The sequence below is a fragment of the Schistocerca americana genome, chromosome 3 (genome assembly GCF_021461395.2).
Source record: "Schistocerca americana isolate TAMUIC-IGC-003095 chromosome 3, iqSchAmer2.1, whole genome shotgun sequence".
NCBI classification, from domain to species: Eukaryota; Metazoa; Arthropoda; class Insecta; order Orthoptera; family Acrididae; genus Schistocerca; species Schistocerca americana.
Genome location: NC_060121.1, coordinates 3,157,884 through 3,302,062, shown reverse-complemented (window position 1 = coordinate 3,302,062; position 144,179 = coordinate 3,157,884).

Below are 144,179 nucleotides of genomic sequence, written 5' to 3'. Positions count from 1 at the left end.
GAGTCTACATTTTCGATTCCGACACATAACTGATAGTTAATGGTAACGTTTAGGGCCTCCTAATGACGATGGAACACTCAAATTGCGTCGAGATTCAATACATCGTCCTCCAGCCGACTTGTCTCCAAGGGTCTATTGCTGTCTCGGGCACCTTATGGTCGTTCTCCAGTGAGTCTAGATTTTCGAATCCGACGCAAAACTGATGGTTAATTATAACGTTCATGGCCTCCTAATGACGATGGAACACTCAAATTACGTCGAGATTCAATACATCGTCCTCCAGCCGACTTGCCTCAAAGGGTCTATTGCTGTCTCGGGCACCTTATGGTCGTTCTCCTACGAGTCTAGATTTTCGAATCCGACGCAAAACTGATGGTTAATTATAACGTTCATGGCCTCCTAATGACGATGGAACACTCAAATTGCGTCGAGATTCAATACATTGTCCTCCAGCCCACTTGTCTCCAAGGGTATATTGCTGCCACGGTCACCCGATGGTCCGACTCCTGTGAGTCTAGAATTTCGAATCCGACGCAAAACTGATAGTTCATTGTAACGTTCAAGGCCTCCTGATGACGATGGAACACTCAAATTGGGTCGAGATTCAATACATCGTCCTCCAGGCGACTTGTGTCCAACGGGATATTGCTGCCTCGGGCACCAAGTTGTCCGTCTCCTTTGAGTCTAGGTTTTCGAATCCGACGCAAAAATGATACTTAATTGTAATTGTTCAGGGCCTCCTAATGACGTAGGAACACTCAAATTGCGTTGAGATTCAATACATGGTCCTCCAGCCGACTTGTCTCCAAGGGGATATTCCGTCTGCTTTGAGTCTAGATTTTCGAATCCGACTCAAACCTAAAGGTTAATTGTAACGCACATGGCATCCTACCGACGATGGAACACTCAAATTGCGTCGAAATTCAATACATAGTCATCCAGCCGACTTGTCTTCTAGGGGATGTTCCTGCCTCGCCCACCTTGTGGTGGTTCTCCTGTGAGTCTAGATTTTCGAATCCGACGAAAAACTGATAGTTAATTGTAACGTTCATGCCCTCCTAATGACGATTGGATTCCTCAAATTGCGTCGAGATTCAATACATCTTTCTCCGTCCGACTTGTCTCCAAGGGGATATTGCAGCCTCAGACACCATAAAGTCCGTCTCCTGTGCGTCTAGAATTTCGACTCCGACGCAAAACTGATTGTTAATTGTAACGTTCAGGGCCTCCTAATGAGGATGGAACACTCGAATTACGTCGAGAGTAAATACATCGTCCTCCAGCCGACTTGTCTCCAAGGGGATTTTGCTGCCTCAGGCACCATATGGTCCGTCTCCTGTGAGTCTAGATTTTCGAATCCGACGCCTCCTAATGAGGCCTCCTAATGACGATGGAACGCTCAAATTGCGTCGAGATGCATTACATCGTCCTCCCGCCGACTTGTGTCCAACGTGATATTGCTGTCTCGGGCACCATGTGGTCCGTCTCCTGTGAGTCTAGATTTTCGAATCCGACGCGAAACTGATAGATAATTGTAACGTTCGGGCCTCCTAATGACGATGGAACACTCAAATTGCGTCGAGATTCAATACATCGTCCTCCAGCCTATTTGTCTCCAAGGGTCAGTTGCTGCCTCGGTCACCCTATGGTCCGACTCCTGTGAGTCTAGAATTTCGAATCCGACGCCAAACTGATAGTTAATTGTAACGTTCAGAGCCTCCTAATGACGATGGAACACTGAAATTGCGTCGCGATTCAATACATCGTCCTCCAGCCTAATTGTCTCCATGGGTCTATTGCTACCTCGCTCACCTTATGGTAGTACTCCTGTGAGTCCAGATATTCGAATTCGACGCAAAACGGACTCCCAATTGTAACGTTCAGAGCCTCCTAATGACGATGGAACACTCAAATTGCATCGAGATTCAATACATCGTTCTCCAGCCGACTTGCCTCCAATGGGATACCGCTAGCTCGGGCACCATGTGCTCTGTCTCCTGAGAGTCCAGATTTTCGAACGCGACGCAAAAATGATAGTTAATTGTAACGTTCAGGGCCTCCTAATGACGAAGGAACACTCAAATTGCGTCGAGATTCAATACATCGTCCTCTAGCTGACTTCTCTCCAAGGGTATATTGCTGCCTCGGGCACCATACGGTCCTTCTCCTGTGAATCTAGATTTTCGAATCCGACGCCAAACTGAAAGTTAATTGTAACATTCAGCGCCTCCTAATGACGATAGAACACTCAAATTGCGTCGAGATTCAATACGTCGTCCTCCAGCCGACTTGTCTCCAAGGGGATATTGCTGCCTCGGGCACCATATGGTCAGTCTACTGTGAGTCTAGATTTTCGAATCCGACGCAAACCTGATGGTTAATTGTAACGCACATGGCCTCCTAACGACGATGGAACACTCAAAATGCGTCGACATTCAATACATCGTCCTTCAGCCGACTTGTCTCCTAGGGGATATTCCTGCCTCGCACACCTTTTGGTTGTTCTCCTGTGAGTCTAGATTTTCGAATCCGACGGAAATCTGATAGTTAATTGTGACGTTCAGGGCCTCCTAATGACGATGGAACACTCGAATTGCGTCGAGAGTCAATACATAGTCCTCCAGCCGAATTGTCTCCAAGGGGATATTGCTTCCTCGGGCACCTTATCGTCGTTCTTCTGTGAGTCTAGATTTTCGAATCCGACGCAAAGCTAATAGTTAATTGTAACGTTCAGGGCCTCCCAACGACGATGGTACACTCAAATTGCGTCGAGATTCAATACGTCGTCTTCCAGCCGACTTGTCTCCAAGGGGATATTGCTGCCTCGGGCACCATATGTTCCGTCGCCTGTGAGTCTAGATTTTCGAATCCGACGCTAAACTTGTAGTTAATTGTAACGTTCAGGTCCTCCTAATGACGATGGAACACTCAAATTGCGTCGAAATTCAATACATCGTCCTCCCGCCGACTTGTGTCCAACGGGATATTGCTGCCTCGATCACCATGGGGTCCGTCTCCTGTGAGTCTAGATTTTCGAATCCTACGCAAAAATGATACTTAATTGTAACATACAGGGCCTCCTACTGACGAAGGAACACTCAAGTTACTTCGAGATTCAATACGTCCTCCTCCAGCCGGATTGTCTCCAAGGGGATATTGCTGCCTCGGGCATCTAATGGTCGTTCTCCTGTGAGTCTAGATTATCGAATACGACGCAAAACTGATAGTTAATTGTAACGTTCAGGGCCTCTTAATGACGATGGAACACTGAAATTGCGTCGAGATTCAATACATCGTCCTTCTGCCGACTTGTCTCCAAGGGTCCATCGCTGCCTCGGGCACCTTATGGTCGTTCTCCTATGAGTCTACATTTTTGATTCCGACACATAACAGGTAGTTAATTGTAACGTTCAGGGCCTCCTAATGACGATGGAAAACTCAAATTGCGTCGAGATTCAATACATCGTCCTCCAGCCGACTTGTCTCCAAAGGGGTAATTTCTGCCTCGGTCACCTTATGGTCGTTCTCCTGTGACTCCAGATATTCGAATCCGACGCAAAACGGACTGCTAAATGTAACGTTCAGAGCCTCCTAATGATGATGGAACTCTCAAATTGCGTCGAGATTCAATTCTTCGTCCTCCAGCCGACTTGTCTCCAAGGGGATATTGCTGCTTTGGGCACCATATAGTCCTTCTCCTGTGACTCTAGAAATTCGAACCCGACGCAAAACTGATAGTTAAGTGTATCGTTCAGGACCTCCTAAACACGATGGAACACTCAAATTGCGTCGAGATTCAATACATCGTCCTCCACCCGACATGTCTCCAAGGGGATATTGCTGCCTCGGGCACCATATAGTCCTTCTCCTGTGACTCTAGAATTTCGAATCCGACGCAAAAGTGATTGTTAATTGTAACGGTCAGGGCCTCCTAATGACAATTGAACACTCGAATTGCGTCGAGAGCCAATACATCGTCCTCCAGGCGACTTGTCTCCAAGGGTCTATTGCTGTCTCGGGCACCTCGTCGTTCTCCAGTGAGTCTAGATTTTCGAAACTGACGCAAAACTGATGGTTAATTGTAACGTTTATGGCCTCCTAATGACGATGGAAATTGCGTCGAGATTCAATACATCGTCGCCCCGCCGACTTGTGTCCAACGGGATATTGCTGCCTCGGGCACCATGTGGTCTGTCTCCTGTGAGTCTAGGTTTTCGAATGCGACGCAAAAACGATACTTAATTGTAACGTTTATGGTCTCCTAATGATGATGGAACACTCAAATTGCGTCGAGATTCAATACATCGTCCTCCAGCCGACTTGTCGCTAAGGGGATATTGCTGCCTCGGGCACCATTTGGTCCATCTCTTGCGAGTCTAGATTTTCGAATCCGACGCGAAACTGATAGTTAATTAAAACGTTCGGGCCTCCTAATGACGATGGAACACTCAAATTGCGTCAAGATTCAATACATCGTCCTCCTGCCTACTTGTCTCCAAGGGTCTATTGCTGCCTCGGTCACTTTATGGTCGTTCTCCTGTGATTCTAGATTACCGAATCCGACGCAAAACTGATAGTTAATTGTAACGTTCAGGGCCTCCTAATGATGATGGAACACTCAAATTGCGTCGCGATTCAATACTTCGTCCTTCAGCCGATTTGTCACCATGGGGATATTGCTACCTCATTCACCTTATGGTCGTTCTCCTGTGAGTCCAGATATTCGAATCAGACGCAAAACGGACTGCCAATTGTAACGTTCAGAGCCTCCTAATAACGATGGAACACTCAAATTGCGTCGAGATTCAATACATCGTCCTCCAGCCGACTTGCCTCCAACGGGATATCGCTGCCTCGGGCATCTTATGGTCGTTCTCCTGTGAGTCTAGATTTTCATATCCGACGCATAACTGATAGTTAATTGCAACGTTTAGCGCCTCCTAGTGACGATAGAACACTCAAATTGCGTCGAGATTCAATACATCGTCCGCCAGCCGACTTGTCTACAAGGAGATACTGCTGCGTCGGGCATCTTATGGTCCTTCTCCTCTGAGTCTTGATTTTCGAATCCGACGCGAAACTGATAGGTAATTGTAACATTCAGCGCCTCCTAATGACGATGGATTACTCAAATTGCGTCGAGATTCAATACATCGTCCTTCCGCCGACTTGTCTCCAAGGGTCTATTGCTGCCTCGGGCACCTTATGGTCGTTCTCCTGTGAGTCTACATTTTCGTTTCCGACACATAACTGATAGGTAATTGTAACGTTCAGGCCCCCCTAATGACGATGGAACACTCAAATTGCGTTGAGATTCAATACATCGTCCTCCAGCCGACTTGTCTCAATGGGTCTATTGCTACCTCGACAACCTTCAGAGACTCCTAATGACAATGGAGCACTTAAATTGCATAAAGATTCAATCCATCGTCCTCCAGCCGACTTGTCTCCAAGGGTCTATTGCTACCTCGGGCACCTTATGGTCGTTCTCCTGTGAAACTAGATTTTCGGATTTGACGCATAACTTATAGTTAATTGTGACGTTAAGGGCCTCCTAATGACGATGGAAACTCAAATAGCGTCGAGAATCAATACGTCGTCCTCTAGCCGACTTGTCTCCAAGGGGATATTGCTGTCTCGGGCACCTTATCGTCGTTCTTCTGTGAGTCTAGATTTTTTAATCCGACGCCAAACTGATGGTTAATTGTAACGTTCAGGCCCCTCTAATGACGATGGATTACTCATATTGCGTCGAGATTCAATACATCGTCCACCAGCCGACTTGTCTCCAAGGTGTTATTGCTACCTCGGGCACCATATGGTCCTTCTCCTCTGAGTCATGATTTTCGAATCCGACGCGAAACTGATAGTTAATTTCAACATTGAGCGCCTACTAATGACGATGGATTACTGAAATTGCGCCGAGATATAATACATCGACCTTCAGCTGACTTGTCTCCAAGGGTCTATTGCTGCCTCGGGTATGTTATGGTCGTTCTCGTATGGGTCTACATTTTCGATTACGACACATAACTGATAGTTAATTGTAACGTTCAGGCCCTCGTAATGACGGTGGAACACTCAAATTGCGTCGAGATTCAATACATCGTCCTCCAGCCGACTTGTCTCCAAGGGGATATTGCTGCTTCGGGCACCTTATCGTCGTTCTTCTGTGAGTCTAGATTTTCGAATCCGAAGCAAAACTGATGGTTAATTGTAAAGTTCATGGCCCCCTAATGACGATGGATCACTCAAATTGCGTTGAGATTCAATACATCGTCCACGAGAGGACTTGTCTCCAAGGGTCTATTGCTGCCTCGGGCACCTTATGGTCGTTCTTTGTAACGTTCAGGGCCTCCTAATGACGATAGAACACTCAAATTGTATCGAGAATCAATACATCGTCCTCCAGCCGACTAGTCTATATGGGTCTATTGCTACCTCGCCCACCTTATGGTCGTTCTCCTGTGAGTCCAGATATTCGAACCAGACGCAAATGGACTGCCAATTGTAACGTTCAGAGCCTCCTAATGACGATGGAACACTCAAATTCCATCAAGATTCAATACATCGTCCTCCAACCGACTTCTCTGCATGGGTCTATTGCTACCTCGCTCACCTTATGCTCGTTCACCTGTGAGTCCAGATATTCAAATCCGACGCAAAACGGACTGCCAATTGTAACGTTCAGAGACTCCTAATGACGATAGAACACTCAATTTGCGTCGAGATTCAACACATCGTCCTCCAGCCGACTTGTCTACAAGGGGATATTGCTGCCTTGGGCACCTTATGGCCCGCCTCCTGTGAGTCTACATTTTCGAATCCGACGCAAAACTAATTTTTAGTTGTAACGTTCATGGCCTCCTAATGAGGATGAAAGACTCAAATTGCGTCGAGATTCAATACATCGTCCTCCAGCCAACTTGTCTCCAAGGGGATATTGCTGCCTCGGGCACCTTATCGTCGTATTTCTGTGAGTCTAGATTTTCAAATTCGACGCTAAACTAATAGTTAATTGTAACGTTCAGGGCCTCCTAATGACGATAGAACACTCAAATTGCGTCGAGATTCAATACGTCGTCCTCCAGCCGACCTGTCTCCAAGGGGATATTGCTGCCTCGGGCACCATATTGTCCGTCTCCTGTGAGTCTAGATTTTCGAATCCGACACAAAACTGATATTTAATAGTAACGTTAAGGGCTTCCTAATGACGATGGAACACTAAAATTGCGACTTGATTCAATACATCGTCCCCCAACCCACTTGCCTCCAAGGGTCTATTGCTGCGTCGGGCACCTTATGGTTGGTCTCCTGTGAGTCTAGATTATCGAATCCGACGCAAATGTGATAGTTAATTGTAACGTTCAGGGCCTCCTAATGACGATGGGACACTCAAATTGCGTAGCGATTCAATACATCGCCCTCCAGCCAACTTGTCTCCATGGATCTATTGCTACCTCGCTCACCATATGGTCGTTCTCCTGTGAGTGCAGATATTCGAGTCCGACGCAAAACGAACTGCCAATTGTAACGTCAGAACCTCCTAATGACGATGGAACACTCAAATTGCAACGAGATTAAATCTCATGCCGACTTGTCTCCAAGGGTCTATTGCTGCCGCGTTCACCTAATGGTCAGTCTCCTGTGAGTCTAGATTTTCGAATCCGACGTAATAATGATAGTTAATTGCAACGTTCAGGGACTCCAAATGACGATGGAACACTCAAATTGCGTCGAGATTCAATACATCATCCTCCAGCCGACTTGTCTACAAGATGATATTGCTGCCTCCGGCACCCTATGGTCGTTCTCCTGTGAGTCTAGATTATCGAATCCGACGCAAATCTGATAGTTAATTGTAACGTTCAGGGCCTCCTAATGACGATGGGACACTCAAATTGCGTAGCGATTCAATACATCGTCCTCCAGCCGATTTGTCTCCATGGAACTATGGCAACCTCGCTCACCTTATGGTCGTTCTCCTGTGAGTGCAGATATTCAATTCCGACGCAAAACGGACTGCCAATTGTAACGTTCAGAACCTCCTAATGACGATGGAACACTCAAATTGCATCGAGATTCAATACAGCGTTCTCCAGCCGACTTGTCTCCAAGGGTCTATTGCTGCCTCGGGCACCTAATGGTCCGTCTCCTGTGAGTCCAGATTTTCGAATACGACGCCAAAATGATAATTAATTGTAACGTTCAGGGACTCCAAAACACGATGGAACACTCAAATTTTGTCGAGATTTAATACATCGGCTCCCAGCCTCCTTGTCTTCAAGGTGATATTGCTGCCTCTGACACCTTATGGTCGTTGTACTGTGAGTCTAGATTTTCGAATCCGACGTGAAACTGATAGTTAATTGTAACGTTCAGGGCCTCCTAATGACGATGGAATACTCAAATTGCGTCGAGATTCAATCCATCGTCCTCCAGCCGACTTGTCTCCAAAGGGATATTGCTGTCTCGGGCACCTTATGCTCCGTCTCCTGTGAGTCTAGATTTTCGAATCCGACGCAAAACTGATGGTTAATTGTAACGTTCATGGACTCCTAATGACGATGGAACACTCAAATTGCGTCGATATTGAATACATCGTCCTCCAGCCGACTTGTCTACAAGGGGGTATTGCTGCCTCGGGCACCTTATGGTCCGCCTCCTGTGAGTCTAGATTTTCGAATCCGACGCAAAACTGATGGTTAATTGTAACGTTCATGGATTCCTAATGACGATGGAATATTCATATTGCGTCGAGATTGAATACATCGTCCTCCAGCCGACTTGTCTCAAAGGGGATATTGCTGCCTCGGCACCTTATCGTCGATCTTCTGTGAGTCTAGGTTTTCGAATCCGACGCAAAACTAATAGATAATTGTAACGTTCAGGGCCTCCTAATGACGATAGAACACTCAAATTGCGTCGAGATTCAATACGTCGTCCTCCAGCCGACTTGTCTCCAAGGGGATATTGCTGCCTCGGGCACCATATGGTCTGTCCCCTGTGAGTCTAGATTAACGAATCCGACGCATAACTTATAGTTAATTGTAACGTTCATGGCCTCCTAATGACGATGGAAACTCAAATTGCGTCGAGATTCAATACATCGTCCTCCAGACGACTTGTCTCCAAGGTGATATTGCTGCCTCGGCACCTTATCGTCGTTCTTCTGTGAGTCTAGATTTTTGAATCCGACGCAAAACTGATATTTAATTCTACCGTTAAGGACTTCCTAATGACGATGGAACACTAAAATTGCGTCGAGATTCAATACATCGGCTCCCAGCCGGCTTGTCTTCAAGGAGATATTACTGCCTCGGACACCTTATGGTCGTTCTACTGTGAGTCTAGAATTTCGAATCCGACGTGAAACTGATAGTTAATTGCAACATTCAGCGCCCCCTAATGACGATGTAACACTCAAATTGCGTCGTGATTCAACACAGCGGCCTCCAGCCGACTTGTCTCCAAGTGTCTATTGCTGCCTGGGGCATCGAATGGCCCTTCTCCTGTGAGTCTAGATTTTCGAATCCAACGCATAACTGATAGTTAATTGTAACGCTCATGGCCTCCTAATGACGATGGAACACTGCAATTGTGTCGAGATTCAATACATCGTGCTCCAGCCGACTTGTCTACAAGGGAATATTGCTGCCTCGGGCACCTTATCGTCTTTCTTCTGTGAGTCTAGATTTTCGAATCCGACGCAAAACTAATAGTTAATTGTAACGTTCAGGGCCTCCTAATGACGACAGAACACTCAAATTGCGTCGAGATTCAATACGTCGTCCTCCAGCCGGCTTGTCTCCAAGGGGATATAGCTGCCTCGGGCCCCATATATCGTTCTCCTGTGATTCTAGATTAAAGCATCCGGCGCAAATCCGATAGTTAATTGTAACGTTCAGGGCCTCCTAATGACGATGGAACACTCAAATTGCGTAGCGATTCAGTACATCGTGCTCCTGCCGACTTGTGTCCATGGGTCTATTGCTACCTCGCTCACCTTATGGTCGTTCTCCTGTGAGTGCAGATATTCGAATCCGACGCAAAACGGACTGCCAATTGTAACGTTCAGAGCCTCCTAATGATGCCGGAACAATCAAATTGTGTCGAGTTTCAATACATCGTCCTCCAGCCGATTTGTCTCCAAGGGTCTATTGCTGCCTGTGGCACCTATTTGTCGTTATCCTGGGAGTCTAGATTTTCGAATCCGACGCAAAACTTGTAGTTAATTTTAACGTTCATGGCGTCCTAATGACGATGGAACACTCATATTGCGTCGAGATTCAATACATCGTCCTCGCGCCGACTTGTCTCCAACGGGATATTGCTGCCTCGGGCACCATGCGGTCGTCTCCTGTGAGTCTAGATTTTCGAATCCGACGCAAAAATGATAGTTAATTGTAACGTTCAGGAACTCCTAATGACGAAAGAACACTCAAATTGCGTCGAGATTCAATACATCGTCCACCAGCCCACTTGTCTCCAGGGGTCTATTGCTGCCTCGGGCACCTTATGATCGTTATCCTGTGAGTCTAGATTTTCGGAACCGACGCATAACTGATAGATAATTGTAACGTTCTGCGCCTCCTAATGACGATAGAACACTCAATTTGCGTCGAGATTCAATACATCGTCCTCCAGCCGACTTGTCTACAAGGGGATATTGCTGCCTCGGGCACATTATCGAAGTTTTTCTGTGAGTCTAGATTTTCGAATTCGACGCAAAACTAATAGTTAATTGTAACGTTCAGAGCCTCCTAATGACGATAGAACACTCAAATTGCGTCGAGATTCAATACGTCGTCCTTCAGCCGACTTGTCTCCAAGGGGATATTGCTGCCTCGGGCAACTAATGGTCCGTCCCCTGTGAGTCTAGATTTTCGAATCCGACGCCAAAATGATAATTAATTGTAACGTTCAGGGACTCCAAAAGACGATGGAACACTCAAATTGCGTCGAGATTTAATGCATCGGCTCCCAGCCTCCTTGTCTTCAAGGTGATAATGCTGCCTCTGACACCTTGTGGTCGTTCTACTGTGAGTCTAGTTTTCGAATCCGACGTGAAACTGATAGTTAATTATTACGTTCAGGGCCTCCTGATGACGATGGAACACTGAAATTGTGTCGAGACTCAATACATCGTCCTTCAGCCGACTTGTCTCCAAGCGTCCATTCCTGCCCCGGGCCCTTTATGGACGTTCTCCTGTGAGTCTACATTTTCGATTTCGACACATAACTGATAGTTAATTGTAACGTTCAGGGCCTCCTAATGACGATGGAACACTCAAATTGAGTCGAGATTTAATACATCGTTCTCCAACCGACTTGTCTCCAAGGGTCTGTTGCTGCCTCGGGCACCAAATGGTCCGTCTCCTGTGTGTCTAGATTTTCGAATCCGACGCCAAAATGATAATTAATTGTAACGTTCCGGGACTCCAAAAGACGATGGAACACTCAAATTGCGTTGAGATTTAATACATCGGCTCCCAGCCGGCATGTCTTTAAGGTGATATTGCTGCCTCGGACACCTTATGGTCGTTCCACTGTGAGTCTAGATTTTCGAATCCGACGTGAAACTGATAGTTAATTGTAACGTTCAGGGCCTCCTAATTACGATGGAACACTCGAATTGCATCGAGAGTCAATACATCGTCCTCAAGGCGACTTGTCTCCAAGGGTCTATTGCTACCTCGCTCACCTTATGGTCGTTCTCCTGTGAGTGCAGATATTCGAATCCGACGCAAAACGGACTGCCAATTGTAACGTTCAGAACCTCCTAATGACGATGGAACACTCAAATTGCAACGAGATTAAATCACATGCCGACTTGTCTCCAAGGGTCTATTGCTGCCTCGGGCACCAAATGGTCGGTCTCCTGTGAGTCTAGATTATCGAATCCGACGTAAAAATGATAGTTAATTGCAACGTTCAGGGACTCCAAATGACGATGGAACACTCAAATTGCGTCGAAATTTAATACATCGGCCTCTAGCCGACTTGTCTTCAAGGTGATATTTTGTTGCCTCGGGCACCTTATGGTCGTTCTCCAGTGACTCTAGATTTTCGAATCGGACGCAAAACTGATAGTTAATTGTAACGTTCAGGGCCTCCTAATGGCGATGGAACACTCAAATTGTGTCGAGATTTAATACATCGTCCTCCAGCCGATTTGTTTCCAAGGGTCTATTGCTGCCTGTGGCACCTAATTGTCGTTCTCCTGGGAGTATAGATTTTCGAATCCGACGCAAATATGATAGTTAATTGTAACGTTCAGGGCCTCCTAATGACGATGGAACACTCGAATTGCATCGAGAGTCAATACATCGTCCTCAAGGCGACATGTCTCCAAGGGTCTATTGTTGCCTCGGGCACCTTATGGTCGTTCTCCCGTGAGTGTAGATTTACGAATCCGACGTAAAACTGATATTTAATTGTAACGTTAAGGGCCTGCTAATGACGATGGAACACTCAAATTGTGTCGACATTCAATACGTCGTCCTCCAGCCGACTTGTCTCCAAGGGGTTCTTGCTGAATCGGGCACCATATGGTCCGTCCCCCGTGAGTCTAGATTTTCGAATCCGACACCGAGCTGATATTTAATTGTAACGTTAAGGGCTTCCTAATGACAATGGAACACTCAAATTGCGTCGACATTCAATACATCGTCCTCCAGCCGACTTGTCTCCAAGGGGATATTGTTGCCTCGGGCACCATATGGTCCCTCCCCTGTGAGTCTAGATTAACGAATCCGACGCATAACTTGTAGTTAATTGTAACGTTCAGGGCCTCCTAATGTTGATGGAACACTCAAATTGCGTCGAGATTCAATACATCGTCCTCCAGCCGACCTGTCCACAAGGGGATATTGCTGCCTCGGGCACCTTTTGGTCGTTCACCTGTGAGTCTAGATTATCGAATCCGACGCAAATCTGATAGTTAATTGTAACGTTCAGGTCCTCCTAATGACGATGGAACACTCAAATTGCGTAGCGATTCAATACATCGTCCTCCAGCCGACGTGACTCCATGGATCTATTGCTACCTCGCTCACCTTATGGTCGTTCTCCTGTGAGTGCAGATATTCGAATCCGACGCAAAACGAACTGCCAATTGTAACGTTCAGAACCTCCTAATGACGATGGAACACTCAAATTGCACCGAGATTCAATACATCGTTCTCCAGCCGACTTGTCTCCAAGGGGATATTGCTGCCTCGGCACCTTATCGTCGCTCTTCTGTGAGTCTAGGTTTTCGAATCCGACGCAAAACTAATAGTTAATTGTAACGTTCATGGCCTCCTAATGACGATGGAACACTCAAATTGCGTAGCGATTCAATACATCGTCCTCCAGCCGACTTGTGTCCATGGGTCTATTGCTACCTCGCTCACCTTATGGTCGTTCTCCTGTGGGTGCAGATATTGGAATCCAACGCAAAACGAACTGCCAATTGTATCGTTCAGAACCTCCTAATGACGATGGAACACTCAAATTGTAACGAGTTTAAGTCTCATGCCGACTTGTCTCCAAGGGTCTATTGCTGCCTCGGGCATCTAATTGTCCGTCTCCTGTGAGGCTAGATTTTCGAATCCGACGTAAAAATGGTAGTTAATTGCAACGTTCAGGGTCTCCAAATGACGATGGAAGACTCAAATTGCGTCGAGATTTAATACATCGGCCTCCAGCCGACTTGTCTTCAATGTGAAATTGCTGCCTCGGACACCTTATGGTCGTACTCCTGTGGGTCTAGATTTAGGAATCAGACGCATAACTGATAATTAATTGTAACGTTCAGGGCCTCCTAATGACGATGGAACACGCAAATTGCGTGGAGATTCAGTACATCGTCCTCCAGCCGACTTGTGTCCATGGATCTACTGCTACCTCGCTCACCTTATGGTCGTTCTCCTGTGAGTGCAGATATTCGAATCCGACGCAAAACGGACTGCCAATTGTAACGTTCAGAACCTCCTAATGACGATGGAACACTCAAATTGCAACGAGATTAAATCTCATGCCGACTTGTCTCCAAGGGTCTATTGCTGACTCGGGCACCAAATTGTCAGTCTCCTGTGAGTTTAGATTTTCGAATCCGACGCATAACTGATAGTTAATTGTAACGTTCAGCGCCTCCTAACGACGATAAAACACTCAATTTGCGTCGAGATTCAATACATCGTCCTCCAGCCGACTTGTCTACAAGGGGATATTGCTGCCTCGGGCACCTTATGGTCCGCCTCCTGTGAGTCTAGATTTTCGAATCCGACGCAAAACTAATTTTTAATTGTAACGTTCATGGCCTGATAATGAGGATGAAAGACTCAAATTGCGTTGAGATTCAATACATCGTCCTCCAGCCGACTTGTCTACAAGGGGATATTGCTGCCTCGGGCACCTTATGGTCCGCCTCCTGTGAGTCTAGGTTTTCGAATCCGACGCAAAACTAATAGTTAATTGCAACGATCAGGGCCTCCTAATTACGATAGAACACTCAAATTGCGTCGAGATTCAATACGTCATCCTCCAGCCGACTTGTCTCCAAGGGGATATTGCTGCCTCGGGCACCATATTGTCCGTCTCCTGTGGGTCTAGATTTTCGAATCCGACACAAAACTGATATTTAATTGTAACGTTAAGGGCTACCTAATGACGATGGATCACTAAAATTGCGTCGGGATTCAATACATCGCCCTCCAGCCAACTTGTCTCCAAGCGGATATTGCTGCCTCGGGCACCATATGGTCCGTCCCCTGTGAGTCTAGATTAACGAATCCGACGCATAACTTGTAGTTAATTGTAACTTTCAGGGCCTCCTAATGACAATGGAACACTCAAATTGCGTCGAGATTCAATACATCATCCTTCAGCCGACTTGTCTACAAGGGGATATTGCTGCCTCGGGCACCTTATGGTCGTTCTCCTGTGAGTCTAGATTATCGAATCCGACGCAAATCTGATAGTTAATTGTAACGTTCAGGGCCTCCTAATGACGATGGGACACTCAAATTGCGTCGAGATTTAATACATCGGCTCCCAGCCGGCATGTCTTCAAGGTGATATTGCAGCCTCGGATACCTTATGGTCGTTCTCCTGTGAGTCTAGATTTTAAAATCAGACGCATAACTGATAGTTAATTGTAACGTTCAGGGCCTCCTAATGACGATGGAACACTCGAATTGCATCGAGAGTCAGTACATCGTCCTCAAGGCGACTTGTCTCCAAGGGTCTATTGCTACCTCGCTCACCTTATGGTCGTTCTCCTGTGAGTGCAGATATTCGTATCCGACGCAAAGCGGACTGCCAATTGTAACGTTCAGAACCTCCTAATGACGATGGAACACTCAAATTGCAACGAGATTAAATCTCATGCCGACTTGTCTCCAAGGGTCTATTGCTGCCTCGGGCACCAAATTGTCAGTCTCCTGTGAGTTTAGATTTTCGAATCCGACGTAAAAATGATAGTTAATTGCAACGTTCAGGGACTCCAAATGACGATGGAAAACTCAAATTGCGTCGAGATTTAATACATCGGCCTCCAGCCGACTTGTCTTCAAGGTGATATTTTGTTGCCTCGGGCGCCTTATGATCGTTCTCCAGTGACTCTAGATTTTCGAATCGGACGCAAAACTGATAGTTAATTGTAACGTTCAGGGCCTCGTAATGACGATGGAACACAAAATAAGTCGAGATTTAATACATCGCCCTCCAGCCGACATGTCTCCATTGGTCACTTTATGGTCGTTCTCCTGTGAGTCCTGATATTCGAATCCGACGCAAAACGGACTGCCAACTGTAACGTTCAGAGCCTGCTAATGATGATGGAACACTCAAATTGTGTCGAGATTCAATACATCTTCCTCCAGCCGATTTGTCTCCAAGGGTCTATTGCTGCCTGTGGCACCTAATTGTCGTTCTCCTGGGAGTCTAGATTTTCGAATCCGACGCAAATATGATAGTTAATTGTAACGTTCAGGGCCTCCTAATGACGATGGAACACTCGAATTCCATCGAGAGTCAATACATCGTCCTCAAGGCGACTTGTCTGCAAGGGTCTATTGCTGCGTCTGGCACCTGATGGTCTTGCTCCTGTGAGTCTAGATTTTCGAATCCGACGCCAAACTGATATTTAATTGTAACGTTAAGGGCCTGCTAATGACGATGGAACACTCAAATTGCGTCGACATTCAATACGTCGTCCTCCAGCCGACTTGTCTCCAAGGGGATATTGCTGCCTCGGTCACCATATGGTTCGTCTCCTGTGAGTCTAGATTTTCGAATCCGACGCAAAACTTGTAGTTAATTGTAACGTTCAGGGCCTCCTAATGACGATGGGACACTCAAATTGCGTAGCGATTCAATACATCGGCCTCCAAAAGACTTGTCTTCATGGATCTATTGCTGCCTAGCTCACCTTATGGTCGTTCTCCTGTGAGTGCAGATATTCGATTCCGACGCAAAACGGACTGCCAATTGTAACGTTCAGAACCTCCTAATGACGATGGAACACTCAAATTGCAACGAGATTAAATCTCATGCCGACTTGTCTCCAAGGGTCTATTGCTGTCTCGGGCACCAAATTGTCAGTCTCCTGTGAGTTTAGATTTTCGAATCCGACGTAAAAATGATGGTTAATTGCAACGTTCAGGGACTCCAAATGACGATGGAAAACTCAAATTGCGTCGAGATTTAATACATCGGCCTCCAGCCAACTTGTCTTCAAGGTGATATTTTGTTGCCTCGGGCGCCTTATGATCGTTCTCCAGTGACTCTAGATTTTCGAATCGGACGCAAAACTGATAGTTAATTTTAACGTACAGGGCCTCGTAATGACGATGGAACACAAAATAAGTCGAGATTTAATACATCGCCCTCCAGCCGACATGTCTCCATGGGTCTACTGCTACCTTGGTCACTTTATGGTCGTTCTCCTGTGAGTCCTGATATTCGAATCCGACGCAAAACGGACTGCCAACTGTAACGTTCAGAGCCTGCTAATGGTGATGGAACACTCAAATTGTGTCGAGATTCAATACATCTTCCTCCAGCCGATTTGTCTCCAAGGGTCTATTGCTGCCTGTGGCACCTAATTGTCGTTCTCCTGGGAGTCTAGATTTTCAAATCCGACGCAAATATGATAGTTAATTGTAACGTTCAGGGCCTCCTAATGACGATGGAACACTCGAATTGCATCGAGAGTCAATACATCGCCCTCAAGGCGACTTGTCTGCAAGGGTCTATTGCTGCGTCTGGCACCTGATGGTCTTGCTCCTGTGAGTCTAGATTTTCGAATCCGACGCAAAACTGATATTTAATTGTAACGTTAAGGGCCTGCTAATGACGATCTAACACTCAAATTGCGTCGACATTCAATACGTCGTCCTCCAGCCGACTTGTCTCCAAGGGGATATTGCTGCCTCGGTCACCATATGGTTCGTCTCCTGATAGTTAATTGTAACGTTCAGGGACTCCTAATGACGAAGGAACACTCAAATTGCGTCGAGTTCAATACATCGTCCCCCAGCCCACTTGTTTCCAAGGGTCTATTGCTGCCTCGGACACCATATGGTCGTTCTCCTGTGACTCTAGATTTTCGGATCCGACGCATAACTGATAGTTAATTGTAACATTCAGCGCCTCCTAATGACGATAGAACACTCGATTTGCGTCGAGATTCAATATATCGTCCTCCAGCCGACTTGTCTACAAGGGGATATTGCTGCCTCGGGCACCGAATGGTCCGCCTCCTGTGAGTCTAGATTTTCGAATCCGACGCAAAACTAATTTTTAATTGTAACGTTCATGGCCTCCTAATGAGGATGAAAGATTCAAATTGCGTTGAGATTCAATACATCGTCCTCCAGCCGACTTGTCTCCAAGGGGATATTGCTGCCTCGGGCACCTGATCGTCGTTTTTCTGTGAGTCTAGATATTCGAATTCGACGCAAAACTAATAGTTAATTGTAACGTTCAGGCCCTCCTAATGACGATAGAACACTCAAATTGCGTCGAGATTCAATACGTCGTCCTCCAGCCTACTTGTCTTCAAGGTGATATTTTGTTGCCTCGGGCACCTTATGGTCGTTTTCCAGTGACTCTAGATTTTCGAATCGGACGCAAAACTGATAGTTAATCGTAACGTTCAGGGCCTCGTAATGACGATGGAACACAAAATGCGTCGAGATTTAATACATCGCCCTCCAGCCGACATGTCTCCATGGGTCTACTGCTACCTTGGTCACTTTATGGTCGTTCTCCTGTGAGTCCAGATATTCGAATCCGACGCAAAACGGACTGCTAATTGTAACGTTCAGAGCCTCCTAATGATGATGGAACACTCAAATAGTGTCGAGATTCAATACATCGTCCTCCAGCCGATTTGTCTCCAAGGGTCTATTGCTGCCTGTGGCACCTAATTGTCGTTCTCCTGGGAGTCTAGTTTTTCGAATCCGACGCAAATATGATAGTTAATTGTAACTTTCAGGGCCTCCTAATGACGATAGAACACTCGATTTGCGTCGAGATTCAATATATCGTCCTCCAGCCGACTTGTCTACAAGGGGATATTGCTGCCTCGGGCACCGAATGGTCCGCCTCCTGTGAGTCTAGATTTTCGAATCCGACGCAAAACTAATTTTTAATTGTAACGTTCATGGCCTCCTAATGAGGATGAAAGATTCAAATTGCGTTGAGATTCAATACATCGTCCTCCAGCCGACTTGTCTCCAAGGGGATATTGCTGCCTCGGGCACCTGATCGTCGTTTTTCTGTGAGTCTAGATATTCGAATTCGACGCAAAACTGATATTTAATTGTAACGTTAAGGGCCTGCTAATGACGATGGAACACTCAAATTGCGTCGACATTCAATACGTCGTCCTCCAGCCGACTTGCCTCCAAGGGGATATTGCTGCCTCGGGCAGCATATGGTCCGTCTCCCGTGAGTCTAGATTTACGAAACCGACACAAAACTGATACTTAATTGTAACGTTAAGGGCTCCCTAATGACAATGGAACACTCCAATTGCGTCGAGATTCAATACGTCGTCCTCCAGCCGACCTGTCTCCAAGGGGATATTGTTGCCTCGGGCACCATATGGTCCGTCCCCTGTGAGTCTAGATTAACGAATCCGACGCATAACTTGTAGTTAATTGTAACGTTCAGGGCCTCCTAATGACGATGGAACACTCAAATTGCGTCGAGATTCAATACATCGTCATCCAGCCGACCTGTCTACAAGAGGATATTGCTGCCTCGGGCACCCTTTAGTCGTTCTCCTGTGAGTCTAGATTATCGAATCCGACGCAAATCTGATAGTTAATTGTAACGTTCAGGGCCTCCTAATGACGATGGAACTCTCAAATTGCGTAGCGATTCAATACATCGTCCTCCAGCCGACTAGTTTCCATGGATCTATTGCTACCTCGCTCACCTTATGGTCGTTCTCCTGTGAGTGCAGATATTCGAATGCGACGCAAAACGGACTGCCAATTGTAACGTTCAGAACCTCCTAATGACGATGGAACACTCAAATTGCATCGAGATTCAATACATCGTTCTCCAGCCGACTTGTCTCCAAAGGGGATATTGCTGCCTCGGGCACCATATGGTCGTTCTCCTGTGAATCTAGATTATCGCATCCGACGCAAATCTGATATTTAATTGTAACGTTCAGGGCCTCCTTATGACGATGGAACACACTAATTGCATAAGGATTCAATACATCGTCCTCCAGCCGACTTGTCTCCATGGGTATATTGCTACCTCGCTCACCTTATGGTCGTTCTCCTGTTAGTTCAGATATTCGAATCCGACGCAAAACAGGCTGCCAATTGTATCGTTCAGAACATCCTAATGACGATGGAACACTCAAATTGCAACGAGATTAAATCTCATGCCGACTTGTCTCCAAAGGGTCTATTGCTGCCTCGGGCACCTAATGGTCCGTCTCCTGTGAGTCTAGAGTTTCGAAACCGATGTAAACATGGTAGTTAATTGCAACGTTCAGGGACTCCAAATGACGTAGGAACACTCAAATTGCGTCGAGATATAATACATCGGCCTCCAGCCGACTTGTCTTCAAAGTGATATTGCTGCCTCGGACACCTTAATGTCGTTCTCCTGTGAGTCCAGATTTTAGAATCAGACGCATAACTGATAGTTAATTGTAACGTTCAGGGCCTCCTAATGACGATGGATCACTCAAATTGTGTCGAGATTCAATACATCGCCCTCCAGCCGATTTGTCTCCAAAGGTCATTTGCTGCCTGTGGCACCTAATTGTCGCTCTCCTCGGAGTCTAGAGTTTCGAATCCGACGCAAATATGATAGTTAATTGTAACGTTCAGGGCCTCCTAATGACGATGGAACACTCGAATTGCATCGAGAGTCAATACATCGTCCTCAAGGCGACTTCTCTCCAAGGGTCTATTGCTGCCTCAGGCACCTTATGGTCGTTCTCCAGTGAGTCTAGATTTTCGAATCGGACGCAAAACTGATATTTAATTGTAACGTTCAGGGCCTCCTAATGACGATGGAACACTCAAATTGCGTCGCGATTCAATACATCGTCCTCCAGACGACTTGTCTTCAAGGGTCTATTGCTGCGTCTGGCACCTAATGGGCTTGCTCCTGAGCCTAGATTTTCGAATCCGACGCAAAACTGATATATAATTGTAACGTTAAGGGCCTCCTAATGACGATGGAACACTCAAATTGCGTCGAGATTCAAAACATCGTCTTCCAGCCGACTTGCCTCCAAGGGGATATTGCTGCCTCGGTCACAATAAGGTTTGTCTCCTGTGAGTCTAGATTTTCGAAACCGACGCAAAACTTGTAGTTAATTGTAACGTTCAGGGCCTCCTAATGACGATAGAACATTCAAATTGCGTCCAGATTCAATACGTCGTTCTCCAGTCGACTTGTGTCCAAGGGGAAATTGCTGCCTCGGCCACCATATGGTCCGTCTCCTGTGTGTCTACATTTTCGAATCCGACGCAAAAATGATAATTAATTGTAACGTTCAGGGCCTCCTAATGCCGATGGAACACTTAAATTGCGTCGCGATTCAATACATCGTCCTCCAGCCGACTTGTCTCCATGGGTCTATTGCTACCTCGCTCACCTAATGGTCGTTCTCCTGTGAGTTCAGATATTCGAATCCGACGCAAAACAGGCTGCCAATTGTATCGTTCAGAACATCCTAATGACGATGGAACACTCAAATTGCAACGAGATTAAATCTCATGCCGACTTGTCTCCAAAGGGTCTATTGCTGCCTCGGGCACCTAATGGTCCGTCTCCTGTGAGTCTAGAGTTTCGAAACCGATGTAAACATGGTAGTTAATTGTAACCTTGAGGGCCTCCTAATGACGATGGAACACTCAAATTGCGTCGAGATTCAATACATTGTCCACCAGGCGACTTGTCTCCAAGGGGATATTGCTGCCTCGGGCACCTTATGGTCCGCCTCCTGTGAGTCTAGATTTTAGAATCCGACGCAAAACTGATGGTTAAGTGTAACGTTCATGGCCTCCTAATGACGATGGAACACTCAAATTGCGTAGAGATTGAATACATCGTCCTCCAGCCGACTTGTCTCCATGCGTCTATTGCTACCTCGCTCTCCTTATGGTCGTTCTCCTGTGAGTGCAGATATTCGTATCCGACGCAAATCGGACTGCCAATTGTAACGTTCAGGACCTTCTAATGACGATGGAAAACTCAAATTGCAACGAGATTCTATTCGCATGCCGTCTTGTCACCAAGGGTCTATTGCTGCCTCGGGCACCTAATGGTCCGTATCCTGTGAGTCTACATTTTCGATTCCGATTCGAAACTGATAGTTAATTGTAACGTTCGGGGCCTCCTAATGACGATGGAACACTCAAATTGCGTCGCGATTCAATACATCGTCCTCCAGACGACTTGTCTCCAAGGGGATATTGCTGCCTCATACACCATATGGTCGTTCACCTGTGAGTCTAGATTTTAGAATAAGACGCGTAACTGATAGTTAATTGTAACGTTCAGGGCCTCCTAATGACGATGGAACACTGAAATTGCGTCGAGATTCAATACATCGTCCTTCAGCCGACTTGTCTCCAAGCGTCCATTGCTGCCTCGGGCACTTTATGAGCGTTCTCGTGTGAGTCTAGATTATCGAATCCGACGCAATCTGATAGTTAATTGTAACGTTCAGGGCCTTCTAATGACGATGGAACACTCAAATTGCGTAGCGATTCAATACATCGTCCTCCAGCCGACTTGTCTCCAAGGGTCAATTGTTGCCTCTGGCACCTAATGGTCTTTCTCCTGTGAGTCTAGATTTTTGAATCCGACTCAAAACTAATATTTAATTGTAACGTTCAACGCCTCCTAATGACGATAGAACACTCAAATTGCGTCGAGATTCAATACATCGTCCTCCAGCCGACTTGTCTACAAGGGGATATTGCTTCCTCGGGCACCTAATGGTCCGTCTCCTGTGAGTCTAGATTTTCGAATCCGACGCGAAACTGATCGTTACCTGTAACGTTCAGGGCCTCCTAATGACGTTGGAACACTCAAATTGCGTCGAGATTCAATACATCGTCCTCCAGCCTACTTGTCTCCAAGGGGATTTTGCTGCCTCGGGCTCCATATGTTCCGTCTCCTGTGAGTCTAGATTTTTGAATCCGACGCGAAAGTGATAGTTAATTGTGACGTTCAGGGCCTCCTAATGGCGATGGAACACTCAAATTGCGTCGAGATTCAATACATCGTCCTTCAGCCGACTTGTCTCCAAGGGTCTATTGCTGCCTCGGGCACCATATGATCCTTCTCCTGAGAGTAGATTTTCGAATCCGACGCTAAAATGGTAGTTAATTGTAACGATCAGGGCCTCCTAATGACGATGGAACACTCAAATTGCGTCGAGGTTCAATACATCGTCCTCCAGCCGACGTGCCTCCAAGGGGATATTGCTGCCCCCGGCACCATATGGTCCGTCTTCTGTGAGTCTAGATTTTCGAATCCGACGCATAACTAATAGTTAATTGTAACGTTCAGGGCATCCTAACGACGATGGAACACTCAAATTGCGTCGAGATTCAATACATCGTCCTCCAGCCGACTTGTCTACAAGGGGATATCGCAGCTTCGGGCACCACATGGTCCGTCGACGGTGATTCTACATTTTCGAATCCGACGCAAGACTGATAGTTAATTGTAACGTTCAGGGCATCCTAATGACGATGGAACACTCAAATTGCGTCGCGATTAAATACGTGGTCCTCCAGCGGACTGGTCTCCAAGGGGATATTGCTGCCTCGGGCACCATACGGTCCGTCTTCAGTGAGTCTAGATTTTCGAATCCGACGAAAAAATGATAGTTAATTGTAACATTCAGGGCCTCCTAAAGACGATGGAACACTCAAATTGCGTCGCGATCCAATACATCGTCCTCCAGCCTACTTGTCCCCAATTGTCAATTGCTGCCTCGGGCACCTTATGATCGCTCTCCTGTGAGTCTAGATTTTCGAACCCGACGCAAAATTAATAGTTAATTGTAACGTTCAGGGCCTCCTAATGACGATGGAACACTCAAATTGCGTCGAGATTCAATACTTCGTCCTCCAGCCGACTTGTCTGCATGGGGATATTGCTGCCTCGGGCATCTTATGGTCGTTCTGCAGTGAGTCTAGATTTTCGAATCCGCCGCGAAATTGATTGTTAATTGTAACGATCAGGGCTTCCTAATGACGATGGAACACTCAAATTGCGTCGAGATTCAATACATCGGCCTCCAGCCGACCTGTGTTCAAAATGGTTCAAATGGCTCTGAGCACTATGGGACTCAACTGCTGAGGTTATTAGTCCCCTAGAACTTAGAACTAGTTAAACCTAACTAACCTAAGGACATCACAAACATCCATGCCCGAGGCAGGATCCGAACCTGCGACCGTAGCGCGACTTGTGTTGAAGGGGACATTGCTGCCTCGGGCACCATATGGTCCGTCTCCTGTGAGTCTAGATTTTCGATTCCGATTCGAAACTGATAGTTAATATTAACGTTCAGGGCCTCCTAATGACGATGGAACACTTAAATTGCGTCGAGACTCAATACATCGTCCTTCAGCCGATTTGCCTCCAAGAGGATATTGCTGCCTCGGGCGCCATATGGTCCGTCTCCTGTGAGTCTAGATTTTCGAATCCGACGCATAACTGATAGTTAATTGAATCGTTCAGCACCTCCTAATGACGATGGAGCACTCAAATTGCGTCGAGATTCAATACATCGTCCTCCAGCCGATTTGTCTCCAAGGGGATATTGCTGCCTCGGGCGCCATATGGTCCGTCTCCTGTGAGTCTAGATTTTCGAATCCGACGCATAACTGGTAGTTAATTGAAACGTTCAGCGCCTCCTAATGACGATGGAGCATTCAAATTGCGTCGATATACAATACATCGTCCTTCAGCCGACCTGTCTCCAAGCGTATATTGCTGCCTCAGGCACCATATGGTCCGTCTCCTGTGAGTCTAGATTTTCGAATTCGACGCATAACTGATAGTTAACTGAAACGTTCAGCGCCTCCTAATGACGAAGGAGCACTCAAATTGCGTCGATATTCATTACATCGTCCTTCAGCCGTCCTGTCTCCAAGAGTCAATTGCTGCCTCAGGCACCTTATGGTCGTTCTCCTGTGAGTCTAAATTTTCGAATCCGACGCATAACTGATAGTTAATAGTAGCGTTCAGGGCATCCTAATGACGATGGAGCACTCAAATTGCGTCGATATTTAATACATTGTCCTTCAGCCGACTTGTCTCCAAGGTTCTATTGCTGCCTCGGGCACCTGATAGTCGTTCTCCTGTGAGTCACGATTTTTGAATCCGACGCAAAACTGATAGTTAATTGTAACGTACAGGGCCTCCTAATGACGATGGAACACTCAAATTGCGTCGAGGATCAATACATCGTCCTCCAGCCGCCGTGCCTCCAAGGGGATATTGCTGCCTCGAGCTCCATATGCTCATTCTCATGTGAGTCTAGATTTTTGAATCCGACGCGAAACTGATAGTTAATTGTGACGTTCAGGGCCTCCTAATGACGATGGAACACTCAAATTGCGTCGATATTCAATACATCGTCCTTCAGGCGACTTGACTCCAAGGGTCTATTGCTGCCTCGGGCACCTCATGGACTTTCTCTTGTGAGTCTAGATTTTCGAATCCGACGCAAAACTGATTGTTAATTGTAACGTTCAGGGCATCCTAATGACGTTGGAACACTCAAATTGCGTCGAGATTCGATACATCGTCCTATAGCCGACTTGTATCCAAGGGGCTATTGCTGTCTCGGGCACCATATGATCCTTCTCCTGAGAATAGATTTTCGAATCCGACGCTAAAATGATAGTTAATTGTAACATTCAGCGCCTCCTAATGACGATGGAGCACTCAAATTGCTTCGCGATTCAACATATCGTCCTCCAGCGGACTGGCCTCCAAGTGTCTATTGCTGCCTCGGGCACCATATGATCCTTCTCCTGAGAGTAGATTTTCAAATCCAACGCTAAAATTGTAGTTAATTGTAACGTTCAGGGCCTCCTAATGACGATGGAACACTCAAATTGCGTCGAGATTCAATACATCGTCCTTCAGCCGACTTGTATCCAAAGGGATATTGCTGTCTCGGGCACCATATGATCCTTCTCCTGAGAGTAGATTTTCGAATCCGACGCTAAAATGATAGTTACTTCAAACGTTCAGCGGATACTAATGACGATGGAACATTCAAATTGCGTCGAGAGTCTACACGTCGCCCTCCAGCCTAGTTGTCTTCAAGGGGTTATTGCTGCCTCGGGCTCAATGTCGTCCGTCTCCTGTTAGTCTAGATTTTCGAATCAGACGCAAAAATGATAGTTAATTGTAACGTTCACGGCCTCCTAATGACGATGGAACACTCAACTTGCGTAGAGATTCAATACATCGGCCTAACGCCGACTTGTCTCCAAGGGTTTATTGCTGCCTCGGGCACCATATGGTCCGTCTCCTGTGAGCCTAAATTTTCGATTCCGACGCAAAAATGATAGTGAGATGTAACGATCAGCGCCTCCTAATTATGATGGAACACTCAAATTGCGTCGAGATTCAATACATCGTCCTCCAGCCGGCTTTTCTCCAAGGTGATATTGCTGCATCGGGCACCATATGGTCCTTATCCTGTGAGTCTAGATTTTCGAATCGGACGCGAGACTGATAGTTAATTGTAACATTCAGTGCCACCTAATGACGATGGAACACTCAAATTGCGTCGTGATTCAACACAGCGGCCTCCAGCCGACTTGTCTCCAAGTGTCTATTGCTGCCTGGGGCACCGCATGGTCGTTGACCTGTGAGTCTAGATTTTCGAATCCGACGCTTAACTGATACTTAATTGTAAAGTTCAGTTCCTCCTAATGACGATGGAACACTCAAATTGCGTCGATATTCAATACAACGTCCTTCAGCCGACTTGCCTCCAAGGGTCTATTGCTGCCTCGGGCACCTTATGGTAGTTCTGCTGTGAGTCTAGATTTTCGTATCCGACGCAAAACTGATTGTTAATTGTAACGTTCAGGGCCTCCTAATGACGTTGGAACACTCAAATTGCGTCGAGATTCAATACATCGCCCTCCAGCCGACTTGTATCAAAGGAGATATTGTTGCCTCGAGCTCCATGTGGTCCATCTCCTGTTAGTGTAGATTTTCGAATCCGACGCCAAAATGATAGTTAATTGTAACGTTCACGGCCTCCTAATGACGATGGAACATTCAAATTGCGTCGAGATTCAATACATCGGCATCCAGCCGACTTGTATCCAAGGGGATATTGATGTCTCGGGCACCATATGATCCATCTCCTGAGAGTAGATTTTCTAATCCGACGCTATAATGATAGTTAATTGTAACGTTCAGCGCCTCCTAATGACAATGTAACACTCAAATTGCGTCGAGAGTCAATACGTCGTCTCACAGCCTAGTTGTCTACAAGGGGTTATTGCTGCATCGTGCTCAATGTGGTCCGTTACCTGTTAGTCTAAATTTTCGAACCAGACGCAATAATGATAGTTAATTGTAACGTTCACGGCCTCCTAATGACGATGGAACACTCAACTTGCGTCGAGATTCAATACATCGGCCTCCAGCCGACTTGTACCCAAGGGGATATTGCTGTCTCGGGCACCATATGATCCATCTCCTGAGAGTAGATTTTCGAATCCGAAGCTATAAAAATAGTTAATTGTAACGTTCAGGGAATCCTAATGACGATGGAACACTCAAATTGCGTCGATATTCAATACATCGTCCTTCAGCCGACTTGCCTCCAAGGGGATATTGCTGCCTCGGGCACCATATGGTCCGTCTCCTGTGAGTCTAGATTTTCGAATCCGACGCATAACTGATAGTTAATTGAAACGTACAGCGCCTCCTAATGACGATGGAGCACTCAAATTGCGTCGATATTCAATACATCGTCCTTCAGCCGACCTGTCTCCAAGAGTATATTGCTGCCTCAGGCACCTTATGGTCGTTCTCCTGTGAGTCTAGATTTTCGAATCCGACGCATAACTGATAGTTAATTGTAACGTTCAGGGCATCCTAATGTCGATGGAACACTCAAATTGCGACCAGATTCAATACATCGTCCTCCAGCCGACTTGTCTCCAAGGGGAAATAGCTGCCTCGGGCACCACATGATGCGTCTCCGTTGATTCTACATTTTCGAATCCGACGCAAAACTGATAGTTAATTGTAACGTTCAGGGCCTCCTAGTGACGATGGAGCGCTCAAACTGCGTCGCGATTCAACATATCGTCCTCCAGCGGACTGGTCTCCAAGGGAATATTGCTGCCTCTCGCTCCTTATGGTCCGTCTCCAATGAGTCTAGATTTTCGAATCCGACCAAAAACTCATAGTTCATTGTAACGTTTAGGGCCTCCTAATGACGATGGAACACTCAAATTGGGTCGATATTCAATACATCGTCCTTCAGCCGACTTGTCTCCAAGGGTCTATTGCTGCCTCGGGCACCTTATGGTAGTTCTCCTGTGAGTCTAGATTTTCGAATACGAAGCAAAACTGATTGTTAATTGTAACGTTCAGGGCCTCCTAATGACGTTGGAACACTCAAATGGCGTCGAGATTCAATACATCGTCCTCCAGCCCACTTGTATCAAAGGGGATATTGTTGCCTCGGGCTCCATGTGGTCCATCTCCTGTTAGTCTAGATTTACGAATCCGACGCAAAAATGATAGTTAATTGTAACGTTCACGGCCTCCTAATGACGATGGAACACTCATATTGCGTCGAGATTCAATACATCGTCCTCCAGCCGACTTGCCTCCAAGGGGATATAGCTGCCTCGGGCACCACATGATGCGTCTCCGTTGATTCTACATTTTCGAATCCGACGCAAAACTGATTGTTAATTGTAACGTTCAGGGCCTCCTAATGACGTTGGAACACTCAAATTGCGTCGAGATTCAATACATCGTCCTCCAGCCGACTTGTATCAAAGGGGATATTGTTGCCTCGGGTTGCATTTGGTCCATCTCCTGTTAGTCTAGATTTACGAATCCGACGCAAAAATGATAGTTAATTGTAACGTTCACGGCCTCCTAATGACGATGGAACACTCAAATTGCGTCGAGTTTCAATACATCGTCCTCCAGCCGACTTGTATCAAAGGGGATATTGTTGCCTCGGGAACCTTATGGTCGTTCTCCTATGAGTCTAGATTTTCGAATCCAACGCATAACTGATAGTTAATTGCAACGTTCAGTACCTCGTAATGACAATGGAACACTCAAATTGCGTCGAGATTCAATACATCGTCCTTCAGCCGACTTGTCTCGAAGGGTCTATTGCTGCCTCGGGCAACATATGGTCCGTCTCCTGTGATTCTAGATTTTCGAATCCTACGCATAACTGATAGTTAATTGAAACCTTCAGCGCCGGCTAATGACGATGGAGCACTCAAATCGCGTCGATATTCAATATATCGTGCTTAAGCCGACTTGCCTCCAAGGGGATATCGCTGCTTCGGGCACCACATTGTCCGTCGACAGTGATTCTCCATTTTCGAACCCGACACAAAACTGATAGTTAATTGTAACATTCGGCGCCTCCTAATGACGATGGAACACTCAAATTGCGTCGTGTTTCAACACAGCGGCCTCCAGCCGACTTGTCTCCAAGTGTCTATTGCTGCCTGGCGCACCGCATGGTCGTTCTCCTGTGAGGCTAGATTTTCGAATCTGACGCTTAACTGATACTTACTTGCAACGCCCAGGAACGAAGGAACACTCAAATTGTGTCGAGATTCAATACATCGTCCTTCAGCCGACTTGTCTCCAAGGGTCTATTGCTGCCTCGGGCACCTTATGGTAGTTCTCCTGTGAGTCAAGATTTTCGAATCCGACGCAAAGCTGATTGTTAAATGTAACGTCCAGGGCCTCCTAATGACGTTGGAACACTCAAATTGAGTCGAGATTCAAAACATCGTCCTCCAGACGAGTTGTATCAAAGGGGACATTGCTGCCTCGGGCTCCATGTGGTCCATCGCCTGTTAGTCTAGATTTACGAATCCGACGCAAAAATGATAGTTAATTGTAACGTTCACGGCCTCCTAATGACGATGGAACACTCAAATTGCGTCGACATTCAATACATAGGCGTCCAGCCGACTTGCCTCCAAGGGTGGATTGCTGCTTCGGGCACCTTATGGTCGTTTTCCTGTGAGTCTAGATTTTCGAATCCGACGCGATGCTGAATGTTAATTGTAACGTTCAGGGCTTCCTAATGACGATGGGACACTCAAATTCCGTCGACATTCAATACATCGTCCACCAGCCGACTTGTCTCCAAGGGGTATTGCTGCCTCGAGCACCATATGGTCCGTCTCCCGTGTGTTTAGTTTTTCGAATTCGACGCAAAAATGATGGTTAATTGTAACGTTCAGGGCCACCTAAAGACGATGGAACACTCAAATTGCGTCGAGGTTCAATACATCATCCTCCAGCCGACGTGCCTCCAAGGGGATATTGCTGCTTCGGGCACAATATGGTCCGTCTCCTGTGATACTAGATTATCGATTCAGACGCAAAAATTATAGTGAGATGTAACGATCAGCGCCTCTTAATGATGATGGAACACTCAAACTGCGTCGAGATTCAATACATCGTCCTCCGGCCGACTTGTCTCCAAGGGTCTATTGCTGCCTCGGGCACCTTATGGTCGTTCTCCTATGAGTATATATTTTCGAATCCGACGCATAACTGATAGTTAAGTGAAACGTCCAGCGCCTCCTAATGACCATGGAGCACTCAAATTGCGTGGAGATTCAATACATCTTCCTCCAGCCGACTTGTCTCCAAGGGGATATTGCTGCCTCGGGCACCATATGGTCCGTCTCCTGTGATTCTAGATTTTCGAATCCGACGTTCAGCGCAACCTAATGACGATGGAGCACTCAAATTGCGTCTATATTCATTACATCGTCCTTCAGCAGACCTGTCTCCAAGATTCTATTGCTGCCTCTGGCACCTTATGGTCGTTCTCCTGTGAGTCTAGAATTTAGAATCCGACGCGTAACTGATAGTTAATTGTAACGTTCAGGGCCTCCTAATGGCGATGGAACACTCAAATTGCGTCGAGATTCAATTCATCGTCCTCCAGCCGACTTGTCTCCAAGGGGATATCGCTGCCTCGGGCACCACATGGTCCGTCTCCGTTAATTCTACATTTTCGAATCCTACGCAGAACTGATACTTAATTCTAACGTTCAGGGCCGCCATATGACGATGGAACACTCAAATTGCGTCGAGGTTCAATACATCGTCCTCCAGCCGACTTGTCTCCCAGGGGATATTGCTGCCTCGGGCACCATATGGTCCGTCTCCTGTGATTCTAGATTTTCGAATCCGACGCATAACTGATAGTTAATTGAAACTTTCAGCGCCTTTTAATGACGATGGAGCACTCAAATTGCGTCTATATTCAATACATCGTCCTTCAGCCGACGTGCCTCCAAGGGGATATAGATGCCTCGGGCACTATATGGTTCGTCTCCTGTGAGTCTAGATTATCGATTCCGACGCAAAAATAATAGTGAGATGTAACGACCAGCGTCTCTTAATGATGATCGAACACTCAAATTGCGTCGAGATTCAATACATCGTCCTCCAGGCGACTTGTCTCCAAGGGGATTTTGCTGCCCCGGGCTCCATATGGTCATTCAGCCGACTTGTCTATAAGGGTCTATTGCTGCCGCAGGCACCTTATGGTCGTTCTCCTGTGACTCTAGATTTTAGAATCCGACGCAAAACTGATACTTAATTGTAACGTTCAGGGCCACCTAATGACGATGGAACACTCAAATTGCGTCTATATTCAATACATCGTCCTTCAGCCGACGTGCCTCCAAGGGGATATAGCTTCCTCGGGCACCATATGGTCCGTCTCCTGTGAGTCTAGATTATAGATTCCGACGCAAAAATAATAGTGAGTTGCAACGATTAGCGTCTCTTAATGATGATCGAACACTCAAATTGCGTCGAGGTTCAATACATCGTCCTCCAGCCGACGTGCCTCCAAGGGGATATTGCTGCCTCCGGCACATTATGTTCCGTCTCCTGTGAGTCTAGACCTTCGACAACGACGCAAAAATGATAGTGAGATGTAACGATCAGCGCCTCCTAATGATGATGGAACACTAAAATTGCGTCGAGATTCAATACATCGTCCTCCAGCCGATTTGTCTCCAAGGGGATATTGCTGCCTCGGGCTTCGTATGTTCCGTCTCCTGTGAGTCTAGATTTTTGAATCAGACGCGAAACTGATAGTTAATTGTGACATTCAGGGCCTCCTAATGATGATGAAACACTCAAATTGCGTCGAGATTCAATACATCGTCCTCCAGCCGACTTGTATCCAAGGGGATATTGCTGTCACGGGCACCAATGAATCTTCTCCTGAGAGTAGATTTTCGAATCCGACGCTAAAATGATAGTTAATTGAAACGTTCAGAACCTCCTAATGACGATGGAACACTCAAATTACGTCGAGAAACAATACGTCGTCCTCCAGCCTAGTTGTCTACAAGGGGTTATTGCTGCCTCGGGCTCCATGTGGTCCGTCTCCTGTTAGTCTAGATCTTCGAATCAGACGCAAAAATGATAGTTAATTGTAACGTTCACGGTCTCCTAATGACGAAGGTACACTCAACTTGCGTCGAGTTTCAATACATCGTCCTCAAACCAACTTGTCTCCATGGGAATATTGCTGCCTCGGCACCTTATGGTCCGTCTCCTGTGATTCTAGATTTTCGAATCCGACGCATAACTGATAGTTAATTGAAAGGTACAGCGCCTGCTTATGACGATGGAGCACTCAAATTGCGTCGATATTCAATACATCGTCCTTCAGCCGACCTGTCTCATAGAGTGTATTACTGCCTCGGGAACCTTATGGTCCGTCTCCTATGAGTCCAGATTTTCGAATCCGACGAAAAACTGATTGTTAAATGTAACACTCAGGGACTCCTAATTACGGTGGAACACTCAAATTGCGTCGCGATCCAATACATCGTCCTCCAGCCGACGTGCCTCCAAGGGGATATTACTGCCTCAGGCACCACATAGTGAGATGTAACGATCAGCGCCTCCTAATGATGATGGAACACTCAAATTGCGTCGAGATTCAATACATCGCCCTTCAGCCGACCTGTCTCCAAGAGTCTATTGCTGCCTCAGGCACCTTATGGTCGTTCTCCTGTGAGTCTAGATTTTCGAATCCGACGCATAACTGATTGTTAATTGTAACGTTCAGGGCCACCTAATGACGTTGGAACACTCAAATTGCGTCGAGAGTCAATACGTCGCCCTCCAGTCTAGTTGTCTTCAAGGGGTTATTGCTGTTTCGGACTCAATGTGGTCTGTCTCCTGTTAGTCTAGATTTTCGAATCAGACGCTAAAATGATAGTTAATTGTAACGTTCACGGCCTCCTAATGACGATGGAACACTCAACTTGCGTAGAGATTCAATACATCGGCCTCCAGCCGACTTGTCTCCAAGGGTTTATTGCTGCCTCGGGCACCATATGGTCCGTCTCCTGTGAGCCTAAATTTTCGATTCCGACGCAAAAATGATAGTGAGATGTAACGATCAGCGCCTCCTAATTATGATGGAACACTCAAATTGCGTCGAGATTCAATACATCGCCCTCCAGCCGGCTTTTCTCCAAGGGGATATTGCTGCCTCGGGCACCATATGGTCCTTATCCTGTGAGACTAGATTTTCGAATCGGACGCGAAACTGATAGTTAATTGTAACATTCAGCGCCACCTAATGACGATGGAACACTCAAATTGCGTCGTGATTCAACACAGCGGCCTCCAGCCGACTTGTCTCCAAGTGTCTATTGCTGCCTGGGGCACCGCATGGTCGTTCACCTGTGAGTCTGGATTTTCGAATCCGACGCTTAACTGATACTTAATTGTAAAGTTCAGGGCCTCCTAATGACGATGGAACACTCAAATTGCGTCGATATTCAATACATCGTCCTTCAGCCGACTTGTCTCCAAGGGTCTATTGCTGCCTCGGGCACCTTATGGTAGTTCTCCTGTGAGTCTAGATTTTCGAATCCGACGCAAAACTGATAGTTAATTGTAACGTTCACGGCCTCCTAATGACGATGGAACACTCAACTTGCGTCGAGATTCAATACATCGGCCTCCAGCCGACTTGTATCCAAGGGGATATTGCTGTCTCGGGCACCATATGATCAATCTCCTGAGAGTAGATCTTCGAATCCGACGCTATAATGATAGTTAATTGTAACGTTCAGGGAATCCTAATGACGATGGAACACTCAAATTGCGTCGAGATCCAATACATCGTCCTCCAGCCGATTTGTCTCCAAGGGGATATTGCTGCCTCGGGCACCATATGGTCCGTCTCCTGTGAGTCTAGATTTTCGAATCCGACGCATAACTGATAGTTAATTGAAACGGTCAGCGCCTCCTAATGACGATGGAGCACTCAAATTGCGTCGATATTCAATACATCGTCCTTCAGCCGACCTGTCTCCAAGAGTATATTGCTGCCTCAGGCACCTTGTGGTCGTTCTCCTGTGAGTCTAGATTTTCGAATCCGACGCATAACTGATAGTTAATTGTAACGTTCAGGGCATCCTAATGACGATGGAACACTCAAATTGCGACCAGTTTCAATACATCGTCCTCCAGCCGACTTGTCTCCAAGGGGATATTGCTGCCTCGGGCACCACATGATGCGTCTCCGTTGATTTTACATTTTCGAATCCGACGCAAAACTGATAGTTAATTGTAACGTTCAGGGCCTCCTAGTGACGATGGAGCGCTCAAACTTCGTCGCGATTCTTCATATCGTCCTCCAGCGGACTGGTCTCCAAGGGGATATTGCTGCCTCGGGCACCTTATGGTCCGTCTCCAATGAGTCTAGATTTTCGAATCCGACCAAAAACTGATAGTTCAATGTAACGTTTAGGGCCTCCTAATGACGATGGAACACTCAAATTGCGTCGATATTCAATACATCATCCCTCAGCCGACTTGTCTCCAAGGGTCTAATGCTGCCTCGCGCACCCTATGGTAGTTCTCCTGTGAGTCTAGATTTTCGAATCCGACGCAAAACTGATAGTTAATTGTAACGTTCACGGCCTCCTAATGACGATGGAACACTCAAATTGCGTCGAGATTCAATACATCAACCTTCAGCCGACTTGTATCCAAGGGGATATTGCTGCCTCGGGCACTATATGATCCTTCTCCTGAGAGCAGATTTTCGAATCCGACGCTAAAATGATTGTTAATTGTAACGTTCAGGGCCTCCTAATGACGTTGGAAAACTCAAATTGCGTCGAGATTCAATACATCGTCCTCCAGCCGACTTGTATCAAAGGGGATATTGTTGCCTCGGGAACCTTATGGTCGTTCTCCTATGAGTCTAGATTTTCGAATCCAACGCATAACTGATAGTTAATTGCAACGTTCAGGACCTCGTAATGACAATGGAACACTCACATTGCGTCGAGATTCAATACATCGTCCTTCAGCCGACTTGTCTCCAAGGGTCTGTTGCTGCCTCGGGCAACATATGGTCCGTCTCCTGTGATTCTAGATTTTCGAATCCGACGCATAACTGATAGTTAATTGAAACCTTCAGCGCCTGCTAATGACGATGGAGCACTCAAATTGCGTCGATATTCAGTACATCGTCCTTCAGCCGACCTGTCTCCTAGTGTCTATTGCTGCCTCGGGCACCTTATGGTTCGTCACTAATGAGTCTAGATTTTCGAATTCGACGAAAAACTGGTTGTTAATTGTAACATTCAGGGCCTCCTAATTACGATGGAACTCTCAAATTGCGTCGAGATTCAATACATCGTCCTCCAGCCGACTTGTGTCCAAGGGGATACCACTGCCTCGGGCACCACATGGTCCGTCGACGGTGATTCAACATTTTCGAACCCGACACAAAACAGAGAGTTAATTGTAACGTTCAGGGCATCCTAATGACGATGGAACACTCAAATAGCGTCGCGATTAAATACATCGTCCTCTAACCGACTTGTCTCCAAGGGTCTATTGCTGCCAGGAGCAGCTTATGATCGTTCTCCAGTGAGTCTAGATTTTCGAATGCATCGCAAAACTGATATTTAATTGTAACGTTCCGGGCCTCCTAATGGCGATGGAACACTCAAATTGCGTCGAGATTCAATACATCGTCCTCTAGCCGACTTGTCTCCAAGGGGTATTGCTGCCTCGGGCATCATTTGGTCCGTCTCCTGTGAGTCTAGATTTTCGATTCCGCCGCAAAAATGATGGTGAGATGTAACGATCAGGGCCTCCTAATGATGATGGAACACTCAAATTGAGTCGAGATTCAATACATCGTCCTCCAGCCGACTTGTCTCCAAGGTGATATTGCTGCCTCGGGCACCATATGGTCCTTATCCTGTGAGTCTAGATTTTGGAATCCGACGCGAAACTGATAGTTAATTGTAACATTCGTTGCCTCCTAATGACGATGGAACACTCAAATTGCGTCGTGATTCAACACAGAGGCCTCCAGCCGACTTGTCTCCAAGTGTCTATTGCTGCCTGGGGCACCGCATGGTCGTTCTCCTGTGAGGCTAGATTTTCGAATCCGACGCTTAACTGATACTTACTTTCGACGCCCAGGGCCTCCTAATGACGAAGGAACACTCAAATTGCGTCGAGATTCAATACATCGTCCTTCAGCCGACTTGTCTCCAAGGGTCTATTGCTGCCTCGGGCACCTTATGGTAGTTCTCCTGTGAGTCAAGATTTTCGAATCCGACGCAAAGCTGATTGTTAATTGTAACGTCCAGGGCCTCCTAATGACGTTGGAACACTCAAATTGAGTCGAGATTCAAAACATCGTCCTCCAGACGACTTGTATCAAAGGGGACAGTGCTGCCTCGGGCTCCATGTGGTCCATCGCCTGTTAGTCTAGATTTTCGAATCCGACGCAAAAATGATAGTTAATTGTAACGTTCACGGCCTCCTAATGACGATGGAACACTCAATTTGCGTCGAGATTCAATACATAAACGTCCAGCCGACTTGCCTCCAAGGGTGGATTGCTGCCTCGGGCATCTTATGGTCGTTCTCCTGCGAGTCTAGATTTTCGAATCCAACGCGATACTGAATGTTAATTGTAACGTTCAGGGCTTCCTAATGACGATGGAACACTCAAATTCCGTCGACATTCAATACATCGTCCACCAGCCGACTTGTCTCCAATTGGTATTGCTGCCTCGAGCACCATATGCTCCGTCTCCCGTGTGTCTAGATTTTCGAATTCGACGCAAAAATGATGGTCAATTGTAACGTTCAGGGCCACCTAATGACGATGGAACACTCAAATTGCGTCGAGGTTCAATACATCGTCCTCCAGCCGACGTGCCTCCAAGGGGATATTGCTGTTTCGGGCACAATATGGTCCGTCTCCTGTGATACTAGATTATCGATTCAGACGCATAACTGATAGTTAATTGAAACCTTCAGCGCCTGCTAATGACTATGGAGCACTCAAATTGCGTCGATATTCAGTACATCGTCCTTCAGCCGACCTGTCTCCAAGAGTATATTGCTGCCTCAGGCACCTTGTGGTCGATCTCCTGTGAGTCTAGATTTTCGAATCCGACGCATAACTGATAGTTAATTGTAACGTTCAGGGCATCCTAATGACGATGGAACACTCAAATTGCGACCAGTTTCAATACATCGTCCTCCAGCCGACTTGTCTCCAAGGGGATACCACTGCCTCGGGCACCACATGGTCCGTCGACGGTGATTCTACATTTTCGAACCCGACACAAAACAGAGAGTTAATTGTAACGTTCAGGGCATCCTAATGACGATGGAACACTCAAATTGCGTCGCGATTAAATACATCGTCCTCTAGCCGACTTGTCTCCAAGGGTCTATTGCTGCCAGGAGCAGCTTATGATCGTTCTCCAGTGAGTCTAGATTTTCGAATCCATCGCAAAACTGATATTTAATTGTAACGTTCCGGGCCTCCTAATGGCGATGGAACACTCAAATTGCGTCGAGATTCAATACATCGTCCTCTAGCCGACTTGTCTCCAAGGGGTATTGCTGCCTCGGGCATCATTTGGTCCGTCTCCTGTGAGTCTAGATTTTCGATTCCGCCGCAAAAATGATGGTGAGATGTAACGATCAGGGCCTCCTAATGATGATGGAACACTCAAATTGAGTCGAGATTCAATACATCGTCCTCCAGCCGACTTGTCTCCAAGGTGATATTGCTGCCTCGGGCACCATATGGTCCTTATCCTGTGAGTCTAGATTTTGGAATCCGACGCGAAACTGATAGTTAATTGTAAAATTCGTTGCCTCCTAATGACGATGGAACACTCAAATTGCGTCGTGATTCAACACAGAGGCCTCCAGCCGACTTGTCTCCAAGTGTCTATTGCTGCCTGGGGCACCGCATGGTCGTTCTCCTGTGAGGCTAGATTTTCGAATCCGACGCTTAACTGATACTTACTTGCGACGCCCAGGGCCTCCTAATGACGAAGGAACACTCAAATTGCGTCGAGATTCAATACATCGTCCTTCAGCCGACTTGTCTCCAAGGGTCTATTGCTGCCTCGGGCACCTGATGGTAGTTCTCCTGTGAGTCAAGATTTTCGAATCCGACGCAAAGCTGATTGTTAATTGTAACGTCCAGGGCCTCCTAATGACGATGGAACACTCAAATTGAGTCGAGATTCAAAACATCGTCCTCCAGACGACTTGTATCAAAGGGGACAGTGCTGCCTCGGGCTCCATGTGGTCCATCGCCTGTTAGTCTAGATTTTCGAATCCGACGCAAAAATGATAGTTAATTGTAACGTTCACGGCCTCCTAATGACGATGGAACACTCAAATTGCGTCGAGATTCAATACATAAACGTCCAGCCGACTTGCCTCCAAGGGTGGATTGCTGCCTCGGGCATCTTATGGTCGTTCTCCTGCGAGTCTAGATTTTCGAATCCAACGCGATACTGAATGTTAATTGTAACGTTCAGGGCTTCCTAATGACGATGGAACACTCAAATTCCGTCGACATTCAATACATCGTCCACCAGCCGACTTGTCTCCAATTGGTATTGCTGCCTCGAGCACCATATGCTCCGTCTCCCGTGTGTCTAGATTTTCGAATTCGACGCAAAAATGATGGTCAATTGTAACGTTCAGGGCCTCCTAATGATGATGGATCACTCAACTTGCGTCGAGATTCAATACATCGGCCTCCAGCCGACTTGTCTCCAAGGGTTTATTGCTGCCTCGGGCACCATATGGTCCGTCTCCTGTAATTCTAGACTTTCGAATCCGACGCATAACTGATAGTTAATTGAAACGTTCAGCGCCTGCTAATGACGATGGAGCACTCAAATTGCGTCGATATTCAATACATCGTGCTTCAGCCGACCTGTCTCCTAGAGTCTATTGCTGCCTCGGGCACCTTATGGTCCGTCTCCAATGAGTCTAGATTTTCGAATTCGACGAAAAACTGATTGTTAATTGTAACATTCAGGGCCTCCTAATTCCGATGGAACACTCAAATTGCGTCGCGATCCAATATATCGTCCTTCAGCCGACTTGTCTCCAAGGGTCTATTGCTGCCTGGAGCAGCTTATGATCGTTCTCCTGTGAGTCTAGATTTTCGAATCCATCGCAAAACTGATATTTAATTGTAACGTTCCGGGCCTCCTAATGGCGATGGAACACTCAAATTGCGTCGAGATTCAATACATCGTCCTCTAGCCGACTTGTCTCCAAGGGGTATAGCTGCCTCGGGCATCCTTTGGTCCGTCTCCTGTGAGTCTAGATTTTCGATTCCGCCGCAAAAATGATGGTGAGATGTAACGATCAGGGCCTCCTAATGATGATGGAACACTCAAATTGAGTCGAGATTCAATACATCGTCCTCCAGCCGACTTGTCTCCAAGGTGATATTGCTGCCTCGGGCACCATATGGTCCTTATCCTGTGAGTCTAGATTTTGGAATCCGACGCGAAACTGATAGTTAATTGTAACATTCGGCGCCTCCTAATGACGATGGAACACTCAATTTGCGTCGTGATTCAACACAGCGGCCTCCAGCTGACTTGTCTCCAAGTGTCTATTGCTGCTTGAGGCACCGCATGGTCGTTCTCCTGTGAGTCAAGATTTTCGAATCCGACGCAAAGCTGATTGTTAATTGTAACGTCCAGGGCCTCCTAATGACGTTGGAACACTCAAATTGAGTCGAGATTCAAAACATCGTCCTCCAGACGACTTGTATCAAAGGGGACATTGCTGCCTCGGGCTCCATGTGGTCCATCGCCTGTTAGTCTAGATTTTCGAATCCGACGCAAAAAAGATGGTCAATTGTAACGTTCAGGGCCACCTAATGACGAAGGAACACTCAAATTGCGTCGAGGTTCAATACATCGTCCTCCAGCCGACGTGCCTCCAAGGGGATATTGCTGTTTCGGGCACAATATGGTCCGTCTCCTGTGATACTAGATTATCGATTCAGACGCAAAAATTATAGTGAGATGTAACGATCAGCGCCTCTTAATGATGATGGAACACTCAAACTGCGTCGAGATTCAATACATCGTCCTCCGGCCGACTTGTCTCCAAGGGTCTATTGCTGCCTCGGGCACCTTATGGTCGTTCTCCTGTGAGTTTAGATTTTCGAATCCGACGCGTAACTGATAGTTAATTGTAACGTTCAGGGCCTCCTAATGGCGATGGAACACTCAAATTGCATCGAGATTCAATACATCGTCCTCCAGCCGACTTGTCTCCAAGGGGATATCGCTGCCTAGGGCACCACATGGTCCGTGTCCGTTGATTCTACATTTTCGAATCCTACGCAAAACTGATAGTTAATTCTAACGTTCAGGGCCTCCTAATGACGATGGAGCACTCAAATTGCGTCTATATTCAATACATCGTCCTCCAGCCGACGTGCCTCCAAGGGGATATTGCTGCCTAAGGCACATTATGGTCCGTCTCCTGTGAGTCTAGACCTTCGACTCCGACACAAAAATGATAGTGAGATGTAACGATCAGCGCCTCCTAATGATGATGAAACACACAAATTGCGTCGAGATTCAATACATCGTCCTCCAGCCGACTTGTGTCCAAGGGGATATTGTTGTCTCGGGCAACAATGAATCTTCTCCTGAGAGTAGATTTTCGAATCCGACGCTAAAATGATTGTTAATTGAAACGTTCAGCGCCTCCTAATGACGATGGAACACTCAAATTACGTCGAGAGTCAATACGTCGTCCTCCAGCCTAGTTGTCTACAAGGGGTTATTGCTGCCTCGGGCTCCATGTGGTCCGTCTCCTGTTAGTCTAGATCTTCGAATCAGACGCAAAAATGATAGTTAATTGTAACGTTCACGGTCTCCTAATGACGAAGGAACACTCAACTTGCGTCGAGTTTCAATACATCGTCCTCCAGCCAACTTGTCTCCATGGGAATATTGCTGCCTCGGCACCTTATGGTCCGTCTCCTGTGAGTCTAGATTTTTGAATCCGACACGAAACTGATAGTTAATTGTAACGTTCAGGGCCTCCTAATGACGATGGAGCACTCAAATTGCGTCGCGATTCAACACATCGTCCACCAGCGGACTGGTCTCCAAGGGGATATTGCTGCCCGGGCACCTTATGTCCGTCTCAAATGAGTCTAGATATTCGAATTCGACGAAAAACTGGTTGTTAATTGTATCATTCAGGGCCTCCTAATTACGATGGAACACTCAACTGCGTCGCGATCCAATATATCGTCCTCCAGCCGACTTGTCTCCAAGGGTCTATTGCTGCCATGGGCACCATATGATCGAGCTCCAGTGAGTCTAGATTTTCGAATCCGACGAAAAACTAATAGTTAGTTGTAACGTTCAGGGCCTGCTAATGGCGATGGAACACGCAAATTGCGTCGAGATTCAATACATCGTCCTCCAGCCGAATGGTCTCTATGGGGATATTGCTGCCCCGGGCACCTTATGGTCGTTCTCCTGTGAGTTGAGATTTTCGAATCCGTCGCGAAACTGATTGTTAATTGTAACGTTCAGGGCTTCCTAATGACGATGGAACACTCAAATTGCGTCGAGATTCAATACGTCGTCCTCCAGCCGACTTGTCTCCAAGGGGTATTGCTGCCTCGGGCACCATATGGTCCCTCTCCTGTGAGTCTACATTTTCGATTCCGACGCAAAAATGATAGTGAGATGTAACGATCAGCGCCTCCTAATGATGATGGAACACTCAAATTGCGTCGAGATTCAATACATCGTCCTCAAGCCGACTTGTCTCCAAGGGGTTTTGCTACCTCGGGCTCCATGTGGTCCGTCTCCTGTTAGTCTAGATTTTCGAATCAGACGCAAAAATGATAGTTAATTGTAACGTTAAGGGCCTCCTAATGATGATGGAGCACTCAAATTGCGTCGCGATTCAATACATCGTCCTCTAGCAGACTTGTCTCCAAGGGGTATTGCTGCCTCAGGCACCATATGGTCCGTCTCCTGTGAGTCTAGATTTTAGAATCCGACGCTAAAATGATAGTTAATTGTAACGTTCAGCGCCTCCTAATGACGATGGAACACTCAAATCGCGTCGAGAGTCAATACGTCGTCCTCCAGCCCCGGGCTCCATGTGGTCCGTCTCCTGTTAGTCTAGATTTTCAAATCCGACGCAAAACTGGTAGTTAATTGTAACGTTCAGGGCCTCCTAATGACGATGGAGCACTCAAATTGCGTCGCGATTCAACACATCGTCCTCCAGCGGACTGGTCACCAAGGGGATATCGCTGCCTCGGGCACCATATGTTCCGTCTACTGTGATTCTAGATTTTCGAATCCGACGCATAACTGATAGTTAATTGAAACGTTCAGCGCCTCCTAATGACGATGGAGCACTCAAATTGCGTCTATATTCAATACATCGTCCTTCAGCCGACCTGTCTCCAAGAGTCTATTGCTGCCTCAGGCACCTTATGGTCGTTCTCCTGTGAGTCTAGATTGTCGAATCCAACGCGTAACCATCCTAATGGCGATGGAACACTCAAATTGCGTCGAAATTCAATACATCGTCCTCCAGCCGACTTGTCTCCAATAGGATATCGCTGCCTCGGGCACCACATGGTCCGTCTCCGTTGATTCTACATTTTCGTATCCGACGCAAAACTGATAGTTAATTGTAACTGTCAGGGCCTCCTAATGAAGATGGACACTCAAATTGCGTCGAGGTTCAATACATCGTCCTCCAGCCGACTTGTCTCCAAGGGACTATTGCTGCCTCTGGGACCTTATGGTCTTTCTCCTGTGAGCCTAGGTTTTCGAATTCGACGCATAACTGATAGTTATTTGTAACGTTCAGGGCATACTAATGACGATGGAACACTCAAATTGCGTCGAGATTCAATGCATCGTCCTCCAGCCGACTTGTATCCAAGGGGATATTGCTGTCTCGGGCACCATATGATCCTTCTCCTGAGAGTAGATTTTCGAATCCGACGCTAAAATGATAGTTAATTGAAACTTTCAGCGCCTGCTAATGACGATGGAGCACTCAAATTGCGTCGATATTCAATACATCGTCCTTCAGCGGACCTGTCTCCTAGAGTCTATTGCTGCCTCGGGCACCTTATGGTCGTTCTCCTATGGGTCTAGATTTTCGTATCCGACGCATAACTGATAGTTAATTGAAACGTTCAGCGCCTCCTAATGACGATGGAGCACTCAAATTGCGTCGAGATTCAATACATCGTCCTCCAGCCGACTTGTCTCCAAGGGGAATTATTGCTTCGGGCACCATATGATCCTTCTCCTGAGAATAGATTTACGAATCCGCCGCTAAAATGATAGATAATTGTAACGTTCAGGGCCTCCTAATGACGATGTAACACTCAAATTGCGTCGAGATTAAATACATCGGCCTCCAGCCGACTTGTCGTCAAGGGACTATTGCTGCCTCTGGCACCTTATGGTCGTTCTTCTGTGAGTCTAGATTTTCGAATCCGACGCATAACTGATAGTTAATTGTAACGTTCAGGGCATCCTAATGACGATGGAACACTCAAATTGCGTCGAGATTCAATACATCTTTTCCAGCCGACTTGTATCCAAGGGGATATTGCTGTCTCGGGCACCATATGATCCTTATCCAGAGAGTTGATTTTCGAATCCGACGCTAAAATGATAGTTAATTGTAACGTTCAGCGCCTCCTCATGACGATGGAACACTCAAATTGCGTCGAGATTAGATACATCGGCCTACAGCCGACTTGTCTCCAAATGACTATTGCGGCCTCTGGCACCTTATGGTCGTTCTCCTGTGAGTCTAGACGCGAAACTGATAGTTAATTGTAACGTTCAGGGCCTCCTAATGACGATGGAACACTCAAACTGCGTCGAGATTCAATACATCGTCCTTCAGCCGACTTGTCTCCAAGGGACTATTGCTGCCTCTGGCACCTTATGGTCGTTCTCCTGTGAGTCTAGATTTTCGAATCCGACGCATAACTGATAGTTAATTGTAACGTTCAGGGCATCGTAATGACGATGGAACACTCAAACTGCGTCCAGATGCAATACATCGTCCTCCAGCCGACTTGTCTCTATAGGGATATTGCTGCCTCGGGCACCTTATGGTCGTTCTGTAAGTCAAGCTTTTCGAATCCGACGCATAACTGATAGTTAATTGTAACGTTCAGGGCATCCGAATGACGATGGAACACTCAAACTGCGTCCAGATGCAATACATCGTCCTCCAGCCGACTTGTCTCTATAGGGATATTGCTGCCTCGGGCACCTTATGGTCGTTCTGTAAGTCAAGATATTAAAATCCGACGCGAAACGTATAGTTAATTGTAACGTTCAGGGCTTCCTAATGACGATGGAACACTCTAATTGCGTCGAGGTTCAATACATCGTCCTCTAGCCGACTTGTCTCCTTGGGGTATTGCTGCCTCGGGCACCATATGGTCGGCCTCCTGTGAGTCTAGATTTTTGAATCTGACGCAAAAATGATAGTCAATTGTAACGCTCAGGGTCTCCTAATGACGATGGAACACTCAAATTGCGTCGAGATTCAATACATCGTCATCCAGCCTACTTGTCTCCAAGAGGATTTTGCTGCCTCGGGCTCCATATGGTCCGTCTCCTGTGAGTCTAGATTTTTGAATCCGACGCGAAACTGATAGTTAATTGTAACGTTCAGGGCCTCCCAATGACGATGGAACACTAAAATTGCGTCGAGATTCAATACATCGTCCTTCAGCCGACTTGTCTCCAAGGGTCTATTGCTGCCTCGGGCAGTAGACTCCTGAGAGTAGATTATCGATCCGACGCTAAAATGATAGTTAATTGTAACGTTCAGGGCCTCCTAATGACGATGGAACACTCAAATTGCGTCGAGATTAAATACTTCGGACTCCAGCCGACTTGTCTCCAAGGGTCTAATCCTGCCTCTGGCACTTTATGGTCGTTCTCCTGTGAGTCTACATTTTCGAATCCGACGCATAACTGATAGTTAATTGTAACGTTTAGGGCATCCTAACGACGATGGAACACTCAAATGGCGTCGAGATTCAATACATCGTCCTCCAGCCGACTTGTATCCCAGGGGATATTGCTGCCTCGGGCACCATATGATCCTTCTCCTGAGAGTAGATTTTCGAATCCGCCGCTAAAATGATAATTAATTGTAACGTTCAATGCCTCCTAATGACGATGGAACACTCAAATTGCGTCGTGGTTCGATACATGGTCCTCCAGCCGACTTGTCTCTAAAGAGATTTTGCTGCCTCCGGCTCCATACGGTCCGTCTCCTGTGATTCTAGATTTTCGAATCCGACGCATAACTGATAGTTAATTGAAACGTTCAGCGCCTCCTAATGACGATGGAGCACTCAAATTGCGTCTATATTCAATACATCGTCCTTCAGCCCACCTGTCACCTAGAGTCTATTTCTGCTTCAGGCACCTTATGGTCGTTCGTTTGTGAGTCTAGAATTTGGAATCCGACGCATATCTGATAGTTAATTGTAACGTTCAGGGCCTCCTAATGACGATGGAGCACTCAAATTGCGTCGCGATTCAACACATCGTCCTCCAGCGGACTGGTCTCCAAGGGGATATTGCTGCCCGGGCACCTTATGTCCGTCTCAAATGAGTCTAGATATTCGAATTCGACGAAAAACTGGTTGTTAATTGTATCATTCAGGGCCTCCTAATTACGATGGAACACTCAACTGCGTCGCGATCCAATATATCGTCCTCCAGCCGACTTGTCTCCAAGGGTCTATTGCTGCCTGGGGCACCTTATGATCGAGCTCCAGTGAGTCTAGATTTTCGAATCCGACGAAAAACTGATAGTTAGTTGTAACGTTCAGGGCCTCCTAATGGCGATGGAACACGCAAGTTGCGTCGAGATTCAATACATCGTCCTCCAGCCGAATGGTCTCTATGGGGAATTGCTGTTCCGGGCACCTTATGGTCGTTCTCCTGTGAGTTGAGATTTTCAAATCCGTCGAGAAACTAATTGTTAATTGTAACGTTCAGGGCTTCCTAATGACGATGGAACACTCAAATTGCGTCGAGATTCAATACGTCGTCCTCCAGCCGACTTGTCTCCAAGGGGTATTGCTGCCTCGGGCACCATATGGTCCGTCTCCTGTGAGTCTACATTTTCGATTCCGACGCAAAAATGATAGTGAGATGTAACGATCAGCGCCTCCTAATGATGATGGAACACTCAAATTGCGTCGAGATACAATACATCGTCCTCAAGCCGACTTGTCTCCAAGGGGTTTTGCTACCTCGGGCTCCATGTGGTCCGTCTCCTGTTAGTCTAGATTTTCGAATCAGACGCAAAAATGATAGTTAATTGTAACGTTAAGGGCCTCCTAATGATGATGGAGCACTCAAATTGCGTCGCGATTCAATACATCGTCCTCTAGCAGACTTGTCTCCAAGGGGTATTGCTGCCTCGGGCACCATATCGTCCGTCTCCTGTGAGTCTAGATTTTAGAATCCGACGCTAAAATGATAGTTAATTGTAACGTTCAGCGCCTCCTAATGACGATGGAACACTCAAATCGCGTCGAGAGTCAATACGTCGTCCTCCAGCCCCGGGCTCCATGTGGTCCGTCCCCTGTTAGTCTAGATTTTCAAATCCGACGCAAAACTGGTAGTTAATTGTAACGTTCAGGGCCTCCTAATGACGATGGAGCACTCAAATTGCGTCGCGATTCAACACATCGTCCTCCAGCGGACTGGTCACCAAGGGGATATCGCTTCCTCGGGCACCTTATGGTCCGTCTCCAATGAGGCTATATTTTCGAATGCGACGAGAAACTGATAGTTAATTGTGTTATTCAGGGCCTCCTAATTACGATGGAACACTCAAATTGCGTCGCGATACAATATATCGTCCCCCAGCCGACTTGTCTCCAAGGGTCTAATACTGCCTCGGGCACCTTATGGTCGTTCTCCTATGAGTCTAGATTTTCGAAGCCGACGCATAACTGATACTTAATTGAAACGTTCAGCGCCTCCTAATGACGATGGAGCACTCAAATTGCGTCTATATTCAATACATCGTCCTTCAGCCGACGTGCCTCCAAGGATAAATAGCTGCCTCGGGCACCATATGGTCCGTCTCCTGTGAGTCTAGAATTTCGACTCCGACGCAAAAATGTTAGTGAGATGTAACGATCATCGCCTCCTAAAGATGATGGAGCACTCAAATTGCGTGGAGATTCAATACATCTTCCTCCAGGGGACTTGTCTCCAAGGGGATATTGCTGCCTCGGGCACTATATGGTCCGTCTCCTGTGATTCTAGATTTACGAATCCGACGCTTAACTGATAGTTAATTGAAACGTTCAGCGCCTCCTAATGACGATGGAGCACTCAAATTGCGTCTATATTCAATACATCGTCCTTCAGCCGACGTGCCTCCAAGGGGATATAGCTGCCTCGGGCACCATATGGTCCGTCTCCGGTGAGTCTAGATTATCGATTCCGACGAAAAATAGTAGTCAGATGTAACGATCAGCGTCTCTTAATGATAATCGAACACTAAAATCGCGTCGAGATTCAATACATCGTCCTCCAGCCGACTCGTCTCCAAGGGGTTTTTTCTGCTTCGGGATCCATATGGTCATTCAGCCGACTTGTCTATAAGGGTCTATTGCTGCCGCAGGCACCTTATGGTCGTTCTCCTGTGACTCTAGATTTTAGAATCCGACGCAAAACTGATACTTAATTGTAACGTTCAGGGCCTCATAATGACGATGGAACACTCAAATTGCGTCGAGGTTCAATACATCGTCCTCCAGCCGACGTGCCTCCAAGGGGATATTGCTGCCTTGGGCACCATATGTTCCGTCCCCTGTGAGACTAGATTTTCGACTCCGACGCAAAAATGATAGTGAGATGTAACGATCAGCGCCACCTAATGATGATGGAACACTCAAATAGCGTCGAGATTCAATACATCGTCCTCCAGCCGATTTGTCTCCAAGGGTGTATTGCTGCCTCGGGCTCCATATGGTCAGTCCCCTCTGAGTCTAGATTTTCGAATCCGACGCGACACTGATAGTTAATTGTGACGTTCAGGGCCTCCTAATGACGATGGAGCACTCAAATTGCGTCGATATTCAATACATCGTCCTTCAGCCGACCTGTCTCCAAGAGTCAATTGCTGCCTTAGGCACCTTATGGTCGTTCTCCTGTGAGTCTAGATTTTCGAATCCGTCGCATAACTGATAGTTAATTGTAACGTTCAGGGCATCCTAATGATGATGGAACACTCAAATTGCGTGCAGATGCAATACATCGTCCTCCAGCCGACTTGTCTCCAAGGCTATATCGCTGCCTTGGGCACCACATGGTCCGTCTCCGTTGATTCTACATTTTCGAATCCGACGCAAAACTGATAGTTAATTGTAACATTCAAGGCCTCCTAATTACGATGGAAAACTCAAATTGCGTCGCAATACAATATATCGTCCTCCAGCCGACTTGTCTACAAGGGTCTATTACTGCCTGGGGCACCTTATGATCGTTCTCCTGTGAGTCTAGAGTTTCGAATCCGACGCAAAGCTGATAGTTATTTGTAACGTTGAGGGCCTCCAAATGGCGATGGAACACTCAAATTGCGTCGATATTCAATACATCGTCCTTCAGCCGACCTGTCTCCAGGAGTCAATTGCTGCCTCAGGCACCTTATGGTCCGTCTCCTGTGATTCTAGATTTTCGAATCCGACGTATAACTGATAGTTAATAGAAAGGTTTAGCGCCTGCTAATGACAATGGAGCACTCCAATTGCGTCGATATTCAATACATCGTCCTTCAGCCGACCTGTCTCCTAGAGTCTATTGCTGCCTCGGGCACCTTATGGTCCGTCTGCAATGAGTCTAGATTTTCGAACCCGACGAAAAACTAATTGTTAATTGTAACATTCAGGGCCTCCTAATTACGAAGGAACACTCAAATTGCGTCGCGATCCAATATATCTTCCTCCAGCCGACTTGCCTCCATGGGTCTATTGCTGCCTGGGGCACCTTATGATCGTTCTCCTGTGAGTCTAGATTTTCGAATCCGACGCATAACTGATAGTTAATTGAAACGATCAGGGCCTCCTAATGACGATGGAACACTCAAATTGCATCGCGGTTCAATACATCGTCCTCCAGCCGACGTGCCTCCAAGGGGATATTACTGCCTCAGGCACCATATGGTCCGTCTCCTGTGAGTGTAGATTTTCGATTCCTACGCAAAAATGATAGTGAGATGTAACCATATGCGACTCCTAATGATGATGGAACACTCAAATTGCGTCGAGATTAAATCCATCGGCCTCCAGCCGACTTGTCTCCAAGGGTTTATTGCTGCCTCAGGCACGTTATGGTCGTTCTCCTATGAGTCTAGATTTTCGAATCCGACGCATAACTGAAAGATAATTGAAACGTTCAGTTCTCAATGACGATGGAGCACTCAAATTGCGTGGAGATTCAATACATCGTCCTCCAGCCGACTTGTCTCCATGGGGATATTGCTGCCTCGGTCACCATATGGTCCGTTTCCTGTGATTCTAGATTTTCGAATCCGACGCATAACTGATAATTAATTGAAACGTTCAGCGCCTCCTAATGACGATGGAGCACTGAAATTGCGTCGATATTCAATACATCGTCTTCAGGCTACCTGTCTCCAAGGGTCTATTGCTGCCTCAGCCACCTTATTGTCGTTCTCCTGTGGGTTTAGATTTTCGAATCCGACGCATAACTGATTGTTAATTGTAACGTTCAGGGCCTCCTAATGACGTTGGAACACTTAAATTGCATCGAGATTCAATACATCGTCCTCCAGCCGACTTGTATCCAAGGGGATATTGCTGTCTCGGGCACCATATGATCCTTCTCCTGAGAGTAGATCTTCGAATCCGACGCTAATATGATAGTTAATAGCAACGTTCAGGGCCTCCTAATGACGATGGAACACTCAAATTGTGTCAAGATTAAATACATCGGCCTCCAGCCGACTTGTCTCCAAGGGTCTATTGCTGCCTCTGGCTCCTTATGGTGGTTCTCCTGGGAGTCTACACTTTCGAATCCAACGTATAACTGATAGTTAATTGTAACGTTCAGGGCATCCTAATAACGATGGAACACTCAAATTGCGTCGAGATTCAGAGGGATATTGCTGTCTCGGGCACCATATGATCCTTCTCCTGCGAGTAGATTTTCGAATCCGACGCTAAAATGATAGTTATTTGAAACGTTCAGCGCCTTCTAATGACGATGGAACACTCAAATTGCGTCGAGAGTCAATACGTCGTCCTCCAGCCCAGTTGTCTACAAGGGGATATTGCTGCCTCGGGCTCCATGTGGTCCGTCCCCTGTTAGTCTAGATTTTCGATTCAGACGCAAAAATGATAGGTAATTGTAACGTTCACGGCCTCCTAATGACGATGGAACACTCAACTTGCGTCGAGATTCAGTACATCGGCCTCCAGCCGACTAGTCTCCAAGGGTTTATTGCTGCCTCGGGCACCTTATGGTCGTTCTCCTTTGAGTCTAGATTTTCGAATCCGACGCATAACTGATAGTTAATTGAAACGTTCAGCGCCTCCTAATGACGATTGAGAACTCAAATTGCGTCGATATTCAATACACCGTCCTTCAGCCGACCTGTCTCCTAGAGTCTAATTCTGCCTCGGGCACCTTATGGTCCGTCTCCTGTGAGTCTAGATTATCGATTCCGACGCAAAAATAATAGTGAGATGTAACGATCAGCGCCTCTTAACGATGATCGAATACACAAATTGCGTCGAGATTCAATAAATCGTCCTCCAGGCGAATTGTCTCCAAGGGGATTTTGCTGCCTCGGGCTCCATATTAGGGTCTATTGCTGCCGCAGGCACCTTATGGTCGTTCTCCTGTGTCTCTAGATTTTAGAATCCGACGCAAAACTGATACTTAATTGTAACGTTCAGGGCTACCTAATGACGATGGAACACTCAAACTGCGTCGAGATTCAATACATCGGCCTCCAGCCGACTTGTCTTCAAAGGGACATTGCTGCCTCGGGCACCATATGTTCCGTCTCCTGTGAGTCTAGATTTTCGATTCCGATGCGAAACTGATAGTTGAATTGTAACGTTCAGGGCCTCCTAATGACGATGGAACACTCAAATTGCGTCGAGAGTCAATACGTCGTCCTCCAGCCTAGTTGTCTACAAGGGGTTATTGCTGCCTCGGGCTCCATGTGGTCCGTCTCCTGTTAGTCTAGATTTTCGATTCCGTCGCAAAAATGATAGTGAGATGTAACGATCAGCGCCTCCTGATGATGATGGAACACTCAAATTGCGTCGAGATTCAATACATCGTCCTCCAGCCGAATTGTCTCCATGGGGATTTTGCTGCCTCGGGCTCCTTATGGTCCGTCTCTTGTGAGTCTAGATTTTTGTATCCGACGCGAAACTGATAGTTAATTGTGACGTTCAGGGCCTCCTAATGACAATGGAACACTCAAATTCCCTCGAGATTCAATACATCGTCCTTCAGCCCACTTGTCTCCAAGGGTCTATTGCTGCCTCGGGCACCATATGATCCTTCTCCTGAGAGTAGATTTTCGAATCCGCCGCTAAAATGATAGTTAATTGTAACGTTCAGGGCCTCCAAATGGCGATGGAACACTCAAATTGCGTCGAGATTAAATACATCGGCCTCCAGCCGACTTGTCTCCAAGGGTCTATTGCTGCCGCAGGCAGCTTATGGTCGTTCTCCTGTGACTCTATATTTTGGAATCTACGGCAAAACTGATACTTAATTGTAACGTTCAGGGCCACCTAATGACGATGGAACTCTGAAATTGCGTCGAGATTCAATACATCGGCCTCCAGCCGACTTGTCCTGAAGGGGACATTGCTGACCCGGGCACCTGATGGTCGTTCTCTTGTGAGTCTCGATATTCGAATCCGACTCGAAAATGATAGTTAATTATAACGTTCAGGGCCTCCTAATGACGATGGAACACTCAAATTGCGTCGAGGTTCAATACATCGTCCTCCAGCCGACGTGCCTCCAAGGGGATATTGCTGATTCGGGCACCATATGGTCCGTCTCCTGTGAGTCTAGATTTTCGATTCCGACGCAAAAATGATAGTGAGATGTAACCATCAGCGACTCCTAATGATGATGGAACACTCAAATTGCGTCGAGATTCAATACATCGTCCTCCAGCCGACTTGTCTCCAAGGTGATTTTGCTGCCTCGGGCTCCATATGGTCCGTCTCCTGTGAGTCTAGATTTTTTAATCCGACGCGAAACTGATAGTTAATTGTGACGTTCAGGGCCTCCTAACAACGATGGAACACTCAAATTGCGTCGAGATTCAATACATCGTGCTTCAGCCAACTTGTCTCCAATGGTCTATTGCTGCCTCGGGCACCTTATGGTCGTTCTCCTGTGAGTCTAGATTTTCGAATCCGACGAGAAACTGATTGTTAATTGTAACGTTCAGGGCCTCCATATGACGATGGAACACTCAAATTGCGTCGAGAGTCAATACGTTGTCCTCCAGCCTTGTTGTCTACAAGGGGTTATTGCTGCCTCGGGCACCATATGGTCCGTCTCCGTTGATTCTACATTTTCGAATCCGACGCAAAACTGATAGTTAATTGTAACATTCAGGGCCTCCTAATTACGATGGAACACTCAAATTGCGTCGCGATGTAATATATCGTCCTCCAGCCGACTAGTCTCCAATGGTCTATTACTGCCTGGGGCACCTTATGATCGTTCTCCTGTGAGTCTAGATTTTCGAATCCGACGCAAAACTGATAGTTAATTGTAACGTTCAGGGCCTGCTAATGGCGATGGAACACTCAAACTGCGTCGAGATTCAATACATCGTCCTTCAGCCGACTTGTCTCCAAGGGACTATTGCTGCCTCTGGCACCTTATGGTCGTTCTCCTGTGAGTCTAGATTTTCGAATCCGACGCATAACTGATAGTTAATTGTAACGTTCAGGGCATCGTAATGACGATGGAACACTCAAACTGCGTCCAGATGCAATACATCGTCCTCCAGCCGACTTGTCTCTATAGGGATATTGCTGCCTCGGGCACCTTATGGTCGTTCTGTAAGTCAAGCTTTTCGAATCCGACGCATAACTGATAGTTAATTGTAACGTTCAGGGCATCCGAATGACGATGGAACACTCAAACTGCGTCCAGATGCAATACATCGTCCTCCAGCCGACTTGTCTCTATAGGGATATTGCTGCCTCGGGCACCTTATGGTCGTTCTGTAAGTCAAGATATTAAAATCCGACGCGAAACGTATAGTTAATTGTAACGTTCAGGGCTTCCTAATGACGATGGAACACTCTAATTGCGTCGAGGTTCAATACATCGTCCTCTAGCCGACTTGTCTCCTTGGGGTATTGCTGCCTCGGGCACCATATGGTCGGCCTCCTGTGAGTCTAGATTTTTGAATCTGACGCAAAAATGATAGTCAATTGTAACGCTCAGGGTCTCCTAATGACGATGGAACACTCAAATTGCGTCGAGATTCAATACATCGTCATCCAGCCTACTTGTCTCCAAGAGGATTTTGCTGCCTCGGACTCCATATGGTCCGTCTCCTGTGAGTCTAGATTTTTGAATCCGACGCGAAACTGATAGTTAATTGTAACGTTCAGGGCCTCCCAATGACGATGGAACACTAAAATTGCGTCGAGATTCAATACATCGTCCTTCAGCCGACTTGTCTCCAAGGGTCTATTGCTGCCTCGGGCAGTAGACTCCTGAGAGTAGATTATCGATCCGACGCTAAAATGATAGTTAATTGTAACGTTCAGGGCCTCCTAATGACGATGGAACACTCAAATTGCGTCGAGATTAAATACTTCGGACTCCAGCCGACTTGTCTCCAAGGGTCTAATCCTGCCTCTGGCACTTTATGGTCGTTCTCCTGTGAGTCTACATTTTCGAATCCGACGCATAACTGATAGTTAATTGTAACGTTTAGGGCATCCTAACGACGATGGAACACTCAAATGGCGTCGAGATTCAATACATCGTCCTCCAGCCGACTTGTATCCCAGGGGATATTGCGACCTCGGGCACCATATGATCCTTCTCCTGAGAGTAGATTTTCGAATCCGCCGCTAAAATGATAATTAATTGTAACGTTCAATGCCTCCTAATGACGATGGAACACTCAAATTGCGTCGTGGTTCGATACATGGTCCTCCAGCCGACTTGTCTCTAAAGAGATTTTGCTGCCTCCGGCTCCATACGGTCCGTCTCCTGTGATTCTAGATTTTCGAATCCGACGCATAACTGATAGTTAATTGAAACGTTCAGCGCCTCCTAATGACGATGGAGCACTCAAATTGCGTCTATATTCAATACATCGTCCTTCAGCCCACCTGTCACCTAGAGTCTATTTCTGCTTCAGGCACCTTATGGTCGTTCGTTTGTGAGTCTAGAATTTGGAATCCGACGCATATCTGATAGTTAATTGTAACGTTCAGGGCCTCCTAATGACGATGGAGCACTCAAATTGCGTCGCGATTCAACACATCGTCCTCCAGCGGACTGGTCTCCAAGGGGATATTGCTGCCCGGGCACCTTATGTCCGTCTCAAATGAGTCTAGATATTCGAATTCGACGAAAAACTGGTTGTTAATTGTATCATTCAGGGCCTCCTAATTACGATGGAACACTCAACTGCGTCGCGATCCAATATATCGTCCTCCAGCCGACTTGTCTCCAAGGGTCTATTGCTGCCTGGGGCACCTTATGATCGAGCTCCAGTGAGTCTAGATTTTCGAATCCGACGAAAAACTGATAGTTAGTTGTAACGTTCAGGGCCTCCTAATGGCGATGGAACACGCAAGTTGCGTCGAGATTCAATACATCGTCCTCCAGCCGAATGGTCTCTATGGGGAATTGCTGTTCCGGGCACCTTATGGTCGTTCTCCTGTGAGTTGAGTATTTCAAATCCGTCGAGAAACTAATTGTTAATTGTAACGTTCAGGGCTTCCTAATGACGATGGAACACTCAAATTGCGTCGAGATTCAATACGTCGTCCTCCAGCCGACTTGTCTCCAAGGGGTATTGCTGCCTCGGGCACCATATGGTCCGTCTCCTGTGAGTCTACATTTTCGATTCCGACGCAAAAATGATAGTGAGATGTAACGATCAGCGCCTCCTAATGATGATGGAACACTCAAATTGCGTCGAGATACAATACATCGTCCTCAAGCCGACTTGTCTCCAAGGGGTTTTGCTACCTCGGGCTCCATGTGGTCCGTCTCCTGTTAGTCTAGATTTTCGAATCAGACGCAAAAATGATAGTTAATTGTAACGTTAAGGGCCTCCTAATGATGATGGAGCACTCAAATTGCGTCGCGATTCAATACATCGTCCTCTAGCAGACTTGTCTCCAAGGGGTATTGCTGCCTCGGGCACCATATCGTCCGTCTCCTGTGAGTCTAGATTTTAGAATCCGACGCTAAAATGATAGTTAATTGTAACGTTCAGCGCCTCCTAATGACGATGGAACACTCAAATCGCGTCGAGAGTCAATACGTCGTCCTCCAGCCCCGGGCTCCATGTGGTCCGTCCCCTGTTAGTCTAGATTTTCAAATCCGACGCAAAACTGGTAGTTAATTGTAACGTTCAGGGCCTCCTAATGACGATGGAGCACTCAAATTGCGTCGCGATTCAACACATCGTCCTCCAGCGGACTGGTCACCAAGGGGATATCGCTTCCTCGGGCACCTTATGGTCCGTCTCCAATGAGGCTATATTTTCGAATGCGACGAGAAACTGATAGTTAATTGTGTTATTCAGGGCCTCCTAATTACGATGGAACACTCAAATTGCGTCGCGATACAATATATCGTCCCCCAGCCGACTTGTCTCCAAGGGTCTAATACTGCCTCGGGCACCTTATGGTCGTTCTCCTATGAGTCTAGATTTTCGAAGCCGACGCATAACTGATACTTAATTGAAACGTTCAGCGCCTCCTAATGACGATGGAGCACTCAAATTGCGTCTATATTCAATACATCGTCCTTCAGCCGACGTGCCTCCAAGGATAAATAGCTGCCTCGGGCACCATATGGTCCGTCTCCTGTGAGTCTAGAATTTCGACTCCGACGCAAAAATGTTAGTGAGATGTAACGATCATCGCCTCCTAAAGATGATGGAGCACTCAAATTGCGTGGAGATTCAATACATCTTCCTCCAGGGGACTTGTCTCCAAGGGGATATTGCTGCCTCGGGCACCATATGGTCCGTCTCCTGTGATTCTAGATTTACGAATCCGACGCTTAACTGATAGTTAATTGAAACGTTCAGCGCCTCCTAATGACGATGGAGCACTCAAATTGCGTCTATATTCAATACATCGTCCTTCAGCCGACGTGCCTCCAAGGGGATATAGCTGCCTCGGGCACCATATGGTCCGTCTCCGGTGAGTCTAGATTATCGATTCCGACGAAAAATAATAGTCAGATGTAACGATCAGCGTCTCTTAATGATGATCGAACACTAAAATCGCGTCGAGATTCAATACATCGTCCTCCAGCCGACTCGTCTCCAAGGGTTTTTTTCTGCTTCGGGATCCATATGGTCATTCAGCCGACTTGTCTATAAGGGTCTATTGCTGCCGCAGGCACCTTATGGTCGTTCTCCTGTGACTCTAGATTTTAGAATCCGACGCAAAACTGATACTTAATTGTAACGTTCAGGGCCTCATAATGACGATGAAACACTCAAATTGCGTCGAGGTTCAATACATCGTCCTCCAGCCGACGTGCCTCCAAGGGGATATTGCTGCCTTGGGCACCATATGGTCCGTCCCCTGTGAGACTAGATTTTCGACTCCGACGCAAAAATGATAGTGAGATGTAACGATCAGCGCCACCTAATGATGATGGAACACTCAAATAGCGTCGAGATTCAATACATCGTCCTCCAGCCGATTTGTCTCCAAGGGTGTATTGCTGCCTCGGGCTCCATATGGTCAGTCCCCTCTGAGTCTAGATTTTCGAATCCGACGCGACACTGATAGTTAATTGTGACGTTCAGGGCCTCCTAATGACGATGGAGCACTCAAATTGCGTCGATATTCAATACATCGTCCTTCAGCCGACCTGTCTCCAAGAGTCAATTGCTGCCTTAGGCACCTTATGGTCGTTCTCCTGTGAGTCTAGATTTTCGAATCCGTCGCATAACTGATAGTTAATTGTAACGTTCAGGGCATCCTAATGATGATGGAACACTCAAATTGCGTGCAGATGCAATACATCGTCCTCCAGCCGACTTGTCTCCAAGGCTATATCGCTGCCTTGGGCACCACATGGTCCGTCTCCGTTGATTCTACATTTTCGAATCCGACGCAAAACTGATAGTTAATTGTAACATTCAAGGCCTCCTAATTACGATGGAAAACTCAAATTGCGTCGCAATACAATATATCGTCCTCCAGCCGACTTGTCTACAAGGGTCTATTACTGCCTGGGGCACCTTATGATCGTTCTCCTGTGAGTCTAGAGTTTCGAATCCGACGCAAAGCTGATAGTTATTTGTAACGTTGAGGGCCTCCAAATGGCGATGGAACACTCAAATTGCGTCGATATTCAATACATCGTCCTTCAGCCGACCTGTCTCCAAGAGTCAATTGCTGCCTCAGGCACCTTATGGTCCGTCTCCTGTGATTCTAGATTTTCGAATCCGACGTATAACTGATAGTTAATAGAAAGGTTTAGCGCCTGCTAATGACAATGGAGCACTCCAATTGCGTCGATATTCAATACATCGTCCTTCAGCCGACCTGTCTCCTAGAGTCTATTGCTGCCTCGGGCACCTTATGGTCCGTCTGCAATGAGTCTAGATTTTCGAACCCGACGAAAAACTAATTGTTAATTGTAACATTCAGGGCCTCCTAATTACGAAGGAACACTCAAATTGCGTCGCGATCCAATATATCTTCCTCCAGCCGACTTGCCTCCATGGGTCTATTGCTGCCTGGGGCACCTTATGATCGTTCTCCTGTGAGTCTAGATTTTCGAATCCGACGCATAACTGATAGTTAATTGAAACGATCAGGGCCTCCTAATGACGATGGAACACTCAAATTGCATCGCGGTTCAATACATCGTCCTCCAGCCGACGTGCCGCCAAGGGGATATTACTGCCTCAGGCACCATATGGTCCGTCTCCTGTGAGTGTAGATTTTCGATTCCTACGCAAAAATGATAGTGAGATGTAACCATATGCGACTCCTAATGATGATGGAACACTCAAATTGCGTCGAGATTAAATCCATCGGCCTCCAGCCGACTTGTCTCCAAGGGTTTATTGCTGCCTCAGGCACGTTATGGTCGTTCTCCTATGAGTCTAGATTTTCGAATCCGACGCATAACTGAAAGATAATTGAAACGTTCAGTTCTCAATGACGATGGAGCACTCAAATTGCGTGGAGATTCAATACATCGTCCTCCAGCCGACTTGTCTCCATGGGGATATTGCTGCCTCGGTCACCATATGGTCCGTTTCCTGTGATTCTAGATTTTCGAATCCGACGCATAACTGATAATTAATTGAAACGTTCAGCGCCTCCTAATGACGATGGAGCACTGAAATTGCGTCGATATTCATACATCGTCTTCAGGCTACCTGTCTCCAAGGGTCTATTGCTGCCTCAGCCACCTTATTGTCGTTCTCCTGTGAGTTTAGATTTTCGAATCCGACGCATAACTGATTGTTAATTGTAACGTTCAGGGCCTCCTAATGACGTTGGAACACTTAAATTGCATCGAGATTCAATACATCGTCCTCCAGCCGACTTGTATCCAAGGGGATATTGCTGTCTCGGGCACCATATGATCCTTCTCCTGAGAGTAGATCTTCGAATCCGACGCTAATATGATAGTTAATAGCAACGTTCAGGGCCTCCTAATGACGATGGAACACTCAAATTGTGTCAAGATTAAATACATCGGCCTCCAGCCGACTTGTCTCCAAGGGTCTATTGCTGCCTCTGGCTCCTTATGGTGGTTCTCCTGGGAGTCTACACTTTCGAATCCAACGTATAACTGATAGTTAATTGTAACGTTCAGTGCATCCTAATAACGATGGAACACTCAAATTGCGTCGAGATTCAGAGGGATATTGCTGTCTCGGGCACCATATGATCCTTCTCCTGCGAGTAGATTTTCGAATCCGACGCTAAAATGATAGTTATTTGAAACGTTCAGCGCCTTCTAATGACGATGGAACACTCAAATTGCGTCGAGAGTCAATACGTCGTCCTCCAGCCCAGTTGTCTACAAGGGGATATTGCTGCCTCGGGCTCCATGTGGTCCGTCCCCTGTTAGTCTAGATTTTCGATTCAGACGCAAAAATGATAGGTAATTGTAACGTTCACGGCCTCCTAATGACGATGGAACACTCAACTTGCGTCGAGATTCAGTACATCGGCCTCCAGCCGACTAGTCTCCAAGGGTTTATTGCTGCCTCGGGCACCTTATGGTCGTTCTCCTTTGAGTCTAGATTTTCGAATCCGACGCATAACTGATAGTTAATTGAAACGTTCAGCGCCTCCTAATGACGATTGAGAACTCAAATTGCGTCGATATTCAATACACCGTCCTTCAGCCGACCTGTCTCCTAGAGTCTAATTCTGCCTCGGGCACCTTATGGTCCGTCTCCTGTGAGTCTAGATTATCGATTCCGACGCAAAAATAATAGTGAGATGTAACGATCAGCGCCTCTTAATGATGATCGAATACACAAATTGCGTCGAGATTCAATAAATCGTCCTCCAGGCGAATTGTCTCCAAGGGGATTTTGCTGCCTCGGGCTCCATATTAGGGTCTATTGCTGCCGCAGGCACCTTATGGTCGTTCTCCTGTGTCTCTAGATTTTAGAATCCGACGCAAAACTGATACTTAATTGTAACGTTCAGGGCTACCTAATGACGATGGAACACTCAAACTGCGTCGAGATTCAATACATCGGCCTCCAGCCGACTTGTCTTCAAAGGGACATTGCTGCCTCGGGCACCATATGTTCCGTCTCCTGTGAGTCTAGATTTTCGATTCCGATGCGAAACTGATAGTTGAATTGTAACGTTCAGGGCCTCCTAATGACGATGGAACACTCAAATTGCGGCGAGATTCAATACATCGTCCTTCAGCCGACTTGTCTCCAAGGTTCTATTGCTGCCTCGGGCACCTGATGGTCGTTCTCCTGTGAGTCTCGATTTTCCAAACCGACGCAAAAATGATAGTTAATTGTAACTTTCAGGGCCTCCTTTTGACGATGGAACACTCAAATTGCGTCGAGAGTCAATACGTCGTCCTCCAGCCTAGTTGTCTACAAGGGGTTATTGCTGCCTCGGGCTCCATATGGTCCGTCTCCTGTTAGTCTAGATTTTCGATTCCGTCGCAAAAATGATAGTGAGATGTAACGATCAGCGCCTCCTGATGATGATGGAACACTCAAATTGCGTCGAGATTCAATACATCGTCCTCCAGCCGAATTGTCTCCATGGGGATTTTGCTGCCTCGGGCTCCTTATGGTCCGTCTCTTGTGAGTCTAGATTTTTGTATCCGACGCGAAACTGATAGTTAATTGTGACGTTCAGGGCCTCCTAATGACAATGGAACACTCAAATTCCCTCGAGATTCAATACATCGTCCTTCAGCCCACTTGTCTCCAAGGGTCTATTGCTGCCTCGGGCACCATATGATCCTTCTCCTGAGAGTAGATTTTCGAATCCGCCGCTAAAATGATAGTTAATTGTAACGTTCAGGGCCTCCAAATGGCGATGGAACACTCAAATTGCGTCGAGATTAAATACATCGGCCTCCAGCCGACTTGTCTCCAAGGGTCTATTGCTGCCGCAGGCAGCTTATGGTCGTTCTCCTGTGACTCTATATTTTGGAATCTACGGCAAAACTGATACTTAATTGTAACGTTCAGGGCCACCTAATGACGATGGAACTCTGAAATTGCGTCGAGATTCAATACATCGGCCTCCAGCCGACTTGTCCTGAAGGGGACATTGCTGACCCGGGCACCTGATGGTCGTTCTCTTGTGAGTCTCGATATTCGAATCCGACTCGAAAATGATAGTTAATTATAACGTTCAGGGCCTCCTAATGACGATGGAACACTCAAATTGCGTCGAGGTTCAATACATCGTCCTCCAGCCGACGTGCCTCCAAGGGGATATTGCTGATTCGGGCACCATATGGTCCGTCTCCTGTGAGTCTAGATTTTCGATTCCGACGCAAAAATGATAGTGAGATGTAACCATCAGCGACTCCTAATGATGATGGAACACTCAAATTGCGTCGAGATTCAATACATCGTCCTCCAGCCGACTTGTCTCCAAGGTGATTTTGCTGCCTCGGGCTCCATATGGTCCGTCTCCTGTGAGTCTAGATTTTTTAATCCGACGCGAAACTGATAGTTAATTGTGACGTTCAGGGCCTCCTAACAACGATGGAACACTCAAATTGCGTCGAGATTCAATACATCGTGCTTCAGCCAACTTGTCTCCAATGGTCTATTGCTGCCTCGGGCACCTTATGGTCGTTCTCCTGTGAGTCTAGATTTTCGAATCCGACGAGAAACTGATTGTTAATTGTAACGTTCAGGGCCTCCATATGACGATGGAACACTCAAATTGCGTCGAGAGTCAATACGTTGTCCTCCAGCCTTGTTGTCTACAAGGGGTTATTGCTGCCTCGGGCACCATATGGTCCGTCTCCGTTGATTCTACATTTTCGAATCCGACGCAAAACTGATAGTTAATTGTAACTTTCAGGGCCTCCTAATGACGATGGAGCACTCAAATTGCGTCGCGATTCAACACATCGTCCTCCAGCGGACTGGTCTCCAAGGGGATATTGCTGCCGTCTCCAAAGAGTCTAGATTTTCGAATCCGACGAAAAACTGATAGTTAATTGTAACATTCAGGGCCTCCTAATTACGATGGAACACTCAAATTGCGTCGCGATGTAATATATCGTCCTCCAGCCGACTAGTCTCCAATGGTCTATTACTGCCTGGGGCACCTTATGATCGTTCTCCTGTGAGTCTAGATTTTCGAATCCGACGCAAAACTGATAGTTAATTGTAACGTTCAGGGCCTGCTAATGGCGATGGAACACTCAAATTGCGTCGAGATTCAATACATCGTTCTCCAGCCGACTTGTCTCCATGGGGATTTTGCTGCCTCGGGCACCTTATGGTCGTTCTTCTGTGAGTCTAGATTTTTGAATCCGACGAAAATCTGATTGTTAATTGTAACCTTCAGGGCTTCCTAATGACGATGGAACACTCAAATTGCGTCGAGATGCAATACATCGTCCTTCAGCCGGCTTGTCTCCAAGGGTCAATAGCTGCCTCGGGCACCATATGATCCTTCTCCTGAGAGTAGATTTTCGAATCCGACGCTAAAATGAAAGTTAATAGCAACGTTCTGGGCCTCTTAATGACGATGGAACACTCAAATTGAGTCGAGATTAAATACATCGGCCTCCAGCCGACTTGTCTCCAAGGGTCTATTGCTGCCTCTGGCTCCTTATGGTCGTTCTCCTGTGAGTCTATATTTTCGAATCCGACGCATAACTGATATTAACTGTAACGTTCTTTGCATTCTAATAACGATGGAACACTCAAATTGCGTCGAGATTCAAAGGGATATTGCTGTCTCGGGCACCATATGATCCTTCTCCTGAGAGTAGATTTTCGAATCCGACGCTAATAGGATAGTTATTTGAAACGTTCGGCGCCTCCTAATGACGATGGAACACTCAAATTGCGTCGAGAGTCAATACGTCGTCCTCCAGCCCAGTTGTCTACAAGGGGATATTGCTGCCTCGGGCTCCATGTGGTCCGTCTCCTGATAGTCTAGATTTTCGAATCAGACGCAAAAATGATAGGTAATTGTAACGTTCACGGCCTCCAAATGACGATGGAACACACAACTTGCGTCGAGATTCAATACATCGGCCTCCAGCCGACTAGTCTCCAAGGGTTTATTGCTGCCTCAGGCACCTTATGGTCGTTCTCCCATATGTCTAGATTTTCGATTCCGACGCATAACTGATAGTTAATTGAAACGTTCAGCGCCTCCTAATGACGATTGAGCACTCAAATTGCGTCGAGATTCAATACATCGTCCTCCAGCCGACTTGTCTCCAAGGAGATATTGCTGCCTCGGGCACCATATGGTCCGTCTCCTGTGATTCTAAATTTTCGAATCCGACGCATAACTGATAGTTAATTGAAACGTTCAGCGCCTGCTAATGACGATGGAGCACTCAAATTGCGCCGATATTCAATACATCGTCCTTCAGCCGACCTGTCTCCTAGAGTCTATTGCTGCCTCGGGCACCTTATGGTCCCTCTCCAATGAGTCTAGATTTTCGATTCCGACGCAAAAATGATAATTAATTGTAACGTTCCGGGCCTCCTAATGGCGATGGAACACTCAAATTGCGTCCCGATCCATTATATCGTCCACCAGCCGACTTGTCTCCAAGGGCCTATTGCTGCCTGGGGCACCTTATGATCATTCTCCTGAGACTAGATTTTCGAATCCGTCGCTAAAATGGTAAATAATTGTAACGTTCAGGGCCTCCTAATGACGATGGAACACTCAAATTGCGTCGAGATTAAATACATCGGCCTCCAGCCGACTTGTCTTCAAGGGGAGATTGCGCCTCGGGCACCATATGTTCCGTCTCCAGTGAGTCTAGATTTTCGATTCCGATGCGAAACTGATAGTTGAATTGTAACGTTCAGGGCCTCCTAATGACGATGGAACACTCAACTTGCGTCGAGATTCAATACATCGGCCTCCAGCCGACTTGCCTCCAGGGGTTTATTGCTGCCTCGGGCACCTTATGGTCGTTCTCCTATGAGTCTAAGTTTTTTAATTCGACGCATAACTGATAGTTAATTGAAACGTTCAGCGCCTGCTAATGACGATGGAGCACTCAAATTGCGTCGATATTCAATACATCGTCCTTCAGCCGACCTGTCTCCTAGTGTCTATTTCTGCCTCGGGCACCTTATGGTCCGTCTCCAATGAGTCTAGATTTTCGAATCCGACGAAAAACTGATAGTTAATTGTAACTTTCCCGGCCTCCTAATGGCGATGGAACACTCAAATTGCGTCGAGATTTAATACATCGTTCTCTAGCAGACTTGTCTCCAAGGGGTAATGCTGCCTCGGGCACCATATGGTCCGTCTCCTGTCAGTCTAGATTTTCGATTCCGACGCAAAAATGATAGTGAGATGTAACGATCAGCGCCTCCTAATGATGATGGAACACTCAAATTGCGTCGAGATTCATTACATCGTCCTCCAGCCGACTTGTCTCCAAGGGGATTTTGCTGCCTCGGCCTCCTTATGGTCCGTCTCTTGTGAGTCTAGATTTTTGTATCCGACGCGAAACTGGTAGTTAATTGTGACGTTCAGGGCCTCCTAATGACGATGGAACACTCAAATTGCGTCGAGATTCAATACATCGTGCTTCAGCCGACTCGTCTCCAATGGTCTATTGCTGCCTCGGGCACATTATGGTCGTTCTCCTGTGAGTCTAAATTTTCGAATCCGACGCAAAATTGATTGTTAATTGTAACGTTCAGGGCCTCCTAATGACGTTGGAACACTCAAATTGAGTCGAGATTCAATACATCGTCCTTCAGCCGACTTGTATCCAAGGGCATATTGCTGTCTCGGGCACCATATGATCGTTCTCCTGAGACTAGATTTTCGAATCCGACTCTAAAATGATAGTTAATTGAAACGTTCTGCGCCTGCTAATGACGATGGAGCACTCAAATTGCGTCGATATTCAAAACATCGTCCTTCAGCCGACCTTTCTCCTAGAGTCTATTGACGCCTCGGGCAGCTTATGGTGCGTCTCCAATGAGTCTAGATTTTCGAATCCGACGAAATACTGATTGTTAATTGTAACATTCAGGACCTCCTAATTCCGATGGAACACTCAAATAGCGTCGCGATCCAATATATCGTCCTTCAGCCGACTTGTCTCCAAGGCTCTATTGCTGCCTGGGGCACCTTATGATCGGTCTCCTGTGAGTCTAGATTTTCGAATCCGACGCAAAACTGATAGTTAATTGTAACGTTCTGGGCCTCCTAATGGCGAGGGAACATTCAAATTGCGTCGAGATTCAATACATTGTCCTCTAATTGACTTGTCTCCACGGGGTATGCTGCCTCGGCACCATATGATCCGTCTCCTGTGGGTCTAGATTTTCGATTCCGACGCAAAAATGATCTGAGATGTAACGATCAGCGCCTCCTAATGGTGATGGAACATTCAAATTGCGTCGAGACTCAGTACATCGTCCTCCAGCCGACTTGTCTCCAAGGGGATTTTGCTGCCTCGGGCTCCTTACGGTCCGTCTCTTGTGAGTCTAGATTTTTGAATCCGACGCGAAACTGATAGCTAATTGTAACGTTCAGGGCATCCTAATGACGATGGAACACTCAAATTGCGTCGAGATTCAATACATCGTCCTTCAGCCGACTTGTCTCCAAGGGACTATAGCTGCCTCGGGCACCATATGATCCTTCTCCTGAGAGTAGATATTCGAATCCGACGCTGAAATGATAGTTAAATGTAACGTTCAGGGCCTCCTAATGACGATGGAACACTCAAATTGCGTCGAGATTAAGTACATCGGACTCCAGCCGACTTGTCTCCAAGGGTCTATTGCTGCCTCTGGCACCTTATGGTCGTTCTCCTGTGAGTCTACATTTTCGAATCCGACGCATAACTGGTAGTTAATTGCAACGCTCAGGGCATCCTAATGACGATGGAGCACTCAAATTGCGTCTATATTCAAAACATCGTCCTTCAGCCGACCTGTCTCCTAGAGTCTATTGCTGCCTCAGGCTTATGGTCGTTCTCCTCTGAGTCTAGATTTTGGAATCCGACGCATAACTGATAGTTATTTGTAACGTTCAGGGCATCCTAATGACGATGGAACACTCAAATTGCGTCCAGTTTCAATTCATCGTCCTCCAGCCGACTTGTCTCCAAGGGGATATCGCTGCCTCGGGCACCACATGGTCCGTCTCCGTTGATTCTACATTTTCGAATCCGACGCAAAACTGATAGTTAATTCTAACGTTCAGGGCCTCCTATTGACGATGGAGCACCCAAATTGCGTCGAGATTCAACACATCGTCCTCCAGCGGACTGGTCTCCAAGGGGATATTTCTGCCTCGGGTACCTTATGGTCCGTCTCCAATGAGTCTAGATTTTCGAATCCGACGAAAAAATGATTATTAATTGTAACATTCAGGGCCTCTTAATTACGATGGAACACTCAAATTGCGTCGCGACCCAATATATCGTCCTCCAGCCGACTTGTCTCCAAGGGTCTATTACTTCATGGGGCACCTTGTGATCGTTCTCCTGTGAGTCTAGATATTCGAATCCGACGCTAAAATGATAGTTAATTGTAACGTTCACGGTCTCCTAATGACGATGGAACACTCAACGTGCGTCGAGATTCAATACATCGGCCTCCAGCCGACTTGTCTCCAAGGGTTTATTGCTGCCTCGGGCACCTTATGGTCGTTCTCCTATGAAACTAGATTTTCGAATCCGACGCATAACTGATAGTTAATTGAAACTTTCAGCGCCTCCTAATGACGATGGAGCACTCAAATTGCGTCGATATTTAATACATCGTCCTTCAGCCGACCGGTCTCCTACAGTCTATTGCTGTCTCGGGCACCACATGGTCCGTCTCCGTTGATTCTACATTTTCGAATCCGACGCAAAACTGATAGTTAATTGTAACTTTCAGGGCCACCTAATGACGAAGGAACACTCAAATTGCGTCGAAGTTAAATACAGCGTCCTCCAGCCGACGTGCCTCCAAGGGGATATTGCTGCCTCGGGCACCATATGGTCCGTCTCCCGTGAATCTAGATTATCGAATCCGACGCATAAATAATAGTGAGATGTAACGATCAGCGCCTCTTAATGATGATCGAACACTCAAATTGCGTCGAGATACAATACATCGTCCTCCAGCCGACGTGTCTTCAAGGGGATTTTGATGCCTCGGGCTCCATATGGTCATTCAGCCGACTTGTCTATAAGGGTCTATTGCTGCCGCAGGCACCTTATGGTCGTTCTCCTGTGACAATAGATTTTCAAATACGACGAGAAACTGATTGTTAATTGTAACGATCAGGGCTTCCTAATGACGATGGATCACTCAAATTGCGTCGCGCTGCAATACATCGTCCACCAGCCGACTTGTCTCCATGGGGATATTGCTGCCTCGGGCACCTTATGGTCGTTCTCTAAGTCTAGGTTTTAAAATCCGACGCGAAACTGTTAGTTAATTGTAACGTTCAGGGCATCCTAATGACGATGGTACACTCAAATTGCGTCGAGATTCAATACATCGTCCTCCAGCCGACTTGTATCCGAGGGGATTTTGCTGTCTCGGGCACCATATGATCCTTCTCCTGAGAGTAGATTTTCGAATCCGACACTAAAATGATAGTTAATTGTGACGTTCAGCGCCTCCTAATGACGATGGAACACTCAACTTGCGTCGACATTCAAGACATCCGCCTCCAGCCGACTTGTCTCCGAGGGTTTATTGCTGCCTCGGGCACCTTTTGGTCGTTCTCCTATAAGACTAGATTTTCGAATCCGACGCATAACTGATAGTTAATTGACACGTTCAGCGCCTCCTAATGACGATGGGGCACTCAAATTGCGTCGAGATTCAATACATCGTCCTCCAGCCGACTTGTCTCCAAGGGACTATTGCTGCCTCGGGCACCACATGGTCCGTCTCCGTTGATTCTACATTTTCGAATCCGACGCAAAACTGATAGTTAATTGTTACTTTCAGGGCCTCCTAATGACGATGGAACACTCAAATTGCGTCGAGGTTAAATACATCGTCCTCCAGCCGACGTGCCTCCAAGAGATATTGCTGCCTCGGGCACCATATGGTCCGTCTCCTGTGAATCTAGATTATCGACTCCGACGCAAAAATAATAGTGAGATGTAACGATCAGCGCCTCTTAATGATGATCGAACACTCAAATTGCGTCGAGATGCAATACATCGTCCTCCAGCCGACTTGTCTCCATGGGGATATTGCTGCCTCGGGCACCTTATGGTCGTTCTGTAAGTCTAGATTTTAGAATCCGACGCGAAACTGATAATTAATTGTAACGTTCAGGGCATCCTAATGACGATGGAACACAAAAACTGCGTCGAGATTCAATACATCGTCCTTCAGCCGACTTGTCTCCAAGGGACTATTGCTGCCTCGGGCACTATATGATCCTTCTCCTGAGAGTAGATTTTCGAATCCGACGCTAAAATGATAGTTAAATGTAACGTTCAGCGCCTCCTAATGACGATGGAACACTCAAATTGCGTCTAGAGTTAATACGTCGTCCTCCAGCCTAGTAGTCTACAAGGGATTATTGCTGCCTCGGGCTCCTTGTGGTCCGTCTGCTGTTAGTCTAGATTTTCGTATCAGACGCAAAAATGATAGTTAATTGTAACGTTCACGGCCTCCTAATGACGATGGAACACTCAACTAGCGTCGACATTCAAGACATCGGCCTCCAGCCGACTTGTCTCCAAGGCGATATTGCTGCCTCTTGCACCATATGGTCCGTCTCCTCTGATTCTAGATTTTCGAATCCGACGCATAACTGATAGTGAATTGAAACGTTCAGCGCCTCGTAATGACGGTGGAGCACTCAAATTGCGTCGCGATTCAATACATCGTCCTCCAGCCGACTCGTCTCCATGGGGATATTGCTGCCTCGGGCACCTTATGGTCGTTCTCCTGTGAGTTTAGATTTTTGAATTCGACACGAAACTGATTGTTAATTGTAACGTTCAGGGCTTCCTAATGGCGATGGAACACTCAAATTGCGTCGAGATTCAATACATAGTCCTCCAACCGACTTGTCTCCATGGGGATATTGCTGAATCGGGCACCTTATGGTCGTTCTGTGAATCTAGATTTCAGAATCCGACGCGAAACTGATAGTTAATTGTAACGTTCAGGGCTTCCTAATGTCGATGGACACTCAAATTGCGTCGAGGTTCAAAAAATCGTCCTCTAGCCAACTTGTCTCCAAGGGGTATTGCTGCCTCGGGCACCATATGGTCCGTCACCTGTGAGTCTAGATTTTCGAATCCTACGCAAAAATGTTGTTAATTGTAACGTTCAGGGCCTCCTAATGACGATGGAACACTCAAATTGCGTCGAGATTCAATACATCGTCCTTCAGCCGACTTGTCTCCAAGGGACTGTTGCTGCCTCGGGCAACATATGATCCTTCTCCTGAGAGTAGATTTTCGAATCCGACGCTAAAATGGTTGTTAATTGTAACGTTCAGGGCCTCCTAATGACGATGGAACACTCAAATTGCGTCGAGATTCAATACATCGTCCTCCAGCCGACTTGTCTCCAAGGGGATATTGCTGCCTCTGGCACCTTATGGTCGTTCTCCTGTGGGTCTAGATTTTCTAATCCGACGCGAAACTGATTGTTAATTGTAACGTTCAGGGCTTCCTAATGACGATGGAACACTCAAATTGCGTCGAGATTCAATACATAGTCCTCCAGCCGACTTGTCTCCATGGGGATATTGCTGCCTCGGGCACCTTACGGTCGTTCTGTGAGTCTAGACTTTATTATCCGACGCGAAACTGATAGTTAATTGTAACGTTCAGGGCTTCCTAATGACGATGGAACACTCAAATTGCGTCGTGGTTCAACACAATGTCCTCAAGCAAACTTGTCTCCAAGGGGTATTGCTGCCTCGGGCACCGTATGGTCCGTCTACTGTAAGTCTAGATTTTCGAATCCGACGCAAAAATAATAGTTAATTGTAACGTTCACGGCCTCCTAATGACGATGGAACACTCAAATTGCGTTGAGGTTCAATACATCGTCCTCCAGCCGACGTGCCTCGAAGGGGATCTTGCTGCCTCGGGCACCATATGGTCCGTCTCCTGTGAGTCTAGATCTTCGATTCCGACGCAAAAATGATAGTGAGATGTAACCATCAGCGCCTCCTAATGATGATGGAACACTCAAATTGCGTCGAGATTCAATACATCGTCCTCCAGCCGACTTGTCTCTAAGGGGATTTTGCTGCCTCGGGCTCCATATGGTCCGTCTCCTGCGAGTCTAAATTTTTGAATCCGACGCGAAACTGATAGTTAATTGTAACGTTCAGGGCCTCCTAATGACGATGAAACACTCAAATTGCGTCGAGATTCAATACATCCTCCTTCAGCCGACTTGTCTCCAAGGGTCTATTGCTGCCTCGGCCACCATATGATCCTTCTCCTGAGAGTAGATTTTCGAATCCGACGCTAAAATGATAGTTAATTGTAACGTTTAGCGCCTCCTAATGACGATGGAACACTCAAATGACGTCGAGAGTCAATACGTCGTCCTCCAGCCTAGTTGTCTACAAGGGGTTATTGCTGCCTCGGGCTATATGTGGTCCGTCTCCTGTTAGTCTAGATTTTCGAATCCGACGCGAGACTGATTGTTAATTGTAACGTTCAGGGCTTTGTAATGACGATGGAACACTCAAATTGCGTCGAGATGCAATACATCGTCCTCAAGCAGACTTGTCTCCAAGGGGATTTTGCTACCTCGGGCTCCATGTGGTCCGTCTCCTGTTAGTCTAGATTTTCGAATCAGACGCAAAAATGATAGTTAATTGTAACGTTCACGGCCTCCTAATGACGATGGAACACTCAACTTGCATCGAGATTCAATACATTGGCCTTCCGCCGACTTGTCTCCAAAGGTTTATTGCTGCCTCGGGCACCTTATGGTCGTTCTCCTATGAGACTAGATTTTCGGTCCACCAGCCGACTTGTCTCCAAGGTGATTTTGCTGCCTCGGGATCCATATGGTCCGTCTCCTGTGAGTCTAGATTTTTGAATCCGACGCGAAACTGATAGTTAATTGTAACGTTCAGGGCCTCCTAATGGCGATGGAACACTCAAATTGCGTCGAGATTCAATACATAGTCATCCAGCCGACTTGTCTCCATGGGGATATTGCTGCCTCGGGCACATTATGGTCGTACTGTGAATCTAGTTTTTAGACTCCGACGCGAAACTGATAGTTAATTGTAACGTTCAGGGCTTCCAAATGGCGATGGAACACTTAAATTGCGTCCAGATTCAATACATCGTCCTCCAGCCGTCTTTTCTCCCAGGGGATATCGCTGCCTCGGGCACCACATGGTCCGTCTCCGTAGATTCTACATTTTCGAATCAGACGCAAAACTGATAGTTAATTGTAACGTTTAGGGCCTCCTAATGACGATGGAGCACTCAAATTGCGTCGCGATTCGACACATCGTCCTCCAGCGGACTGGTCTCCAAGTTGATATTGCTGCCTCGGGCACCTTATGGTCCGTCTCCAATGAGTCTAGATTTTCGAATCCGACGTAAAACTGATTGTTAATTGTAACATTCAGGGCCTCCTAATTACGATGGAACACTCAAATTGCGTCGCGATCCAATAAATCGTTCTCTAGCCGACTTGTCACCAAGGGTCTATTGCTGCCTGGGGCACCTTATGGTCGTTCTCCTGTGAGTATGGATTTTCGAATCCGACGCGAAACTGATTGTTAATTGTAACGTTCAGGGCTTCCTAATGACGATGGAACACTCAAATTGCGTCGAGATTCAATACATCGTCCCCCAGCCGTCTTGTCTACATGATTATATTGCTGCTTCGGGCACCTTATGGTCGTTCTCCTGTGAGTCAAGATTTTAGAATCCGACGCGAAACTGATAGTTAATTGTAACGTTCAGGGCCTCCAAATGACGATGGGACACTCAAATTTCGTCGAGGCTCAATACATCGTCCTTTAGCCGACTTGTCTCCATGGGGATATTGCTGCCTCTGGCACCTTATGGTCGTTCTGTAAGTCTAGATTTTAGAATCCGACGCGAAACTGATAATTAATTGTAACGTTCAGGGCATCCTAATGACGATGGAACACAAAAACTGCGTCGAGATTCAATACATCGTCCTTCAGCCGACTTGTCTCCAAGGGACTATTGCTGCCTCGGGCACCTTATGGCCGTTCTCCTATGAGTCTAGATTTTCGAATCCGACGCATAACTGATAGTTAATTTAAACGATCAGCGATTCCTAATGACGATGGAGCACTCAAATTTCGTCGAGATTCAATACATCGTCCTCCAGCCGACTTGTCTCCAAGGGGATATTGCTGCCTCGGGCACCTTATGGTCGTTCTCCTATGAGTCTAGATTTTCGAATCCGACGCATAACTGATAGTTAATTTAAACGTTCAGCGCCTCCTAATGACGATGGAGCACTCAAATTGCGTCGAGATTCAATACATCGTCCTCCAGCCGACTTGTCTCCAAGGGGATATTGCTGCCTCGGGCACCATATGGTCCGTCTCCTGTGATTCTAGATTTTCGAATCCGACGCATAACTGATTGTTAATTGAAACGTTCAGCGCCTCCTAATGACGATGGAGCACTCAAATTGCGTCAATATTCAATACATCGTCCTTCAGCCGACCTGTCTCCTAGAGTCTATTGCTGCCTCAGGCACCTTATGGTCGTTCTCCTGTGAGCCTAGATTTTGGAATCCGACGCATAACTGATAGTTAATTGTAACGTTCACGGCATCCTAATGACGATGTAACACTCTAATCGCGTCCAGATTCAATTCATCGTCTTCCAGCCGACTTGTCTCCAAGGGGATATCGCTGCCTCGGGCACCATATGGTCCGTCTCCGTTGATACTACATTTTCGAATCCGACGCAAAACTGATAGTTAATTCTAACGTTCAGGGCCTCTAAATGACGATGGAGCACTCAAATTGCGTCGCGATTCAACACATCGTCCTCCAGCGGACTGGTCTCCAAGGGGATGTTTCTGTCTCGGGTACCTTATGGTCCGTCTCCAATGAGTATAGATTTTCGAATCCGACGAAAGACTGATTGTTAATTGTAACATTCAGGGCCTCTTAATTACGATGGAACACCCAAATTGCGTCGCGATCCAATATATCGTCCTCCAGCCGACTTGTCTCCAAGGGTCTATTACTGCCTGGGGCACCTTATGATCGTTCACCTGTGAGTCTAGATTTTAAATCCGACGCTAAAATGATAGTTAATTGTAACGTTCAGGGCTTCCTAATGACGATGGAACACTCAACTAGCGTCGAGTGTCAATACGTCGTCCTCCAGCCTAGTTGTCTACAAGGGGTTATTGCTGCCTCGGGCTATATGTGGTCCGTCTCCTGTTAGTCTAGATTTTCGAATCAGACGCTAAAATGATAGTTAATTGTAACGTTCACGGCCTCCTAATGACGATGGAACACTCAACTAGCGTCGACATTCAAGACATCGGCTTCCAGCCGACTTGTCTCCAAGGCGATATTGCTGCCTCTTGCACCATGTGGTCCGTCTCCTCTGATCCCAGATTTTCGAATCCGACGCATTACTGATAGTGAATTGAAACGTTCAGCGCCTCGTAATGACGATGGAGCACTCAAATTGCGTCGCGATTCAATACATCGTCCTCCAGCCGACTCGTCTCCATGGGGATATTGCTGCCTCGGGCACCTTATGGTCGTTCTCCTGTGAGTTTAGATTTTTGAATTCGACACGAAACTGATTGTTAATTGTAACGTTCAGGGCTTCCTAATGGCGATGGAACACTCAAATTGCGTTGAGATTCAATACATAGTCCTCCAACCGACTTGTCTCCATGGGGATATTGCTGCCTCGGGCACCTTACGGTCGTTCTGTGAGTCTAGACTTTATTATCCGACGCGAAACTGATAGTTAATTGTAACGTTCAGGGCTTCCTAATGACGATGGAACACTCAAATTGCGTCGTGGTTCAATACAATGTCCTCAAGCAAACTTGTCTCCAAGGGGTATTGCTGCCTCGGGCACCGTATGGTCCGTCTACTGTAAGTCTAGATTTTCGAGTCCGACGCAAAAATGATAGTTAATTGTAACGTTCACGGCCTCCTAATGACGATTGAACACTCAAATTGCGTCGAGGTTCAATACATCGTCCTCCAGCCGACGTGCCTCCAAGGGGATATTGCTGCCTCGGGCACCATATGGTCCGTCTCCTGTGAGTCTAGATCTTCGATTCCGACGCAAAAATGATAGTGAGATGTAACCATCAGCGCCTCCTAATGATGATGGAACACTCAAATTGCGTCGAGATTCAATACATCGTCCTCCAGCCGACTTGTCTCTAAGGGGATTTTGCTGCCTCGGGCTCCATATGGTCCGTCTCCTGCGAGTCTAGATTTCTGAATCCGACGCGAAACTGATAGTTAATTGCAACGTTCAGGGCCTCCTAATGACGATGAAACACTCAAATTGCGTCGAGATTCAATACATCCTCCTTCAGCCGACTTGTCTCCAAGGGTCTATTGCTGCCTCGGCCACCATATGATCCTTCTCCTGAGAGTAGATTTTCGAATCCGACGCTAAAATGATAGTTAATTGTAACGTTCAGCGCCTCCTAATGACGATGGAACACTCAAATTACGTCGAGAGTCAATACGTCGTCCTCCAGCCTAGTTGTCTACAAGGGGTTATTGCTGCCTTGGGCTATATGTGGTCCGCCTCCTGTTAGTCTAGATTTTCGAATCAGACGCAAAAATGATAGTTAATTGTAACGTTCACGGCCTCCTAATGACGATGGAACACTCAACTTGCGACGAGATTTAATACATCGGCCTCCAGCCGACTTGTCTCCCAGGGGATTTCGCTGCCTCGGGCACCACATGGTTGGTCTCCGTTGATTCTACATTTTTGAATCCGACGCAAAACTGATAGTTAATTGTAACGTTCAGGGCCTCCTAATGACGATGGAGCACTCAAATTGCGTCGAGATTCAATACATCGACCTCCGGCCGACTTGACTCCATGGGGATATTGCTGCCCCAGGCACCTTATGGTCGTTCTCCTGTGAGTCTAGATTTTCGAATCCGACGCGAAACTGATTGTTAATTGTAACGTTCAGGGCCTCCTAATGACGATGGAACACTCAAATTGCGTTGAGATTCAATACTTGGTCCTCCAGCCGACTTGTCTCCAAGGGGTATTGCTGCCTCGGGCACCATATGGTCCGTGTGCTGTGAGTCTAGATTTTCTATTCCGAGGCAAAAATGATAGTGAGATGTAATGATCAGCGCCTCCTAATGATGATTGAACACTCAAATTGCGTCGAGATGCAATACATCGTCCTCAAGCCGACTTGTCTCCAAGGGGATTTTGCTACCTCGGGCTCCATGTGGTCCGTCTCCTGTTAGTCTAGATTTTCGAATCAGACGCAAAAATGATAGTTAATTGTAACGTTCACGGCCTCCTAGTGACGATGGAACACTCAACTTGCATCGAGATTCAATACATCGTTCTTCCGCCGACTTGTCTCCAAAGGTTTATTGCTGCCTCGGACACCTTATGGTCGTTCTCCTATGAGACTAGATTTTCGGTCCACCTGCCGACTTGTCTCCAAGGTGATTTTGCTGCCTCGGGATCCATATGGTCCGTCTCCCATGAGTCTAGATTTTTGAATCCGACGCGAAACTGATAGTTAATTGTAACGTTCAGGGCCTCCTAATGGCGATGGAACACTCAAATTGCGTCGAGATTCAATACATAGTCCTCCAGCCGACTTGTCTCCATGGGGATATTGCTGCCTCAGGCACCTTATGGTCGTACTGTGAATCTAGTTTTTAGACTCCGACGCGAAACTGATAGTTAATTGTAACGTTCAGGGCTTCCTAATGACGATGGAACACTTAAATTGCGTCCAGATTCAATACATCGTCCTCCAGCCGTCTTGTCTCCCAGGGGATATCGCTGCCTCGGGCACCACATGGTCCGTCTCCGTAGATTCTACATTTTCGAATCAGACGCTAAACTGATAGTTAATTGTAACGTTTAGGGCCTCTTAATGACGATGGAGCACTCAAATTGCGTCGCGATTCGACACATCGTCCTCCAGCGGACTGGTCTCCAAGGGGATATTGCTGCCTCGGGCACCTTATGGTCCGTCTCCAATGAGTCTAGATTTTCGAATCCGACGTAAAACTGATTGTTAATTGTAACATTCAGGGCCTCCTTATTACGATGGAACACTCAAATTGCGTCGCGATCCAATATATCGTTCTCTAGCCGACTTGTCACCAAGGGTCTATTGCTGCCTGGGGCACCTTATGGTCGTTCTCCTGTGAGTTTGGATTTTAGAATCCGACGCGAAACTGATTGTTAATTGTAACGTTCAGGGCTTCCTAATGACAATGGAACACTCAAATTGCGTCGAGATTCAATACATCGTCCCCCAGCCGTCTTGTCTACATGATTATATTGCTTCCTCGGGCACCTTATGGTCGTTCTCCTGTGAGTCAAGATTTTAGAATCCGACGCGAAACTGATAGTTAATTGTAACGTTCAGGGCCTCCAAATGACGATGGGACACTCAAATTTCGTCGAGGCTCAATACATCGTCCTCTAGCAGACTTGTTCCAAGGGGTATTGCTGCCTCGGGCACCATATAATCCATCTCCTGAGCGTAGAATTTCGAATCCGACGCTAAAATGATAGTTAATTGTAACGTTCAGCGCCTCCTAATGACGATGGAACACTCAAATTGCGTCGAGAGTCAATACGTCGTCCTCCAGCCTAGTTGTTTACAATGGCTAATTGCTACCTCGATCTCCATGTGGTCCGTCTCCTGTTAGTCTAGATTTTCGAATTCGACGCAAAAATGTTGTTAATTGTAACGTTCAGGGCCTCCTAATGACGATGGAACACTCAAATTGCGTCGGGGTTCAATAGATCGTCCTCCAGCCGACGTGCTTCCAAGGGGATATTGCTGCCTCGGGCACCATATGGTGCGTCTCCTGTGAGTCTAGATTTTCGATTCCGACGCAAAAATGATAGTGAGATGTAACCATCAGCGTCTCCTAATGATGATGGAACACTCAAATTGCGTCGAGATTCAATACATCGTCCTCCAGCCGACTTGTCTCCAAGAGGATTTTGCTGCCTCGGGATCCATATGGTCCGTCTCCTGTGAGTCTAGATTCTTGAATCAGACGCGAAACTGATAGTTAATTGCAACGTTCAGGGCTTCCTAATGACGATGGTTCACTCACATTGCGTCGAGATTCAATACATCGTCATTCAGCCAACTTGCTCCAAGTGTCTATTGCTGCCTCGGGCACGTTACGGTCGTTCTCCAGTGAGTCTAGATTTTAGAATCCGACGCAAGACTGATACTTAATTGTAATGTTCGGGGCCTCCTAATGACGATGGAACACTCAAATTGCGTCGAGATTCCATACATCGGCCTCCAGCCGACTTGTCTCAAAGGGGACATTAGAGCCTCAGGCACCATATGGTCCGTCTCCTGTGAGTCTAGATTTTCGATTCCGATGCGAAACATAGTTAATTGTAATGTTTAAGGCCTCCTAATGACGATGGAACACTCAAATTGCGTCGAGATTCAATACATCGTCCTTCAGCCGACTTGGCTCCAAGGGTCTATTGCTGCCTCGTGCATCTTATGGTCGTTCTCCTGTGTGTCTAGATTTTCGAATCCGACGCAAAACTCATTGTTAATTGTAACGTTCAGGGCATCCTAATGACGTTGGAACACTCAAATTGCGTCGAGATTCAATACATCGTCCTCCAGCCGACTTGTATCCAAGGGGATATTGCCGTCTCGAGCACCATATGGTCCTTCTCCTGAGAGTAGATTTTCGAATCCGACGCTAAAATGATAGTTAATTGTAACGTTCAGTGCCTCCTAATGACGATGGAGCACTCAAATTGCGTCGAGATTCAATCCATCGGCCTCCAGCCGACTTGTCTCCATGGGGATATTGCTGCCTCGGGCACCTTATGGTCGTTCTCCTGTGAGTCTAGATTTTCGAATCCGACGCGAAACAGATTGTTAATTGTAACGTTCAGGGCCTCCTAATGACGATGGAACACTCAAATTGCGTCGAGATTTCATACATCGGCCGCCAGCCGACTTGCCTCAATGGGGACATTACTGCCTCGGCACATTATGGTCCGTCTCCTGTGAGTCTAGATTTTCGATTCCGACGCAAAAATGATAGTGAGATGTAACCATCAGCGCCTCCTAATGATGACGGAACACTCAAATTGTGTCGAGATTCAATACATCGTCCTCCAGCCGATTTGTCTCCAAGGGGATATTGCTGCCTCGGGCATTTCATGGTCGTTTCCCTGTGAGTCTAAATTTTAGAATCCGACGCAAATCTGATAATTAATTGTAATGTTCAGGGACTCATAATGACGATGGAACACTCAAATTGCGTCGAGATTCAATACATCGTCATTCAGCCGATATGTCTCCAAGTGACTAGTGCTGCCTTGGGCACCTCATGGTCTTTTCCCTGTGAGTCTAAATTTTAGAATCCGACGCAAAACTGATAATTAATTGTAATGCTCAGGGACTCATAATGACGACGGAACACTCAAATTGCGTCGACATTCAATACATCGGCCTCCAGCTGACTTGTCTCTAAGGGGATATTGCTGCCTCTGGCACCATGTGGTCCGTCTCCTGTGAGTCGCGATTTTCGATTCTGACGCAAAAATGGTAGTGAGATGTAACGATCAGTGCCTCCTAATGATGATGGAACACTCAAATTGCGTCGAGATTCAATACATCGTCCTCCAGCCGATTTGTCTCCAAGGGGATATTGCTGCCTCGGGGTCCAATTGGTCCGTCTCCTGTGTGTCTAGATTTTTGAATCCGACGCGAAACTGATAGTTAATTGTGACGTTCAGGTCCTCCTAATGACGATTGAACACTCAAATTGCGTCGAGATTCAATACATCGTCCTTCAGCCGACTTGTCTCCAAAGGCCTATTGCTGCCTCGGGCACCATATGATCCTTCTCCTGAGAGTAGATTTTCGAATCCGACGCTAAAATGATAGTTAATTGTAACGTTCAGCGCCTCCTAATGACGATGGAACACCCAAATTGCGTCGAGAGTCAATACATCGTCCTCCAGCCTAGTTTCTACAAGGGGTTATTGCTGCTCGGGCTCCATGTGGTCTGTCCCTGTTAGTCTAGATTTTCGAATCAGACGCAAAAATCATAGTTAATTGTAACGTTCAGGGCTTCCTAATGACGGTGGAACACTCAAATTGCGTCGAGATTCAATACATCGGCCTCCAGCCGACTTGTCCCCAAGGGTTTATTGCTGCCTCGGGCACCTTATGGTCGGTCTCCTATGAGTATAGATTTTCGAATCCGACGCATAACTGATAGTTAATTGAAACGTTCAGCGCCTCCTAATGATGATGGAGTACTCAAATTGCGTTGATATTCAATACATCGTCCTTCAGCCGACCTGTCTCCAAGAGTCTACTGCTGCCTCAGGAACCTTATGGACGTTCTCCTGTGAGACTAGATTTCCGAACCCGACGCGTAACTGATAGTTAGTTGTAACGTTCAGGGCCTCCTAATGACGATGGAACACTCAAATTGCGTCGAGATTCCATACATCGGCCTCCAGCCGACTTGCCTCCATGGGGACATTACTGCCTCGGGCACCTTATGGTCCGTCTCCTGTGAGTCTAGATTTTCGATTCCGACGCAAAAATGATAGTGAGATGTAACCATCAGCGCCTCCTAATAATGATGGAACACTCAAATTGCGTCGAGATTCAATACATCGTCTTCCAGCCGATTTGTCACCAAGGGGATATTGCTGCCTTGGGCACCCCATGGTCGTTTCCCTGTGAGTCTAAATTTTAGAATCCGACGCAAAACTGATAATTAATTATAATGTTTAGGGACTCATAATGACGATGGAACACTCAAATTGCGTCGAGGTTCAATACATCGTCGTCCAGCCGACGTGCCTCCAAGGGGATATTGCTGACTCGGGCACCATATGGTCCGTCTCCTGTGAGTCTAGATTTTCGTTTTAGACCCATAAATGATAGTGAGATGTAACGATCAGCGCCTCCTAATGAAGCTGGAACACTCAAATTGCGTCGAGGATCAATACGTCGTCCTCTAGCCGACTTGTCTCCGAGGGGTATTGCTGCCTTGGGCACCATATGGTCCGTCTTCTGTGAGTCTAGATTTTCGAATCCAACGCAAATATGATAGTTAATTGTAATTGTAACTGTCACGGCTTCTTAATGACGATGGAACACTCAAATTGCGTCGAGATTCAATACATCGTCATTCAGCCGAATTGTCTCCAAGGGGATATTGCTGCCTCTGGCACTTTATGGTCGTTCTCCTGTGAGTCTTGATTTTCGTATCCGACGCAAGACATATAGTTAATTGTAACGCTCAGGGCCTCCTAATGACGATGGAACACTCAAATTGCGTCGAGATGCAATACATCGTCCTCCAACCGACGTTCCTCCAAGGGGATATTGCTGCCTCGGGCACCATATGGTCCGTCTCCTTTGAGTTTAGATTTTCGTTTCCGACGCAAAAATGTTAGTGAGATGTAACGATCAGCGCCTCCTAATGATGATGGAACACTCAACATCCGTCGAGATTCAATACATCGTCCTCCAGCCGACTTGTCTCCAAGGGGACATTGCTGCCTCGGGCTCCATATGGTCCGTCTCCTGTGAGTCTAGATTTTGCAATCCGACGCATAACTGATAGTTAATTGTAACGTTCAGGGCCTCCTAATGACGATGGAACACTGAAATTGCGTCGAGATTCAATACATCGTCCTTCAGCAGACTTGTTTCCAAGAGTCTATTGCTGCCTCGGGCACTGTATGGTCGTTCTCCTATGAGTCTTGATTTTCGAATCCGACGCAAAACAGATAGTTAATTGTAACGTTCAGGGCCTCCTAATGACGATGGAACACTCAAATTGCGTCGAGATTCAATACATCGTCCTCCAGCGGACTGGTCTCCAATGGGATATTGCTGCCTCGGGCACCTTCAGGTCCGTCTCCAGTGAGTGTAGATTTTCGAATCTGACGAAAAACTGATAGTGAATTGTAACATTCAGGGCCTCCTAATGTCGATGGAAAACTCAAATTGCGTCGAGATTCCATACATCGGCCGCCAGCCGACTTGTCTCCAAGGGGACATTACTGCCTCGGGCACCATATGGTCCGTCTCGTGAGAGTCTAGGTTTTCGATTCCGCCGCAAAAATGATAGTGAGATGTATCGTTCAGCGCCTCCTAATGATGATGGAACACTCAAATTGCGTCGAGATTCAATACATCGTCCTCCAGCCGATTTGTCTCCAAGGGTCTATTGCTGCCTGGGGCACCTTATGATCGTTCTCCTGTGAGTCTAGGTTTTCGAATCAGACTCATAACTGAAAGTTAATTGTAACGTTCAGGGCCTCCTAATGGCGATGGAACACTCAAATTGCGTCGAGATTCAATACATCGTCCTCCAGCCGACTTGTCTCCATGGGGATATTGCTGCCTCGGGCACCTTATGGTCGTTCTCCTGTGAGTCTAGATTTTAGAATCCGACGCGAAACTGATACTTAATTGTAACGTTCAGGGCCTCCTAATGACGATGGAACACTTTAATTGCGTCGAGATTCAATACATCGTCCTCTAGCCGACTTGTCTCCAAGGGGTATTGCTGACTCGGGCACCATATGGTCCGACTCCAGTGAGTCTAGATTTTCGAATCCAACGCAAAAATGATAGTTAATTATAATTGTAACGATCACGGCTTCTTAATGACGATGGAACACTCAAATTGCGTCGAGATTCAATACATCGTCATTCAGCCGACTTGTCTCCAAGTGTCTATTGCTGTCTCGGGCACGTTATGGTCGTTCTCCTGTGAGTCTAGATATTTGAATCCGACGCAAAACTGATACTTAATTGTAACAATCAGGGCCTCCTAATGACGATGGAACACTCTAATTGCGTCGGGATTCCATACATCGGCCTGCACCCGACTCGGCTCCAAGGGGACATTACTGCCTTGGGCACCATATGGTGCGTCTCCTGTGAGTCTAGTTTTTCGATTCCGACGCAAAAATGATAGTGAGATGTAACGATCAGCGCCTTCTAATGATGATGGAACACTCAAATTGCGTCGAGATTCAATACATCGTCCTCCAGCCGATTTGTCTCCAAGGGGATATTGCTGCCTCGGGCTCCAATTGGTCCGTCTCCTGTGTGTCTAGATTTTTGAATCCGACGTGAAACTGATAGTTAATTGTGACGTTCACGGCCTCCTACTGACAATGGAACACTCAAATTGCGTCGAGATTCAATACATCGTCCTTCAGGCGACTTGTCTGCAAGGGTCTATTGCTGCCTCGGGCACCTTATGGTCGTTCTCCTGTGTGTTTAGATTTTCGAATCCGACGCAAAACTGATTGTTAATTGTAACGTTCAGGGCCCCCTAATGACGTTGAAACACTCAAATTGCGTCGAGATTCAATACATCGTCCTCCAGCCGACTTGTCTCCATTTGAATATTGCTGCCTCGGGCACCTTATGTTCGTTCTCATGTGTGACTAGTTTTTTGAATCCGACGCGAAACTGGTTGTTAATTGTAACGTTCAGAGCTTCCTAATGACGATGGAACACTCAAGTTGCGTCGAGATTCAATACATCGTCCTCCAGCCGACTTGTCTCCATGGGGATATTGCTGCCTCGGGCACCTTATGGTCTTTCTCCTGTGAGTCTAGATTTTAGAATCCGACGCGAAACTGATACTTAATTGTAACGTTCATGGCCTCCTAATGACGATGGAACACTCAAATTGCGTCGAGATTCAATACATCGTCCTCTAGCCGATTTGTCTCCAAGGAGTATTGCTGCCTCGGGCACCATATGGTTCGTCTCCTGTGAGTCTAGATTTTCGAATCCAACGCAAAAATCTTAGTTAATTGTAATTGTAACGATCAGGGTTTCTTATTGACGATGGAACACTCAAATTGCGTCGAGCTTCAATACATCGTCATTCAGCCGACTTGTCTCCAAGTGTCTATTGCTGCCTCGGGCACGTTATTGTCGTTCACCTGTGAGTCTAGATTTTAGAATCCGACGCAAAACTGATACTTAATTGTAACGTTCAGGGCCTCCTAATGACGATGGAACAGTCAAATTGCGTCGTGATTCCATACATCGGCCTCCAGCCGACTTGTCTCCAAGGGGACATTACTGCCTCGGGCACCATATGGTCCGTCTCCTGTGAGTCTAGATTTTCGATTCCGACGCAAAAATGATAGTGAGATGTATCGTTCAGCGCCTCCTAATGATGATGGAACACTCAAATTGCGTCGAGATTCAATACATCGTCCTCCAGCCGATTTGTTTCCAAGGGGATATTGCTGCCTCGGGCTCCAGTTGGTCTGTCTCCTGTGAGTCTAGATTTTTGAATCCGACGCGAAACTGATAGTTAATTGTGACGTTCAGGGCCTCCTAATGACGATGGAACACTCAAATTGCGTCGAGATTCAATACATCGTTCTTCAGCCGACTTGTCTCCAAGGGTCTATTGCTGCCTCGGGCACCTTATGGTCGTTCTCCTGTGTGTCTAGATTTTCGAATCCGACGCAAAACTGATTGTTAATTGTAACGTTCAGGGCCTCCTAATGACGTTGGAACACTCAAATTGCGTCGAGATTCAATACATCGGCCTCCAGCCGACTTGTGTCCAAGGGTCTATTACTGCCTCGGGCACCATATGATCCTTCTCCTGAGAGTAGATTTTCGAATCCGACGTTAAAATGATAGTTAATTGTAACGTTCAGGGCCTTCTAATGACGATGGAACACTCAAATTGCGTCGAGATTAAATACATCGGCCTCCAGCCGACTTGTCTCCAAGGTTCTATTTATAAAATAAATAAAATAAATAAAAAAAAATGTTATTTTGAATGTGTTAATTATTCTATCTGTATGATGGTGATTGTGATTGCAATTGTGTTTGCTTATCTGGAACGTGGACGTTTGATTATTCGTTATCAGACGCTTGACAATGGCTTTTTCGTAAAGGCAATGTTACTCGTAGTTGACCGTGAAATAAAACTGAATAATCGGACTTCGTAATTAAATCGTTTCCAAAGACTGCTGCGGTAGGTGCGGACTCATAATCTAAATCTCAATATTACAATAATTTGCCAGCCATGCCAATACGTCGTACAGAGGTGATTGTCTACTAAACATAAAAAAGTTACACAGTTAGTTAAATCAGATATATTCAATGAATAAGCCTACAGTTCATAATCCTACTTACTTTTATAAATATAAATTCTTTACAGAATCGAGTGCCTAGTGTGGTTGCAACTCGCAGTGTTCTTCAATAACATGAAATATGGCGGTGTGCCAGACAATAAAACAAAATACGTGCTTCTCGCACCACTTCAACCAGAGCTCTCTCCTTCTTAATCAAACATAAGAGTAACGTAATTGTGCTTTTGTTTTATCAGCGACACAGCGCTGCAGTTGTGTGCCATAGGCTTTATTTATTTGTCACTGATCATTTATTTAATTAGTAATTCGCGTTTCCGCGGAAACTCACGCTCGGCATGCAAATGTGCCTTTATATTGCCCCCTGAATTGCGAGGCGAAAGGACAAACCTGCAGGCGAGCAATTCACCTAAAGGCACAAGAAAATCTAAGTTATCTACAACTATTTACATCACTTACATTACACATTATACACATAATATACAAAATTTGAATGACGCGGGTGCGCCGTACAAGTTCTAATGTTGGCAGATAGAGTGCACGCATGTGCAGAAGCGTCTGTGTAACTGCAGCACTGCCGTTATATCGTACAGTTAGATCACGCGGCACAGTATTGCAGCTCATATTGTTCGTGTGCGCGCGTTTTTCAGTCGTTGCACAAAGAAAATATTCAACCAAGATTACATATGAAGACTACATTCTATGACAGGTAACTTAGTTTTAAATTTACAATATTTGTTATAACACAATACAACTTAGATTGTTGAATGTTCTTAGTTACATAGTATTGTTTTGAAATACTTCAAAGAAAAATGTCCGTATTTTTCAGGTGCGTTGACCTATACACATCGTGTCGTTATTACAGTTCATATCCATCCGCTGCACAATAATTTTTTATAGGTTAGTATCGTCGTGGTAAAGTTTTTTGATCACAGTAACATCATTGTATAACAACGTGATTAATACATAAGCGTGTCCATTTCTCATTTCCATTATAGTCGTAGTGATGCAGTTCGTTGTGACTAAAAGCATTGCTTATTACAGATCAGACGTGACCCGTCGAGTAATTGGTCCACGTGCAGTTCGTTTTTTACATTCCGTGGAAGCTTGGTTGCAGAACCTCGGACGGCACATAGCTGGCGTCGATCCTTGGACAGTCCAGGTAAGAGTGTCCGTCACATTTCGAGAACATTTCATTCCCTGAAGTTCCAACCAAAATTCTTCCACCCGTCGTGTTGTTTTCTGGACAGGCACTTTGTGTCCATTTAATCCAGTTAACATCTTGAAGTTGGGTACTGTAGTAATATCACTAGACGATGCACGAATTATGCACTTCACATTTTCAGTTTTTTGCTGAATATAGCTCACCTAAATGTTCGTAGTTATTAATCAAGGAAATCGTTCATCGCGTTCACATAGATACGCTGCATAATGAATGGCATTAACAGTTTCTTTCACATAGGTTTCCGCGTAGTTGCAGAGTTAGTAATTTTCGTTGATGCCCGTGAACAGTGGTTCACTATGCAATGTCTTTTTGGCACTCGTTGTGTTCAAATTTTTACATGGTAACAGTTACACTATACATCAGTTAAAAAAAATAAGTAATTATACATACACACGTCACATATTTTCTTAGCATAAACATAATATAGTTGCACATAAACATGTTTACATCATCATTACATCGCTATAGGTTATTACATTGTGTCACATTTGGTTACATGAATTGCAGATATTTACATCCTCTTTAGCGGTTTTGCTGGGATATTATCGATGTTTTTTGTGATGTCATCTGAAATTAAGATAGGTTAGACACAACATTCATTACATCAGTAGGCAAGACCAGGCGTTTTCACTACTCAATAAATATTCAAAACAGTAAGAGAGAGAAAACGTTCAATTCCTCGCGTTTTGTGCGTGTGTGTAGAGTGTCTGTGTGGCCTTGACTACTGATAGATCCTTTTCGTGTTGAGAGATGTGCGTCTAATCTATTTCTCAAAGTAAAAGATCGCTTCACAGATGACGTCTGTCAGTTCGTCAGGTGTCACACCAAGTCAGTGGTACCTTCAGTAACAAATGTTCCGTGAAAAATTAATATGTCATCCACTGCTACGTAATCATAAATTTTACTTTAATATTCCGTCTTTCAGGTGGAGGCGCGCGCTGAAAGAAGAGTTCTTCTGTCTTCAACTGCGTCACTGGAACCGCTGAAATGAAAATTTCTATACTACTTATTATCTGTGTTGTAACAACAGAGTTTTTCGAGTTGCTTAGTAATATTTTGATGGGTATGACTTTGACATTATTCAGCATGAAATGCTCTAAGATCTCGGTGTGCGTATAGCCCAATAATTTTGTTAGTTCTAGGATGTTGTAACAGATACGCACCAGGATGGGGTATGTTAACAATTATATAAGGTCCTTCATATAGCAGACGCCACTTAGCGTTGCGTCGTTTGAGTGCTACAGATTTATGATGAGTACGAAGTAGTACAAGCATTCCTACCTCGAATTTTTGTTTTCTTTTTATTATGTTTCTGTGATGCTTGTTTCGTATTTGTGCGTGATGTGTCAATGTAGTCAATACTTCTTTTATTTTCTGTTCAGGTGTGATTTCCTTGTCTGACAACTTAGCTAATGGTTCTATCCACTGATCGTTCTGTTTGCAATTGAACATGATCTCGTTAGGTGTGGAATTCGTATCGTAAATATTTAAGTTATTGTGTACGTCTTCGAAAAGACTTAGGTAGGACACCCAATTAGTATGTTTTGATGAAATATAGGTCCTCATGAATCGATTTAATTCTCGGAAAAGTCTCTCAGTCGCGTTACATTGTGGACTAAACCTCGAAATAAATATACTTTTGATGTTATTATCCTTCAAGAAATTTCTCCATTTGTACCCAGAGTAGTATGCTGCATTATCTGATAGAATTGCTTTAGGTTTTCCCACGTGCGTAGGTGAGGTGGATGGTTCAATGACCTTCCAGTCTAACATTTGTTTTAATTCTTGCCACACAGCAGGTCGTTGAGATAACGGTACGTTATATGTCTTATGGTAGAAGATCTTGTGAGGCTTAACTTCAATCTTGTACACATACGTGTTGATAACACCTAATCGTTTGGTAAAAACTTGTAAATATTTGGATAACACTTCCTGTAGTTTTATACGTTCATGTACACTGAGAGCTGTAGCTTCACTTATCTTATGATCAAGCAATGTTTTCAAGTCCATTAGCTCTGTGTCAGATGAGTGTGTTTGCATGTCTTGAATGTCATTGTCAAGTACTAACTGAACCTTGTACCCTGTACAGTGTTTGTCATGCTTTAGAGTTCTCCTGTCCAAATCAATAGTAACTACACTGCCTTTATCATTTAAAATACATTTACCTTTGGAGAAGTATATAATGCAGTCCTTCTCGCTCATAATATCTATTCCTAATATGCAATTTGTCACAAGGTTTTGTACAACCAGGAATGGCCATTGTACGGTTCCATTACCTATTTTAACGTTTACAAAAACTTGCTTCGTAACCCTACATGACTTATTACCTAGTGCAGTAGTTATTTTACAGTTTTGGGCAGGAAACTCAGGCACAGGTTCCAATTCACACATCTTTTTATAGAAATTAAAAGACAAAACGCTCACAGCTGCACCTGTATCTAGGATAATAGTAGTTGGAATCCCACCTACTACACCAGTAGTAGATGCTAAAACAATTTCATTTGTGTTTAAACGACATTGTGTACTGTCTTGTAAAAGTTCATCTGATATATTGTTATTGTGGTTGTATCTTATAAATAAAACAGGTAGTTTTTGTTTAGAATTACTCGGCATATCATTATTCTGTTGTTCAAGTGTGGTGTCAAATAACTGATTAACATTGAAGTCGCCCCCCAAGAATTCTTCAGCCACGACCTGGGGCAAAGTAGTGACTGTTTCTAGTTTGTTGGATTAGCATTTGTACTAGGTACTGACACAGATTGAGGTTGTGCATCAGGTGTCATTTCTATTATATTCACATTCGGATATTGCCTATTATGATCTCCAAACTTTTGCGGTTGTTGTTGCTGTTGCGCATTATAACTTACCTGTCGGTCGTAAGGTATGCTCCAATTTTGACCTGGTGGCTGCTGTGGTAAAGCAGAGTTTGAATGAAAGTACTGATCGTTACGAGTCCAACCTTGATGCTGTCTTGGCTCGTAGTTATTATTATTTCTAATTCTGTTTGTGTTTTTGTTATTACCTTTGTATCCGTTGTTACCGTTGTAGTTATTACCGCGGTGCCTTTTGTATGGATTGCCGCATGAAATGTTATTACTGTTGTAACTATTGTTTGTATTGGAATACGCGTGTTGATTTTGATTTCCGTATTGAGACGGCATGTGAGTTTGCTGTTTTTGTTGTACCGCGTATCCAACTGTGGGCGCGCCAGAATTGTGTTGGCAAGCCTGCATGTTTTGCATACCACTAGTGTAAACATTGTGGCTGCTGTTTTGCCGCGCGAAGCGCTGATCTTCAAGTAACATGTCAACCGAATCTAAGGCTGTTAAAAAATAATCTGAATCGTCATCCGGGATATGTATAAGTTTTCCTTAATGTTGAAAGGCAATTTGGCCTTCAACGCTCGGAGTATATCACGCGTTGCGACTGGTTCGTCTAAAAAGTGTCCCATGTTCAAGTATTTTTCAAAATATCTGCGTAAGTTACCATTTTTACTGTTAAAAGTTTCAGGTTCTAAAATTTGTCTTCTGAGTCGCTCCTGGACGGATTGCGACCAGAATTTGTTCAGAAAAGCACGCTCAAACTCACTGTACGTGGTACATACGTCAGCTTGACTGTATGCCCAGACAGCTGCCTCGCCTTGGATGTAACCGACAATATATGAAATCTTTTTCCGGTCACTCCAAGTGCGTGGAAATGCGTTACTAAAAGATTTAAGAAAAATCACCGGGTGAATGGTTCGTTTTTCTGGGATAAAAATCTGAAATTGCCTGTGTTTCATTAAGCCTTCATCTTCCTTCGCATTGTGATATGGATTTATTCCACTGTAATTAGTGGTATGTTCAGCTGGCGAGTAATTACGATAATGTTGCTGTGGTTTACCATGATAATAGCTTGTGTTTGTGTTTCCACATCGTGGTATGTGTTGTAGTCGTGGTGTGTTTTGTTCTTGTGTATTTGTCGTGTGCGGAATGTGTGTATCATACTCGAATGTATATTGGTTTCTGAACTGTACATTTTGACTGATATTTTCGTTACATTCAGACTGTAGTTGATCGGTGAATTGTCTCATGGGTGCAGTGACGGATTGTACTGCGTCACTGATCAGCTGTTTGTTATTAATAATGTATTGCGCTACGGAGTCGTGCACAATTGTTGGTAAATTTTCACGTAAGCATCTATCTTTGTTCTCAACCCAATCATGAAATTCTTTATTAATATTTTGAAAATGAGCAGTGGCATCAGATTGTAAGATGTCAGTCAGGTGTTGTTCAACATTGTCCAATTTATTCTGTACGTCAGTAATTCGTTTTTCAAGATTGTCATGTACTGAAGGATATGTTTGAATTTGTTCAGTAAGAACTTCACACGTGACATTAAGGTTTTTTACTTGTGTCTGTAAAAGTGCTACGTCAGTTGTAGTCTTTTCTTGTCTCGTATTGAGCTGGGAAAATTTAGTACTGAGTTCGGTCATCTGTTTGGTCAGTGTGGCGTCTATAAGTTCCACACGTTTACACAAAGTGTCATTACCTATCTTGATTGCTATGAGATCAGATTTGATTTCGTCATTTTGTGTTTTTAACTGTTCATTTTGTGTCTCTAATTGTGCCTTTAAGGTTGCCATGTTTTCGGCGTTTTGTTTCATTAGCATTTGTAACATGTCGGCAATGTTTACCGTTTGCAAAGTCTCTGCCCCCGCCGCGTCATTAGACGTGACGTCATGCATTAACATAGGCTCTGATTGAGTTTTTGAAATTTTTGTAGTGGACGGCCTATCGTCAAAATTTTCGTCAACACTTGCGTCAATGTTTGATGAATCGTCACTACCAGTTGCTGTCGTAAAGTCATTTTCTAACACTTGTCTCAAGTCCGAGTCGGATTGCGTCTGAATAGTACGTCCTTGCTGTTCCATTTTTGCGTATTATTTTCTAGTTATTACCATGCCACACGTGATATATGTTTCAAGAAAATTTTTGACACTGATTTTAAAATAAAATGTAGTTGAGCATGAATCGCTCGTAGCAACAATGGCTGTCTGTTAATTTAAAAATATAAACTGAATTTGAGATTATTGGTAATGGCTGCTGGCCATGTTACATGATATCGTACGGAAGTCGGCCATATTGTACACTCGTGTATTGGTATTGTTGCATACGTTATTGTTTAGGGAAAAGTACTGAGAATGAAATTTATCACTGAAACTGTTATGCAGAAAAGAAACACTACAGAATTTACTGAAAAGCTAATACACTGAATTATACGTCCGGTCAAGCCTACCAATGCAAAGATGCTGCGTCTTACCTTATTTTGCTGGAAGTTTCATTGCGTCTTCCCGCAAAATTTCAGAATTGGAAAATATCTTCAGATTTTGTTGTCTCTCATACATTGACGTCCAGGTCCAGAAAGTTGATTTTTTTACATGAAACAAAGAGAACAATGTAACAAATGACAAAATAACAAGTCCTGTCACGGTCGCCAATATAAAATAAATAAAAAAAATTTAAAAAAATGTTATTTTGAATGTGTTAATTATTCTATCTGTATGATGGTGATTGTGATTGCAATTGTGTTTGCTTATCTGGAACGTGGACGTTTGATTATTCATTATCAGACGCTTGACAATGGCTTTTTCGTAAAGGCAATGTTACTCGTAGTTGACCGTGAAATAAAACTGAATAATCGGACTTCGTAATTAAATCGTTTCCAAAGACTGCTGCGGTAGGTGCGGACTCATAATCCAAATCTCAATATTACAATAATTTGCCAGCCATGCCAATACGTCGTACAGAGGTGATTGTCTACTAAACATAAAAAAGTTACACAGTTAGTTAAATCAGATATATTCAATAAATAAGCCTACAGTTCATAATCCTACTTACTTTTATAAATATAAATTCTTTACAGAATCGAGTGCCTAGTGTGGTTGCAACTCGCAGTGTTCTTCAATAACATGAAATATGGCGGTGTGCCAGACAATAAAATAAAATACGTGCTTCTCGCACCACTTCAACCAGAGCTCTCTCCTTCTTAATCAAACATAAGAGTAACGTAATTGTGCTTTTGTTTTACCAGCGACACAGCGCTGCAGTTGTGTGCCATAGGCTTTATTTATTTGTCACTGATCATTTATTTAATTAGTAATTCGCGTTTCAGCGGAAACTCACGCTCGGCATGCAAATGTGCCTTTATATATTGCTGCCTCTGGCAACTTATGGTCGTTCTCCTGTGAGTCTATATTTTCGAATCCGACGCATAACTGATAGTTTATTGTAACGTTCAGGGCATCCTAATGACGATGGTACACTCAAATTGCGTCGAGATTCAATAAATCGTCCTCCAGCCGACTTGTATCCAAGGGGATATTGCTGTCTCGGGCACCATATGATCCTTCTCCTGAGAATAGATTTTCGAATCCGTCGCTAAAATGATAGTTAATTGTAACGATCAGCGCCTCCTAATGACGATGGAGGGCTCAAATTGCGTCGCGATTCAACATATCGTCCTCCAGCGGACTGGTCTAAAAGGGGATATTGCTGCCTCGGGCACCTTATGGTCCGTCTCCAATGAGCTTAGATTTTCGAATCCGAACAAAAACTGATAGTTCATTGTAACGTTTAGGGCCTCCTAATGACGATGGAACACTCAAATTGCGTCGATATTCAATACATCTTCCTTCAGCCGACCTGTCTCCAAGAGTCTACTGCTGCCTCAAGCACCTTATGGACGTTCTCCTGTGAGTCTAGATTTCCGAATCCGACGCGTAACTGATAGTTAAATGTAACGTTCAGGGCCTCATATTGGCGATGGAACACTCAGATTGCGTCGAGATTCAATACATCGTCCTCCAGCCGACTTGTCTCCAAGGGGATACCGCTGCCTCGGGCACCACATGGTCCGTCTCCTTTGATTCCACATCTAGAATCCGCCGCAAAATTGATAGTTAATTGTAACGTTCAGGGCCTCCTAATGAGGATGGAGCACTCAAATTGCGTCGCGATTCAACACATCGTCTTCCAGCGGACTGGTCTCCAAGGGGATATTGCTGAATCGGGCACCTTATGGTCCGTCTCCAATGAGTCTAGATTTTCGAATCCGACGAAAAACTGATAGTTAATTGTAACATTCAGAGCCTCCTAATTACGATGGAACACTCAAATTGCGTCGCGGTTCAATATATCGTCCTCCAGCCGACTTGTCGCCAAGGGTCTATTGCTGCCTGGGGCACCTTATGATCGTTCTCCTGTGAGTCTAGATTTTCGAATCCGACGCGAAACTGATTGTTAATTGTAACGTTCAGGGCTTCCTAATGACGATGGAACACTCAAATTGCGTCGAGATTCAATACATCGGCCTCCAGCCGACTTGTCTCCAAGGGGACATTACTGGTCCGTCTCCTGTGAGTCTAGATTTTCGATTCCGATGCGAAACTGATAGTTAATTGTAATGTTCAGGTCCTCCTAATGACGATGGAACACTCAAATTGCGTCAAGATTCAATACTTCGTCCTTCAGCCGACGTGCCTCCAAGGGGATATTGCTGCCTCGGGCACCATATGGTCCGTCTCCTAGGAGTCTAGATTTTCGATTCCGACGCATAAATGATAGTGAGATGTAACGATCAGCGCCTCCTAATAATGATGGCACACTCAAATTGCGTCGAGATTCAATACATCGTCCTCCAGCCGACTTGTCTCCAAGGGTCTATTGCTGCCTCGGGCACCTTATGGTCGTTCTCCTGTGAGTCCAGATTATCGAATCCGACGCATGACTGATAGTTCATTGCAACTTTCAGGGCCTCCTAATGACGATGGAACACTCAAATTGCGTCTAGATTCAAACATCGGCCTCCAGCCGACATGTCTCCAAGGCTCTATTGCTCCCTCAGGCACCTTGTGGTCGTTCTCCTGTGAGTCTAGAATTCGAATCCGACGCAAAACTGATAGTTAATTGTAACGTTCAGGGCCGCCTAATGACGATGGAACACTCAAATTGCGTCGAGGTTCAATACATCATCCTCCAGCCGACGTGCCTCCAAGGGGATATTGCTGCCTCGGGCACCATATGGTCCGTCTCCTGTGAGTCTAGATTTACGATTCCGACGCATAAATGATAGTGACATGTAACGATCAGCGCCTCCTAATAATGATGGCACACTCAAATTGCGTCGAGATTCAATACATCGTCCTCCAGCCGACTTGTCTCCAAGGGGATATTGCTGCCTTGGGCACCATATGGTCCGTCTCCTGTGAGTCTAGATTTTCGAATCCGTCGTGAAACTGATAGTTAATTGTAACGTTCTGGGCCTCCGAATGACGATGGAACACTCAAATTGCGTCGAGATTCTATACATCGTCCTTCAGCCGACTTATTTCCAAGAGTCTATTGCTGCCACGGGCACCTAATGATCGTTCTCCTGTGAGTCTAGATTTTCGAACCCGACGCAAAACTGATAGTTAATTGTAACGTTCAGTGCCTCCTAATGACGATGGAACACTCAAATTGCGTCGAGATTCAATACATCGGCCGCCAGCCGACTTGTCTCCAAGGTGACATTACTGCCTCGGGCAGTCTCCTGTGAGTCTAGATTTTCGATTCCGATGCGAAACTGATAGTTAATTGTAACGTTCAGGGCCGCCTAATGACTATGGAACACTCAAATTGCGTCGAGGTTCAATACATCTTCCTCCAGCCGACGTGCCTCCAAGGGGATATTGCTGCCTCGGGCACCATATGGTCCGTCTCCTGGGAGTCTAGATTTTCGATTCCGACGCAAAAATGATAGTGAGATGTAACGATCAGCGCACCCTAATGATGATGGAACACTCAAATTGCGTCGAGATTATATACATCGTCCTCCAGCCGATTTTTCTTCAAGGGGATATTGCTGCCTCGGCTCCAATTGGTCCGACTCCTGTGTGTCTAGATTTTTGAATCCGACGCGAAACTGATAGTTAATTGTGACGTTCAGGGCCTCCTAATGGCGATGGAACACTCAAAATGCGTCGCGATTCAACACATCGTCCTCCAGCGGACTTGTCTCCAAGGGTCTATTTCTGCCTCGGGCACTTAATAGTCATTCTCCTGTGAGTCTTGATTTTCGAATCCGACGCAAAACATATAGTTAATTGTAACGCTCAGCGCATCCTAATGCCGATGGAACACTCAAGTTGCGTCGAGTTTCAATACATCGTCCTCCAGCCGACTTGTGTCCAAGGTGATATAGATGCCTCGGGCACCATATGGTCCGTCTCCTTTGAGTCTAGATTATCGAATCCGACGTGAAACCTAGTTAGTTGAAATGTTCAGGGCCTCCTAATGACGATGGAACACTCAAATTGCGTCGAGATTCAATACATCGTCCTACAGCCGACTTGTCTCTAAGGGTCTACTTCTGCCTCGGGCACCTTATGGTCTTTCTCCTGTGAGTCTTGATTATCGAATCCGACGCAAAACAGATAGTTAATTGCAACGTTCAGGGCCTCCTAATGACGATGGAACACTCAAATTGCGTCGAGTTTCAATACATCGTCGTCCAGCCGACTTGTCTCCAAGGGGATATTGCTGCCTCGGGCACCATATGGTCCGTCTCCAGTGAGTCTAGATTTTCGAATCCGACGAAAAACTGATAGTTAATTGTAACATTCAGGGCCTTCTAATTACGATGGAGCACTCAAATTGCGTCGCGATCCAATACATCGTCCTCCAGCCGAATGTCTCCAAGGGTCTATTGCTGCCTGGGGCACCTTATGATCGTTCTCCTGTGAGTCTAGATTTTCGAATCCGACGCAAAACTGATTGTTAATTGTTATGTTCAGGGCCTCCTAATGACGATGGAACACTCAAATTGCGTCGAGATTCAAAACATCGTCCTCCAGCAGACTTGTCTCCAAGGGGATATTGCTGCCTCGGGCACCATATGGTCCGTCTCCTGTGAGTCTAGATTTTCGAATCCAAAGCGAAACTGATAGTTAATTGTAACGTTCAGGGCCTCCTAATGACAATGGAACACTCAAATTGCGTCGAGATTCAATACATCGTCCTCCAGCCGACATGTCTCCAAGGGGATTTCGCTGCCTCGGGCTCCATATGGTCCGTCTCCTGTAAGTCTACATTTTTGAATCCGAAGCAAAACTGATAGTTAATTGTAACGTTCAGGGCCTCCTAATGACGATGGAGCACTCAAAATGCGTCGCGATTCAACACATCGTCCTCCAGCGGACTGGTCTCCAAGGGTCTATTTCTGCCTCGGGCACTTAATAGTCTTTCTTCTGTGAGTCTTGATTTTCGAATCCGACGCAAAACAGATAGTTAATTGTAACGCTCAGCGCATCCTAATGACGATGAAACACTCAAGTTGCTTCGAGTTTCAATACATCGTCCTCCAGCCGACTTGTGTCCAAGGTGATATTGATGCCTCGGGCACCACATGGTCCATCTCCTCTGACTCTAGATTATCGAATCCGACGTGAAACCTAGTTAATTGAATTGTTCAGGGCCTCCTAATGTCGATGGAACACTCAAATTGCGTCGAGATTCAATACATCGTCCTACAGCCGACCTGTCTCCAAGGGTCTATTCCTGCCTCGGGCACCTTATGGTCTTTCTCCTGTGAGTCTTGATTTTCGAATCCAACGAAAAACTGATAGTTAATTGTAACATTCAGGGCCTCCTAATTACGATGAAGCACTCAAATGGCGGCGCGATCCAATACATCGTCCTCTAGCCGACTTGTCTCCAAGGGTCTATTGCTGCCTGGGGCACCTAATGATCGTTCTCCTGTGAGTCTAGATTTTCGAATCCGACGCAAAACTGATAGTTAATTGTAACGCTCAGCGAATGCTAATGACGATGGAACACTCAAGTTGCATCGAGTTTCAATACATCGTCATCCAGCCGATTTGTCTCCAAGGCGATATTGCTGCCTCGGGCACCATATGGTCCGTCTCCTGTGAGTCTAGATTTTCGAATCCGACGTGAAACATAGTTAATTGAAACGTTCAGGGTCTCCTAATGACGATGGAACACACAAATTGCGTCGAGATTCAATACATCGTCCTACAGCCGACTTGTCTCCAAGGGTCTATAGCTGCCTCGGGCACTTTATTATCGTTCTCCTGTGAGTCTAGATTTTCGAATCCGACGCAAAACAGATAGTTAATTGTAACGCTCAGCGCATCCTAATGACGATGGAACACTCAAGTTGCGTCGAGTTTCAATACATCGTCCTCCAGCCGACTTGTCTCCAAGGGGATATGCTGCATCGGACATGATATGGTCCGTCTCCTGTGAGTTTAGATTTTCGAATCCGACGTGAAACATAGTTAATTGAAACGTTCAGGGCCTCCTAATGACGATGGAACACTCAAACTGCGTCGAGATTCAATACATCGTCCTCCAGCCGACTTGTCTCCAAGGGTCTATTGCTGCCTCGGGCACCATATGATCCATCGCCTGAGAGTATATTTTCGAATCCCACGAAAAATGATAATTGTAACGTTCAGTGCCTCCTAATGACGATGGAACACTCAAATTGCGTCGAGAGTCAATACATCGTCCTCCAGCCGAGTTGTCTACAAGGGGATATTGTTGCCTCGGGCTCCATGTGGTCCGTCTCCTGTTAGTCTAGATTTTCGAATCCGACGCAAAAATGATAGTTAATTGAAACGTTCAGGGCCTCCTAATGACGATGGAACACTCAAATTGCGTCGAGATTCAATACCTCGGCCTCCAGCCAACTTGTCTTCAAGGGTGTATTGCTGCCTCGGGCACCTTATGGTCGTGCTCCTGTGAGTCTAGATTTTCAAATCCGACGCATAACTGATAGTTAATTGAAACATTCAGCGCCTCGTAATGACGATGGATCACTCCAATTGCGTCCAGATTCAATACATCGTCCTTCAGCTGACCTGTCTCCAAGAGTGTATTGCTGCCTCGGGCACCTTGTAGTCGTTCTCCTGTGAGTCTAGATTTTCGAATCCGACTCATAACTGATAGTTAATTGTCACGTTTAGGTCATCCTAATGACGATGGAAGACTCAAATTGTGTCGAGATTCAGTACATCGTCCTCCAGCTGACTTGTCTCGAAGGGGATATCGCTGCCTCGGGCACATGGTCCGTCTCCAGTGAGTCTAGATTTTCGATTCGAAAATCTAGACTCACAGGAGACGGACCATATGGTGCCCGAGGCAGCAATATCCCCTTGGAGACAAGTCGGCTGGAGGACGATGTATTGAATCCCGACGCAATTTGAGTGCTCCTTATGGTCGTTCTCCTGTGAGTATAGTTTCTCGAATCCGACGCATAACTGATAGTTAATTGTAACGCTCAGCGCCTCCTAATGACGATGGAACACTCAAATTGCGTCGAGATTCAATACATCGTCCTTCGGCCGACTTCTCTCCAAGGGTCTATTGCTGCCTCGGGCACCTTATGGTCGTTCTCCTGTGAGTCTAGAATTTGGAATCCGACGCAAAACTGATTGTTAATTGTAACGTTCAGGGCCTGCTAATGACGATGAACACTCCAATTGCCTTGAGATTCAATACATCGTCCTCCAGCCGACTTGTATCCAAGTCTCGGGCACCAAATGATCCTTGTCCTGTGAGTCTAGATTTTCGAATCCGTCACCAAAATGATAGCGAATTGCAACGTTCAGAGCCTCCTAATGACGATAGAACAATGAAATTGCGTCGAGATACAATACATCGTCCTCCAGCCGACTTGTCTCCAAGGGGATATTGCTGCCTCGGGCAGCACATGGTCCGTCTCCAGTGAGTCTAGATTTTTGAATCCGACGCGAAACAGATATTTAATTGTAACGTTCAGGGCCTCCTATTGACGATGGAACACTGAAATTGCTTCGAGACTCAATACATCGTCCTTCAGCCGACTTGTCTCCAAGGGTCTATTGCTGCCTCGGGCACCTTATGGTCCGTCTCCAGTGACTCTAGATTTTCGAAGGCGACGAAGAACTGATTGTTAATTGTAAAATTCAGGGCCTCCTAATGACGATGGAACATTCAAATTGCGTCGCGATCCAGTACATCGTTCCCCAGCCGACTTGTCTCCAAGGGTCTATAGCTGCCTCGGGCACCTTATGATCGTTCTCCTGCGAGTCTAGATTTTCGAACCCGACGCCAAACTGATAGCTAATTGTAACATTCAGGGCCTCCTAATGACGATGGAACACTCAAATTGCGTCGAGATTCAATACATCGGCCTCCAGCCGACTTGTATCCATGGGGATATTGCTGTCTCGGGCACCATATGATCCTTCTCCTGAGCGTAGATTTTCGAATCTGGCCCTAAAATGATAGTTAATTGTAACGTTTAGCGCCTCCTAATTCCGATGGAACACTCAAATTGCGTCGGGAGTCAATACATCGTCCTCCAGCCGACTTGTCTACAAGGGGATATTGCTGCCTCGGGGTCCATGTGGTCTGTCTCCTGTTAGCCTAGATATTTGAATCCGACGCAAAAATGATTGTTAATTGTAACGTTCAAGGCCTCCTAATGACGATGGAACACGCAAATTGCGTCGAAATTCAATACATCGTCCTTCAGCCGACCTGTCTCCAGGAGTCTATTGCTGCCTCAGGCACCTTATGGTCGTTCTCCTGTGATTCTAGATTTTCGAATCCGACACATAACTGGTAGTTATTTGTAACGCTTAGCGCCTCCTAATGACGATGGAACACTCAAATTGCGTCAAGATTCAATACATCGTCCTCCAGCCGACTTGTCTCCAAGGGGATATTGCTGGCTCGGGCTCCATATGGTGCGCCTCCTGTGAGTCTAGAGTTTAGAATCCGACGCGAAACTGATAGTTAATTGTAACGTTCAGGGCTTCCTAATTACGATGGAACACTCAAATTGCGTCGAGATTCAATACATCGGCCTCCAGCCGACTTGTATCCATGGGGATATTGCTGTTTCGGGCACCATATGATCCTTCTCCTGAGCGTAGATTTTCGAATCTGGCCCTAAAATGATAGTTAATTGTAACGTTCAGCGCCTCCTAATGCCGATGGAATACTCAAATTGCTTCGAGATTCAATACATCGGCCTCCAGCCGACTTGCCTCCAAGCGTCTATTGCTGCCTTGGGCACCTTATGGTCGTTCTCCTGTGAGGCCAGATATTCGAATCCGACGCATAACTGATAGTTAATTGCAACGTTCAGGGCCTCCTAATGACGATGGAACACTAAAATTGCGTCGAGATTCAATACATCGTCCTTCGGCCGACTTGTCTCCAAGGGTCTATTGCGGCCTCGGGCACCTTATGGTCGTTCTCCTGTGAGTCTAGATTTTGGAATCCGACGCAAAACTGATTGTTAATTGTAACCTTCAGGGCCTCCTAATGACGATGGAACACTCAAATTGCTTCGAAGGTCAACACATCGTCCTCCAGCCGACTTGTCTCCAAGGGGATATTTGTGCCTCGGGCTCCATGTGGTCTGTCTCCTGTTAGTCTAGCTTTTCGAATCAGACGCAAAATTGATAGTTCATTGTAACGTTCAGGGCCTGCTAATGACGATGGAACACTCCAATTGCCTCGAGATTCAATACACCGTCTTCCAGCCGACTTGTATCCAAGTCTCGGGCACCAAATGATCCTTGTCCTGTGAGTCTAGATTTTCGAATCCGTCACCAAAATGATAGTGAATTGTAACGTTCAGAGCCTCCTAATGACGATAGAACAATGAAATTGCGTCGAGTTTCAATACATCGTCCTCCAGCCGACTTGTCTCCAAAGGGAAAATGCTGCCTCGGGCACCACATGGTCCGTCTCCAGTGAGTCTAGATTTTTGAATCCGACGCATAACTGGTAGTTAATTGTAACGTTCAGGGCATCCTAATGACGATGGAACACTCAAATTGCGTCGAGATTCAATACATCGTCTTCCAGCCAACCTGTGTCCATGGGGATATTGCTGCCTCGGGCACCTTACGGTCCGTCTCCACTGAGTCTAGATTTTCGAATGCGACAAAAAACTAATTGTTAATTGTAAAATTCAGGGCCTCCTAGTGACGATGGAACACTCAAATTGCGTCGCGATCCAGTACATCGTTCCCAAGCCGACTTGTATCCAAGGGTCTATTGCTGCCTCGGGCACCTTATGATCGTTCTCCTGCGGGTCTAGATTTTCGAACCCGACGCCAAACTGATAGTTAATTGTAACATTCAGGGCCTCCTAATGACGATGGAACACTCAAATTGCGTCAAGATTCAATACATCTTCCTCCAGCCGACTTGTCTCCAAGGGGATATTGCTGGCTCGGGCCCCATATGGTGCGTCTCCTGTGAGTCTCGATTTTGGAATCCGACGCAAAACTGATTGTTAATTGTAACGTTCAGCGCCACCCAATGACGATAGAACATTGAAATTGCGTCGAGATTCAATTCATCGTCCTCCAGCCGACTTGTCTACAAGGGGATATTGCAGCCACGGGCACCATTTGGTCTGTCTCCTGTGAGTCTAGACTTCTGAATCCGACGTGAAACTCATAGTTAACTGTAACGTTCAGGGCCTCCTAATGACGATGGAACACTCAAATTGCGTCGAGACTCTATACATCGTCCTCCAGCCGACTTGTCTCCAAGGGTCTATTGCTGCCTCGGGCCCCTTATGGTCGTTCTCCTGTGAGTCTAGATTTTCTAATCAGACGCAAAACTGATTGTTAATTGTAATGTTCAGGGCCTCTTAATGACGATGCAACACTCCAATTGCGTCAACATTCAATACATCGTCCTCCAGCCGACTTGTTACCAAGGGGATATTGCTGCCTCGGGCACCATATGGTCCGTCTCCTGTGAGTCTAGAGTATCGAATCTGACGCGAAACTGTTGGATAATTGTAACGTTCTGGGCCTCCTAATGACGATGGAACACTCTAATTGCGTCACGATCCAACTCATCGTCCTTCAGGCGACTTGTCTCCAAGGTCTATTGCTGCTCGGGCAGCTTATGGTCGTTCTCCTGTGAGTCTAGATTTTGGAATCCGACGCAAAACTGATTGTTAATTGTAACGTTCAGCGCCTCCTAATGCCGATGGAACACTCAAATTGCGTCGAGAGTCAATACATCGTCATCCAGCCGACTTGTCTACAAGGGGATATTGCTGCCTCGGCCTCCATGTGGTCTGTCTCCTGTTAGTCTAGATTTTCGAATCCGACGCAAAAATGACTGTTACTTGTAACGCTCAGGGCCTCCTAATGACGATGGAACACTGAAATTGCGTCGAGATTCAATAAATTGGCCTCCAGCCGACTTGTCTCCAAGGGTATTTTGCTGTCTTGGGCACCAAATGATCCTTCTCCTGTGAGTCTAGATTTTCGAATCCGACGCATAACTGGTAGTTAATTGTAACGTTCAGGGCATCCTAATGACGATGGAACACTCAAATTGCGTCGAGATTCAATACATCGTCTTCCAGCCAACCTGTGTCCATGGGGATATTGCTGCCTCGGGCACCTTATGGTCGTTCTCCAGTGAGTCTAGATTTTCGAATCCGACGCGTAACTGGTAGTTAATTATAACGTTCAGCGCCTCCTAATGTCGATGGAACACTCAAATTGCGTCGAGATTCAATACATCGGCCTCCAGCCGACTTGTCTCCAAGGGTCTATTGCTGCCTCGGGCACCTTGTGGTCCGTCTCCTGTGAGTCTAGATTTTCGAATCCGACGCATAACTGATAGTTAATTGTAAGGTTCAGGGCCTCCTAATGACGATGGAACACTCAAATTGTTTCGAAATTCAGTACATCGTCCTCCTGCCGACTTGTCTCCAAGTGTCTCTTGCGGCCTCGGGCACCTTATGGTCGTTCTCCTGTGAGTATAGATTCTCGAATCCGACGCATAACTGATAGTTAATTGTAACGCTCAGCGCCTCCTAATGACGATGGAACTCTCAAATTGCGTCGAGATTCAATACATCGTCCTTCGGCCGACTTCTCTCCAAGGGTCTATTGCTGCCTCGGGCACCTTATGGTCGTTCTCCTGTGAGTCTAGAATTTGGAATCCGACGCAAAACTGATTGATATTTCTAACGTTCAGGGCCTGCTAATGACGATGAACACTCCAATTGCCTCGAGATTCAATACATCGTCCTCCAGCCGACTTGTATCCAAGTCTCGGGCACCAAATGATCCTTGTCCTATGAGTCTAGATTTTCGAATCCGTCACCAAAATGATAGTGAATTGTAACGTTCAGAGCCTCCTAATGACGATAGAACAATGAAATTGCGTCGAGATTCAATACATCGTCCTCCAGCCGACTTGTCTCCAAGGGGATATTGCTGCCTCGGGCAGCACATAGTCCGTCTCCAGTGAGTCTAGATTTTTGATCCGGACGCGAAACAGATAGTTAATTGTAACGTTCAGGGCCTCCTATTGACGATGGAACACTGAAATTGCTTCGAGACTCAATACATCGTCCTTCAGCCGACTTGTCTCCAAGGGTCTATTGCTGCCTCGGGCACCTTATGGTCCGTCTCCAGTGAGTCTAGATTTTCGAATGCGACGAAGAACTGATTGTTAATTGTAAAATTCAGGGCCTCCTAATGACGATGGAACATTCAAATTGCGTCGCGATCCAGTACATCGTTCCCCAGCCGACTTGTCTCCAAGGGTCTATAGCTGCCTCGGGCACCTTATGATCGTTCTCCTGCGAGTCTAGATTTTCGAACCCGACGCCAAACTGATAGCTAATTGTAACATTCAGGGCCTCCTAATGACGATGGAACACTCAAATTGCGTCGAGATTCAATACATCGGCCTCCTGCCGACTTGTATCCATGGGGATATTGCTGTCTCGGGCACCATATGATCCTTCTCCTGAACGTAGATTTTCTAATCTGGCCCTAAAATGATAGTTAATTGTAACGTTAACGCCTCCTAATGCCGATGGAACACTCAAATTGCGTCGGGAGTCAATACATCGTCCTGTAGCCGACTTGTCTACAAGGGGATATTGCGGCCTCGGGGTCCATGTGGTCTGTCTCCTGTTAGCCTAGATATTCGAATCCGACGCAAAAATGATTGTTAATTGTAACGTTCAAGGCCTCCTAATGACGATGGAACACGCAAATTGCGTCGAAATTCAATACATCGTCCTTCAGCCGACCTGTCTCCAGGAGTCTATTGCTGCCTCAGGCACCTTATGGTCGTTCTCCTGTGATTCTAGATTTTTGAATCCGACGCATAACTGGTAGTTATTTGTAACGCTTAGGGCCTCCTAATGACGATGGAACACTCAAATTGCGTCAAGATTCAATACATCGTCCTCCAGCCGACTTGTCTCCAAGGGGATATTGCTGGCTCGGGCCCCATATGGTGCGTCTCCTGTGAGTCTAGAGTTTAGAATCCGACGCGAAACTGATAGTTAATTGTAACGTTCAGGGCTTCGTAATTACGATGGAACACTCAAATTGCGTCGAGATTCAATACATCGGCCTCCAGCCGACTTGTATCCATGGGGATATTGCTGTTTCGGGCACCATATGATCCTTCTCCTGAGCGTAGATTTTCGAATCTGGCCCTAAAGTGATAGTTAATTGTAACGTTCAGCGCCTCCTAACGACGATAGATCAATCAAATTGCGTCGAGATTCAATTCATCATCCTCCAGCCGACTTGTCTCCGAAGAGGATATTGCAGCCACGGGCACCATATGGTCTGTCTCCTGTGAGTTTAGATTTCTGAATCCGACGCGAAACTGATAGTTAATTGTAACGTTCAGGGCCTCCTAATAACGATGGAACACTCAAATTGCGTCGAGACTCTATACATCGTCCTCCAGCCGACTTGTCTCCAAGGGTCTATTGTTGCCTCGGGCACCTTATCGTCGTTCTCCTGTAAGTCTAGATTTTCTAATCAGACGCAAAACTGATTGTTAATTGTAACGTTCAGGGCCTCCTAATGACGATGCAACACTCAAATTGCGTCAAGATTCAATACATCGTCCTCCAGCCGACTTGTCTCCAAGGGGATATTGCAGCCTCGGGCACCATATGGTCCGTCTCCTGTGAATCTAGAATTTCGGATCCGGTGCGAAACTGTTAGTTAATTGTAACGTTCTGGGCCTTCTAATGACGATGGAACACTCTAATTGCGTCGCGATCCAATTCATCGTCCTTCAGCCGACTTGTCTACAAGGTCTATTACTGCCTCGGGCACCTTATGGTCGTTCTCCTGTGAGTCTAGATTTTGGCATCCGACGCAAAACTGATTGTTAATTATAACGCTCAGCGCCTCCTAATGACGATGGAACACTCAAATTGCATCGAGGTTCAATACATCGTCCTCCAGCCGACATGCCTCCAAGGGGATATTTCTGCGTCGGGCACCATATAGTCCGTCTCCTGTGAGTCTGGATTTTCGATTCCGACGAAAAATTAATAGTCAGATGTAACGATCTGCGCCTCCTAATGATGATGGAACACTCAAATTGCGTCGAGATTCAATACATCGTCCTCCAGGCGACTTGTCTCCAAGGGGTTATTGCTGCCTCGGGCAGCACATGGTCCGTCTCCAGTGAGTCTAGATTTTTGATCCGGACGCGAAACAGATAGTTAATTGTAACGTTCAGGGCCTCCTATTGACGATGGAACACTGAAATTGCTTCGAGACTCAATACATCGTCCTTCAGCCGACTTGTCTCCAAGGGTCTATTGCTGCCTCGGGCACCTTATGGTCCGTCTCCAGTGAGTCTAGATTTTCGAATGCGACGAAGAACTGATTGTTAATTGTAAAATTCAGGGCCTCCTAATGACGATGGAACATTCAAATTGCGTCGCGATCCAGTACATCGTTCCCCAGCCGACTTGTCTCCAAGGGTCTATAGCTGCCTCGGGCACCTTATGATCGTTCTCCTGCGAGTCTAGATTTTCGAACCCGACGCCAAACTGATAGCTAATTGTAACATTCAGGGCCTACTAATGACGATGGAACACTCAAATTGCGTCGAGATTCAATACATCGGCCTCCAGCCGACTTGTATCCATGGGGATATTGCTGTCTCGGGCACCATATGATCCTTCTCCTGAACGTAGATTTTCTAATCTGGCCCTAAAATGATAGTTAATTGTAACGTTAACGCCTCCTAATGCCGATGGAACACTCAAATTGCGTCGGGAGTCAATACATCGTCCTGTAGCCGACTTGTCTACAAGGGGATATTGCGGCCTCGGGGTCCATGTGGTCTGTCTCCTGTTAGCCTAGATATTCGAATCCGACGCAAAAATGATTGTTAATTGTAACGTTCAAGGCCTCCTAATGACGATGGAACACGCAAATTGCGTCGAAATTCAATACATCGTCCTTCAGCCGACCTGTCTCCAGGAGTCTATTGCTGCCTCAGTCACCTTATGGTCGTTCTCCTGTGATTCTAGATTTTCGAATCCGACGCATAACTGGTAGTTATTTGTAACGCTTAGGGCCTCCTAATGACGATGGAAGACTCAAATTGCGTCAAGATTCAATACATCGTCCTCCAGCCGACTTGTCTCCAAGGGGATATTGCTGGCTCGGGCCCCATATGGTGCGTCTCCTGTGAGTCTAGAGTTTAGAATCCGACGCGAAACTGATAGTTAATTGTAACGTTCAGGGCTTCGTAATTACGATGGAACACTCAAATTGCGTCGAGATTCAATACATCGGCCTCCAGCCGACTTGTATCCATGGGGATATTGCTGTTTCGGGCACCATATGATCCTTCTCCTGAGCGTAGATTTTCGAATCTGGCCCTAAAGTGATAGTTAATTGTAACGTTCAGCGCCTCCTAACGACGATAGATCAATCAAATTGCGTCGAGATTCAATTCATCATCCTCCAGCCGACTTGTCTCCGAAGAGGATATTGCAGCCACGGACACCATATGGTCTGTCTCCTGTGAGTTTAGGTTTCTGAATCCGACGCGAAACTGATAGTTAATTGTAACGTTCAGGGCCTCCTAATAACGATGGAACACTCAAATTGCGTCGAGACTCTATACATCGTCCTCCAGCCGACTTGTCTCCAAGGGTCTATTGCTGCCTCGGGCACCTTATCGTCGTTCTCCTGTGAGTCTAGATTTTCTAATCAGACGCAAAACTGATTGTTAATTGTAACGTTCAGGGCCTCCTAATGACGATGCAACACTCAAATTGCGTCAAGATTGAATACATCGTCCTCCAGCCGACTTGTCTCCAAGGGGATATTGCAGCCTCGGGCACCATATGGTCCGTCTCCTGTGAATCTAGAATTTCGGATCCGGTGCGAAACTGTTAGTTAATTGTAACGTTCTGGGCCTTCTACTGACGATGGAACACTCTAATTGCGTCGCGATCCAATTCATCGTCCTTCAGCCGACTTGTCTACAAGGTCTATTACTGCCTCGGGCACCTTATGGTCGTTCTCCTGTGAGTCTAGATTTTGGCATCCGACGCAAAACTGATTGTTAATTATAACGCTCAGCGCCTCCTAATGACGATGGAACACTCAAATTGCATCGAGGTTCAATACATCGTCCTCCAGCCGACATGCCTCCAAGGGGATATTTCTACGTCGGGCACCATATAGTCCGTCTCCTGTGAGTCTGGATTTTCGATTCCGACGAAAAAATATTAGTCAGATGTAACGATCTGCGCCTCCTAATGATGATGGAACACTCAAATTGCGTCGAGATTCAATACATCGTCCTCCAGGCGACTTGTCTCCAAGGGGATATTGCTGCCTCGGGCTCCATATAGTCCGTCTCCTGTGAGTCTCGATTTTTGTATCCGACGCGAAACTGATTGTTAATTGTAACGTACAGGGCCTCCTAATGGCGATGGAACAGTCAAATTGGGTCGAGATTCAATACATCGTCCTCCAGCCGACTTGTATCCTAGGGGATATTGCTGTCTCGGGCACCATATGATCCTTCTCCTGAGCGTAGATTTTCGAATCCGACCCTAAAATGATAGTTAATTGTAACGTTCAGCGCTCCTATTGCCGATGGAACACTCAAATTGCGTCGAGATTCAATACATCGTCATTTAGCCGACTTGTCTCCAGGGGTGTATTGCTGCCTCGGGCACCTTATGGTCGTTCTCCTGTGAGTCTACATTTTAGAATCCGACGCAAAACTGATAATTTATTGTGACGTTCAGGGCCTCCTAATGACGATGGAACACTCAAATTGCGTCGAGATTCAATACATCGGCCTCCAGGCAACTTATCAGCAAGGGTCTATTGCTGCCTCGGTCACCTTAAGGTCGTTCTCCTCTGAGTCCAGATTTTCGAATCCGACGCATAACTGATAGTTAATAGCAACTTTCAGCGCCTCCTAATGTCGATGGAACACTCAAATTGCGTCGAGATTCAATACATCGTCCTCCAGCCGACTTGTCTCCAAGTGTCTATTGCTGCCTCGGGCACCATATGGTCCGACCCCTGTGACTCTAGATTTCCGAATCCGACGCAAAAATGATAGTTAATTGTAACGTTCAGGGCCTCCTAATGCCGATGGAACACTCAAATTGCGTCGAGAGTCAATACATCGTCCTCCGGCCGACTTGTCTACAAGGGGATATTGCTGCCTCGGGCTCCATGTGGTCTGTCTCCTGTTAGTCTAGATTTTCGAATCCGACGCAAAAATGATTGTTAATTGTAACGTCCAGGGCCTCCTAATGACGATGGAACACTCAAATTGCGTCGAGATTCAATACATCGGCCTCCAGCCGACTTGTCTCCAAGGGTCTCTTGCTGCCTCGGGCACCTTATAGTCGTTCTCATGTGAGTCTAGATTTTCGAATCCGACGCATAACTGACAGTTATTTGTAACGTTCCGGGGATCCTAATGACGATGGAACACTCAAACTGCGTTGAGATTCAATACAGCGTCCTCTAGCCGACTTGTCTCCAAGGGTCTATTGCTGCCTCGAGCACCTTATGAATGTACTCCTGCGAGTCGAGATTTTCGAACCCGCCGCATAACTGATAGTTAATTGTTACATTCAGGGCCTCCTATTGACGATGGAACACTCGAATTTCGTCGAGATTCAACACATCGTCCTCCAGCCGACCTGTCTCCATGGGGATATTGCTGCCTCGGGCACCTTACGGTCGTTCTCCAGTGAGTCCAGATTTTCGAATCCGACGCATAACTGATAGTTAATTGAAACGATCAGCGCCTCCTAATGACGATGGAGCACTCAAATTGCGTCAAGATTCAATACATCGTCCTTCAGCCGACCTGTCTCCAAGAGTTTATTGCTGCCTCGGGCACCTTATGGTCGTTCTCCTGTGAGTCTAGATTTTCGAATCCGACGCATAACTGGTAGTCAATTGTAACGCTCAGGGCATCCTAATGACGATGGAACACTCAAATTGCGTCGAGATTCAATACATCGTCCTCCAGCCGACTTGTCTCCGAGGGGATATTGCTGCCTCGGGCACCATATGGTCGTTCTCCTGTGAGTCTAGAATTTGGAATCCGGCGCAAAACTGATTGTTAATTGTAACGTTAAGGGCCTGCTAATGACGATGGAACACTCCAATTGCGTCGAGATTCAATACATCGTTCTCCAGCCGACTTGTATCCAAGTCTCGGGCACCAAATGAACTTGTCCTGTGAGACTAGATTTTCGAATCCGACACCAAAATGATAGTGAATTGTAACGTTCAACGCCTCCTAATGACGATAGAACAATTAAATTGCGTCGAGATTCAATACATCGTCCTCCAGCCAACTTGTCTCCAAGGGGATATTGCTGCCTCGGGCACCATATGGTCCGTCTGCTGTGAGTCTAGTTTTCCGATTCCGATGCGAAACTGATAGTTAATTGTAACGTTCAAGGCCTCCTAATGACGATGGAACACTCAAATTGCGTCGAGATTCAATAAAGCGGCCTCCAGCCGACTTGACTCCAAGGGGAGATTGCTGCCTCGGGCACCATATGATCCGTCTGCTGTGAGTCTAGATTTTCGATTCCGATGCGAAACTGATAGTTAATTGTAACGTTCAGGGCCTCTTAATGACGATGGAATACTCAAATTACGCCGAGATTCAATACATGGTCTTTCAGCCGACTAGTCTCCAAGGTTCTATTGCTGCCTCGGGCACCTTATGGTCGTTCTCTTGAGAGTCTCGATATTGCAATCCGCCGCAAAACTGATAGTTAATTGTAACGTTCAGGGCCACCTAATGACGATGGAACACTCAAATTGCGTCGAGATTCAATACATCGGCCTCCAGCCGACTTGTCTCCAAGGGGATATTGCAGTCTCGGGAACCAAAAGATCCTTCTCGTATGAGTCTAGATTTTCGAATCCGACGGCAAGATGATAGTGAGTTGTAACGTTCAGCGCCTCCTAACGACGATAGATCAATCAAATTTCGTCGAGATTCAATTCATCGTCCTCCAGCCGAATTGTCTCCGAAGGGGATATTGCAGCCACGGGCACCATATGATCCGTCTCCTGTGAGTCGAGATTCACGAATCCGACGAAAAACTGATAGTTAATTGTAACATTCAAGGCCTCCTAATGACGATGGAACACTCGATTTGCGTCGCCATCTAATACATCGTCCTCCAGCCGACTTGTCTCCAAGGGTCTATTGCTGCCTCGGGCACCTTATGATCGTTCTCCTCTGAGTTAAGATTTTCGAACCCGAAGCACAACTGGTAGTTAATTGTAACGTACAGGGCCTCCTAATGACGATGGAACACTCAAATTGCGTCGAGATGCAATACATCGTCCTCAAGCCGACTTGTCTCCATGGGGATATTGCTACCTCGGGCACCTTATGGTCGAGTTTAGATTTTCGGACCCGACGCCAAACTGACAGTTAATTGTAACATTCAGGGCCACCTAATGTCGATGGAACACTCAAGTTGCGTCAAGATTGAATACATCGGCCTCCAGCCGACTTGTCTTTAAGGGGATTTTGCTGTCTCGGGAACCAAATGATACTTCTCGTATGAGTCTAGATTTTCGAATCCGAAGGCAAGATGATAGTGAATTGCTGCCACGGGCACCTTATGGTCGTTCTCCTGTGAGTCTCGATTTTCGAATCCGACGCAAAACTGATAATTAATTGTAACGTTCAGGGCCTCCGAAAACGATGGAACACTCAAATTTCGTCGAGGTTCAATACATCGACCTCCAGCCGACGTGCCTCCAACGAGATATTGCTGCCTCGGGCACCATATGGTCCGTCTTATGTGTGACTAGATTTTCGATTCCGACGCAAAAATGAAAGTGACATGTAACGATCACCGCCTCCTAATGATGATGAAACACTCAAATGGCGTCGAGATTCAATACATCGTCCTCCAGCAGACTTGTCTCCTAGGGGATATTGCTGCCTCGGGTTCCATATGGTCCGTCTCCTGTGAGTGTCGATTTTTGAATCCGACGCGAAACTGATAGATAATTGTGACGTTCAGGGCCTCCTAATGACGATGGAACACTCAAATTGCGTCGAGATTCAATAAATCGTACTTCAGGAGACTTGTCTCCAAGGGGATATTGCAGCCACGGGCACCATATGGTCCGTCTCCTGTGAGTCTAGATTTTCGATTCCGATGCGAGACTGATAGTTGATTGTTACGTTCAGGGCCTCCTAATGACGATGGAACACTCAAATTGCTCCGAGATTCAATACATCTTCCTTCAGCAGACTTGTCTCAAAGGTTCTATTGCTGCCTCGGGCACCATATGGTCCGTCTCCTGTGAGACTAGATTTTCGATTCCGACGCAAAAATGATAGTGAGATGTAACGATCAGCGCCTCTAATGATGATGGAACACTCAAATTGCGTCGAGATTCAACTCATCGGCCTCCAGCCGAATTGTCTCCAAGGGGACATTGCTGCCGCGGGCACCATATGGTCCGTCTCCTGTGAGTCTAGATTTTCGATTCCGATGCGAAACTGATAGTTAATTGTAACGTTCAGGGCCTCCTAATGACGATGGAACACCCAAATTGCGCCGAATTGTCTCCAAGGTTCTATTGCTGCCTCGGGCACCTTATGGTCGTTCTCCGGTGAGTCTCGATTTTGGAATCCGACGCAAAACTGATAAATAATTGTAACTTTCAGGGCCTCCAAATGACGATGGAACACTCATATTGCGTCGAGGTTCGATACATCGTCCTCCAGCCGACGTGCCTCCAAGGAGATATTGCTGCCTTCGGCACCATATGGTCCGTCTCCTGTGAGACTAGATTTTCGATTCCGACGCAAAAATGAAAGTGAGATGTAACGATCACCGCCTCCTAATGATGATGGAACACTCAAATTGCGTCGAGATTCAATACATCGTCCTTCAGCCGACTTGTCTCCAAGGGTCTATTGCTGCCTCCGGCACCTTATGGTCGTTCCCCTGTGAGTCTAGAATTTTGAATCCGACGCAAAACTGATTGTTAATTGTAACGTTCAGGGCCTGCTAATGACGATGGAACACTCCAATTGCGCCGAGATTCAATACATCGTCCTACAGCCGACTTGTATCCAAGTCTCGGGCACCAAATGATCCTTGTCCAGTGAGTCTAGATTTTCGAATCCGACTCCAAAATGATAGTGAATTGTAACGTTCTGCGCGTCCTAACGGCGATAGATCAATCAAATTGCGTCGAGATTCAATACATCGTCCTCCAGCCGAATTGTCTCCAAGGGTGTATTGCTGCCTCGGGCACCTTATTTTCGATCTCCTGTGAGTCTAGATTTTCTAATCCAACGCAAAACTGATTGTTAATTGTAACGTTCAGGGCCTCCTAATGACGATGGAACACTGAAATTGCGTCGCGATTCAATACATCTTCCTCCAGCCGACTTGTCTCCAAGGGTCTATTGCTGCCTCTGGCACCTTATGATCGTTGTCCTTTGAGTCTAGATTTTCGATCCCGACGCAAAACTGATAGTTAATTGTAACGTACAGGGCCTCCTAATGATGATGGAACACTCAAATTGCGTCGAGATTCAATACATCGTCCTCCAGCCGACTTGTCTCCCAGGGTCAATTGTTGCCTCGGACACCTTATGGCCGTTCTCCTGTGAGTCTAGATTTTTGAATCCGACGCGGAACTGATAGTTAATCGTAACGTTCTGGGCATCCTAATGACGATGGAACACTCAAATTGCGTCGAGATTAAATACATCATCCTTCAGCCGACTTGTCTCCCAGGGTCAATTGCTGCCTCGGGCACCTTATGGTCGTTCTATTGTGAGTCTAGATTTTTCTAATCCGACTCAAAACTGATTGTTAATTGTAACGTTCAGGGCCTCCTAATGACGATGGAACACGAAAATTTCGTCGAGATTCATTACATCGGCCTCCAGCCGACTTGTCTCCAAGGGGATATTGCTCCCACGGGCACCATATGGTCCGTCTCCTGTGAGTCTAGATTTCTGACTCCGACGCGGAACTGATAGTTAATCGTAACGTTCAGGGCATCCTAATGACGATGGAACACTCAAATTGCGTCGAGATTCAATACATCATCCTTCAGCCGACTTGTCTCCCAGGGTCAATTGCTGCCTCGGGCACCTTATGGTCGTTCTCCTGTGAGTCTAGATTTTAGAATCCGCCGCCAAACTGATAAATAATTGTAACGTTCAGGGCCACTTAATGACGATGGAACATTCAAATTGCGTCGAGATTCAATATTTCGGCCTCCAGACAACTTGTCTCCCAGGGGATATTGCGGTTTCGGGAACCAAATGATCCTTCTTCTATGAGTCTAGATTTTCGAATCCGACGGCAAGATGATAGTGAATTGTAACGTTCAGCACCTCGTAACGACGGTAGATCAATCAAATTGCGTCGAGATTCAATACATCGTCCTCCAGCTGACTTGTCTCCAAGGGGATATTGCTCCCACGGGCACCATATGGTCCGTGTCCTGTGAGTCTAGATTTTCGATTCCGATGCGAAACTGATAGTTAATTGTTACGTTCAGGGCCTCCTAATGACGATGGAACACTCAAATTTCGCCGAGATTCAATTCATCGTCCTTCTGCAGACTTGTCTCAAAGGATCTATTGCTGCGTCGGGCACCATATGGTCCGTCTCCTGTGAGACTAGATTTTCGATACCGACGCAAAAATGATAGTCAGATGTAGCGATCAGCGCCTCTAATGATGATGGAGCACTCAAATTGTGGCGAGATTCAATACATCGTCCTCCAGCCGACTTGTCTTCAACGGGATATTGCAGCCACGGGCACCATATGGTCCGACTCCTGTGAGTCTAGTTTTCTGAATCCGACGCGAAACTGATAGTTAATTCTTACGTTCAGGGCCTCCTAATGACGATGGAACACTCAAATTGCGTCGAGATTCAATACATCGTCCTTCAGCCGACTTGTCTCCAAGGGTCGCCTCGGCCACCTTATGGTCGTTCTCCTGTGAGTCTAGATTTTCGAATCCGATGAATAACTGATAGTTAATTGTAACGTTCAGGGCCTCCTAATGACGATGGAACACTCATATTTCGTCGAGATTCATTACATCGGCATCCAGCCGACTTGTCTCCAATTGGACGTTGCTGCCGCGGGCACCATATGGTCCGTGTCCTGTAAGTCAAGATTTTCGATTCCGATGCGAAACTGATAGTTAATTGTAACGTTCAGGGCCTCCTAAAGACGACGGAACACTCAAATTGCGTCGAGGTTCAATACATCGTCCTCAAGCCGACGTGCCTCCAAGGGGATATTGCTGCCTCGGGCACCATATGGTCCGTCTCCTGTGAGACTAGATTTTCGGCTCCGACGCAAAAATGATAGTGAGATGTAACGATCAGTGCCTCTATTGATGATGGAACACTCAAATTGCGTCGAGATTCAATATTTCGGCCTCCAGACGACTTGTCTCCAAGGGGATATCGCTGTCTCGGGAACCAAATGATCCTTCTTCTATAAGTCTAGCTTTTCGAATCCGACGGCAAGATGATAGTGAATTGTAACGTTCAGCGCCTCCTAACGACGATAGATCAATCAAATTGTGTCGAGATTCAATACATCGTCCTGCAGCCGGCTTGTCTCCAAGGGTGTATTGCTGCCTTGGGCACCTTATGGTCGTTCTATAGTGAGTCTAGAGTTTTCTAATCCGACTCAAAACTGATTGTTAATTGTAACGTTCAGGGCCTCCTAATGACGATGGAACACGCAAATTTCGTCGAGATTCATTACATCGGCCTCCAGCCGACTTGTCTCCAAGGGGACATTGCAGCCCCGGGCACCATATGGTCCGCTCCTGTGAGTCTAGATTTTCGATTCCGATGCGTATCTGATAGTAAATTGTAACGTTCAGGGCCTCTTATTGACGATGGAACACTCAAATTGCGCCGAGAATCAATACATCGTCCTTCAGCCGACTTGTCTCCAAGGTTCTATTGCTGCCTCGGGCACCCTATGGTCGTTCTCCTGTGAGTCTAAATTTTGTAATCCGCCGCAAAACTGATAGTTAATTGTAACGTTCAGGGCCACCAAATGACGATAGATCAATCAAATTGCTTCGAGATTCAATACATCGTCCTCCAGCCGACTTTTCTCCACGGGCCTATTGCTGCCTCGGGCACCATATGGTCCGTCTCCTGTGAGACTAGATTTTCGATTCCGACGCAAAAATGATAGTGAGATGTAACAATCAGTGCCTCTAATGATGATGGAACACTCAAATTGCGTCGAGATTCAATACATCGTCCTCCAGCCGACTTGTCTCCTAGGGGATATTGCTGTATCGTTAAGCAAATGATGCTTCACCTATGAGTCTAGATTTTCGAATCCGACGGCAAGATGATAGTGAATTGTAACGTTCAGCACCTCGTAACGACGGTAGATCAATCAAATTGCGTCGAGATTCAATACATCGTCCTCCAGCCGACTTGTCTCCAAGGGTGTATTGCTGCCTTGGGCACCTTATGGTCGTTCTATTGTGAGTCTAGATTTTTCTAATCCGACTCAAAACTGATTGTTAATTGTAACGTTCAGGGCCTACTAATGACGATGGAACACGCAAATTTCGTCGAGATTCATTACATCGGCCTCCAGCCTACTTGTCTCCAAGGGGATATTGCTCCCACGGGCACCATATGGTCCGTCTCCTGTGAGTCTAGATTTCTGACTCCGACGCGGAACTGATAGTTAATCGTAACGTTCAGGGCATCCTAATGACGATGGAACACTCAAATTGCGTCGAGATTCAATACATCATCCTTCAGCCGACTTCTCTCCCAGGGTGAATTGCTGCCTCGGGCACCTTATGGTCGTTCTCCTGTGAGTCTAGATTTTAGAATCCGCCGCAAAACTGGTAAATAATTGTAACGTTCAGGGCCACTTAATGACGATGGAACACTCAAATTGCGTCGAGATTCAATATTTCGGCCTCCAGACGACATGTCTCCCAGGGGATATTGCGGTCTCGGGAACCAAATGATCCTTCTTCTATGAGTCTAGATTTTCGAATCCGACGGCAAGATGATAGTGAATTGTAACGTTCAGCGCCTCCTAACGACGATAGATCAATCATATTGCGTCGAGATTCAATACATCGTCCTCCAGCCGTCTTGTCTCCAAGGGTGTATTGCTGCCTTGGGCACCTTATGGTCGCTCTATTGTGAGTCTAGATTTTTCTAATCCGACTCAAAACTGATTGTTAATTGTAACGTTCAGGGCCTCCTAATGACGATGGAACACGCAAATTTCGTCGAGATTCATTACATCGGCCTTCAGCCGACTTGTCTCCAAGGGGACATTGCAGCCCCGGGCACCATATGGTCCGTCTCCTGTGAGTCTAGATTTTCGATTCCGATGCGAATCTGATAGTAAATTGTAACGTTCAGGGCCTCTTATTGACGATGGAACACTCAAATTGCGCCGAGAATCAATACATCGTCCTTCAGCCGACTTGTCTCCAAGGTTCTATTGCTGCCTCGGGCACCCTATGGTCGTTCTCCTGTGAGTCTAAATTTTCTTATCCGCCGCAAAACTGATAGTTAATTGTAACGTTCAGGGCCACCCAATGACGATAGATCAATCAAATTGCGTCGAGATTCAATACATCGTCCTCCAGCCGACTTTTCTCCACGGGCCTATTGCTGCCTCGGGCACCATATGGTCCGTCTCCTGTGAGACTAGATTTTCGATTCCGACGCAAAAATGATAGTGAGATGTAACAATCAGTGCCTCTAATGATGATGGAACACTCAAATTGCGTCGAGATTCATTACATAGTCCTCCAGCCGACTTGTCTCCTAGGGGATATTGCTGTATCGTTAAGCAAATGATCCTTCACCTATGAGTCTAGATTTTCGAATCCGACGGCAAGATGATAGTGAATTGTAACGTTCAGCACCTCGTAACGACGGTAGATCAATCAAATTGCGTCGAGATTCAATACATCGTCCTCCAGCCGACTTGTCTCCAAGGGGATATTGCTCCCACGGGCACCATATGGTCCGTCTCCTGTGAGTCTAGATTTCTGACTTCGACGCGAAACTGATAGATAATTGTAACGTTCAGGGCCTCCTAGTGACGATGGAACACTCAAATTGCGTCGAGACTCAATACATCGTCCTCCAGCTGACTTGTCTCCAAGGGTGTATTGCTGCCTCGGGCACCTTATGGTCGTTCTCCAGTGAGTCTAGATTTCCTAATCCGACGCAAAACTGATTGTTAGTTGTAACGTTCAGGGCCTCCTAATGACGATGGAACACTGAAATTGCGTCGCGATTCAATACATCGTCCACCAGCCGACTTTTCTTCAACGGGTTATTGTTGCCTCGGGCACCATATGGCCCGTCTCCAGTGAGTCTAGATTTGCGAATCCGAAGAAAAACTGATAGTTAATTCAGAGATTCAGAGCCTCATAATGGCGATGGAACACTCAATTAGCGTCGCGATCTAATACATCGTCCACCAGCCGACTTGTCTCCAAGGGTCTATTGCTGCCTCGGGCAATTTATGGTCGTTCTGCTGTGAGTTTAGATTTTCGAATCCGACGCGAAACTGATTTTTAATTGTATCGATCAGTGCTTCCTAATGACGATGGAACACTCAAATTGTGTCGAGATACAATATATCGTCTTTCAGCCGACTTGTCTCTAAGGGTCTATTGCCGCCACGGGCACCTTATGGTCGTTCTTCTGTGAGTCTAGATTTTATAATCCGACGAATAACTGATAGTTAATTGTAACGTTCAGGGCCTCCTAATGACGATGGAACACTCAAATTTCGTCAAGAATTCCTTACATCGGCCTCCAGCCGACTTGTCTCCAAGGGGACATTGCTGAATCGGGCAACATATGGTCCGTCTCCTGTGAGTCCAGATTTTCGATTCCGATGCGAAACTGATAGTTAATTGTTACGTTCAGGGCCTCCTAATGACGATGGAACACTCAAATTGCGCCGAGATTCAATACATCGTCCTTCTGCAGACATGTCTCAAAGGATCTATTGCTGCCTCGGGCACCTTATGGTCGTTCTCCTGTGAGTCTAGATTTCCTAATCCGACGCAAAACTGATTGTTAGTTGTAACGTTCAGGGCCCCCTAATGACGATGGAACACTCAAATTGCGTCGAGAGTCAATACATCGTCCTCCAGCCGACTTGTCTACAAGGGGATATTGCTGCCTCGGGCTCCATGTGGGCCGTCTCCTGTTAGTCTAGATTTTCGAATCCGACGCAAAACTGATTGTTAATTGTAACGTTCAGGGCCACCTAATGACGATGGAACACTCAAATTGCGTCGAGATTCAATATTTCGGCCTCCAGACGACTTGTCTCCAAGGGGATATTGCTGTCTCGGGAACCAAATGATCCTTCTTCTATAAGTCTAGCTTTTCGAATCCGACGGCAAGATGATAGTGAATTGTAACGTTCAGCGCCTCCTAACGACGATAGATCAATCAAATTGCGTCGAGATTCAATACATCGTCCTCCAGCCGACTTGTCTCCAAGGGTGTATTGCTGCCTTGGGCACCTTATGGTCGTTCTATTGTGAGTCTAGATTTTTCTAATCCGACTCAAAACTGATTGTTAATTATAACGTTCAGGGCCTCCTAATGACGATGGAACACGCAAATTTCGTCGAGATTCATTACATCGGCCTCCAGCCGACTTGTCTCCAAGGGGACATTGCAGCCCCGGGCACCATATGGTCCGTCTCCTGTGAGTCTAGATTTTCGATTCCGATGCGTATCTGATAGTAAATTGTAACGTTCAGGGCCTCTTATTGACGATGGAACACTCAAATTGCGCCGAGAATCAATACATCGTCCTTCAGCCGACTTGTCTCCTAGGTTCTATTGCTGCCTCGGGCACCCTATGGTCGTTCTCCTGTAAGTCTAAATTTTCTAATCCGCCGTAAAACTGATAGTTAATTGTAACGTTCAGGGCCACCCAATGACGATAGATCAATCTAATTGCGTCGAGATTCAATACATCGTCCTCCAGCCGACTTTTCTCCACGGGCCTATTGCTGCCTCGGGCACCATATGGTCCGTCTCCTGTGAGACTAGATTTTCGATTCCGACGCAAAAATGATAGTGAGATGTAACAATCAGTGCCTCTAATGATGATGGAACACTCAAATTGCGTCGAGATTCAATACATCGTCCTCCAGCCGACTTGTCTCCTAGGGGATATTGCTGTATCGTTAAGCAAATGATCCTTCACCTATGAGTCTAGATTTTCGAATCCGACGGCAAGATGATAGTGAATTGTAACGTTCAGCACCTCGTAACGACGGTAGATCAATCAAATTGCGTCGAGATTCAATACATCGTCCTCCAGCCGACTTGTCTCCAAGGGTGTATTGCTGCCTTGGGCACCTTATGGTCGTTCTATTGTGAGTCTAGATTTTTCTAATCCGACTCAAAACTGATTGTTAATTGTAATGTTCAGGGCCTCCTAATGCGATGGAACACGCAAATTTCGTCGAGATTCATTACATCGGCCTCCAGCCGACTTGTCTCCAAGTGGATATTGCTCCCACGGGCACCATATGGTCCGTCTCCTGTGAGTCTAGATTTCTGACTCCGACGCGGAACTGATAGTTAATCGTAATGTTCAGGGCATCCTAATGACGATGGAACACTCAAATTGCGTCGAGATTCAATACATCATCCTTCAGCCGACTTGTCTCCCAGGGTCAATTGCTGCCTCGGGCACCTTATGGCCGTTCTCCTGTGAGTCTAGATTTTAGAATCCGCCGCAAAACTGATAAATAATTGTAACGTTCAGGGCCTCTTATTGACGATGGAACACTCAAATTGCGCCGAGAATCAATACATCGTCCTCCAGCCGACTTGTCTCCAAGGGTGTATTGCTGCCTTGGGCACCTTATGGTCGTTCTATTGTGAGTCTAGATTTTTCTAATCCGACTCAAAACTGATTGTTAATTGTAACGTTCAGGGCCTCCTAATGACGATGGAACACGCAAATTTCGTCGAGATTCATTACATCGGCCTCCAGCCGACTTGTCTCCAAGGGGACATTGCAGCCCCGGGCACCATATGGTCCGTCTCCTGTGAGTCTAGATTTTCGATTCCGATGCGAATCTGATAGTAAATTGTAACGTTCAGGGCCTCTTATTGACGATGGAACACTCAAATTGCGCCGAGAATCAATACATCGTCCTTCAGCCGACTTGTCTCCAAGGTTCTATTGCTGCCTCGGGCACCCTATGGTCGTTCTCCTGTGAGTCTAAATTTTCTAATCCGCCGCAAAACTGATGGTTAATTGTAACGTTCAGGGCCACCCAATGACGATAGATCAATCAAATTGCGTCGAGATTCAATACATCGTCCTCCAGCCGACTTTTCTCCACGGGCCTATTGCTGCCTCGGGCACCATATGGTCCGTCTCCTGTGAGACTAGATCTTCGATTCCGACGCAAAAATGATATTGAGATGTAACAATCAGTGCCTCTAATGATGATGGAACACTCAAATTGCGTCGAGATTCAATACATCGTCCTCCAGCCGACTTGTCTCCTTGGGGATATTGCTGTATAGTTAAGCAAATGATCCTTCACCTATGAGTCTAGATTTTCGAATCCGACGGCAAGATGATAGTGAATTGTAACGTTCAGCACCTCGTAACGACGGTAGATCAATCAAATTGCGTCGAGATTCAATACATCGTCCTCCAGCCGACTTGTCTCCAAGGGGATATTGCTCCCACGGGCACCATATGGTCCGTCTCCTGTGAGTCTAGATTTCTGACTCCGACGCGAAACTGATAGTTAATTGTAACGTTCAGGGCCTCCTAATGACGATGGAACACTCAAATTGCGTCGAGACTCAATACATCGTCCTCCAGCTGACTTGTCTCCAAGGGTGTATTGCTGCCTCGGGCACCTTATGGTCGTTTTCTTGTGAGTCTAGATTTCCTAATCCGACGCAAAACTGATTGTTAGTTGTAACGTTCAGGGCCTCCTAATGACGATGGAACACTGAAATTGCGTCGCGATTCAATACATCGTCCACCAGCCGACTTTTCTTCAACGGGTTATTGTTGCCTCGGGCACCATATTGCCCGTCTCCAGTGAGTCTAGATTTGCGAACCCGAAGAAAAACTGATAGTTAATTCAGAGATTCAGAGCCTCATAATGGCGATGGAACACTCAATTAGCGTCGCTATCTAATACATCGTCCACCAGCCGACTTGTCTCCAAGGGTCTATTGCTGCCTCGGGCACCTTATGGTCGTTCTGCTGTGAGTTTAGATTTTCGAATCCGACGCGAAACTGATTTTTAATTGTATCGATCAGTGCTTCCTAATGACGATGGAACACTCAAATTGTGTCGAGATACAATACATCGTCTTTCAGCCGGCTTGTCTCTAAGGGTCTATTGCCGCCTCGGGCACCTTATGGTCGTTCTTCTGTGAGTCTAGATTTTATAATCCGACGAATAACTGATAGTTAATTGTAACGTTCAGGGCCTCCTAATGACGATGGAACACTCAAATTTCGTCGAGATTCCTTACATCGGCATCCAGCCGACTTGTCTCCAAGGGGACATTGCTGAATCGGGCACCATATGGTCCGTCTCCTGTGAGTCTAGATTTTCGATTCCGATGCGAAACTGATAGTTAATTGTTACGTTCAGGGCCTCCTAATGACGATGGAACACTCAAATTGCGCCGAGATTCAATACATCGTCCTTCTGCAGACTTGTCTCAAAGGATCTATTGCTGCCTCGGGCACCTTATGGTCGTTCTCCTGTGAGTCTAGATTTCCTAATCCGACGCAAAACTGATTGTTAGTTGTAACGTTCAGGGCCTCCTAATGACGATGGAACACTCAAATTGCGTCGAGAGTCAATACATCGTCCTCCAGCCGACTTGTCTACAAGGGGATATTGCTGTCTCGGGCTCCATGTGGGTCGTCTCCTTTTAGTCTAGATTTTCGAATCCGACGCAAAACTGATTGTTAATTGTAACGTTCAGGGCCACCTAATGACGATGGAACACTCAAATTGCGTCGAGATTCAATATTTCGGCCTCCAGACGACTTGTCTCCAAGGGGATATTGCTGTCTCGGGAACCAAATGATCCTTCTTCTATAAGTCTAGCTTTTCGAATCCGACGGCAAGATGATCGTGAATTGTAACGTTCAGCGCCTCGTAACGACGATAGATCAATCAAATTGCGTCGAGATTCAATGCATCGTCCTCCAGCCGACTTGTCTCCAAGGGTGTATTGCTGCCTTGGGCACCTTATGGTCGTTCTATTGTGAGACTAGATTTTTCTAATCCGACTCAAAACTGATTGTTAATTGTAACGTTCAGGGCCTCCTAATGACGATGGAACACGCAAATTTCGTCGAGATTCATTACATCGGCCTCCAGCCGACTTGTCTCCAAGGGGACATTGCAGCCCCGGGCACCATATGGTCCGTCTCCTGTGAGTCTAGATTTTCGATTCCCATGCGTATCTGATAGTAAATTGTAACGTTCAGGGCCTCTTATTGACGATGGAACACTCAAATTGCGCCGAGAATCAATACATCGTCCTTCAGCCGACTTGTCTCCAAGGTTCTATTGCTGCCTCGGGCACCCTATGGTCGTTCTCCTGTGAGTCTAAATTTTCTAATCCGCCGTAAAACTGATAGTTAATTGTAACGTTCAGGGCCACCCAATGACGATAGATCAATCAAATTGCGTCGAGATTCAATACATCGTCCTCCAGCCGACTTTTCTCCACGGGCCTATTGCTGCCTCGGGCACCATATGGTCCGTCTCCTGTGAGACTAGATTTTCGATTCCGATGCAAAAATGATAGTGAGATGTAACAATCAGTGCCTCTAATGATGATGGAACACTCAAATTGCGTCGAGATTTAATACATCGTCCTCCAGCCGACTTGTCTCCAAGGGTGTATTGCTGCCTTGGGCACCTTATGGTCGTTCTTTTGTGAGTCTAGATTTTTCTAATCCGACTGAAAACTGATTGTTAATTGTAACGTTCAAGGCCTCCTAATGACGATGGAACACGCAAATTTCGTCGAGATTCATTACATCGGCCTCCAGCCGACTTGTCTCCAAGGGGATATTGCTCCCACGGGCACCATATGGACCGTCTCCTGTGAGTCTAGATTTCTGACTCCGACGCGGAACTGATAGTTAATCGTAGCGTTCAGGGCATCCTAATGACGATGGAACACTCAAATTGCGTCGAGATTCAATACATCATCCTTCAGCCGACTTGTCTCCCAGGGTCAATTGCTGCCTCGGGCACCTTATGGTCGTTCTCCTGTGAGTCTAGATTTTAGAATCCGCCGCAAAACTGATAAATAATTGTAACGTTCAGGGCCACTTAATGAAAATGGAACACTCAAATTGCGTCGAGATTCAATATTTCGGCCTCCAGACGACTTGTCTCCCAGGGGATATTGCGGTCTCGGGAACCAAATGATCCTTCTTATATGAGTTTAGATTTTCGAATCCGACGGCAAGATGATAGTGAATTGTAACTTTCAGCGCCTCCTAACGACGATAGTTCAATCATATTGCGTCGAGATTCAATACATCGTCCTCCAGCCGACTTGTCTCCAAGGGTGTATTGCTGCCTTGGGCACCTTATGGTCGTTCCATTGTGAGTCTAGATTTTTCTAATCCGACTCAAAACTGATTGGTTATTGTAACGTTCAGGGCCTCCTAATGACGATGGAACACTGAAATTGCGTCGCGATTCAATACATCGTCCACCAGCCGACTTTTCTTCAACGGGTTATTGTTGCCTCGGGCACCATATGGCCCGTCTCCAGTGAGTCTAGATTTGCGAATCCGAAGAAAAACTGATAGTTAATTCAGAGATTCAGAGCCTCATAATGGCGATGGAACACTCAATTAGCGTCGCGATCTAATACATCGTCCACTAGCCGACTTGTCTCCAAGGGTCTATTGCTGCCTCGGGCACCTTATGGTCGTTCTGCTGTGAGTTTAGATTTTCGAATCCGACGCGAAACTGATTTTTAATTGTATCGATCAGTGCTTCCTAATGACGATGGAACACTCAAATTGTGTCGAGATACAATACATCGTCGTTCAGCCGACATGTCTCTAAGGGTCTATTGCCGCCTCGGGCACCTTATGGTCGTTCTTCTGTGAGTCTAGATTTTATAATCCGACGAATAACTGATAGTTAATTGTAACGTTCAGGGCCTCCTAATGACGATGGAACACTCAAATTGCGCCGAGATTCAATACATCGTCCTTCTGCAGACTTGTCTCAAAGGATCTATTGCTGCCTCGGGCACCATATGGTCCGTCTCCTGTGAGACTAGATTTTCGATACCGCCGCAAAAATGATAGTCAGATGTAGCGATCAGCGCCTCTAATGATGATGGAGCACTCAAATTGCGTCGAGATTCAATACATCGTCCTCCAGCCGACTTGTCTTCAACGGGATATTGCAGCCACGGGCACCATATGGTCCGACTCCTGTGTATCTAGTTTTCTGAATCCGACGCGAAACTGATAGTTAATTCTTACGTTCAGGGCCTCCTAATGACGATGGAACACTCAAATTGCGTCGAGATTCAATACATCGTCCTTCAGCCGACTTGTCTCAGAGGGTCGCCTCGGCCACCTTATGGTCGTTCTCCTGTGAGTCTAGATTTTCGAATCCGATGAATAACTGATAGTTAATTGTAACGTTCAGGGCCTCCTAATGACGATGGAACACTCAAATTTCGTCGAGATTCATTACATCGGCATCCAGCCGACTTGTCTCCAATTGGACGTTGCTGCCGCGGGCACCATATGGTCCGACTCCTGTGAGTCTAGTTTTCTGAATCCGACGCGAAACTGATAGTTAATTGTTACGTTCAGGGCCTCCTAATGACGATTGAACACTCAAATTGCGTCGAGATTCAATACATCGTTCTTCAGCAGACTTGTCTCCAAGGGTCGCCTCGGCCACCTTATGGTCGTTCTCCTGTGAGTCTAGATTTTCGAAACCCATGAATAACTGATAGTTAATTGTAACGTTCAGCGCCTCCTAATGACTATAGAACACTCACATTGAGTCGAGATTCAATACATCGTCATCCAGGCGACTTGTCTCAGGGGGTCTATTGCTACCTCGGGCTCATTATGGTCGTTCTCCAGTGAATCTAGATTTTATAATCCGACGCATAACTGATAGTTAATTGTAACGTTCAGGGCCTCCTAATGACGATGGCACACTCAAATTGCTTCGCGATTCAATACATCGACCTCCAGCCTACTTGTCTCCATGGGGATATCGCTGGCTCGGGCACCTAATGGTCGTTCTGCTGTGAGTTTAGAATTTCGAATCCGATGCAAAACTGATTGTTAATTGTAACGATCAGGGCTTCCTAATGACGATGTAACACTCAAATTGCGTCGAGATTCAATACATCGTCGTTCAGCCGACTTGTCTCCAAGGGTCTATTGCCACCTCGGGCACATTATGGTCGTTCTCCAGTGAGTCTAGATTCTATAATCCGGCGCATAACTGATAGTTAATTGTAACGTTCAGGGCCTCCTAATGACGATGGAACACTCAAATTTCGTCGAGATTCATTACATCGGCATCCAGCCGTCTTGTCTCCAATTGGACGTTGCTGCCGCGGGCACCATATGGTCCGTGTCCTGTAAGTCTAGATTTTCGATTCCGATGCGAAACAGATAGTTAATTGTAACGTTCAGGGCCTCCCAAAGACGACGGAACACTCAAATTGCGTCGAGGTTCAATACATCGTCCTCCAGCCGACGTGCCTCCAAGGGGATATTGCTGCCTCGGGCACCATATGGTCCGTCTCCTGTGAGACTAGATTTTCGATACCGCCGCAAAAATGATAGTCAGATGTAGCGATCAGCGCCTCTAATGATGATGGAGCACTCAAATTGCGTCGAGATTCAATACATCGTCCTCCAGCCGACTTGTCTTCAACGGGATATTGCAGCCACGGGCACCATATGGTCCGACTCCTGTGAGTCTAGTTTTCTGAATCCGTCGCGAAACTGATAGTTAATTGTAACGTTCAGGGCCTCATAATGACGATGGAACACTCAAATTGCGTCGAGACTCAATGCATCGTCCTCCAGCAGACTTGTCTCCAAGGGTCTATTGCTGCCTCGGGCACCTTATGGTCGTTCTGCTGTGAGTTTAGATTTTCGAATCCGACGCGAAACTGATTGTTAATTGTATTGATCAGGGCTTCCTAATGACGATGGAACACTCAAATGGTGTCGAGATTCAATACATCGTCGTTCAGCCGACTTGTCTCCAAAGGTCTATTGCCGCCTTGGGCACCTTATGGTAGTTCTACTGTGAATCTAGATTTTATAATCCGACGATAACTAATAGTTAATTGTAACGTTCAGGACCTACTAATGACGATGGAACACTCAAATTACGTCGAGATTCATTACATCGGCCTCCAGCCGACTTATCTCCAAGGGGACATTGCTGAATCGGGCACCATATGGTCCGTCTCCTGTGAGTCTAGATTTTCGATTCCGATGCGAAACTGATAATTAATTGTTGCATTCAGGGCCTCCTAATGACGATGGAACACTCAAATTGCGCCGAGATTCAATACATCGTCCTTCAGCAGACTTGTCCCAAAGGTTCTATTGCTGCCTCGTGCACCATATGGTCCGTCTCCTGCGAGACTAGATTTTCGATTCCGACGCAAAAATGACAGTGAGATGTAACGATCAGCGCCTCTAATGATGATGGAACACTCAAATTGCGTCGAGATTCAATACATCGTCCTCCAGCCGACTTGTCTTCAACGGGATATTGCTGCCTCGGGCACCATATGGTAAGTCTCCTGTGAGTCTAGATTTTCGAATCCGACGCGAAACTGATAGTTAATTGTAACGTTCAGGGCCTCCTAAAGACGACGGAACACTCAAATTGCGTCGAGGTTCAATACATCGTCCTCCAGCCGACGTGCCTCCAAGGGGATATTGCTGCCTCGGGCAACATATGGTCCGTCTCCTGTGAGACTAGATTTTCGATTCCGACGCGAAACTGATAGTTAATTGTAACGTTCAGGGCCTCATAATGACGATGGAACACTCAAATTGCGTCGAGACTCAATGCATCGTCCTCCAGCAGACTTGTCTCCAAGGGTCCATTGCTGCCTCGGGCTTCTTATGGTCGTTCTCCTGTGAGTCTAGATTTTCTAATCCGACGCAAAACTGATTGTTAGTTGTAACGTTCAGGGCCTCCTAATGACGATGGAACACTCAAATTGCGTCGCGATTCAATACATCGTCCTCCAGCCGACTTGTCTTCAACGGGATATTGCTGCCTCGGGCACCATATGCTAAGTCTCCTGTGAGTCTAGATTTTCGAATCCGACGCGAAACTGATAGTTAATTGTAACGTTCAGGGCCTCATAATAACGATGGAACACTCAAATTGCGTCGAGACTCAATGCATCGTCCTCCAGCAGACTTGTCTCCAAGGGTCCATTTCTGCCTCGGGCTTCTTATGGTCGTTCTCCTGTGAGTCTAGATTTTCTAATCCGACGCAAAACTGATTGTTAGTTGTAACGTTCAGGGCCTCCTAATGACGATGGAACACTCAAATTGCGTCGCGATTCAATACATCGTCCTCCAGCCGACTTGTCTTCAACGAGTTATTGCTGCCTCGGGCACCATATGTTCCGTCTCCAGTGAGTCTAGATTTGCGAATCCGACGAAAAACTGATAGTTAATGGAGTCATTCAGAGCCTCATAATGACGATGGAACACTCAATTATCGTCGCGATCTAATACATCGTCCTCCAGCCGACTTGTTTCCAAGGGTCTATTGTTGCCTCGGGCACCTTATGGTCGTTCTGCTGTGAGTTTAGATTTTCGAATCCGACGCGGAACTGATTGTTAATTGTATTGATCAGGGCTTCCTAATGACGATGGAACACTCAAATTGTGTCGAGATTCAATACATCGTCGTTCAGCCGACTTGTCTCCAAAAGTCTATTGCCGCCTCGGGCACCTTATGGTAGTTCTTCTGTGAATCTAGATTTTATAATCCGACGAATAACTGATAGTTAATTGTAACGTTCAAGACCTACTAATGACGATGGAACACTCAAATTTCGTCGAGATAATTACATCGGCCTCCAGCCGACTTGTCTCCAAGGGGACATTGCTGAATCGGGCACCATATGGTCCGTCTCCTGTGAGTCTAGATTTTCGATTCCGATGCGAAACTGATAATTAATTGTTACATTCAGGGCCTCCTAATGACGATGGAACACTCAAATTGCGCCGAGATTCAATACATCGTCCTTCAGCAGACTTGTCCCAAAGGTTCTATTACTGCCTCGGGCACCATATGGTCCGTCTCCTGCGAGACTAGATTTTCGATTCCGACGCAAAAATGACAGTGAGATGTAACGATCAGCGCCTCTAATGATGATGGAACACTCAAATTGCGTCCAGATTCAATACATCGTCCTCCAGCCGACTTGTCTTCAACGAGTTATTGCTGCCTCGGGCACCATATGTTCCGTCTCCAGTGAGTCTAGATTTGCGAATCCGACGAAAAACTGATAGTTAATTGAGTCATTCAGAGCCTCATAATGACGATGGAACACTCAATTAGCGTCGCGATCTAATACATCGTCCTCAGCCGGCTTGTCTCCAAGGGTCTATTGCTGCCTCGTGCACCTTATGATCGTTCTGCTGTGAGTCTAGATTTTCGAACCCGACGCAAAACTGATTGTTAATTGTATCGATCAGGGCTTCCTAATGACAATGGAACACTCAAATTGTGTCGAGATTCAATACATCGTCCTCCAGCCGACTTGTCTTCAACGAGTTATTGCTGCCTCGGGCACCATATGTTCCGTCTCCAGTGAGTCTAGATTTGCGAATCCGACGAAAAACTGATAGTTAATTGAGTCATTCAGAGCCTCATAATGACGATGGAACACTCAATTATCGTCGCGATCTAATACATCGTCCTCCAGCCGACTTGTCTTCCAGGGTCTATTGCCGCCTCGGGCACCTTATGGTCGTTCTCCTGTGAGTCTAGATTTTCGATTCCTATGCGAAACTGATAGTTAATTGCAACGTTCAGGCCCTCCTAGTGACGATGGAACACTCAAATAGCGTTAAGGTTCATTACATCGTCTTCCAGCCGACGTGCCTCCAAGGGGATATTGCTGCCTCGGGCACCTTATTGTCGTTCTCCTGTGAGTCTAGATTTTCTAATCCGACGCAAAACTGATTGTTAATTGTAACGTTCAAGGCCTCCTAATGACAATGGAACACTCAAATTGCGTCGCGATTCAACACATCTTCCTCCAGCCGACTTGTCTCCAAGGGTCTATTGCTGCCTCGGGCACCTTATGATCGTTCTCCTGTGAGTCTAGATTTTCGATCCCGACACAAAACTGATAGTTAATTCTAACGTACAGGGCTTCCTAATGACGATGGAACACTCAAACTGCATTGAGACTCAATTCATCGTCCTCCAGCCCACTTGTCTCCATGGGGATACCGCTGCCTCGGGCACGTTATGGTCGTTCTACTGTGAGTTTAGATTTTCGAAACCGACACGAAACTGATTGATAATTGTAACTATCAGGGCTACCTAATGACGATGGAACACTCAAATTGAGTCGAGATTCAATACATCGTCGTTCAGCCGACTTGTCTCCAAGGGTCTATTGCCATCTCAGGCACCTTATGGTCGTTCTCCTGTGAGTCTAAATTTTATAATCCGTGGCATAACTGATTGTTAATTGTAACGTTCAGGGCCTCCTAATGACGATGGAACACTCAAATATCGTCGAGTATCACAACATCTTCCTCCAGCCGACTTGTCTCCAATTGGACATTGCTGCCGCGGGCACCATATGGTCCGTCTCCTGTGAGTCTAGATTTTCGATTCCGATGCGAAACTGATAGTTAATTGTACCGTACAGGGCCTCCTAATGACGATGGGACACTCAAATTGCGTCGAGATTTAATACATCATCCTTCAGCCGACTTGTCTTCCAGTGTCTATTGCTGCCTCGGGCACCTTATGGTCGTCCTCCTGTGAGTCTAGATTTTAGAATCCGCCGTAAAACTGATAGTTAATTGTAACGTTCAGGGCCACCTAATGACGATGGAACACTCAAATTGCGTCGAGAGTCAATACATCGGCCTCCAGCCGAGTTGTTCCAAGGGGATATTGCTGCTCGGGAACCAAATGATCCTTCTCCTGTGAGTCTAGATTTTCGAATCCGACGACAAGATGATAGTGAATGGTAACGTTCAGCGCCTCCTAACGTCGATAGATTAATCAAATTGCGTCGAGATTCAATACATCGTCCTCCAGCCGACTTGTCTCCAAGCGTCTATTGCTGCCTCGGGCACCTTATGATCGTTCTCCTGTGGGTCTAGATTTTCGAACCCGACGCAAAACTGATAGTAAATTGTAACGTGCAGGGCCTCCTAATGACGATGGAACACTCAAATTGCGTCGAGAATCAATACATCGTCGTTCAGCCGACTTCTCTCTAAGGGTCGATTGCCGCCTCGGGCACCTTATGGTCGTTCTGATGTGAGTCTAGATTTTATAATCCGACGCATAACTGATAGTTAATTGTAACGTTCAGGGCCTCCTAATGACGATGAAACACTCAAATTTCGTCGATATTCATTTCATCGGCCTCCAGCCGACTTGTCTCCAAGGGGACATTGCTGCCTCGGGCATCATATGGTCCGTCTGCTGTGAGTCTAGATTTTTGATTCCGATGCGAAACTGATAGTTAATTGTAACGTTCAGGGCCTCCTAATACGATGGAACACTCAAATTGCGCCGGGATTCAATACACCGTCCTTCAGCTGACTTGTCTCCAAGGTTCTATTGCTGCCTCTGGCACCTTATGGTAGTTCTCCTGTGAGTCTCGATTTTCGAATCCGACGCAAAACTGATAATTAATTGCGACTTTCAGGGACTCCTAATGACGATGGAACACTCAAATTGCGTCGAGATTCAATACATCGTCCTTCAGCCGACTTGCCTCCAAGGGTCGCCTAGGGCACCTTACGGTCGTTCTCCTGTGAGTCTCGATTTTCGAATCCGATGCGAAACTGATTGTTAATTGTAACGTTCAGGGCCTCCTAATGGCGATGGAACACTCAAATTGCGTCGAGATTCAATACATCATCCTTCAGCCGACTTGTCTCTCAGGGTCTATTGCTGCCTCGAACACCTTATGGTAGTACTTCTGTGAGTCTTGATTTTCTAATCCGACACAAAACTGATTGTTAATTGTAACGTTCAGGGCCTCCTAATGACGATGGAACACTCAAATTGCGTCGAGATTCAATACATCGTCCTCCAGCCAACTTGTATCCAAGGGGATATTGCTGTCTCGGGCACCATATGATCCTCCTCCTGCGAGTAGATTTTCGAATCCGACGCTAAAATGATAGTTAATTGTAACGTTCAGTGCCTCCTAATGACGATGGAACACTCAAATTGCGTCGAGAGTCAATACATCGTCCTCCAGCAGACTTGTCTACAAGGGGATATTGCTGCATCGGGCTCCTTGCGGTCCGTCTCCTGTGAGTCTAGATTTTCTAATCCGACGCAAAAATGATAGGTCATTGTAACGTTCAGGGCCTCCTAATGACGATCGAACTCTCAAACTGCGTCGAGATTCAATACATCGGCCTCCAGCCAACTTGTCTCCAAGGGTCTCTTGCTGCCTCGGGCACCTCACGGTCGTTCTCCAGTGAGTCTCGATTTTCGAATCCGACGCAAAACTGATTGTTAATTGTAACGTTGAGGGCCTCCAAATGACGATGGAACACTCAAATTGCGTCGAGATTCAACACATCGTCCTCCAGCCGACCTGTCTCCATGGGGATATTGCTGCCTCCGGCACCTTATGGCCCTTCTCCAGTGAGTCTAGATTTTCGAATCCGACGGGAAGCTGATTGTTAATTGTAACGTTCAAGGCATCTTAATGACGATCTAACACTCAAATTGCGTGGAGATTCAATACATTGTCATTCAGCCGACTTGTCTACAGCGGTCAATTGCTGCCTCGGGCACCTTATGGTCGTGCATCTGTGATTCTGGATTTTAGAATCCGACGCAAAATTGATAGTTAATTGTAAGGTTCAGGGCCTCCTAATGACGACGGAACACTCAAATTGCGTCGAGATTGAATACACCGTCCTTCAGCCGACCTGTCTCCAAGAGTCTACTGCTGCCTCGGGCACCTTATGGTCGTTCTCCTGTGAGTCTAGATTTTCGAATCCGACGCGTAACTGATAGTTAATTGTAACGTTAAGGGCATCCGAATGAAGATCGAACACTCAAATTGCGTCGAGATTCAATACATCGTCCTCCAGCCGACTTGTCTCCAAGGGGATATCGCTGCCACGGGCACCACATGGTCCGTCTCCGGTGATTCTACATTTTTGAATCCGACGCAAAACTGATAGTTAATTGTAACGTTCAGCACTTCCTAATGACGATGGAACACTCAAATTGCGCAGATTCAATACATCGTCAATCAGCCGACTTGTCTCCAGGGGTCTATTGCTGTCTCGGGCACCAAATGATCCTTCTCCTGTGGGTCTATATTTTCGAATCCGACGCAAAAATAATAGTGAAATGTAATGATCAGCGCCTCCTAATGATGATGGAACACTCAAATTATGTCGAGAATCAAAACATTGGCCTCCAGCCGACTTGTCTCCAAGGGGATATAGCTGTCTCGGGCACCAAATGATCCTTCTCCTGTGAGTCTAGGTTTTCGAATCCGACGCCAAAATGATAGTGAATTGTAACGTTCAGCGCATCCTAATGACGATAGAACACTCAAATTGAGTCGAGATTCAATACATCGTCCTCCAGCCGACTTGTCTCCAACGGGATATTGCTGCTTGGGGCACTATATGTTCCGTCTCCTGTGAGTCTAGATTTCTGAATCCGACGCGAAACTGATTGTTAATTGTAACGTTCAGGGCCTCCTAATGGCGATGGAACACTCAAATTGCGTCGAGATTCAATACATCATCCTTCAGCCGACTTGTCTCTCAGGGTCTATTGCTGCCTGGAACACCTTATGCTAGTTCTTCTGTGAGTCTTGATTTTCTAATCCGACACAAAACTGATTGTTAATTGTAACGTTCAGGGCCTCCTAATGACGATGGAACACTCAAATTGCGTCGAGATTCAACACATCGTCCTCCAGCCGACCTGCCTCCATGGGGATATTGCTGCCTCCGGCACCTTATGGCCCTTCTCCAGTGAGTCTAGATTTTCGAATCCGACGGGAAGCTGATTGTTAATTGTAACGTTCAAGGCATCTTAATGACGATGGAACACTCAAATTGCGTGGAGATTCAATACATTGTCATTCAGCCGACTTGTCTACAGCGGTCAATTGCTGCCTCGGGCACCTTATGGTCGTGCATCTGTGATTCTGGATTTTAGAATCCGACGCAAAATTGATAGTTAATTGTAAGGTTCAGGGCCTCCTAATGACGACGGAACACTCAAATTGCGTCGAGATTCAATACACCGTCCTTCAGCCGACCTGTCTCCAAGAGTCTACTGCTGCCTCGGGCACCTTATGGTCGTTCTCCTGTGAGTCTAGATTTTCGAATCCGACGCATAACTGATAGTTAATTGTAACGTTCAGGGCATCCTAATGAAGATCGAACACTCAAATTGCGTCGAGATTCAATACATCGTCCTCCAGCCGACTTGTCTCCAAGGGGATATCGCTGCCACGGGCACCACATGGTCCGTCTCCGGTGATTCTACATTTTCGAATCCGACGCAAAACTTATAGTTAATTGTAACGTTCAGCACCTCCTAATGACGATGGAACACTCAAATTGCGCAGATTCAATACATCGTCAATCAGCCGATTTGTCTCCAGGGGTCTATTGCTGTCTCGGGCACCAAATGATCCTTCTCCTGTGAGTCTATATTTTCGAATCCGACGCAAAAATAATAGTGAGATGTAACGATCAGCGCCTCCTAATGATGATGGAACACTCAAATTATGTCGAGAATCAAAACATTGGCCTCCAGCCGACTTGTCTCCAAGGGGATATTGCTGTCTCGGGCACCAAATGATCCTTCTCCTGTGAGTCAAGATTTTCGAATCCGACGCCAAAATGATAGTGAATTGTAACGTTCAGCGCATCCTAATGACGATAGAACACTCAAATTGAGTCGAGATTCAATACATCGTCCTCCAGCCGACTTGTCTCCAACGGGATATTGCTGCTTGGGGCACTATATGTTCCGTCTCCTGTGAGTCTAGATTTTTGAATCCGACGCGAAACTGACAGTCAATTGCAACGTTCAGGGCCTCCTAATGACGATGGAGCACTCAATTTGTGTCGAGATTCAATACATCATCCTTCAGCCGACTTGTCTCCCAGGCTCTATTGCTGCCTCGGGCACCTTATGGTCGTTCTCCTGTGAGTCTCGATTTTCGAATCCGACGCAAAACTTATAGTTAATTGTAACGTTCAGGGCCTCCAAATGACGATGGAACAACCAAATTGCGTCGAGATTCATTACATCGGCCTCCAGCCGCCTGTTCACCAAGGGAACATTGTTGCCTCGGGCACCATATGATCCGTCTCCTGTGATTCTAGATTTTCGATTCCGATGCGAAACATAGTTAATTGTAACGTTCAGCGCCTCCTAATGACGATGGAACACTCAAATTGCGTCGAGGTTCAATACACCGTCCTCCAGCCGACGTGCCTCCAAGGGTATATTGCTGCCTCGGGCATCTTACGGTAGTTCTCCTGTGAGTCTAGATTTTCTAATCCGACGCAAAACTGATTGTTAATTGTAACGTTCAGGGCCTCCTAATGACGATGGAACACTCAAATTGCGTAGAGATTCAACACATCGTCCTCCAGCCGACCTGTCTCCATGGGGATATTGCTGCCTCGGGCTCCTTATGGTCGTTCTGCTGTGAGTTTAGATATTCGAATCCGACGCTAAACTGATTATTAATTTTAACGATCAGGGCTTCCTAATGACGATGGAACACTAATTGCGTCGAGATTCAATTTATCGTCATTCAGCCGACTTGTCTCCAATTGTCTATTGCCGCCTCGGGCACCTTAAGGTCGTTCTCCTGTGAGTCTAGATTTTATAAACCGACGCATAACTGATAGTTAATTGTAACGTTCAGGGCCTCGTAATGACGATGGAACAACCAAATTGCGTCGAGATTCAATACATCGGCCTCCAGCCGACTTGTCTCCAAGGGGATATTGCTGTCTCGGGCACCAAGTTATCCTTCTCCTGTGAGTCTAGATTTTCGAATCCGACGATAAAATGATAGTTAATTGTAACGTTCAGCGCCTCCTAATGTCGATGGAACACCCAAATTGCGTCGAGATTCAATACATCGGCCTCCAGCCGACTTGTCTCCAAGGGTCTATTGCTGCCTCGGGCACCTTATGGTCGTTCTCCTGTGAGTCTAGATTTTCGAATCCGACGCATAACTGATAGGTAATTGAAACGTTCAGTTCCTCCTAATGACGTTGGTGCACTAAAATTGCGTCGAGATTGAATACATCGTCCTCCAGCCGACTTGTCTCCAAGGGGATATTGCTGCCTCGGGCACCATATTGTCCGTCTCCTGTGAGACTAGATTTTCGAATCCGACGCGAAACTAATTGTTAATTGTAACGTTCATCGCCTCCTATTGACGATGGAACACTCAAATTGCGTCGAGATTCAATACATCGTCCTCCAGCCGACTTGTCTCCAAGGGGATATTGCTTCCTCGTGCACCATACTATCCTTCTCCTGTAAGTCTAGATTTTCGAATCCGACGGAAACTGATAGTTAATTGTAATGTTCAGCGCCTCCTAACGACGATGGAACACTCAAATTGCGACGAGATTCAAAAGATCGTCATCCAGCCGACTTGTCTCCAAGGGGATATTGCTGCCACGAGCACCATATGGTCCGTCTCCTGTGAGTGTACATTATCGAATCTGACGCAAAAATGATAGTTAGTTGTAAAGTTCAGCACCTCCTAATGACGATGGAACACTCAAATTGCGTTGAGAGTCAATACATTGTCCTCCAGCCGACTTGTCTACAAGGGGAAATTGCTGCCTCGGGCTCCATGTGGTATCTCTCCTGTGATTCTAGATTTTCGATTCCGATGCGAAACATAGTTAATTGTAACGTTCAGCGCCTCCTAATGACGATGGAACACTCAAATTGCGTCGAGATTCAATACACCGTCCTCCAGCCGACTTGTATAAAAGGGGATAATGCTGCATCGTGCTCCTTCCGGTCCGTCTCCTGTGAGTCTAGATTTTGAATCCGACGAAAAAATGATAGTTAATTGTAACGTTTAGGGCCTCCTAATGACGATGGAACACTCAAATTGCGTCGAGATTTAATAAATCGGCCTCCAGCCGACTTGTCTCCAAGGGTCTGTTGCTGCCTCGTTCACCTCATGGTCGTTCTCCAGTGAGTCTCGATTTTCGAATCGGACGCAAAACTGATTGTTAATTGTAACGATCAGGTCTTCCTAATGACGATGGAGCACTCAAATTGCGTTGCGGTTCAATACATCGTCCTCCAGCGGACTGGTCTCCAAGGGGATATTGCTGCTTCGGGCACCTTATGGTCCGTCTCCAGTGATCCTAAATTTTCGAATCCGAAGAAAAACTGATAGTTAATTGTAACACTCAGGGCTACCTAATGACGATGGAACACTCAAATTGCGTCGCGATCCAATACATCGTTCTCACGCCGACTTGTCACCATAGGTCTATTGCTGCCTCGGGCACCTTATGATCGTTCTCCTGAGAGTCTAGATTTTCGAACCCGACGCTAAACCGATAGTTAATTTCAACGTTCAGGGCCTCCTAATGACAATGGAACACTCAAATTGCGTAGAGGTTCAATACACCGTCCTCCAGCCGACGTGCCTCCAAGGGGATATTGCTGCCTCGGGATCCATATGCTCCGTCTCCTGTGAGTGTAGATTTTGGAATCCGACGCGAAACTGATAGTTAATTGTAATGTTCAGTGCCTCCTAATGACGATGGAACTCTCAAATTGCGTCGAGATTCAATACATCGGCCTCCAGCCAACTTGTCTCCAAGGGTCTTTTGCTGCCTCGGGCACCTCACGGTCGTTCTCCAGTGAGTCTCGATTTTCGAATCCGACGCAAAACTGATTGTTAATTGTAACGTTGAGGGCCTCCAAATGACGATGGAACACTCAAATTGCGTCGAGATTCAACACATCGTCCTCCAGCCGACCTGTCTCCATGGGAATATTGCTGCCTCCGGCACCTTATGGCCCTTCTCCAGTGAGTCTAGATTTTCGAATCCGACGGGAAGCTGATTGTTAATTGTAACGTTCAAGGCATCTTAATGACGATGGAACACTCAAATTGCGTGGAGATTCAATACATTGTCATTCAGCCGACTTATCTCCAGCGGTCAATTGCTGCCTCAGGCACCTTATGGTCGTGCATCTGTGATTCTGGATTTTAGAATCCGACGCAAAATTGATAGTTAATTGTAAGGTTCAGGGCCTCCTAATGACGACGGAACACTCAAATTGCGTCGAGATTCAATACACCGTCCTTCAGCCGACCTGTCTCCAAGAGTCTACTGCTGCCTCGGGCACCTTATGGTCGTTCTCCTGTGAGTCTAGATTTTCGAATCCGACGCGTAACTGATAGTTAATTGTAACGTTAAGGGCATCCTAATGAAGATCGAACACTCAAATTGCGTCGAGATTCAATACATCATCCTCCAGCCGACTTGTCTCCAGGGGTCTATTGCTGTCTCGGGCACCAAATGATCCTTCTCCTGTGGGTCTATATTTTCGAATCCGACGCAAAAATAATAGTGAGATGTAACGATCAGCGCCTCCTAATGATGATGGAACACTCAAATTATGTCGAGAATCAAAACATTGGCCTCCAGCCGACTTGTCTCCAAGGGGATATAGCTGTCTCGGGCACCAAATGATCCTTCTCCTGTGAGTCTAGATTTTCGAATCCGACGCCAAAATGATAGTGAATTGTAACGTTCAGCGCATCCTAATGACGATGGAACACTCAAATTGCGTCGAGATTCTATACATCATCCTTCAGCCGACTTGTCTCTCAGGGTCTATTGCTGCCTGGAACACCTTATGCTAGTTCTTCTGTGAGTCTTGATTTTCTAATCCGACACAAAACTGATTGTTAATTGTAACGCTGAGGGCCTCCTAATGACGATGGAACACTCAAATTGCATCGAGATTCAACACATCGTCCTCCAGCCGACCTGCCTCCATGGGGATATTGCTGCCTCCGGCACCTTATGGCCCTTCTCCAGTGAGTCTAGATTTTCGAATCCGACGGGAAGCTGATTGTTAATTGTAACGTACAGGGCATCTTAATGACGATGGAATACTCAAATTGCGTGGAGATTCAATACATTGTCATTCAGCCAACTTGTCTCCAGCGGTCAATTGCTGCCTCAGGCACCTTATGGTCGTGCATCTGTGATTCTGGATTTTAGAATCCGACGCAAAATTGATAGTTAATTGTAAGGTTCAGGGCCTCCTAATGACGACGGAACACTCAAATTGCGTCGAGATTCAATACACCGTCCTTCAGCCGACCTGTCTCCAAGAGTCTACTGCTGCCTCGGGCACCTTATGGTCGTTCTCCTGTGAGTCTAGATTTTCGAATCCGACGCATAACTGATAGTTAATTGTAACGTTCAGGGCATCCTAATGAAGATCGAACACTCAAATTGCGTCGAGATTCAATACATCGTCCTCCAGCCGACTTGTCTCCAAGGGGATATCGCTGCCACGGGCACCACATGGTCCGTCTCCGGTGATTCTACATTTTCGAATCCGACGCAAAACTTATAGTTAATTGTAACGTTCAGCACCTCCTAATGACGATGGAACACTCAAATTGCGCAGATTCAATACATCGTCAATCAGCCGACTTGTCTCCAGGGTTCTATTGCTGTCTCGGGCACCAAATGATCCTTCTCCTGTGAGTCTATATTTTCGAATCCGACGCAAAAATAATAGTGAGATGTAACGATCAGCGCCTCCTAATGATGATGGAACACTCAAATTATGTCGAGAATCAAAACATTGGCCTCCAGCCGACTTGTCTCCAAGGGGATATTGCTGTCTCGGGCACAAAATGATCCTTCTCCTGTGAGTCTAGATTTTCGAATCCGACGCCAAAATGATAGTGAATTGTAACGTTCAGCGCATCCTAATGACGATAGAACACTCAAATTGAGTCGAGATTCAATACATCGTCCTCCAGCTGACTTGTCTCCAACGGGATATTGCTGCTTGGGGCACTATATGTTCCGTCTCCTGTGAGTCTAGATTTTTGAATCCGACGCGAAACTGACATTTAATTGCAACGTTCAGGGCCTCCTAATGACGATGGAGCACTCAATTTGTGTCGAGATTCAATACATCATCCTTCAGCCGACTTGTCTCCCAGGCTCTATTGCTGCCTCGGGCACCTTATGGTCGTTCTCCTGTGAGTCTCGATTTTCGAATCCGTCGCAAAACTGATTGTTAATTGAAACGTTCAGGTCCTCCTAATGACGATGGAGCACTCAAATTGCGTCGAGATTCAATACATCGGCCTCCAGCCGACTTGTCTCCAAGGGGATATTGCTGTCTCGGGCACCAAATGATCCTTCTCCTGTGAGTCTAGATTTTCGAATCCGACGGGTAAATGATAGTTCAGCGCCTCCTAACGACGATAGAACAATGAAATTGCGTCGAGATTCAATACATCGTCATTCAGCCGACTTGTCTCCAATTGTCTATTGCCACCTCGGGCACCTTAAGGTCGTTCTCCTGTGAGCATATATTTTATAATCCGACGAATAACTGAAAGTTAATTGTAACGTTCAGGGCCACCAAATGACGATGGAACAACCAAATTGCGTCGAGATTCATTACATCGGCCTCCAGCCGCCTGTTCACCAAGGGAACATTGTTGCCTCGGGCACCATATGATCCGTCTCCTGTGATTCTAGATTTTCGATTCCGATGCGAAACATAGTTAATTGTAACGTTCAGCGCCTCCTAATGACGATGGAACACTCAAATTGCGTCGAGGTTCAATACACCGTCCTCCAGCCGACGTGCCTCCAAGGGTATATTGCTGCCTCGGGCATCTTACGGTAGTTCTCCTGTGAGTCTAGATTTTCTAATCCGACGCAAAACTGATTGTTAATTGTAACGTTCAGGGCCTCCTAATGACGATGGAACACTCAAATTGCGTAGAGATTCAACACATCGTCCTCCAGCCGACCTGTCTCCATGGGGATATTGCTGCCTCGGGCACCTTATCGTCGTTCTGCTGTGAGTTTAGATATTCGAATCCGACGCTAAACTGGTTATTAATTGTAACGATCAGGGCTTCCTAATGACGATGGAACACTAATTGCGTCGAGATTCAATTTATCGTCATTCAGCCGACTTGTCTCCAATTGTCTATTGCCGCCTCGGGCACCTTAAGGTCGTTCTCCTGTGAGTCTAGATTTTATAAACCGACGCATAACTGATAGTTAATTGTAACGTTCAGGGCCTCGTAATGACGATGGAACAACCAAATTGCGTCGAGATTCAATACATCGGCCTCCAGCCGACTTGTCTCCAAGGGTCTATTGCTGCCTCGGGCACCTTATGGTCGTTCTCCTGTGAGTCTAGATTTTCGAATCCGACGCATAACTGATAGGTAATTGAAACGTTCAGCTCCTCCTAATGACGTTGGTGCACTAAAATTGCGTCGAGATTGAATACATCGTCCTCCAGCCGACTTGTCTCCAAGGGGATATTGCTGCCTCGGGCACCATATTGTCCGTCTCCTGTGAGACTAGATTTTCGAATCCGACGCGAAACTAATTGTTAATTGTAATGTTCAGCGCCTCCTAACGACGATGGAACACTCAAATTACGACGAGATTCAATAGATCGTCATCCAGCCGACTTGTCTCCAAGGGGATATTGCTGCCACGAGCACCATATGGTCCGTCTCCTGTGAGTGTACATTATCGAATCTGACGCAATAATGATAGTTAATTGTAAAGTTCAGCACCTCCTAATGACGATGGAACACTCAAATTGCGTTGAGAGTCAATACATTGTCCTCCAGCCGACTTGTCTACAAGGGGAAATTGCTGCCTCGGGCTCCATGTGGTATCTCTCCTGTGATTCTAGATTTTCGATTCCGATGCGAAACATAGTTAATTGTAACGTTCAGCGCCTCCTAATGACGATGGAACACTCAAATTGCGTCGAGATTCAAAACACCGTCCTCCAGCCGACTTGTATAAAAGGGGATATTGCTGCATCGGGCTCCTTGCGGTCCGTCTCCTGTGAGTCTAGATTTTCGAATCCGACGCAAAAATGATAGTTAATTGTAACGTTCAGGGCCTCCTAATGACGATGGAACACTCAAATTGCGTCGAGATTCAATACATCGGCCTCCAGCCGACTTGTCTCCAAGGGTCTGTTGCTGCCTCGGGCACCTCATGGTCGTTCTCCAGTGAGTCTCGATTTTCGAATCGGACGCAAAACTGATTGTTAATTGTAACGATCAGGTCTTCCTAATGACGATGGAGCACTCAAATTGCGTTGCGGTTCAATACATCGTCCTCCAGCGGACTGGTCTCCAAGGGGATATTGCTGCTTCGGGCACCTTGTGGTCCGTCTCCAGTGAGTCTAGATTTTCGAATCCGAAGAAAAACTGATAGTTAATTGTAACACTCAGGGCTACCTAATGACGATGGAACACTCAAATTGCGTCGCGATCCAATACATCGTTCTCAAGCCGACTTGTCACCATAGGTCTATTGCTGCCTCGGGCACCTTATGATCGTTCTCCTGAGAGTCTAGATTTTCGAACCCAACGCTAAGCTGATAGTTAATTTTAGCGTTCAGGGCCTCCTAATTACAATGGAACACTCAAATTGCGTAGAGATTCAATACATCGTCCTTCGGCCGACCTGTCTCCAAGAGTCTATTGCTGCCTCGGGCATCTTACGGTAGTTCTCCTGTGAGTCTAGATTTTCTAATCCGACGCTAAAATGATAGTTAATTGTAACGTTCAGCGCCTCCCAACGTCGATGGAACACCCAAATTGCGTCGAGATTCAATACATCGGCCTCCAGCCGAGTTGTCTCCAAGGGTCTATTGCTGCCTCGGGCACCTTATGGTCGTTCTCCTGTGAGTCTAGATTTTCGAATCCGACGCATAACTGATAGGTAATTGAAACGTACAGCTCCTCCTAATGACGTTGGTGCACTAAAATTGCGTCGAGATTGAATACATCGTCCTCCAGCCGACTTGTCTCCAAGGGGATATTGCTGCCTCGGGCACCATATTGTCCGTCTCCTGTGAGACTAGATTTTCGAATCCGACGCGAAACTAATTGTTAATTGTAACGTTCATCGCCTCCTATTGACGATGGAACACTCAAATTGCGTCGAGATTCAATACATCGTCCTTCAGCCGACTTGTCTCCAAGGGGATATTGCTTCCTCGTGCACCAAACTATCCTTCTCCTGTAAGTCTTGATTTTCGAATTCGAAGGAAACTGATAGTTAACTGTAATGTTCAGGGCCTCCTAACGACGATGGAACACTCAAATTGCGACGAGATTCAATAGATCGTCATCCAGCCGACTTGTCTCCAAGAGGATATTGCTGCCACGAGCACCATATGGTCCGTCCCCTGTGAGTGTAGATTATCGATTCTGACGCAAAAATGAAAGTTAATTGCAAAGTTCAGCGCCTCCTTATGACGATGGAACACTCAAATTGCGTTGAGAGTCAATACATTGTCCTCCAGCCGACTTGTCTACAAGGGGAAATTGCTGCCTCGGGCTCCAAGTGGTCCGTCTCCTGTGAGTCTACATTTTCGAATCCGACCCAAAACCGATAGTTAATTGTAACGTCCAGCGCCTCCGAATGACGTTGGAACCCTCAAACTGCGCAGATTCAATACATAGCCATTCAGACGACTTGTCTCCAGGGGTCTATTGTCGTCTCGGGCACCGATTGATCCCACTCCTGTTAGTCTAGATTTTCGAATCCGACGCCAAAATAATAGTGAGATGTAAAGATCAGCGCCACCTAATGACGATGGAACACTCAAATTGCGTCGAGATTCAATACATCGTCCTCCAGCCGACTTGTCTCCAAGGGGATATTGCTGCCTCGGGCACGATATGGTCCGTCCCCTGTGTTTCTACATTTTCGACTCCGACGCGAGACTGATAGTTAATTGTAACGTTCAGGGCCTCCTAATGACGATGGAACACTCAAATTGCGTTGAGATTCAATACATCGACCTTCAGCCGACTTGTCTCCAAGAGTCTATTGCTGCCTCGGACACCTTATAGTCGTTCTCCTGTGAGTCTAGATTATCGAATCCGACGGATAACTGATAGTTAATTGCAAAGTTCAGGGCCTCCTAACGACGATGGAACACACAAATTGCGACGAGATTCAATAGATCGTCATCCAGCCGACTTGTCTCCAAGGGGATATTGCTGCCACGAGCACCATATGGTCCGTCTCCTGTGAGTGTAGATTTTCGATTCTGACGCAAAAATGAAAGTTAATTGTAAAGTTCAGCGCCTCCTAATGACGATGGAACACTCAAATTGCGTTGAGAGTCAATACATTGTCCTCCAGCCGACTTGTCTACAAGGGGAAATTGCTGCCTCGGGCTCCATGTGGTCCGTCTAATGTGAGTCTACATTTTCGAATCCGACGCGAAACTGATAGTTAATTGTAACGTTCAGGGCCTCCTAATGACGATGGAAGACTCAAATTCCGTCGAGATTCAATACATCGTCCTCCAGCCGACTTGTCTCCTATGGGATATTGCTGCGCCGGTCACCATATGGTCCGTCTCCTATGATTCTAGATTTTCGAATCCGACGCGAAACTGATAGTTACTTGTAACGTTCAGGACCTCCTAATGACGTAGGAACACTCAAATTGAGTCGAGATTCACTACATCGTC